This window comes from Pyrgilauda ruficollis, unplaced genomic scaffold (assembly GCF_017590135.1).
Source record: "Pyrgilauda ruficollis isolate IOZ18807 unplaced genomic scaffold, ASM1759013v1 scaffold32, whole genome shotgun sequence".
NCBI lineage: Eukaryota > Metazoa > Chordata > Aves > Passeriformes > Passeridae > Pyrgilauda > Pyrgilauda ruficollis.
Window position 1 is genome coordinate 3,464,843 of NW_024524600.1, and position 144,179 is coordinate 3,609,021.

The window sequence follows — 144,179 nt, forward strand, 5'->3', positions numbered from 1 at the left end:
ATAAAATCCAGGATACAAGCGTCCTTAAGAATGGTGTGATTGTTTGGATGCAAGGGCACTGTATGTGTACTAGCACTGCAGATACTGATCATCTCTAGGCTGGTGCCAGAGGTCTGTCACATACACCAATTTGGAATTGCTGCCAGTTTTCTGAGTACAGCGTGTCCTGATGTTTATTACAAGTCTGCAGTAAGAAGCACACCAGTTATGCTTGTGTCTGATATTCAGACCCCAAGAAAAGGGCAAAGAAATGTAGGTCTTCTATGTGACGATTCTGATCGGTCTTATCAGAAAAAAAAAAAAAGAAAAAGCTTTGTACTTGCCCATAAATGAAACACCTGTTGTGATTAAAATACAACAACCTCAATTTCTGCTTGTTGGAAATGTTTTGCATACACTTTGGCAGCATAATTTCTCCTCACAGGAAGAAGACTGTAAGACAACCCAGCATTACTTTTCAGATGCCATCACACTACTGTATTGCACCATCAGGGTGTTGCAAAGAATGCCCAAACCTAACAAGGCTTGGGAGTGATATATTTGTTACTGTATGCATGACCTAATCTTCAAAGGAAGATTAGCATTAGCAAATTTTAGATGATGGAAAGGGAGGAGTTGGTTTAAAATTATTTCAGCAACAGTAGGGTTGAATAAAAATAATAATTTAAAAAATCCTTTATTGTCATTGTCCTCTTTGCCAGTTCTGCATGTAAGTGTTCATTTTATTTCAGCAGAGGCAATTGCCACAACAATCAGGACAAACTAATTTCTCATGTATGTGCCAAAGCAATGTCAGAACGTGGTGTGCAGAGCAGCTGGTATGTCTGCTTGGGCTGCTCAGTGGGGCCATGAAGATCATGCTTTGGGCTTGGGGCAGGCACCTGTGACTGCAGGGCAGAGGAGTGAGCTGCCAGTAGCTGCCAGCAGCTCTGGTGTCAGACTCATGCAAAGCATGACTAAAACAATGCCACTTCTGAATACAAAATTCCCCAGTTACTTTCTTGCCCTAGTGAGAAGAGCTCTGCAGATGTGGAGATAGGGACAAAAGCAGCCAGTATTTCCTCTCTTTCTACATGCTAGTCAGCCCTGTTCATGGGGCACTAGCTCATCTCCCTGGCTTCTGAACTGAGAAAAGAAGATGCTCCTCTTCCAAGTAACTAATGAATCATCCCTTTTAGTACATGGCATGCATGACTGCATTGTTAAAAGCAGTCTTAATCACTCACTGAGAAAAATGTTATTGATCATTTCTCCCTTTTAGTTGTTAAGTGGAAGCCTTGGGAGTTGTGAGTCACAGCCTGTGTGCTGTGGCAAGCCCAAAAAGACTATAGTAGATTTTTAGATAATTGTAGGAGCCCTCTGCATCTTGTTCTTCACATCTTCCTAGTATAGCTATAATTTGGAAAAATGGTAGATTTCTTAGTTTTATATGATTCTAAAAATCACTGTTTTGCAGATGGATTTGGCCTGAACTTTACAACAAAATTCAGCTAAGAGAAGGATTTGTGGTAGGCAACTGTCTTGTAGCAGGGGATAGGGCAAAACAGCTCCTAAGCTGGAGGAAGCCCAACCTCCACCTCCTCCCACCTCCTCCCCACCCCCCCCATTTTGTCTTTAGCTCTGTAGTGGTGTTGGACATGCTGTGCATACAGCACTTCACCCTGGCTTATGAGCATAGGACTATGTCAACAGAACAGTGAAATAAGGAAAAAAAAAAAAAGTAGTAAGAGTAAATTGTAAGGTTCTTGACAGCTTCCTGGAAAGAGAATGAATGGGTTCATCTGAGGTAAGAAATAAATTGTCTTGTTTACTTGGAATTGCCAATGGCAGAGAAAAGTGAATCGGTAAAATGTTTTCAATGTGATGTAGAAAAAAAATGAATCTGTAGCTATTTTAAATGTAGACAGATATACTGATTGACATACTTGTGTATTAACTGCATAAAAATACCAGGGTGGAAGATTATTAATGCCAAATGGTAAAGTTTTCAACTGGTGCAGGATGCCATAGTTAAGACAGTCTATACCCTCTTAAATCAGTCTTTCTATGTTTGTGTGTCTATTATATGAGTATAATATGGCTGCATTCTATTATTACATCCAACTTATTTAATTGAACCAGCTACTTGTTCATTCCTCCACAAAAGCAAAAGAAGCTACAGGGCCTCCATGGAGGATGAGGAGGAGTTAGACATGTAGGGACATTTCTAGTAGTGAGCGATTGAAGCATGTTTGTTGTTATCAGTTTTTTTTCTGTTATTTCTCCTAAATAACCTATCTCATTAATTCTGAACAGAGAGCTTTCCCATGTGGCCCCCATGACACTACATGGCATATTGCTGGACAGCAGGTCCTCTGCTCTCCCACCACAGCCTTCCTTGGCTTCTGGAAAATGGAACCAACCCCTGCTGTGAGCAGACACTTGGGAGACAGGGGTAAGAGGGGTAAAAAAGCACCCAACTAGTGATTGATTGATTGTGTAATGATACTAAAACCCATGCATTACAAGACTTCATCATGACTGTAGCTGGGAGTAAAGGTGATGTAAAAAAATATATGATAATAGTTTTCTTTCAGTGCCTTTGCCTAGCACCAGGTAAGTAGCTTTTTGTTTCTTGGGCTGTCATTGTTGGAAAAAGTATTGCCATCAGCTGTAGGTCTTAAAAATAACCTTTGATATATGGAAAGGAAATGGAATTTATTTTGAGACAGAATCTTGCCCTCCTGGTGCATTACTTGATGAATGTGGTCACTTGATGGAAGCATGCTGCCATGGGGGAACAGCCCTTGGGATCTGTCCCTGTGTCAGCTCAGCTCTCAGAGAATGACAGAAATCCTTGTGGAAGAAGCAGATGTTCCCAGTGGTCTCACAAAGAAAGAACAGACAAGAAGACATTTGGGAAGAAGGGCATACTAAAGACCATAGAAAAACTTCATTTGGCATCTTCAAGGGAGGGTTCAGTGAGAGCAGAGATTTAGAGTAAGCCTTGCTGGGGGATAGCCCTGGAGAAAAGCTGAGAAGCTCCAGAGGCCTCCCCAGCCATCACAGGCTGTTGGTGGGTGTTCACGTTTTGTGTGATGACCCTACAGATGCAGAGAAGTGTAACTTGTATAGCTCCAATTTAGATCCTCTGAATAGGATCTAAAAGATCCTAAAAATTCAGGGAGAAGCAAATAATAACTGTACAAAATTCTAATTTTTACATAATTTTGTCTTGGGAGGAAATAGCCTGGGCCTTGACAGCTGAGAGTGGACAGACCTGCTATAATCATCTGTAACAGTTTTTGCTATGGAAAGATGGTTATAGTAGTCAACACTTGTTCTTTGTGAGTAGCAGACATCAGGAAACCAATATCTTTAATAAGAAACAGCAATTTGAACTTCTGACTGTGACTTCAGTTTGAAGTCTCTTTGATACTCTTAAAATATTTCAGTTTAATAACCTCATTCAGCATCAATTTTTGCTTGGATCGGAGAGCACCTTTTATTATCTGCTGTTTCTTACATTTATAAGAATAGCACTTAAACATCAAAGGAACCTTAAAAAAAATAAGCTGTTTGGATCACTTCAGTAAATTGATTATTGCTACTAATTGCCCACCACTTCATAAAATCCCTTCTGTTTTATGGCTCTTCTCTGCAAAGCTCTGGTGAGACTTAGATAACTCCATATCTGGTGTCCTAATATTTAAAGTATAAGATTGTGACCCTCAATTAATTTTTTTCCCTTCCTTTTCCCATCTATTTCTAAGTCTCAGGTCTCCTTGTGAAACTTTAGAGCCAGGCCATTGCATTGAGCATCTGGAGGATTCTCACTGGTTCCCATACTCAACCAAGTCTATGGTTATGGTCTCATACACCTCTCTGACAGGAACATCCACATGCTATCCCACCTTTCCATGTCAACAGAGCCTCAAGCTGTGTTTCTCCCTAACAGGAGAGTAACACCAGTCCTTAATGGGAATCAAAAGTCAGGATGACCAAAAAAAGCCCTGCTCAGTCATGAACCATGTGTAGTGGGTTTTCTCTTCCCTTAGTGTAGACTGGAATATTGATTTCGAAACCATACTGGGGTGAGGTCCAACTGTGTGCAAGAGAGCCAAGACTCCAACGTTCATGATTGGGAGATTTCTTTGAATGGCTTGAAACACTGGAACTCCTCATTTTGTTTTCTGCCTTGGACCATGCAACAAAATGGATGTCCTGTACAAATTATTGTGATCATAATATTGCTGGGCGGCTGGGAAATGATGTAGAAGTAGATGATCCTCACCTTCTTCCTAAAGACAAAGGGCATTTTTACCCTTATATTTTTGCAACTATACTGCCAGAATCTGGGAATACATTACACAGCTTAAAAATTTAAGATTTTCGTACAAATCAGTATTGTCCAATTGCCTACAAAAAAAAGGGCTTTATCATTACCTATGGGAAATCTCTGTATTTGACCAGAAATGTCTAATATGAATAAAATGCCCTAACTTCAAAGATTTTCCATTTCTTGATAATTCAAATCACCTGGCAAACTCATCAAGAGATTTTGGTGCGCTAAACACATATTCTAGCCCAGTAGTTAAATCACCACTGAGACATTTTTTAGGTTGGATGATTTTATTTGGTTCTGTAATATTAGATCTTAATCTTGATATGATGCTTTTCTTGTTTCTTTGGTTTTAAAACTTTTTGAGGCAGATGTGGTCCATGCTAAAACCTTCTAAAATATATATCCAGTTTTAGGTGAGCCATTTCAGTGCCAAGCTGGAAGTTAGGAGTGGATATTTATTTTTGGAACACATACATCACTGGCATTGCTCCTACCATTACAGCTAACACTCATCTAAGAAAAGAGAGCTATAGAGGCCATGCTGGGGTTACATGGCTTGGCAAATAGTGCTTCAGAGTACTTAACTGTAGATCAGAAAAGCTACCAGCAAACAGCACAATTCAGGCGTTTTGCAAATTTATTCTACCTAACAAAATATATTAACATTGTTTTAAAGCAGTTAATGTCTTCTGGCCAGCTTTATAATGAATTTGATGTGGAAGTTTTTTTGCCTGCAATCAACTTGCAGTCAACAGAAAGTATAAAACTGCTTTAATATTATAACCCACACTCTTCTTAGCTTAGATGATACAGAAAATCAGTGGTGCATGTGTATTTGTTCCAGATTAAATCTGTATTGTTAGTTGACCCAGTAATGCATCTAGCTGGCATTAATGGAAAGGAGCATCAGCTGTTGAATGGTTGATCCTTGATGACTGTGTAACCATGTGGCATTTCATCATGCCATAGGAAATGCATTTGTTACTTTTTCCTTCACTGATACCCAGTGCTTCTTTGCCCTAGGCTTTTGTACATGCATTTTATTTTCCATTAATAAATTAGACATTCTAAATACTAGAATGGAGTCATGACTTGGAGCTCTTGGATTTGTTATTAATGCTAGCCATGCAACCTTTATTAGTACACACACTCATTCGGGTTTTTTTTTTTTTTTTTGCTTCAGTATTTTGTGAAATTGCAAATTGTACCTGCTCTATACCAGAAGAACATGAGTGAAAGGTCCTGCTCTTTACTATTTTAGTACAAACATTTCAGCTCAAAAAAAATTAAAAAAAAAAAAAAAGAAAAAAAAAAGGAAGGAAAAAAAAAAAGCTTAACTGAGAAAGATTTTTAATCCTCCTTTGTTTATACCCAAGATGCTTCCTCATGTCTAAGGTGGTACTACAATTGCTACATAGACAGGTTTGGCTAATACTGCAAGAAAATCAAGAGCTGGCCAGCCAGCATTTTGCAGTGTGCATGTAGTTGTACACTTTAAAAATAGCATTTTGATTCCTAGATGCAGTACACTTTGAAATACAGATCTGGATGGTTTCGAGAGGTTAACTTTATAATAACAGATACCATTAAGCATTATGGGAAATGCTATGGGTCTATTTGTTTACTGTTCTGAAAAAGCCTGTTAACACCATTGTATAGGTAAAATTCAGCCTCTTTATTTAGCAGCCTGTATTCTGACAATTTAAAAGTGTTTAACTGAATTGCTGATGTAACACATGTACACAGTGACTCTCAATAAAGCCAACATTTATTGCATTTACTTATATACAAGGCCATGAACAAATAGTGCATTAATGTTCAGAGAGAGAGGACAGTGTTTGAAGCAGTGCTGTATTGACCTTACTATTTTTGAAAAAACCAACCAACCAAACAAAATAACCCGAGCAAAAGCTTGTTGTTGCACTTGGTTAGATTTGTGTTTGAAAAAAAACCAACCCATGTCAGACCTTCAGCATTTTTGGTAGTTAGTTATGCAGAAGGGTGACCAAAATGGTGCCCATAACTATTATCATTAAGTCTTCATACACTGGAAATTTATCTAATTTCTTCTTTCCTAGTTTCTACTGTAACTAAGAAAGCACTACTAAAGTTAATTTTAATAACCATTAATCCTGACATGCCAATGATCTCTATTTCCCCTACTTCTTTCATTTGGCATTTAAATCATTTCACTTAAAAATCTTTGAAATAGCCTCAAATGTGCCTAGACTGATTGAGATGAATAAGTTTGTTTCTAAGAGGAGGGAAAGAGAAGATACATATGTATATTAGCACATGCCAAGGTGAACAGATAACCCCAAAGAATCTGTTATTCAAAATATTTTAATTTTACTCTGCAATGAAATTCCACAAAGGTCCTTTCTTGTTCCTTTTGACCCATTTTCTGTGCCATTTACTGGAAAGTACCCAGGCAAATTGCCAACAATTCCTAATGTCTCTGGAGTAATGGGATCAGAATGGCCATGGTATCACCACAGCTTTTTATGGTGGAATTTGAAAATGTTTCTTTTGTGGCAGGCTTTCAACTTTAAGCAGAATAAATTCTTAGCTGAGGCATTTGGCAAAGAGTGCTCTGCATGACTCAGCAGCAGATCTTCTCCATCTCAGATTTTGGTTATATTAATATAAGGCTTATTTTTTACATGAACTTATACATATTTATGACTTAAGTTCCCTTGCATGCTGCTGGGCTTTCTCCAGTTCCAGTGCTTGCCTCTCCGGCTACTCCAGCAAAGCCACATGATATATGCTACACAGAGATTCAGTATTGAGGTGGATGGAAAAGGAATCAGTGACTGAAGCAATTTTTTCATTGATAAAAGAGATAATTCTCCTTAATTAGGGTTTCTTAAGGGAGAGCTGTGCAAGTTTTCCAACATTCAGGTTCTGCAATACTAGAATGGAGTCATGACTTGGAGCTCTTGGATTTGTTATTAATGCTAGCCATGCAACCTTTATTAGTACACACACTCATTACTCATGCAAGCAATTGCACTGACTTGAAAGAGGCTCTCTGTAGCACAGGAACCAACCTTGAGTCATCAGCTCTTTGTTAGAGACATCACCACAGGGTCAGCCAGGTTCTACAGCAGCTGAGCAAACACACTCTCTCTAATACATGATGAGGGAAGTGCTCTGGCCAACCTCCTCAGTACCGTGAGTGAAGAATTGGAGAGCTGTTATTTTTCCCTGTAGTGAGAAGGGAATGGATCGGGAACCATTGGTGATTAGTTCAAGCATAGACTGAAACTACTCTACGTGCTACTAAATAGCCCTGCCTTCAACTGAAAATACATTTTTGCCCAAATCTGCACTTCATAAATCTTCCAAATTTTGTCATACACCTTTCATAGAGTCATTGAGGTTTGTAAAGACCTGCAAGATCATTACGTCCAACCTTTGACCAAATATCACCATGTAAACTAAACCATATTCTTTAAACAAACTGTGTATTCAACATGAAAGGAGAGAGCTTCAGAAAAAGATATGGGTAAATTTGAAAACTTCTTACTGAAAGTATATGGAACAGCACACAGTGACAGTTAAAAGTGTACAGTTGAAGAGCTAGGAAAAAGAAAACAAACCAAAGGCTGATATCTTTTATAAATAGGGTACTTAAAAACAACATTTTGGAAAAAATGGGATACTTTTTCAGTGCAGCAAAGGAGCTTGTGACCATGTGACTTTGAGGTCAGGAATTTTACATGACTGAAAATAGTCATCTGTATGAACACTGAAAACATGTTGGACAATAAATAGCCCAGAAGCTTGTAGGCTGTAAGTGCAAGCAAGCATATGTACTGTGCATATACCACATGTGTTTCTTGCCATTTTCTAGCAAATGGCAGTAGCTCCTTGTAGCCCTCAGCTGGGGTAGAAGATTGTGTGAACACCAATTCTTGTGAGCCATGGTCCAGAAATCATTGCTTTTTATTTGACTATATGCATAGCCATTAAAAACAAACAACTCCCCGAAGTTCCAATAAAACCCTGCAGTTACCTATTGGAAGATCTGAGAAGTGCTGCTGCACACTGGGCCACCCTGAATACTGCTTGTACAGTCAAAAGACTGATTTCAGTTCTGTACTGAAATAAAAAAATGCTGGCTTTGACAGATAGGCACGAGTTTGTTGTAGTTCAGACTCTCAGTCTTCAGCTTGTGTTTAAAGGAAAAGGTACCTGTTTCCAGCTGGTTTTGGAAAAATCTTTGCTGTGGTTGTGTTCTGAGACTTTCTACCAACAACTGACTCTTTAGGAAGGCACCTTCTAACCCTCTTGTCACCAAACCCTTAACAGAGCTTGGATGAAATGGAAGTTGACAGCTCCCATGCCTGAGGACACAGCCTATTTACCAGCAGCTGAAAATTCTATTGAATTTTAGGAGAGCACATGATATGAATTCATAGATATTACCATACACAAAATAATTAAAACCAAGGACTTCTGCTAGAAGTGGGAGAGATTTAATTTTTTTCCCCTAGATCTCTGCCGCAAGGGTGAGTTTTTATGTGCCTTCTCTGGTGTGTAAAAGCAGCCACACTGCAGTCTTTTCTTACGGCCAGGATTCAATAGGGTCACTCTTCTCTCTGGCTAACTATTTAAATTTGTAGGAACTTAATATCTTTGAGCCTTATCTGACTCTGTTGTATTTGAAATTGGCCCACAGATTAACAAGTTAGAGGGAATGATATTTGGACAGGGACACAGATGCATGTGTTCTAGAATCCACACAGGGAAAGGATCATGTATTTCCTTTCAAGTCTTGCTAAGAAAAGCCTCCTCTTATATAAGACTGTTAACTAGTGTCCTCCAATCACTATCACCTTCCTCTGAGCACTCAGGAATTGCTAACATAGGAGAGTAAGAAACATTCTACAAAGATGGGTTGGTCAAGTTATTCGGGTCTGGCAAATCAAGCAGTCCGGCAGTTTGTTGTGTAGGCTGTTGCTCTTGTTGAAATATCTATAAAACTTGCAGTCATTTCTGATTAGATTCAGAGTAAGTATCTATGGTCTGCCTAAATATTTAAAGATCTGTACAGCTGTACAAAACCAATCTTATTCCCATTATTAATCCCAAGTACAAAATTCCAAAACACCCCACCTGCCAAATTTCAAAGCCATTTTGTACCATGGACGCATGAAAGTGATGTCATGGGCGTGACCAAAGTCACCACTCCTCAGCTGAAGCCATTACAAGCATGTGTGTGCTCTTAATGTGCCTCGGTTGTGGATCTAATGACATTAACATGAAACACACTGGAAAACACACTGGAATCTGTAGCTGGAGCAAACTGAGTCCAGTCACACAGCACTGCCATGCTTGAAGCCTCCAGCTGCAGCAGCCAAATTCTTCTGGTCATGTGCTCACAACTACGCAGTGTGTGAGGATTTTAGAGTACTTAAATGTCAGCTTCTGGGTGGAAAAATGTTTTTGATCTTTACAGCACAACTGGTGCTCTGCTGTGATATTTGTTCTAGTCGGTGCAATTAGTCGTTGACCAAGTTTATTATTTACTCATGACCCTTTGCCTGGCATCCAACATGTGAAAATTGCAGCTTTTGGACAGAACGGGGAACTGTAACTTGTTGAATTACATATTCTAGAGGGTACAGGTATTTCAGTAATTTTCTTGCCACATCTGATGTGGGGTTTTGCCTCAGCACCTACAGATACTGATTCTTTCTCAATTAAACTTGTCAGGAAAATTAATCAAACATCAGAGGTTTATGTCCAAAAAGGAGACAGAGGAGTTCTGTAACTTTATTTGAATAAATGGGGTCTGTCAAAATTTTTAGGGGACAGCTCTTCCTTTTTATCCTAATTTCCCAGCTGCATTTTCTCTCTCTCTTTCCCCATTGGCTGAGGTACTTGAGAGGTACAGACTTCCTAACATCCCAAATACCTAAGACCCCCTTCTAATGTACACCCCCGTCCCGTTTTCCTTTTTCCTTGTTTCTCACTTCTTTTTCTCTAAATCTGGAGATCTAGCAGCCTTGAGTAAGTAACAGTCTATGTCAATTAGTGGAATTCCTACGGAATTTATGGTTCTCACGGTTGCTTCTTTCATGTCTCCGCACCTGGCATTATCTACCATCAGGCCCACAGTTTGTTTATAAAGATACTTCCTTCTCTATTCAAACTGATGCTTTTTGGGTTGTACCTTTTTTTTTTTTCTTTTTTTTTTTTTTTTAAGGTAGGTGTGTGTGTGAGTAAAATGTTATTTTCTAATATTTAGAAAACACCTAATGGGTCATGCCATAAGGTCGTCTTTTCAGCTGAGGGCTTGAAGCAAGGAGCTGCTTCATCAGAATTAAATTTGAGGTTAATTATCCAAACAAGTTCACTTCAACAATCCTTCCTGAACGCGCATTTGCCAGTAATTTCCGTGCCGCACGAGTAACAAAGTAACACGGCGCTGCGTTTGCGCTTTGCCTCCTCCAGTGAGCCCCCAGCTGCAAGCTCAAACTACAGCCCTTTTCCTTCTCTCGGCTGATGCCCGCAGCTGTCGGGAGCCTGGGGCAGCCCCCGAGAGGAGAAGGGCCGAGGGCCGGGGGCAGAGACACCGCCGCCCTCCGTTTACCCCGCCCTGCCCTCAGCAGCCAGGACGCCTCTCGGGCGGCGGAGACCCGGGCACAGCGCAGGGACGGACCGAGAGCTGCGGCGCTGGGCCCGAGCCCCATCCCGTCCCGGGAGCAGCTCCCAGCGCGCTCCGCACCTCGCGGCCGGGCGGTGTCCGCAGCCCCTTCCCCGCGGGACCCACCCCTCCCCGGGGCGGAGCGCGGCGGCTGCCCCGCCTCCCCGGCCGCGGCGGCTGTCACGGGGCGAGCGGGCCGCACCGGGCTCCTGCGGGGCCCCGCGGTTTCCCTTCGGCCTGGCCGTGGCAGTCCGGCGGCATCCGCGCTCTACCACCATGCTCAGGCGGATTCTGCAGCGGGTAAGGCAGCGAGGCCCCCCCAGCGGCGAGGGCGGTGTGCCGTGCCGGTGCCGCTTCCTGGTGCCGGCCGGGCTCAGAGCTGCGCTCCCCGCGGCAGAGCCCCAGCCACCGGCCCTGTCCGGCCTGTCCTGCGGCACAGGGTACGGGCTAGGGCCGTCGCGCCCCCGGAGGCCGTGAGTTTGTCCGCCCCCGCCCTCTCGCTGGGGGACGTTTCGAGCCCCGACGGGACGGGACGGGACGGGCCGGGCCCGCCGTCCCGGCTGGGGGCGGTGTCGTCCCCCGGGCTGGGCGGAGGTGCTGGCGGCGGGCGGTTCCCGCGGCCGGGCCTGTCGGAGGGGCGAGGGCCGGCCCTGGCCGGCGTGGCTCCCTTCCGTAGCGCGGCGGCGTCTCCGCCCGCCGCCTGCGCTCGTCGCCGCGGCTGCGGCCGCCCGCTCATAGGGCAGGATAAAGGGAAGCCCGGCCTGGGGAGAGCCGCCGCCGGGACCCGCGGTGATTTCCTCAGGGGCTGGCAGGCAGCAGGCTCTTAACGCCGGGAGCCAGCCCGGCAGCCGCCGTCCGGCCGCCTCCCGTGGTTTAGGAACCGGCTTTTCCGGCAGCTCTGCCGGGCTTGGAAAGCCAAGTTGTGACACTGGTTTATGAAACCCTTCTCGCCTGCCCAGATCCCCGCGCCGGTGCCGGTCGCCTTGCAGTTGGCCTGCGGCTCGGGTGGGAGCTGCAGGAGGCGCTGGCGCAGGGCAGGTGCCGGCGTGGTCCCGGCTCCGTGCGGGCTCGGCAGGGGGATGCTCCCAAAAGGGTTGAGTCACGGCGGCGGTGGGCAGGCAGCGCTCCAGATCCCGCACCGCCGGAGAGCGGTGGCGCAGGAGGCGCTCACGGATAGAGGGAAAATCAGCTGCTTTCCCCGTTTTATCCGCTGTTGCTTCCAAAGCGTGCTGTCTGTGTAACACCTCTGCGAAAGAGTGTTTTATTGGAAACGCTGGCTTGCTCTCCTTGTCTGCCATGCAAAGAAGCGTTGCCATAAGAATGAGAGTTAGGGGAAATAAAGTAAGCGTGCCACCAACTTTTTCAGTGTAAAACATACCTCAGGTTATTTTTCAGTCATAGACCCTGAGCAGGTGAAGATCTTGGTCTATTTGGAGCTTCGTGTTTACAAGGAAGAACTTCCTTCCTGAAGCTTAATGGGAAGCCCTGGTAACAAGCGGGGAAACTTAGCACGGACCTAATTAAATATTGGCAGCAGTTAACTGGATGTTTATTGATTCTGAGTAACACCAGGCCATCAAGGAAGGCTTATGTAAAAGAGGAAAAGCTTCATACAGTGCCAAAGGATATTTGCCCCTAAGTATGAATTCTGCTAAACACATCTTATAAACATCTAAAGTCAGTGCAAAAGTTTCTGTGTGAGAAACAGACATCTTTTTCTAAAAGATTCAACAAATAGTTCTCCAGTGGCTCCTGAAAGTTACGGGATTACAGGGGAGGTTATTGTCAAGAAAGGTGAAACAGACTTCTTCGTGCCTAAAAATTAAGTAGAGAAATGACAAGATTTTTGAAGGTGTTAACCTTTAATTGCTGAAAATAACTAGGCTTTTAAAAATTCACCTCATACTAAAAGGGACTTTAGTAAAAATAGTGATTGCATGCACAACCTCGTACATATGTACCATTTTGACTTGTGCTCTGGTTGGCAAAATGTGAAAAATACTTCTGCTGTACTTTGGTATTAAAAATGAATCTTAGGTTTATGTCAGGTATTTTAATAAAGAACATAATTCTTAATGTCTTTGATGTGTCTTGTGCAGTAATTTGAAGGATAAGGAACCTCTTCTTGACCATTTTATTGTCCATCATTTGTATAGCTGGCAAAAAACGCTGCCTTTCTGTTACTGAAACATAGCTTCTTGCATATCTCTTTGGTTTGTTACATGAATGTAGGTGATGCCACCCTTTCTAGCCAGAGAGCTAAACATTATTGGTAATATAACTGGAGTTATAAAAGTATGTTTTTTGAAAAAGGAATTCTTTATTACATTCGTTTTTGTTGTAACTAGGCTGGCTGACAAGCTGCAAAGGAGGAAGACAACAGCTACAAAGATACGGTTTATAGTTTCTGATTCCTGAAGTTTCAAAGCATCAAATGTTTATTTTTTATACTGCTTTTCTACCTTGATCACCTTTCTATTTCATCCATAGTTATAATTTCTGCTTTTAAAAGCATCTTCACTGTGAGCTTGAATGGCATATTTTCAAAGTAGAAAGTATGATACAGTAAACATTACTTATTTAGTTTTCGAGGTTAGTATCTCCATGCTGTCTTCAACTAGCTTCTCATTTTACATCCTTTCCCTGCAAGCTTGTGAATTTTTTCACAAGTTTCTAAATTTTTTGTATGTTTTCAACATGACATCTCAGGGATCCACCTGTTTTGTATGTTTGCACCATAACCCCCCTTTTTGTATGTTGTTGCCACTTCCTGTTTCAAGCATTGTTCATCGATCTAGAAAAAGGTAGTTTTTCCCGAAAGGAATCTCCGTGGAATGTCTGAGATGCACCTTTCCTGCTCCCATAGATTGATTTTTGTTGTTGGATTCCTTGGAGAGCTGTCTTTTCTTTATTGTGCTCAACTTTGATGCCCTCTGTGGGCATTGTGTCATTTCCCCGTTGTTAATCCACTGTGGGGCAGTGGCAGTTGCCTCTGGCCTGTTAAAGCAGAGCCCATTTCTTGTATTTGCAAGGAGGAGGCATTTATTTTCAGCTGGTAGAAAACTGATTACTTTGACCTCCTTCTGAGCCTTCTTCCCATTGCTTATGATTTTTTAGTGGGCAACTCATCTATTGGGCCAGTGTGACTACTTTTACATTAGTTTTTGTCTCCATTATTTGTCTTTAGCAGTCTACAACTGTTGGCTACTGTGCTGTGTGTGAGTGCTCTCTGTGCTCTTCTTTGCTTTCTGTTTCTAACTAATGCTTGAGTTTTTGGTCTTGAGATCTTGGTGTCTGGGGGAGAACAGGGCTTTGCAGGCATTTCTGTAGCTCAGGTAGTACAGTCACCTTTTCTCTTACTCCAGGCTCAGGCACAGAGGTGTTTACTTGTCTGAAATCATTGCATCTCATGCCTGACTTAGAATTTTCTTTACACATTTATAAGTGCAGATAGCATATTTGCTTGGATAGATGCTGAACTGCAGCTGTGCCTCTGCCCTCTCCTCAGAGCCAAAGGGAGCGTGTGTGCCTGTTCCTGGGCACAAAGTGTGCTTGTGTGAAACTGATGGCATGATGAGAAAGGAAAGTTTTATGCCCTCTGAAGTCAGGAGTCATTTCATTTTACAGAGTTACAAAGTAGCATCACACTGCTTTAGAAGTAAATGGTATTACTGTTCTGTATGGCAAAATACCCTGTTCCTAGCACTGAGAGTTCTTTGGCAGCAAGGGCTGTGGCCCTCTTACCTTCTCAGTTTTGTGTCTTGTTTGTTGCTTCAGGGCGTTTTTATGGTTGTAGTAGTACCCTTAGTAGTCGTATTTAAATCTGTGCTGAAAAAACTGTTAAATCTGAATCTTTTCACATTTTCTCAAAGCTTTACATATTTTTTCAGAGGTTTTAATTTATTCTGAATTTCAAATTGCTGAAAAGAGTCTTCTGACTGAAAGGAATGTAGCTATAGACAGATAAAAGACTATGCAAAAATGACACAGTAGTGGTCCATATTTATACTCCCTCATCTTAAAGCATTAACTCAACTCACTCATTATATAATTTTCTATTCCTTTTCAGAAGACAAGCTGCAGTCATTGTCAGAATTCTTGTTGCTTAATGATGTTTCTTTATATTAGCTTGCAGTTTTGAGAAAACATAGAGGATGGCATTATGGTGTTTAGTGTATTACAACTCTAGGGTTAGGGCGAGCAGTAGAAATGTAGGATTCTCTGCAAAGTAAACAAATGTAATTGATAGCTAGGAGAGAAGTATGCTGGATCAAAAACTAACTTTGCATTAGTCTTTCAACTCTGGGTATGCCTTCAGATGTCAGATGTTACTTTTGTAATTGTACATACACAGAAGCCTGTGTGGAAATTTTCTTTTTCTCTGGGGTTAGTAAGTCATTTATTTGCTCCCCTCTGTAGGCCATCTGAAAACAAAGAACATCATTCTGAGTCCTTTCATAGATCACAAAGTCCAAATTGTTCAATGTGTTGTGATTCTTTTTTGTTTAATGGAATATGATACCGCAGGGGTATGTGAGCATAGCATGACTGTGTGTGTGAACCGATTTGATGATGCAATGGCCAATTAGAAAAGACATTTGCAGTGTCCCATTCCTTATTGGTAGGTTAAGGGTATTTAAATTACATTACGACCTTGAAAGATAAATTAATTTTGTTTTTGATCTTGGCTTCCTTAAAATTCTTCCAAATTTTTATTTTAAGTTTCTTATCTGTTTTGCAGATGGATACTATGAACTATAACTTGAAAGTTACTTAATGACCTCTTTCCTTCTCACTCTTCTTTCCCGTGCATCACACTCATCAGTAAATGTCACCATTTGTACTAGGCTTTCTAAATCTAGCTTGGAATTATGCTTTCTCTTTTCAAGAGCACACATTGATTTTTGAAAGGTTAAAAGGATTTTACCAGGTACTGTGTAATAATTTCTGTCATACAGTGCATGCAATGAGACATGCCATCCAGTGCATATTAGTGTGATTATGGCATGTCTGAAGTGTTTCATAAAGCAAGTACTTTAAGCAACCGTGGAGTAATAACAGTGTACTGTGGAGTAATAACAGAAGAGCTTGCATCCTGGAGGTGGTAATAATCTCAAATTTGTAGTGCTAGTCAACTCTGGGGTGAAATGGGATGGGCAATTGAAAGTGTAGAGTAGTGTTGTATAAGGAGTTATGATATGAGGTGAAGAAAATGTTATGTTAAGTGTTGCAGAAAATTCTTGGTTTTGGGACAAAATGATTCATTAGGTATGCTGAAAGTGTATATTCAAATATTGCAAAAGTGGAGGTAGATGCTGCCTGTCTAAAGATGCAGTTGGACCATCTCTTAGTGCCCCTGAAACATTGGATGCAGTATTCTAACTTACCTGTCTTCCTGGGAGACCTAGCTTCAACTTACCATTTGTTTTAGATATTCTTCTGGCTGTCAATGGAACACAGTCCACATGTTCATCAGTGGAGTTACCTAACTTGTATTTCAAAGCTTTCCTGTGGGATGTGTGTTTCTGTGGGCAGCACTTCTTAACACTGCTGAACAGTTGGGGCAGGAAGGGAGCTCAGGAACTCCCTAGTCTGAGCAGTGAGCAGGATCAGCTTGGAGGTCAAGAGCAAGTTGCTCAGGCCTATCTCATACTGGAAAAGCTGTTCTTTACATTCAGTAGGAATCTCTCATTTCAGTTTTTGTGTCTGGTCTTCCCTCTGTGTGCTGCTTAGACCAGCTTGGCTTCCTCTGTTTGGTGGCCTCTTCATGAGTCGTGATGTGGCTGCTGTTTGGCACTCCCAGAGCTGTCTCTGCTTCCACACTGAGCCAGCCCTGTTCCCTCAGCTTCTCACACGGGTCAGATGCTTCATCCCCAGATGTGTTGGTGGCCTTTTGCTAAACTTTTGCTGGTTTATCAGTGTTCTCCCTGGACTGGGAGAGCAGTATCTTGACGTGGTGCACTGGCTGCTGGCCAGTGGGGAATGATCACTTCCCTTGATTAGTTGGCTGGGCTCCTTGTTAACACAATCCACGCTTCTGGCAGCCATCTCTGCAGACAGGGCACTCTGCAGGCTCTTGTTCCATGCGCTGGCTGACACAAGGCCTCAGTCCTTTTCAGCAGAGAGACCTCTCTTACTGCCAGGAGTTTTCCTTCCCTGTCACAGGACTCTGCATTTGTCCCTGTTGAATTGCATAGGGTTCCCCTTGGTCTGTTTCTTCTGGCATTTCTAGGTCCCTCTGAGTGGCAGCCCTACCCATGAGTCCTGGTCCTCCCAGTTTGATGTCGTGTGCAAACCTGAAGAGTGTGTGCCTGTGGTCCATGCTGGGATGTCCCTTTTTTAGTGTCTGTATCAGTAACCCTGGAGAGAAGTACCAATGCCTTCACTTTGACATATTTTGCATGTGTATAGTACCTCTGCTTACCCCCTTTTTTGTCTCTCCTGTTATTAACTTGCAGAGCTTGCATTGCCTTGCCTATTCCTTTTGTATGCTGTGCTAGAAGGAAGTGGTGTTCATATTTTCTTTAGATATACAATACAGCTAGAGTGAAAAAGACATGGAGTAGGAAAACCAGACTGTGTTGATCACATAACTGATGACTTCAGAGAGGGCTGGAATAAGGAGAGATGGTTGTCTTCTCTTACTGTCACCAGCCCCCATAGCTTAGTGCTTCACTTCTCACTTCCCTTTGGCCAATCTTCAGAGCCTTTCCAAAACTGAAGTGTATTTCACTGGGAATTAAGTCCTTAACAGTAAACTTCACCTGTTAATGTAATATTTTTTAGATTTGATAAATAGTAAAAGGCTGTTATCTTTGTTATCTTTATCTTTGTTATCTTAGTTATCTTAGTTATCTTAGTTATCTATGAAGGTTGAAAATAGAACATTCTTTTTAAAACAAAGCAGGAAAATATACTTAATATTCAAAGAATGGGAATCATGTGTGCTGCAGATATCTTATAAGAGGTTATATAACTGATTTGTCATCAAAAAAAAGGATCTATTTGAGCAAGAAAATTATTTTCTGGATAAGATTTTGGAGGCACCAAGATCAAGAAACTAAAATTCTGTCCCTCTCTCTGTAGGTTTCAATCTATATATTTAAATTCTTTATCCTCTTATATTAAGATATAAAATCCTTCATAGCATTACAAGTATTTCCAGATGGGCCAAAATACAGCAGTAGCATTACTTTATCCCATTTGAGATTGTCATACTGGAGCTAGGTAATGAACTTTTTGTTCTTTGTTGAAACTAGTATTGCATATACATGTTGAGATAATTTTTTAATGATGTTTCCTTTGAGAATGCTTACTCTTCTGCCATCAGTTAAGCAATGACATTCTGGAGATAAGTAAGAGAAGTTAAATCAACATTAAATCAAAGTTTTAGTTAAATAAGGATTATGAGATACAATCCATCTACCCAGATTTTGAATAATGCAGTATTTAAAGTTTATTTGCTTATTTTATCTAAGTCTGTAATTTCAAATCAATACTGTTTTGTTTTTCAGCATATTCAGAGAAGTATATCTTTACAGGTTGTTTTACTGATTAGAGTGTTTTAACTTTACCACAGCCTTGATTATTATTTTTAATTTTTTCCAATCAAGACAGTGTACTGCTTGTGTGCTTGTTAGATCAGCAAGGTTCTCAAACTTCAGTTTTCTGCCTTTCTTATATTTAAGGACTTGTCCAGAATGTGGAAAAGTTATCAAAAAAGTAGGATGATACTAGTTCACTACTAATGAAACTTTTTAGATTGTTATTTCTACTGTTTTCCTATAGGATAGAGCAACCTAATTTAACATCACCAAGAGTGATACAAGGGCAGAGTTTAGCCAAAGTTTTTGTTTTGTGGTGAGCATTCATGAGAGGAAGTGGTTTAAAATCCTGGCCTTTGCTTCTGGTATCTGCTTGGTATTTTGTGGATGGAGAGTGTTGGATAGAAGCTTTTGTTGAAGTGTTGTGCTGAAATTTATATAATTGCTTGTCAACCTGTTCACTTCTTGTGGAGGGAAAATACCTCTGTATTCCAACAAGTAGAAGAGAGGCCTTGCATAGGATATGTAGTGTGCTTTATTAAATATTTATTAAATATTAAAATGTAGACTCTCACTTTTGTCTTCCCCATCTATTTCAGACTCCAGGTAGAGGTGGGTCTCAGAGCTCGGATTCGGATTCCTCTGCCACACCTGGAAATGCCGTGGACGTGAACTACGAAGGCTCCTCCGAGGTACTGTGCACCATTCACGGGACTGGTGTCTTAAATCTTGGATGCTGGTTCTCTGATCTGTGGAGCTGTTGGAGTAACTTTTGATGCCCTTCTTAAACATCAACTAAACAAATACTGGGAAATGTCATGTTCTAAAAATTGTTTGTTATTTAAATAAGAAAAGAAGACTAGGCCGTGTTTATATGTAACTATTAATTAGGCTTATCTATCCAAGTAGTCACAAGCAATTCTTCCTGTAGTTCTAGAGATGAATTATTAAAATTAAAGCAATGAGATGCAAGCTTAAGACTCCTTGTTAATAAATCTTTCATGAGAGCTGCAAAAAACAAGGATTGACACTTTATCATGCTTGTATTTCAGTTTCACCTTGCTTCTGCTAAGCTGGAAACCTCTTCCTTCATGTGAAGTATCAAATATATTGGGTTTTATTTGGTAGATAAATATATTTGGAGTATAAATCCTATCAGTGTTTCATGTGCTGCATGCCATACTTAATCAGCAGAATAAGTTGTTATTGCTGCAATCCTATATTTTAATGTCTTTGTATTTACAGTGTTGTCTGACATTAACTCTGAAAAATGCAAACTGACTTCACTGGCTGTTGAAACTCATTTGTGCTAATGTAGCCTGATTACCTATCTTGAAAATGTTTTGAGCTTAACATGCATACACAGTGCAGGGTTAATTACCCCTATTGCAACATTAAATGGAGCAAAGTGCCCTTTCTTACACTGAATAAAGTGTGTGATGATTCAAATAGTCCAGTGTGTGATACAAGATAAGAGAAACTTTCACTGTGCTGTTTAAAATCCTATCTGTGCATCTGCTTATTTCTACTTTCTTAATGCCTTATTGCAGTCAGTGTAATCAGACATTCCATAATATTTTGCTACATGTTCTACATGTCACACATTTTTGAGTCCTAATCTGTTTTGTGTGCATATTTAACAATCCCTGAAACAAATAAATAGTCTTAAATTGCAGACTAAAATTTTAAAACAACTTTTGTTATTGATTAAGGCATAAAAACATGCAATGAGATGTTTCTAAAGTTTGGTTAAAATGATCCAGTTCTGTTAATATGAGTGCAACATTGCTGACTGTACAGCTTGTGGGTGCCATAAGGTACCTCAGTACTAATGGAATAGAATTTTCTTGATGTGGGATGAGCTTTCAGTGTGGTGGTGTGCCTGCACTATTGTCCCATTGGCTGTTCTTTCAACTGAGTTGAAACTGGGTCAGACCAAAGGCTGACTTGTCACTCTTGACATGCATGTGTTACATAAAAAAAAAGTGTCTTTTAATTCTCCATAATTCCATCATTTCTTGCATTGGGTATTATCCGTAGTGTAGAATTTCAAACTCTATTTGAAACTGAGCTCTGAACCTGGTGATGGGATTTTAGATTCACATGTAACGCTATTCAAATCTGTTAGCCTTCCTTTTCCCTCACAGCTTCCCTGAGGTCTTGTCTCTCCTGGAGCTTCTCTTCAGGTGCACCATGGTTGGTCTCTGCAGAATGTTTGCTGTTTGTTTTATCATGATATTCCTATCTGGTTCCCCATTATTGTGCAGTCAGAAATCCATTAACTTCTTTTTCACTCCAGTTTCTTGGCTAGATTTTCTAATTTTATTGTTGCAAGATTCAAATGGAGAATAATTATGAAATCTGTGCAGATTTTTATGTTTCCTTTCTCCTCAAGCCTGGTTGAAATAAATCCTGATTTTTGAGAATTGTCGTATGAAACAGAAGGAGTGGGAAAGTCTGAATTCAGACTGCTCAAACTGCTCAAGAAGAGGTAAAAAATTTGCTCATATCCTGTCTGTGACCATATCAGCACTTCAGGTCACAAGTAGCCCTATAATGAATCTGCCCAAGGAGGAAATATTTGAGTCTCTCTTTTTTACCTTTGCAGCTTAGGTCCCAGTGTAACTGTCAACAGTACAGGGTTGCTAAATATTCCATGCTTGCAGTGAGTCTACCAGTGACATGGTGCTTTCCTTAGTATAATGTAACTGTGTCAGCTAGACAGGTTTGCCTCAGCCTCTCCTGCTGCTGTTGCAAACTTGCTTACTAATTCATAGAGGCATTTCTGCAATCTCACTGCACCACTCCTCCCTCTTTGTCTGAAACATCTGAGCACCCTTATGGGAAACCTTGCGATGGATGTGACATAATGCCTTGTAACGCTCCATTCATGATTTTTTTATGGAGCTTGTTCCTCTGTCACATGAAAGGGGCATCAAGAGTGTATGGAAAACATAGCAGTATGCAGCATGGTCCTAGTTTTTAAGGCATGTTTTAGATTTATTTATTTTCATGTCCTTAATAACTCTTCTTTCTTGCTTTCTGTATGGTATTGCTATGGTTTGTAAAAGTTCTCTCTCCAGAAGGAAAACAGACTTTGCTTTTGTGATTGTAGAGAGCTTTCAGCATAAGAATTCAAACTTTTGATTCCAGATCTGCATTTTTTTGTCTTTATTAGTTTCTTAAAAACAAATATGCATTTCACAGGGCTTCATCTGTCCATTGTGTATGAAAGTGTGTGTAACTCCCACTGATCTGTCTGAACATTACCAGAGTGAGCACACTGGGACAGAAGGAAGACAGGAGCTTCGTGACCTCCCAGCTGTTAGTGTGGGTCTTGTTTATTTTGTTTGAATAGCTTTGGTGATGGGCTGCTTTAAATTAATGACCTATTTTCCTCGTGTCAGCCTTTTAAATTGTTTCTTTTGATTCCTTGCTTAAAAACAGTTTCATCTCATATGCATGATTCCAAAGTATACAGTCAGCAGAAGAATTAATTCATGTCTAGTTTTCTGGTTTGCAGTTAATTCATGTCTAGTTTTCTGGTTTGCAGTTGTCTGTCACGTGAAACATTTGCAGTATTGGAAGACTTGCAGTCACTGATACATACACTTCTCCTTTTAAACTGCTTTTGCTTGATTTTCTTATAAAAAAGACTGTTTCCTTATTTGATTGTCTTCACATCAGACTCAGTATCATGATAAACATGGTGTTGAATCGGGCACATCCTTTGCAAAAAGAAGTGTTTTGAGCTTTTATTAGGTAACTTTTTAAAAGTGGATTTCTAGTGCAAGATAAGTACATTGGGTAAAGGGAACAGAGGGTGGTAATATAAAAAACTCATAAACTTCTCTTTTTGAACACGTTTAAGAGCTTATGTATTGCAGCAACATTATAAAAAAAATTGGGAAAAAAAATTAATAGATAGTCTTACTGGATTTTTTAATACCCCCAAGAAAATGCAAAGGCTGTTTCAGTTAATAGATGTAAATTGTAGTGCATTTCTAAATTCTTCCAGTTTTGCAGTGTAAAACTACACACTTAAAACAAAATGCATGGTTTTGTGCTCCAGAACTAGAAGAATTTAGATTCTGGAAGTTAACAACTGCCAGCTGCACAAGGCTGTCTGATTCTTTTTGCTGAAAACCTTGAGAGAGTAGATTGACTTCGTGGGGTAGGCAGCTTGCTGTGCACCGAATGGGTTTGTACAGAGGTGAAGTTTTACATTGTTTCTGCCAGTGTTACTTTTGCTGAGTTTTGAAATCTAAGAGTTTGTTCTAGGATGTGTGTTTGTGATGTGATTTTATTTGGTTTGTTGTTATATTTGCTAGGTGGTGCCTTTTATCTTCCTTATACTTGATGTGTATTTATGCTGTTATTTTGAGGGGAAAACTTCAAATTGTTGGATGTTATTCCCAAAAATGATGGAAAGAATCAATACACTGATTATTCTAGAGATAACTTGAGATGTCATTTTGAGTGTGAAGTGTCACCTCATAAAGTGAGGAAGATCTGTGGTAAGACTGACTGTGCTGCTCTCTTGGAGTGGTGTGGGACCTCTCAGAGCCAGAGTAACTTGAATATGGCTTTTGATGAACTCCTCACTGCCTCTTGTTGAAGCAGAGGCTATCAGTAATGCTCTGTTGTGGTCAAGTCAACTTCTTATTTTCTTTATTATCTGGTCATGATGCAAGTGCTGCACTTGAATAAGCTGTGGCATTCCTGATGTGATGGTGCCAGTAGGTTGTGGCATGTGAGCTATCTGAGGTGGTTTGATTACTTGAAGAAGTTACTGTTTTATTTAAGCTGGTTGTGCTTAGCATATTTTATGGAGTTGACTGCAGGGTTTTTGCCCACTTTGACTTTTTGTTTTTCCACTGACTTTTTGTCAGTTCCTTGGTCAGTGCTTTTCCCTTGTCAAGAGCTGATGACAGCTTTTAACTTGATAAACCTATGTACTGAGTGTAGCACTTGAAATACAAATTCACTTGTTTCTAGCTGTTGCTGTTTCCTGTTGCTAAAGCTGTGTTTCTTTGTACTGTGGTTCAGTAAATATCTGTAAGAGATGAGAAACAAAGAAAGTAAATATATGTGTGGGGTTTTTTTCAGTTTGATCTTTGATTATGTGAGAATGCCTAGAAGCATTGAAAAAATGGGGAATTCTGTTAATAACTATAGTCAATACCAATATGAAAAGTTTAACATGTTTGACAACTGAGAAGTCAACAAGCAGGCTGATTACTAGCTGATTAAAAGAATAGTTTGCATTTGTAGCAAACAGCATTGAGACACAGCCCGAATGAGGCTGTCACACCTCATTCAATCTCTGCCGTTTCTGGGACAGCATTATAACGTGATAAAATGTTGTCAGTGTCACCTTATGTAGCAGACATAAAACATCGCTCAGTTTGCCTTATTTAAACTGTTAATGTTTAGTGGTATTGCTTGTGATTAGTACTGTGGATAGTACATAGTACTGGGAAGAGTTCAAATACCTTTTGTTGGAAAGAATGCTGAAGAAGTTTGTGAGTTCAGGATTTTTGCTAGTGAATTCTCCTTAAACAAGGAGATAGGATGTGTTGCAAGGCCAGTGTTTAGTTACACTTTGTGAGACCTGAAAAATTGTTACTTGGGTAACTAAAGCCTTGGTACCTTGCTTTAGATTTGACATGTTTCTTTGCTAGTCCTCCTTCCACTGATACACCTATCAGCTGATGAAAACTTCAGCAAGTGCCCCTCTGTTCTCCTTGCTTTTCCTTCCTCTCTGTCCTCCATGCAGTGAGAGTTGGTCTTTGTTTTTCAGTAACAAGCATTCTCACCTGCAGTGTCCTGTTGTGGAAGGGTTTCTTGCCACTCACCTATAGCCTGATTTATGGCGATCTTCTTGAGCAGCTCTCTGCAGCCCTCTTTTTCAAACCGGAGGTTGAAACCTATGATAACTGGTGAAGATGTCACTGTAATACTTCCCCTGCCCACCAAGGTGTGATGAAGCCTTGCTTTAAAATACAATGACCTATTCAGCTGCAGGAATAACCACCAAAATGTTGGCAAATATCTGTCCATGTATAGCCACCTTAACCAAACCAAATGCTGCATGAAAGTCAACATGCATTGCCAAGTTCCTAAACATTGTTTCCCAACTTCCATGTATACAGTGGTGTCCCTAACAAAAGCTGTGTGGTGGCTTCCATTTTGTTTTCTTTTCTTTGAAAGGAATGATACATTTCTAAGTTGTGTCCTGAATTTCCTGACAGTCTCTGTTGGATGTTCAGAACATCTAAACAGTGAGTCAGTACAGAGGCATAGTTTGAGACCTCCTGTGCTGTTTTTATCTGAGGCATCCAAAGCAACCACTGAATGATACCCCTGCAGCATTTAGAATATAGCAGCTGTTAATATCTGTTGTCTTACCCACCATTGGGCTAAATCTAAGGCAATTTTCAGTCAGTTCTTTTGAATAGTCTTCATAAATTTCCAGACTTCTGGTAAGAATGTGCTTCTTAGCTAATACAAGTAAAATATGACCTTGATGTTTTCTGAATAGGCTTTTCGTAGCAGAATTACAGAGAATGTAAATTGGCATAGTAGTTATGCAAATATGTGTGGTTTTTAAGTCAGTCTTTTAAAAGACCACATTCTTTATATTTTTCCCCCCAACTGTAGATACAATCGATTGAATCTTCTGTTTCTATGCATGCCCTTGGAATGTTGCAGAGTGTTATTGCACAGAACATCATGTCAATGCTTTAAATCTGATATTTTATTCTCTTTCAGTTTCTGCTCAAATTAGGTTGTAGTGCCTGTTTTCACCTCTACAGTACTCGCCTGCTTTGCACACAAACAAAAATTATTGATTGAGTTACATTAGTATTATTAACGTCCTTCAACATCTGAACAGTACTAAGATAATGAAGAGTTAGAGATACTGATTTGATTTGACATGGCCATGGAATATGACTTTTCTTTAAGAAAGAGATCCCACCAGATTAGAATTTCTAACTGATGACAGAGTTGTAGTCCTGTAGGTTGTGACACACTTTTAGTCTTACTCATCAATAGCAGCAAAAACATAAGACAACTGAACTAGAAATTATGTTGGTTCTATTCTTCTCAGGAAGAATCCAGCGTCTTTTCTAGGAAGAAATCAATTCTACATTCTGGTATAAAATACTATATAAATACATCTTTCCTCTCTTTGTCCAGAAATTTAAATACTTGTAAAATTGAAGTGGACTGCAGGTCTTAATTATACTGAACATGACCTTTTTACCTACTTGTCTAATGATTAAATAGAGATGTTATCGGAGAAAGCCTGTCATCTTACTATTTACATAAACACAGAGGAGAGGGTTTTATCTAGTGAAAGACATGAAAAATGTCAACTGCATTTTCTTTTTAGCAATATACAAAAGGAGTGACCTAATTTTTTTATTCTTTGACTTAAAATATGTCATGATGTTTTAAATCAATATGTAAGCCTTCTGAAATAAATTATGAAATGTAGTCTTGCCCTTGCTGTCTAGGCAGACTGTTTAATCTGCTTCTGAGAACTTCCTGAGGATTCAGTTAATTGCTTTGATATATATTTGGAAAATACAATCTAGAAGCTACTTGATGCATCTTTCAGCTCTGAAATATCACTTATGTTTCTTTCCGCTAGCCCAAAATATATAGTTTCTGATCTTCCATCATGTAAAATGTTTCAGCCTTTAAATCACTGTGTAACTGGAGAATATCTGGGTTTTAGCTTGGACTTACTGTTTGAGTGCTGGTGAAGATGTGTATCTTGTATTGAGGAAAACTGTGGAGGTTCACCTGCAGTGGAAGAAATATGAATGGCAAGCTTACTTTCAGTTTTCTAAACATGCTGGACTTTATTCACAGCATGCGCTTATTGTACCAGTACAGCTGTGTGAGAGTAAGTCTGTATTCTGAGAGATGGACAAACATAGGTCATGGCCAGAAGGTGTTACAGCCCTGAGCTTCACTCACTGCTATTGGCTTTTTGTTCATGAGCTCACTGGAAACAGGCTGTAGCTGGGAGTGCTGGCCTGGTATTTCTGGAAGGCCAGTGGTGAAACTTAGATACTCAAATCTATTTAAACTTAACCTAGTCATGTGAATGCCAAGCGTGTTAAAGTGCATCCTGGTTTTTGGTTTGGGCTAAGCTGTCCTATAGCATGTGTATAGTAGAATAGTCATGAGTGTTTTCCATATGGTGAAGTGCCAGTTACCCTGAAATGGTTCTCTGTGGTTGTGAGGTTGAGGGTTTTTTTTTGTTGTTGTTGTTTTTTTGGTGTGTTTTTTTTTTTTTTCTGTTTTGTTTTGTTCTGTTTTGTTTTGTTCTGTTTTGTTTTGTTCTGTTTTGTTTTGTTCTGTTTTGTTTTGTTCTGTTTTGTTTTGTTCTGTTTTGTTTTGTTCTGTTTTGTTTTGTTCTGTTTTGTTTTGTTCTGTTTTGTTTTGTTCTGTTTTGTTTTGTTCTGTTTTGTTTTGTTCTGTTTTGTTTTGTTCTGTTTTGTTTTGTTTACCATAGTTCTTAAATATTTTCCAAGAATGGAAAACAGTGAAGCAGTGAAGTTCCATGGTTCTGTAAGGTTGAATCATGTTGTAAGTGCTGGAATAAAAATACAAGATGTTGCAGAAGCTTTGTTTGTATTAGCAAATGCAGCTCTGTGCTATATGAAGCTATTTGTGCTGTATGGCTCTCTACCACACGCAGCTGTGGATCAGCAGCAATCATAGCATCCTAAATGGGACCACTCATTCAATTCTATGTAGTTAAAATGGGATTGACTGCACTATCATCAGATATTGCTAGAAGGTGCTAAGGAAGCTGAGTTGCTATGGCTGTGACTTTAAAGCTTAAATAAGGTGCCTTATTTCTTGGATTCTAAGGACCTGAGCACATCTGAATTCCATCCTGTAAAAACTGTTTTGCCCATGGGACTGTCCTTCAACCGTCCTCCAGTTTTAATTTGTGAAAAAGGAACTTTGAGTAGAGTAAGCTGTGCTCTCACTCATTAACTAATTAAGGCAAGATTTCATACTAGCTCTAAAAGACCATTTCATTAAAGCTGAGGGCAAAAGGAGAGCAGTTGGCAGAAGAAGGGAGATTGAATGCATCTATATGTAGCTGTCTGAGGTTCCAGTTACTGATGATGGAGCCCTGGGAGTTGTTATGCTGACCCTACCTAAGGTACACACATCTGTTCAGTCAGGTGACTAGTTTCTTGCTCCATTAACTGTGTTGAATAGCTCTGCATTGGTAGTGACTGGGGAGTAGACATCTACATGCAAATTTTGGGTTTTTTTAAAACCTCAGTTGGGAGCCTTCAGCTGATGAAAAAAAAATCATTAAAAGTAAGACAATATTTTGAAAAGGCTGAAATTTTCAAGATACTTCTTTACACAGCCAACCCCATCACCCCTAGTCCTACAGAGTAGTATCAGGACAAGACAGAAACCCAGAAACCCTTCAGTCCTACATATTCATTTTCCTGTTACATGATTTTAAACTGGGAATAGTTTATGTGAGGATTAGGAGGACTCTGTGGTAGCCTGCAGTTGCTCTGGTTGTGCACTTGGGTCTGTGGGTTGTGCCTGTGGGTCTGTGCCCTGCTTTTGCTGGGCACTGTGTTTCAATGTTGTAGGCCAAAGTTCTTCCAATAGTTAATAGCTCTGTAAATTATTTTAGTACAAAAAAACCCTCAAATCCCATGCTGTTTTTTGTAGTGAGATTTTCTTCTAGTGTTGCTTTTAGTATCCTGGCATACTTCCCAAAAATGCAGTCTTAATGATTCATACAAATATTAATGTTACCAGAAAAAAATAATTTACCTTGAATGGCTTTAAGTAGGTAGAGCACTGAGAAGCTTAACATTATCAAGCCTGAAAATGAATCTCAGCTATTAGAGGAGATAAGTAGTTTTTTGTTCTTTGGACTTATTTGTAAGTCTATCTTGAGAAAGCTAAATAAAAAAAAAATCTTCTGGTGCTTTCATGGAGTCCAAGATCTTTAGTGAAATTTGGCATTATAACTCAAGCTGAGGCAAGATGCTTTCCTAAAAAACTTCTACGTAGCAGTTTCTGTTCTGCTGTGAGTGAAACCCATGTGTTTTGGAGACTTTGCACTGAGGAAGGCCTGTCCCACTGCAAACAGCATGGTACTCTGGTGGTGCTTGATGCTTGGCATGACCCATGGGCCTCCTGAAAGAAGAATGTTTCCCTTGGGATCAGAAGATTGGGATTTGAAGTTTAGCATCTCACTCATTTTCATTGGAGTGCCTGGACTATTGGGTCAGGGGCTGTTTTGAGCTGTAAATTGTGTGCTGTCCCTAGTCGTTTGTTTGTGCGTGTATATTGGGGTTTGGTTTGAATGCCTTTTTAAAAAATTGTTCTTTCTGTGCATGGCTTCAGAAATTCTGTGGTGATCTCAAGAACTTTTCCTGATAAAAACTAGTGCATGTAGTTGTTGTGGTTTATTTTTTATTCTGTGAAACTGGCAGGCATCTGCAAAAATCATTGAATTCAATAAATTCTTGGTGAGAAGATACAAAAACAAACCCAAGTAATCATCATTTAACTTCTTTTAGGCTCCTTTCTTTCTGTGTAAAGTGAAAGATAAACTCAACTAGAAACATCAGCTAGGGAATCATGAGTTATGGTGCAGCATTAAAGGGGCTGTAAGTGATGTCTCTGCTTTTATTAAATGAAGAATGTGAAATACCTTTTGCTTCTCTGTGGCTGTGCTTTATGCAAAGTAATCCCTAAGTACATGTTAAAAGGAAACCGACCAAAATTCAAGATACTCTCACACTTGCTTCTTCTGTAAAGGAGTCTGTTAGTTAAGGTATCCATCCAGGTGCAGGCTTACTGGGAAGGATGCCTCAGCTCCTCCCCCAGGCTCTGATGACACCTCTTGGTTGTAGCTATGCTATCTCCTTTTTATCCAAGACAGGTTTGGTCCTGATGTAGGATATAAATTCCTGCAAACCGACAGAAATGTTCACTAAATTTAAGCATCTCAGACCATCAGGTTTCTTCCCTTCTTCTTACATGTTTGTCTTTAGAATAGTAAAATACACTTTTGAACATAATTACAAAGTTCATCTCAAGATGATACTGAGAGATATTTTTTATTTGGCTGTATTTAATTTTAAATTTTTTAAAGAGAAAATTAGTGATCCACCAACCCAGTTTCCCAAACAAGGTTGTCACTGAGGCTGATAGTTACAGATCCAGGAAACTTACACACTTCTACCTGTTACTGCCTGCTGCCAGAAGGATCCTGATGATTCTGATTTTCCTGCTGTAAAGGCAACTGAATTAGTGCTGCTGACATCAGAGTTGACATTGGATATGATCAGTGTGTGAGGTGCAGCTGGTTCCTGGGTTCGTGCAGTATGAGGCTCTGATGTATGAGTGCAAGTTGCCTGTGTCTGTAGGGGCTGGTGTTCCTGCCCACCTCTGTACAGGAACGATGACATTTCTCATGGCAAGGACACCTTGTTGCTGAAGGGTGATGGCTCACTCTGTTAGAGCCTGTATGTCAGACCTTCAGCAAAAGCTGCATTAGAGTAAGGGTGCATGTGAGAGCTGACTCCAGCAGTGCCAGGTCCCCAAAACTGAGGCCAGCCACAATCATGACAGTGCTGGTGGAGAGCCTGAGACTGGTGGGTGATGCTTGCCTTATCTCTGCTTGTATGAGAGGAAGAGGAGGAGGTTTTGTCCATGTTTCCCATCTGCCAGTGGCAGTATGCCTGCCTCCCCAGAGCTCCCATCCCCCCTGCAGGCTCACAACTGCAGCACATTCCCTTTGCTCAGCAGCTCTGCTCTGCCTCTGGCCACTTGTCCTTGTGGACCTTGCCTTCAAATCTGCCTCCCTGCCTGCCCGGGAAATCTTGGCTGGCTTTGCCCAATAATTTAGATGAACGATTGCTGTCCCCCTGCTCTAATTGCGCATGTGATCTATTCTTTCCTCTTCTCTAGGGCTCCTATTTGCATAGAATAAACACCAAGCACAATAAAACCACAAAAAAACCCCAAAAAACCACCAAGCCCCCCCCACCCCAAAAAATCAAACCCAAGCAAAAAACCAGATTTTGCTGTTTAAATGAAAAGAGATAAAAGGTAAAAGAAAGGAGAGGCCTGAGCAATTTTCTGCACTTATTCTTTCTAGATGCACTTACTGGAACTATGAGGAACACATGCTTTTCTCTATGAACAGCTTTTCTCTATGAACAGCAGACCTTCCCATCACTGGAAAACTAAACACAGCACTGAGAAACTAAACTCAACATTGAACTGCTTAGTAGAGTTTCATCCTGAAAGGATGCTGTTGCACTGTCATTGTATGAAATTGACTTCTTTCTGTATAGAACCTAATCCTATATTTTGTGATCCTCTATGGTTCATTGCCATTTGCTGTGTGCCTGGCAACTCCTTCTGGTTCTTGCACTCAGAGTGACTCTCACTGGCATCCTACGCTAATTGTATCAGATAAACATTACTGGGAACATAGTAGCTGAACAAATTTTCTGTAAGTATACTTATATATTAGTTAACTTGGTTTAATCTGGAGTGAAACTGTGCTGCTCAACTCTGCAAATAAACAAATGGTTGTTAAGGTTGGATTCCTGAGTAGGAAAGAGTACTCTGTTTTGTTTGGTCTAGTTGTGACAAAACTAGTTTTCCATATGATATGTGGCGGACTTGACAAGCAACTGTATTTAGTAATTAACTTCTGAAACACTAAATGAATAATAGAAGTTATGAAGGCTCTGTTTAGAGCTTTGGTTGCATTTGAGTAGCTGAACATGGTAGTTTTCCTGGGTAAAAACCATGTAAATATTGTTGAATTCTTAGTGACTTGTGAAACAAAACACTATGAATGCCAAATTAATAAATTAATGCTATTTGTGGTTATCAACATACACATTCATTATGTTCACTTCGTCCTAATATTTAAATCATTTAGCATCCAGATGCAAAGTTAAGAGCAGAAAAGTCCCAAAAGTCTTCATGTGTCCTCCATAACTCATATGTGAGCCTGTGCTAGGTGAAGTGTGATAATCCCATTTAGAGGAGTGCTCTCATCTTGGATACTGGAGAGCCTTGATTTAATGTTTGAGTACACTACAGTTTGTAGTGGTGTAAGAAACTTAAGGATAACATATAAATGTAAAAATACATATTTGAGATGAATTAAAGGGACAGAGGGCCTTAAAAAAGTTACATGAGGTCCCTTTTGCACTGCTTGGAATTATGGGGAGTCTTAAATGTGAGATGAGATTTTTAGCTCTTGCTCTGGGAAAGTCTCAGTGTCACTACTGTTATGGGCTAGAGTGTGGATGGGAATTGGGCTCAGAGTTGGCATGATAACCACATGAGTGAGGAGCCAGTGTGTAGTCCCGCAGTCAACACCAGCTGTAATAAACTGTGAGAAATTAGGTGGATGATACTTCTGGTAAGTGGCAGCTTGAATCTCTAAGCATGAATGTTTAGAGATACATAAAGAGGAACATAACACTGTTTTCATTTGCGGGTTAATGGGTAGAATGAGGGCATTGATCTGCCAAATTTCCACTCTGGTAAGCTTGTAGTATGTATGCTGGAAAGAAAATGGATGATTTCTGATTCTTAAGGCTGTAGAGATCTGATTTTCTTGATGTGATATTTATCTGAATGGCATTTACCAATTAATTATATGAAAGGTAAAAAGTGGTTCTTAGTTGTCAGGCCCATATTAAAATCAGTAGCTTCAATATGGAGATAATCGGTTTATGAATAACTGTGCTTTAGAGTGGGTCTGTATATCTCCTTTTTAAAGACCAAAGTCTAGGTGCTACCTTCTATTTGGAATAAGAATGTGATTTTATGAGAAGTTGTATGGAAAATTATTTTGTTGGGGCGGGAGAAGGAATTGCAGAACAGTCCTTTTTGTTTTGCTAAATAAAATGTTGTTGCTAGTATGTAATACTGTTGGGTAAAAAACTCACTGAATAATGGAATGTGCCTTTTGCAGGCATTTTCTAACATTTTAATTGCAAAAACTCTTATTGGAGCATGAAAGAATTAGTATGAATCGTCGAAATTGCATTGACTACTTCTTAAGTGTGCAAACAAAATTTACAGTTCTGTATAAAAATAAGATGGAAAAGAAATGTATTTCATATTTTCCTTTGTTTGCTTTTCCTTTTTGTAATAGGGCTTTATTTGTCCTCTCTGTATGAAGTCTCATGGATCAGCGGAGGAGCTGTTCAAGCACTATGAAGCAGTTCATAATTCTGGCATTGATTCAACTCACGGAGGGGAAGGTCATCTGTCACCGGAAAGGTGAAGCAGAACTCGTTTGTGCATGTGCTTTTCTGCTGGTGTTGAGCTGCTTCTAGTTACACTGAAGGTTTTATTAATTTGAACTTAGGCAGTCAAGTATTTAAATGTTCATGTCCCATTTCCAACTAGAATTAAAAGGCAGCTTGTAACTTACGTTGTCTGATACTGATCTGACAGTAAGTGAAAAGCAAATACATGTGTTTATGATATTAAGGCACCTGTTTCTGATTCAGCAGACAGTGCAGCATTACAGACCAGAAGGATTTTTGCAAGTGTGGCAGGAAAAATATGGGTTTCTCCTAATTTCTGACATAGAGCTGAAATGTCATCATTGGAGAGTGGAGAGGACAACCCTAAAGATAGAGAAGAAACCCAATTTTGTCCCTAGTTAATTAGGGTACTTCCTGGGTAATTACAATATCAATATCAGTATTTGCCTAAATGGCTTCCCTTATTACCTAGTTATTTGCAAATCTGAGAAGTTTCTATGTGTGCCAGTAATTATCCTTCTGTGTTTCAAAAAATCCAGGCTGATCTTCAGAAATCTTAACCAGTTTATTTAATTTTTTTTTTTTTTTTGGTCAAAACTGTATTTTTAAATACATCCCTAGGAGGAATATCAGGTTGTTTCATTTTTGAGACCAGTGGTATGCAGCAGGAATCGATAATGTGAAACTTCTCTAGAAATACTTAACTGAGTAGTCTGATTGCTTTGGGAAGGTTTTTCTTGGGGGTAAAATTTATATAGGTTTCCTCTTGCTTCCTGCTAATTCTTTTTCTGTTCAGTGCTTGTTTTGTGCTGCTGGAAGTAGCAGTCCATGCTGCTGTTTTGTCACATTCCCCCACACTCCCCTGGTTTGTACACAGGAGATTCAGAGAGAGCAGCATGGAGGTACACAGCACATCACCTCACCCTGTGGCTTCTGCTGATTCTGGGAAGTAAAGAGTTCAAATGTGTTGGCACAAGCAGAAATATGGCCCAAAAAGACAAATAATTGCATTGAAAGAAATAAATGTATTTACGTAACTAGCTCAAGAGAGGGTGAGTCTTTGGTGAGGAAAGAGTGCGAAAGATAACATTTCAGTTGTTGCCCAAATGCAGATCTGTATCTGATCTGAGCAAAGCTGGCAAGCCAGTAGGAGCTGACATTAGCAGAGGTTTTGGATGACTCCTTCCTTGTGGCTAGCTGCCTTCTCTCTCAGCTGCTGCATCAAAAGAAATCAAAATTGGGGCTTTATACAGGATAAATTGATAGGGTATTAATGAAGTCATATTTGGCTTCTGATGTGCACATTTATTCAATAATGAATATTCTTTTTATGCCTGATTTAAGTATTTTTGGAGTAATTCAACTTGGATTTGAAGTGATACTTTTGTAGGATAATAGCATTCACATGGGGAAATTATTGGTCATAACTATATTGTTTATATAGTTCATGAAATACTTGTTTTTATGCCTGCAAATTTCCAAAGTCAGCCAGATGTTGACTGGTGAAATTTAGTTATTTTTCCCTGGCTCCTGACAGTTTAAGGACAAATAGTTTTGTTTTCTTTTACATAATTGAAAAAGTGGATAAGGTCAAGGAATTTAGATGGAATAAAGGGAGTCTGGTGAGAGCCATTGTGTAACACATGAGCTATATTTTACTATTAGTGTGGTGTTCTTTAATGCTACTCATTTGCATGTTTGAGAAAATCTCATTAAACATAAATATGTTCTTCCAAACCTTGGAATTCCGTATTAAAGAAATATTGTAGCCTGCTGCAGGGAGCCACTCCACTTGCTCTCCATGTATGAAGCTTATATGCAATTCTTAGGACCAAGATTGGGAGGTGAAATTCCATATGTAGTCAATAGGAAAAGTTAACTACTGGAAATTACACAGTTTCCTCTTCCTCCCACTCCCCAGTAAACTATGATGAATAAGTTTCAAGAGTAAATCATGTATCTCCCCCCCAGTGTGATTCAGCAAGGCCATCAGTGCTCAGTACTAGGGTGGAGGCACTGGCTTTACAAGTGGGAAACTGAGTGGACCATAATGAAAAGGCACTAAGGATTTTCTAGTTGGTAGGCTCAGATGTGCTTAGAGGAGGAAGGGATTGTCACAGCACTGGCAGAAAAGGAGATTTGGTGAGGATTTGGATGATGGGAAGAAAAGCAAACTACAGTGCCTGTAGTGATCCCTTACACTAAATCCCCTCAACTCCCCCCCTCCTGCCATACATTTTCCACTGGTTAAACTAAATTCAGGTTTCATTTTAAAATAGTTGAGCAAAATTTTGTTTGGGATATTAAGGCAACTGCTGTAGAAGGCTCCTTACGTTGCAAACTCATTCCTTTTTCCTCCCCTCCACCTTATCTCTACTATAAGCTAGCTTTTTACAACTCAAACCCTTCAATGTATTATGAAGACCAGAGCATATTAAATGCTTTGGTATTGCAGGTCTGGTGTATGTTGAGTCCAACTTCAATACAGCTGGCCATTCCACCTGCTTTTTTATTTATAATCTGAGAACTGAGTCTTAGCTCATTTACTTGTACTGATGAGAAAGTAGCTCCCTCTGTTCCACCCACAACCAATGTGCAGGTTTTGGAATGCAGCTACACCTGCCTCAGTAAAGTTGTATTTGCAAACCTCCAGTAAATGTATCACACAGGCAGAATAATGTGTACATAACAAAATTTTCCTCTGAAAAAAGTAAATCTCCCAATATCCCATGTTTGTTTTGTCATTAAAATTGGTCCACCTTGGAATTCTTGCTCCACTGGTTCAAATGCATGTTTCACTTGCTACTTGATGACCCTGACCTGATGTTAATATGCTAATGTAGATTGAATTTTTTCCTTACCAGTTTAGCTAAGGAATAACTTGCTTTGGTGGTTTCTTTACTCCTAAGTAGGAGATAATTTGAAAGAACATTTTTGGAGGAGGGGATAATGCACAGTAGCAGCAATAAAATTGTATGGTGTAAAACTGAGAGGATTTGTTGGCACTGGTACCCTCACGTATATATTCTGTGTAACCCTTAGCGTTGCCACTGTACAAACAATAAGAAAGAGTATTTTTGCATTATTTTAATGACCCTTGTAGTCTTGATTTGGAGTGGCTATATCTCAGTAATGCAACATTATCCTTGTGTGTATAGTTGTGCAACCCTGTAAGGAGACCTGTGATTTTGAAGGGTGCTGTGTGAATCAATACTAACAGTTATAGCCTTAGATTGTGTGTTCTTGCCTGGCTGGAGGCTTGAGCATGAAATTTGAGAATTTAAAATTCTAAGGCTTTAAATATTCAGACCATTAAGTGAATATGTCTGTGGGGCATACCAAATTTCTGTGTGGATGAAAAATTATGAAACTGCGTATTTCAGGAGTAAGATAGCATGCTGTTGCTTAGCAGTGTTCCTTTACATGATATGGGAAGTGAAGAAGATGAAACCTGTCCTTTTGGTACAGAGGCATGCAAACCAGTTAAATGTTCCAATGCATAGCTTTGTCATTCTGAACTCATGTGGTTGAGCTGATGCGTTGATTTAGATTTACATTCCGTTTTCGGGAGACTTTTTTTCTTATCTATTTCTTTACTTATCCATTTAATATGTTTAGCATTTTTCAGGAGATGTACAGAGTGATATTAATCTTGTTTCTTCAAAGTTTAAAAAAACCCTAAAAAGAAATACTTATAATTATGTAAGTTATATTTACATAGTACGTGGCTATCAGTTCAATTACTTAACACACATTACAACTTGTATGTAATTGACAAAATATAACCACTGTGTATTCATTTTCTCCACTCTGTGGATATATTTATTCAGAGATGAAGTATCACTGCTCCGACAAGAAGTCCAAGACTTGCAAGCTTCGCTGAAGGTTGGAAATGTATTTTACTTGCACTTGGTTCTTTGTTTCAAATTGAAGTGTCTTAAGCAACCAAATTTATAGTCTCTCTTCCCATCTTCTTCTTTATTTTTTATTTTTTCTTTTTTTTATTATTTTTTTTTTTATTTTTTTTTTTATTTTTGTTATAATTTTCCCCCTCAGGAGGAGAGATGGTATTCAGAAGAGCTGAAGAAAGAACTAGAGAAATTGCAGGGGCAGCGGCAGCAAGTAATTGCTTTAAAATACTTGAAGCAGGTTTATCGTCAGCATTGACATTGAAGATTAAAACCTTTTTTGTAAGGCACGTGGCCTGATTTAGTTAGTTCTGTAATCTAAATATTGACATGTTCTTGCAAGCAAAGCTAGTTATCTCTACACAGTGTAACTGTATATATATAAATGTAAAGAACAAAGAATAGATAACGATTCTTCCATACTACTCACTACAAGTTCAGTCCAGACTTTTCCTTCTGTTGAGCTTATTCAGAACTCAGTTTATTAAAGAAAGTAACTTGAATTTGGTGTTTCATCTTTTATGAGAAAAGGCTATGGAGTCTTTCTTGTAAGAACTTTTGGAAAACAGCAGTGGTATTTCATAGGTATCCAGCTGAGCTCAAAAAATAGTGCAAGGCAAATTGTGGTGTGTTGTGCCCTAAAGGAAACTCTTGCTTTTTTATTACTATGAGCTGCTTAGATGCGGGTTAGTTACAAACCTCAGAAACTGCTTTCTGTCAAAGCTCCCTCTCAGGATGTACTTCTTGATGTCTGTAACCTCTGTTTGTAGGACAGATTTCTATATTGAGGAAAGGGAGGGGGAGGTTATTCTTAATGGAGCCTTATGAGAGGAAACCTTAATAGTGTAGTGATATATGAAATGAAAAGTCATCTTGGCCTTTTCCAGTCTTCCAAATGCAGCTGTTTGAATTCAGGTATTTTTATACTGCTGTGCAGTATTTGAGCACAGAAGTCTTTGTTTCCCTGTGTTTTCCAAAAAATGGATGAACTTTGGAAGTAGTAGTTTTTATTCCTACTGTCTAATGGTGCATTTATTCTGTTTTCTTAAGGAATCTAAATCTGATGGATTGACAACAGCTACATCTACAGGTGGCTAACATTTTATTATATTAATTTCTGCACTGCTTTGGAATTTAGTTTGGTTTAGCTTTTAGGTAAATTAGCACTTCTGGTAAATTAAAGAACTAGAAAGCTGGAATTTTACTGGCAAAAAAAGTTAATTGTGATATCTATTAAGAGCTATTTATGTTAAGCAATAGTCTGGGGAAATGTTCCAGGGGCTCAGGGTTTGAAATTTTTAGAAGCAAAACCGGAGTTCTGAATCTGAAAGCAGTTCTTATGAGGCATCTTGAACATTTCTTTAATAATTTCATATATTCAAGCAGTCAGATATGTACTATAGCACAATCCTATATAAACTATAGCATTTTTCAGTGACGGTTTTATGTTGTGTTTTTCTCTGCTCATCACTAGCAAAGAAAACAGTGAATTTTTTATTGTTTTGAAGACCCATAATTTTTGCTCAGTTTTTCTCCATGAGGCTCTCATGAAATAAAATTTTCCCTATTTGTACATAAACTATCTGACTGATATTGATTAAAGCTTTTAATTACAGTTCAGGGCTTGGACTTCAACATCATGTTTCAGTGCTCTGCAGGGCTATTTGTGAGCAATGAAAATCAATATGTACTTAATCCTGCAGAGTACTCAATCATGCTTGCAGATATTTAGCTTCAGTAAAGTGTTTCACTTTGCTAAGATGATTGGCTGTTAAGGGATTTTGGATTACATATTCACCTCTCATGGTTAGTTATGAAGAGCTGTATGAGGAACTGTATTGTCCTAATTCTTCTAGAAAATAATGCTTGTTTTTTTTATGGAAATAGAATCATTAGAACGGCAACTAGAAGAGATCCAAGTAGAAAATTTTAACATTAAGCAAATGAAAGACTTATTTGAGCAAAAAGCAGCACAACTGGCCACTGAAATTGTGGGTAAGTCTATTAGCATGAGATCTGATTCTCTTTATTTGTGCAATTTGTGAAAGGGATCATTTATTCAACTTCTTTCTTATTAGATCTTAAATCAAAGTATGATGAAGAAATCAGCCTTCGGGAAGGTGCAGAACAGAAAGTGACGAACCTGAGACAAGAACTGCAGAAAGAAAGAAGTACAGTAGAAGACTTAAAGACAGAGCTGGTATTCACATCACATTAATGTTTTGTTGTTTTCAAGTCAAGGGAGGGGTTTATTTAAATGCTTGCAAACACAGTTTTAAAGCAGTGAAACTCTTTACATTGAAGTTGAACTTGAAGATGTATGCTTGTGGGGTGAAAAAAATCAGAGTACCATTGTTTTTGATCTGCATTTTCAGTGTTTTTCCAGTGAGAAATTATAAGTTGTTTCTGACATATATTAAAATTCACCCTGCATTATGTTATAGTCTTCTCATTTGATGCTCTGCCCTTCAGCAATTCTGCAGTGTGTTACACATTAGATGTGCTGCACAGACCTGAACTTGGAGCATGCCATTGCTGACTTCCACAGCTATCTTTAGGTCACCCTTTTTCCATGAGGTGTTATGCTCTGACTGTCCTTGGGCAGATGGATTTTTAAGAAGTGCTCAGAGAGCTGTTTTGTGACATGGTGGCTGAAAATCTGGCAGCTGTCATCATCATGCCTATGTTAATCTTGTCCCTCTTGCACTTGGCTGATAATACCGATGTGTGTGTATTCCAGGATTTGGGCTCCTGATGACTTTTATATTCAGCCATGGCTCCAGGGAGCAATCCCAGTGACTCAGCAAGTTGGGCCACTTCTAAAGCAGTAATGCAAGGAATTTCCTAGTTTCTCACACTCAGCTTAGACTCTGGAGGAAAGTAGGACTTGTTTATCCCCCTTCTTCCCTGTAGCTGATTGCCCTCAAGGGCCTATTGGCCTTGCCCAAATGCTGGATCTATCCATTCCTCCCTGTTCAGTTGCTTCTTGTTTTGCCTTTTCCTTATCATTTATTCTGTTCCTTTTCTAAAGATGGCAACGCTCCTTTTCTCTGCTTTCTTTATTGCTCCTAGTTGCCACCCCTCTCCTTTCCCTCCATACTGTTTCATGCTGAGGAATGTCATGGTGCAATTACCAACAGATTTTACTTGTGGGTTTGGTATGAGCCATATCTGATAGTATCTTCAAGACGCTGCCTTCAGCTGCCCTTTTGTTTTGTCTGTGGTGATTTTCTGAAATAAATCTTGAAGACAGGCACAGTATCCTGTATCTAGCCATCTACCTATGTAAAAGTCACAAAAATTAAATCTTTGAGACAATTTTCGTTTTGTCAGATTTGGTTGAAATCAATCAGCAAGTTCAAAATTTAGCAGACAAAACCTAAAAACTAGCCTTTAAATCCTTGGGAATTATAAGCACTTTGGGAAACACTTCTTTGGGAAAATTATAACACATTTTCTTTGGGAATTGCAAGCACTTCTCTGTGGTTTTGGGGTTTTTTGGGGGAGGCTTTTTATCTCTTTTTTTTTTTTTTTTTTTTTAAATTAAGCCTAGCTGTAATACTGTATATGTTACCTTGTCTATAAATGGATGATTTGATAGATTTTTAGAAATGACATTGACTCTGGAAGCATGTCTGCCATTGTGATGTTGCTCACTGCTTACAACTTTTCAGCTACAAAGGCCTGGTGTGGAAGATGTGGCTGTCCTGAAAAGGGAGCTGGTCCAAGTTCAAACACTGATGGATAAAATGACCCTGGAACGTGAAAGAGAATCTGAAAAGCTGAAAGATGAGTGCAAGCACTTGCAGGCAGAGCAGGCCAACTCTGAGGTATAATAATCATGCCTAATAATAATCATACATAAAGATGTGTGTTCTAGCTTTGCCATGATTATCATATGAAAATGGAAAATTGTAATTAATCACAATGAAAGAGCATTTAATTGAATCTTCTCACTTCTTCAAAAGTTTTGGGTATTCTGCTTTTCTATCAGTTATGACTTCCACTTCCATACAAACAGAAAAAAAGGAATGCAGCATCTCAGATTTGGATCTTTACTCCTCAAACTGTCTAAAACAGCTCCTGGCTAAAACACAATTTTGCTAAGTGTTACTCATAAGAAAATAAGAACTGGAAGTCCTTCATGGACACATTGGCTGCAGTGCTTGACATAAATGTATGGCTATGTTTCATCTCAGCTTTTTTCTTTAAGACCACATCAAGGACTGAAAGTTTAAAGTGGTTTTTACGCCATCCTTGGCTGGTTTTACAGGCTGGTTGAGGATATGCATATTAATATTGGTTTTCAAAGTGCATATCTTTAAAATAAGGTAAATGCTCAGTATGGGTGAAAATAACAAAAATCGTATTAATGCTATATGAGCGTCTTCAAATACTGCAGGAGAGGGATGTGAAGAATAGTACAGTCTACAATTGTCACCTAAATCTGTGACACATTTTTTCAGAGCTCTGTCTGAAACTGGCATCTACATCTTTACATGAATATTCATACTGAGCGGTCTCTTTCATCTTTAGTTTTTCACTGTAGTTGCTCCTGCATAGTGAATGTGTTATGAACACAGCTGCACTGCTTTGGAACTAAACATTGCTATGAATCTCTGCTTATTAGGATTTGTTTCAGTATCTTATAAATCTTCAATAAATGAAGCTGCTAGGCTTGATTGTTGACTTGAGTGCCCAAAGAAGTAAACAAAATTAGTAGCCTAAATTGAGGGTAAATTTAATAAAGCCAGGACTAGGGGTTTTTTGTGTTTGGGTTTTTTTTCCCCCTCCTACTAAGCAAAGGCATTAGAAACACTGGAGTATTTATAAAACGAATTTGAGGAAGCGTGCCTACTACAGCTTTTGCTACTGCTTCTTTCCATCTTTCATCCATCCATTTTATCCTTCTGCTTTCTAATAGAGATACTTAAATTTGAGGTAATTTTTTTTCAAAAGCATTTAATTTTCATAGCAAATTACTGTCATATCAAGACAATTTCAAGATGTTATTAAACAGATGCATTCCTGTTTTTTTAGTTGTTCATTATTCATACAGACACATCAGCAATAAAATACCAGGACTGAATATTTACCCCGGATGTGTTTCCCTGTTAAGAAAGAAGTGCGGGATAGTCTTACTGAATTGTGAACAAGAAATGGATCTTTATGCATTTAAATTTTGAGTCTAGTTGGAAAGGCTGCAAAGGTGTCCTTTGTAAGCTACCTGCAGATTTTCTGCATTATATTCTACCAGTATGAAATAACCATACTGTTTTCTGATAACATCTTGGAATCTTTGGCCAAAAAAGACTGATCCTAGGATGTGTTTTAGCTAACAGCTCTGCTATGAGACAGCGTTGTGAAGCACAGCGTTACAGAAAGCCAGTGAACTATAAGCAGTCAAATACTGTGTCCTTATGTTCTCTTTGGTGTTCCTTTTTCTGTAGGAAGGGTGTAAATTGGATGGTCATTGTCTATTATTTCTGTTCTGCTTTAGTTCACTTTTGAATTCAGTATTTATGCATTTGTGCTGAAATCTCTGCTTATGAGAACGATAGGAAAGAAAACTTCTTTTTGAAAGGTCACTACTATATACTGTATTTGAAATGAGTGCATTAATACACAACATGTTTTAGGGCAGCCATGCCCTCAAGTGCTCTTCTTGTTTTCTTCCATTACTGTATTCAAATACTGGGCAGTCATTGATATATTCTGTTCTGTACTGATCCTGTTTAATGGGTAGTGTTGTTCCTCTGATTATGCTTACCTGCAGGGTTGATGTGTCCAAAAGTCACACACCAAGTTTGCATCAAATGCCAGACTTGCTTCTAGAGCCTTTTCCAGCACAATTCTCTTCCTAGGGCAGCCAAGGTTTTGGCGTTGTAACTGCAATGACTTGGATAGGTTTCACCTTTGGCTAGAACTGTGATAATTATCAATGGATAATCTGTTATGATTTTCATCTGCTTTGGGTTCCACTTGGCATTTGCTACTGGATTGAGTCAGATTTTTGTCTTCCAGAATAGAACATAAATGAAACTCAGCTGGGAAATTATGCTCAGTGTTACTTATGATGGTGTTCTGAGCTTAGTTTACAGGTGATTTTTTCCCTAGGCTTTTTATTTATAAAGAAAATGTATTTTTATTTTGCTACCAGCCTTCTTCCTTTTGTTGGATTATGCATGGAAAGCTTTGTTTTAAATGTGGATTTTTGTGTTTGTCTTTCCAGGCTACCATTAAGCAGTTAAGAGCTGAACTTGCCAAAGGACCTCAGGAGGTAGCTGTGTATGTTCAGGAGCTGCAAAAACTTCAAAGTTCAGTCCAAGAGCTAGAACAGAAGAATCAGGTGAGAATGCTGTTATTTCCTATGCTTGTCAGTTCACATTAAAATGGAAACACGTCACACAATGCCTTTGGGAGCACTGAAGACTAACTTCTTGCAGAAGTTGAGAATTCCTTTGCCATTTTGTTTAACAATTGGACTGGTATAATGCACAAGCAAACACCATATTAATAATCATCATAGCCTGCAACTGAAATTCTTTCGGTTGCTATGATTGCAAATTTTTAATAGATGTAGTTTATGCTTACCTATCATTAAGCAGAATTGCCATCTCACACATTAAAAGTAGTACCCCTGGAAATAATACATTTGCCTAAAAATCATAATTTCAAAGATATTCTGAGTTCTCTTTGTTGGTTTTCCAGTTTCTTAGCTTTTAGATTATACTTTTGTCATATTTTTCAGGCCATTTACTGGCATTACGAATGGTAGAAAATGGAAATTAATTCCAGAAACTTCTCAACTTACATTCTTTGAGAGCTGTTACCAGAGCTCTTTGAGCTTGCTGCATTTTGTATTTGTGTTTAGTCATGTATTGTGGGGGTAAAAATGGAAATAAAGGGGGACAGGAAACAAGGACAAAGATGTGTACTGCTTTATGTTGTATGTAACACTGGATATGTGAAGTGTCAGTGAGCTACATTTCCTCTTGCAGTTTTAGTGACTTAAAGCAGTTTACAGCCATCTCTTTATGCAGCTTTTTATAAGGTGGTATCCATAAGACTTATATGCTAACTAAGGAATTTTGACCCTGGAGGAATTAGACCTAGAAATGGAAAAGGTAAGACTGTCTTCCAATAAGAGAAGTTGCTTCCACTTTGAACAGTGTGTCATCGTTGAAAAATCTGTCAGGGAGGAGCCATTAATTCACGACAGAATACATTATATGTAGAATATATAGAATATAATACATTTGATATGAACATTGACTTATAATCCAGTTGCAATGTGGGAAGATACTTCTGTGCATTGATGCAAAGGTTTTCAAGCTCATGTACAAGTTCAAACAAGAAAGCTGTTTCTTCTATTTTCAGGAGCTATACTGAGAAGAACAGAGGTACAAGTTTATAGCATCAGTTTTCTGAGATCAGCTGGAACTCCATCTTTGTCATTTTTAAAGCACAGTAATTATGGGGCTTGGCTTGTCTTGCAGAGGCCAGTAAGGGCCTGTAGCCCAGAAGACAGCTAGCATGAAAAACCTTTCAACTTTTTCCCAAGCAATTGCAGTTGTTATTTAGTTGATTGGAACATTCAGGGAAAACAAATTCGTTTTCAGGATATGGAAATAGAGTTTGTGTGGTGTTCTCAGTATGAGGAAGTGAATTTATGTGAGAATATGAAAAACAGTATTTCCAGTTGAAACTGTGTGCTGTATGGGCTCCAGAACCAACATGTGTAATACAAGATACAGGTTAATATTTTCTTTAATAATGTTTTTGAACAAGTTCTTCACTATTCAGCATCAACACTTAGAAAGAAATTTGAATAATATGTTGAACAGCTGCAAGCAAAATTGTACTTGAATTGCTATCTAACTCTCTTCACAGAGTCTGACTGAGAAGCTGCTGAAGAAAGAACAGGACTACACCCAGCTGGAAGAAAAACACAATGAAGTATCTGTGAGTAAGAAGAATGTGCAGGCAAGTTTTCACCAGAAGGACCTGGACTGCCAACAGCTTCAGGCAAAGCTGTCTGCATCTGAAGCCTCGATACAGAGATTGCAGACAGAGCTAGGTGAGAAGGCAGAAGCAAGCCAGAAGCTTAAAGAAGAGTTGTCCGAAGTAGAGACAAAGTACCAGCATCTCAAGGCAGAATGTAAACAGCTCCAGCAGCAGAGGGAGGAAAAAGAGCAGCATGGCCTGCAACTCCAAAGTGAGCTCAGTCAGGTAAGTTTCCTTAAGCCTCCTAGAACATCCTGCTTGAATGGTTCCTTAAAACCATCTCATAAGTTTAAAAAACTGCACATGCATATTTCTTCTGGACGTGCATTTACATTTCCTTATTTGAGAGAGAGTAGTGAACCAGCACTTGTACTTTACTACTCTATAGGAAATTTGAGAAAAGTGAGTCTTGGTTTTACATTAGAACTGAACAGTGCTTGATTTGCTTTAAGTCTGAGTAGTGAATATAGTAGGGAATATCTAATGTGAAAAGCCATGGTAATGTGAAATCTTGATGTTGCTTCCTTAGTGATTCTCCCCAAACATCTTCTCTTTATGCTGGTGATAGCTGGGAGAGCACCCAGAGCATACATTCCCCTCCACCAGAACCTATTATTCTGCTGAGTCACATGACTTAGAGGAGTTTCATATAACATTGAGCATTTTGAAACCTGAGGTTGATTGAATTCAGTTGATCTTTTTTTTGGAGAGTAATGTGTTAGACTGCAGAAATATTTGTGTATTAGTAATCATGTCCAGACATGAGATGTAAAAAATTATATATTTATTTGTTAGTATGACATACTTCATTTTAATCTTGCTAAAGCTTATTTATTTTAAAGTGAGTGTTTCTGAGTTTTCAACCCTTTGTAAAATCTGAAACATATCCAGTTGCAAGCTCCCTATGTATAGTTTATCTTGGAAGAACCGTATTTTGGTTGAACCACATTTATGTGTGTATTACATCCCCAGAATATCTTTCCTTCTCCCATCAGTCTTCTGTCAGGGTGAGAGGAGATAAGTTATGTTAGTTATCTGCGTTTGGTGAAACTGCCTGGGCAACAGAATCATAGCCAAGAGGTTGAGCTGAAATCTGTCTTCAGCCTCAGAGGGCATTTTCAAGAAGGATTTTTGGGGTGGGAAAATTAAGGAGGAGGATGGTGAGTAAAACATTGCTGAATGAATTTCTGTGAAAGGAAATGGAGGAATGACACATTCTCTGGTAATACCATTGGGAAGGAAGACAGCCTAACAAGCCACTGAACTTCAGGATGTATTTTAGAATTGTATAGTAAAAGAATAGTGCAGGAAAAAACCCCTTTGTACCTGGTATAAAAGAAAAGAAAAGCCAAGCATAAACATATTTTCCTTTCTCTTCCTGAAAAGAAGAGTTCCTTTACTATTGTAAAGAAAAGAGTAAATTCCTCATATTTATTCACTTGGTACTTCACTGGAATTAGCTTTTTATGCAAGTAGTCCATTAGCTATGAATTCTCTTTATGGAGGTATATGTATAGTGTTTAGTCAAATCACATCTTTTAAGAATCCTTGTCATCTTCTCAAAATTCATTTGAATGAGTGCATGTCTGGTTAAGTTTGTACATTTTAGAATTTGGGTGATGGAGAAGTAGTGATCTTAATGGAAGAAACTTCAGTTATAGTGTTGGTTCCAGCACGGTAGTAAGGAGGAGGGTGTGGACAAGAGAGTCTGGACTCCTTCAGTTTTGAAGAAATGTTAATTGCTAATAAATTCTGTTCAGAAAACATGAATCTACTTGATTGTATCTTTCAATGTCTAGATATTTTGTCATGATTTTTTTTTGCATTCTGTAGCATAGGTTAATCCTGGATTTTGTGGTCCTGTTTCCTTAAATGTCATCTTAAAGTTCTTCAAAAACACTTAATCATACCTGTAATAAAAGTAACTAGTGTAAAATATTGTTTACTGATTTCCCTCTTTCCAAACATTTTCTCCCAGTATCAGCTTACCCATGAATAATTAATAGTTATCTTGTTGCACCCTTTCTTCAATAGATTTTTTTTCTACAGTTCTTGTTTGTATTTTTAGTGAGGAAGAAATAATTTGGTGATCCTGCAAGAAAAGGCAAATATTCTTAGTTACTGGAGGAGAGATTATGGTCTCTTTCCTCACCCTGTCCTCCCTCTTCTCCTACCTCTTTCTTAACTGTACAGTCACCGTTAGCAGTCAGCATCTTGGCCACATGCCAAACAGCTTTTCACTCATGATTTTTGTGGTTGTGGGCAGATAATTTAGCTTGATTTTTTTAAGAAGGTAAGTCATGGATACATTTTATTTCCCTAATAATTTCCCCATTTATTTCCCTGTATCCAAAGCCTTTAATTATTTTCCCTAATAATTTTCCCATTTATTTCTCTGTCTCCAAACTCTTTAAACTTTTGTATTTTTTGATAACTTGAGCTAAATTTTGACACATGGCATAAAGGACTTCAGTGTTAAGTTCTTCAGTGTTAAATTCTTTGGGAAACAGACAGCAGGAGTGAGGCTTCACCCCCCCTTAACATCTGGGTGGAAAGTGTAATGGTATCACAATCACTGTTCCTTTTTCTGCTCTGCTGGGCAGCCAGTTGGTCAAACAGTGTTTGCTTGCAGTGAACAGTAAAATTGGGCTGCCTTTTGCATAGGTATTAGTAGGGATTTAAAGGAAGCATGAGGAAGGTTTAGGGGTATTGAAGGGAGGACCTGGAGTTAAAAGGTGAATGGTTCTAGGGCCTTGGACATAAATGCATAGGGGAACAAGCTTCATTCATAGCTTTCCCACAACCTATAGGGAGCTCTTGCTGTGCTGCAAGGTCTGATCCTTTCTCTGGTTTTGCACTGAGTTAACAGGTCACTGTGTCCTTGAACGTGTTCATGTAGAAGTAGGCAGGAGGCAACCCAGGACTTATAGTGGCAGTTTCACATAGAGTAAGCTGATTTTATGAAAAGAGCTTTTTAGAACAGTGAATTGTAAAAGGCCATCCTTGCACTTTGAAGATGGTGCAGTACTGCTTTTGATGACTGATAAAATCATGAAGCAGGTTTGTGTCCAGCTGGAAGAGCACATCCACCTACTTACTCTTTGCTGCTGGAAGGTACTGGACTCTAAGCTACCAAAGTTGCCATGTACCCTACACTGACTGTTCATGTATCTCTTCTCTGCAGAGAATGAATGCCATTGATGTAGCTAGCTCAAGCTAAAAATTACACTCTCAATATTCTAGCAGAACAGTGTGGAGCAGGTAAAGGCAGGGTGCTTCAGCCACTGGATTTAAAGGAGTCAGCTGGTGAACTGGATAAGCCAAGATGGCTCAAAGCATCATTATTTTACATGATAGCCCTTATGCTTTTGAAGGACCACCCTCTTTCTGTTAAATCTCTGTAACTTGTTTTGAAGGGCTATTGTAGATAAATGAGGATGTTTCTGGGTCCTTCCAACCCACTTTTTTGAATATCTCTTCTTGACTGTGCGTTGATGCTGTTTTTTAACATGATTTTTGTTTCTGAGGTGTATGAGGTACATACATGACTTCGAGAGGTCATGGACTTCTTTTGGTCTGGGTTGTGATAACTTCACATAAACATTGCATGAAATGAGTCTATATCACTGTTGGCTAAGGAATGAAATGAAATGAAATGAAATGAAATGAAATGAAATGAAAGAAAAAGTGGGTGACTCTTTTTTGCAGCTGCACAGTAAACTCCTAGAAACAGAGCGCCAGTTAGGGGAAGCGCATGGGCGGCTCAAGGAACAGAGGCAGCTGTCCAGTGAGAAACTGATGGACAAAGAGCAGCAGGTGGCTGACCTACAGTTAAAACTTTCTCGTGCTGAAGAGCAGGTAGGGGTTTTTATGCAGATTCTATAGTTTGTTCTGGTGATATGTCTGTACACACACTTGTGGTGATACTGCAGTTTATAAAGTTTGTTTTCATGGGAATTTGTTTTGACTAATACTGTCAAGGAGTTACAGTAAAATTATCAAAATCTGCTTTGTCTAAGGGTCTTATGAAAAAATTAATTAGGTGTACATAGACCCATATGGGTAGCTTTGTATGTAGATATTTTTTTAAGATAAAGCCCTACATTAAGAAAAAGTCAACATGGCACAGCCATGATAGTTGATAATTGATAGTTAATAGTGTGGGGTGGATGGGCAGAAAGCACTTGTTTTATTATTCATTTTTGTTTTAATGAATATCTTGTATATGTTGCTGATTTTCTGCTGGCTGTAGGGGGAATTGGCCAAATATTTGAGTGGTATGTTGTCAAAGCTTTAAACTTTTCTGTAGCTAATTTGCAAAGCCTTGAGTAGTATAGAAGTGGAGAGACTGCTAAACTGAGGTTGCTACTAAAATAATGACTGACAGTTGCTACTGAAATTGAAAAAAAAGTAATAATAATGTTGTTTTACAGGTATCTTTATTATCAGTCATGTTACATCTTAATAACTATTGCAAAAAATATACTAAAAATGTCTTATGTTTTAGATTATTTGAGAGCTAAATTACATGTCTGATAATTCTTTTATCATTCTCGCTTGTGATATAGAATCTCACCGATTAATTGTAATGAATGCTTTGATTAGATTTTGATCTAGCATTACAGATTTTTGTTTTTATACAAGTTTTTAAATATCCATGTTTACACTAAAATATTTTATAGTTAGAGTGAACATTGAGTATAATTAGCATACTGAATGGTGCTTTTTTTCCACGTATTAGTCTGGTTTGTTTGGTATTTGGTTTTGGGGTTTTTTTTCAGCTAAAGGAAAAAGCAGCAAATTCCACAGAATTGCAACATCAATTAGAAAAGGCAAAGCAGCAGCACCAGGAGCAGCAGACGCTTCAGCAAAACACAACAGCAAAACTACGAGAAGCCCAGGTAATGTAGTTATGTATCCTCATGTGAAAGTGGGTTCCAGGGTTTCATTATGCTAAATACTTCTTTCTAAAAGTGACTTGCAGGAATTACATTAGTTTCAATAAATTAATTTATAAATCTGGAACAGGATTTATGGAAAATGCTTGATAAATTTATCCAGTATTTTATGCATTAGGCCCAACTTTTAAGGTCCTTATAATTAAACACTATTATCTTCTTGTCTAGAATGATCTGGAGCAAGTACTACGACAAATTGGAGATAAGGACCAAAAAATTCAAAATCTTGAGGCTTTGCTTCAAAAAAGTAAGGACAACATCTCTCTGCTAGAAAAGGAAAGGGAGGACTTATATGCAAAAATTCAAGCTGGTGAAGGAGAAACTGCGGTTCTTAACCAGCTACAAGAGAAAAACCATGCATTACAAATACAGGTGAGAACTTCAAGATCTGGTTTTTTTCATGTATTCTCATTTTTGAACCTTGTTTCCTTTTTTTTTCCTATCTCATCAGATATGACACTAATCTTTTCTGTACTATTCCATTTCTTTAAACTTGCTTTAAAGATCTTACTGTAAATTTCACATGACTTATGTTTTGGTGACTTCCATGTTATCAGCATAGGGAAAGGAATTCCTAGATATTTCATTTGTACATATGCTTGTAATATGTACTTAAAAATAGTTATACACATAATTTCATATATGTATTTGTATATGTTTATACTTGTAAACAACAATAAATATAGTTTAACTATAGGTAAATAAATGAAATATATACATTTGTTTCACTCATTTTAAAAAGAGGTTTGATTCCTGCTTTCAACACCAGAATTCAGTTTAGCCTGCATCTGTTGTCTCCTTAGTATTTTGTTTCTGTTACATTAAGGCCAAATTGACAATTCTCTTTTGCTTCTACCTTCAGCTGGTAACCTATTTAAACTCTGATGTTGTGAACAATATAGCTTTACTGTAACAGTTCAGGAAAAGAAATGTGATAGCATTGAGTCTCCAGAGCCATAATAAGACACACTAAAAATAAGTTTTTATTTCCTTGGACATGCTGTCCCAGCCTTCTCATGTTGTTTCTTTTTTTCCACTGCAGGTAACTCAGCTGACAGAAAAGCTGAAAAATCAATCAGAAAGTCATAAACAAGCCCAAGAGAATTTGCATGAACAAGTGCAGGAACAAAAGGCACACCTAAGAGCTGCTCAAGATCGTGTGCTTTCCCTGGAAACAAACATCACTGAACTAACCAGTCAGTTAAATGAAAGTAAAGAGAAAGTGTCACAACTTGATGTGCAGGTAATGGATCTCTGTATTTTATGGTGATGAAAAATTCTGGTTGTGATTTCCCATTTGGGAAAAAGTGTATGTATTTCCTTGTAGAAAAATGCACCAACACATGAATATTGCTGATTTTACTATTAAACTTACTGATGGCTATCAAAAAATTAGAATGAGCTATGGTAAAACAGATGTTTTAGTGAAGTACAATTTATCTTTCAGGTAAAAGCAAAGACTGAATTACTACTTTCAGCAGAAGCATCAAAAGCTGCTCAGAGAGCTGATCTACAGAACCATCTGGACACTGCCCAGAATGCACTGCAAGATAAACAACAGGTATTAACTGACACATAAATTTTCTGTGTTACCTAAAAACTGCTTAGAAGCCTCAGGATAGTCTGTTTACCAACTCAGTGAACATATGAATAAGCATTGGGAAATGATAATTTAGGATATTTTAACCATGTGGTATGCATTCAATTCCTTTTGCTGCTCCAGAGCAGATATATTTCACAGTGCAGGGAATTTATTTGGGAGTCCACTCCTTGCTGTAGAGTTATTCTTCAGAATCGAGGCTTTCCTTAGGTATTCTGGAGGTATTTTTCAATTCCTGTTTGTATGCTATGAAGAAAAGACTGTAGAATGCACTCAGCAGAAGCAAAAACTCCTAATTCTTACTGCTGACTCAGATAAATTTCCTATCAGCTGCTGGTATTCAGAAATAATTCTCTGTGGGCCAGCTGACATAAAAAAATCAAAAGGCTGGTGATAAAATTACATATTTTTTAATGTGTTTTAATCCTAGTGAAGCATTTTACCGTCTGCAATCAAATATTTGCATAGTTAAAATCAGTGCTGCTGTGGTCTTCATGGGAACATCCAGCAGATGTTAATATGGCACCACTTTGTAGCATGGGAATGTAATTAATCTCTGTAAACAGGAGACAACCTTTTGCAGCCATTAAATAATTAATTAATAACTAAATACATCAGCGTGGTTGGAGAACAGTGAACTTTGATGTAGCTGTCGTTATAGTGGTTACTAGGTGAATGTGTTCATGTCTTTTGTAGAATTTATTTGTTTTGTATTGAACAAAACGTTTTGAAATCATCTCTGGTATTTGAAGAACGCTATCCTCTTTGATGGTTGATTTCATGACAAACAAAGACATCAAAAATTTTATCTAGGTTTTTTATGTAATTTTCTAGTTACTGCTGTACTAACTTGAGCATCTAGCACCTTTATTACCTACAGTTCATCTTCATTTAACAACTTCAAACACCTTTGTTAACATTTAGCCCAGAGCCTCTAAGGTTTGAGAGAATATTGAGGCTTTAAAATAATTTTTTCAGTGAAACAGAGGGAATTTGTGCATGTGTTTGTGTTTTTCCTTTCAATATCCTACCCCTCAGAATAAAAAATAAACATTATTTTCCTTTTTAATTTGAACATATTAGATCATTTAAAACACATCAGTAATTTCTGAAGTTACTGAAAAAGTAAAAACCTTTGTATTTTTGTTTTACCCAGGAGTTAAATAAGGTCAGCGCTCAGTTGGATCAGGTTACAGCTAAGCTGAATGACAAGCAGGAATACTGTACTCAGCTGGAAGCCAATCTTAAAGAGTACAAAGAAAAATGCCTTTCTTTAGAACAGAAAACTGAAGAACTAGAGGCACAGCTCAAGGTTTGTATTGAACACAGAATCTGGACCTACAGAAACTGATCTCTTCCGTTAGGCAGCATGTGGTAAAAGCTGTGCTCAAATTAGGGGGGAAGGATTATATTAATATCACTATTGTGGGTTTTCTTTCTCACTAATGTTTCCTGATTCACCATTTAATCCTGTTCTCCTGTGCTAGTATATCACATTAAATAGATAGGCCTATGACACTGCCACTATTGTGTCATTTTCTTCTGTGTGTGCTTCTGCCAACCTTCCTGCTACCTGGAAATTGTTATGTGAGGGTCCCAAAATCAGAGTTTTCAAGTTGAACTTGCACACTTTACAAGTAGTAGCAGGGAATATGTGTTACATTGGCTAGCCTTGCTTAGCACTGCCTGTCTGGTTTAATTTATTTCTGAAACCTTTCAGTAGGCTTTTTAGCAAGATTTATTTATCACTCTTCCATCTCTTAACTTGATCTGGAGTTTTGCATTCCATTTCTGAAATCAGTTTTTATTTTGAAGTCCACATAATGCTGTCAGAAGGTTTGCAGAACTTCCTGGTGTTTTGATATACTTAGTATTTGCAGTTAAGGACATGGATTAGTCCTAATGCTTGAGAGCTTTAAAATTTAGGCTCTGACCTTTGTTCACTATTTAAAAAAAAAAAGATTTGGTAGTCAAAATTCATAACACACAAAAGCATATGATTCAGGGATCATGGGAGCAATGCAGAACTGGTTTTGCAGTGTTGTCTGTCTGTCCTGAGGGAGGTTAGTAATCTTTTTGCTCAAGACTGAGTTGGGTGTTTTTCCTAGCTTTTGTGCTCTATAGAAGAGAATGAAGATTGTTTTCCCTGTATGAAATTTTAAATCCAATGCTAGTAAAAATTAAAGCTGTCATGCATTTCATTATCAGCATAATTATTTTGTTCTTCCATCTCATCTTTTGGACACTGGGTTTTTTTTCTTGCCTACTTTGATTTGTGTTTTTAGTTTTCATTCTTTTGCTGTAATTTCACAAGTAGCCAATGGACACAAATGCTTGGGATAAATACAGAGCATGCTTGAGTATGATTTTATGAGGTTCCTGGTAGCTGAAGTGTGAAACTGAGCAGGGTTGTTGATGTTGTCAACAGGAATGCAATTCTATGTAAAATCTTGGCATCATCACCATTCTTTGAGATTATTCCAGTTGAATATGTGGCATTTAAAAAAAATTTAAAAAAAAAATAGAAAACAAAAAGCCCTCAGGAAATTTTTTTGAGAAACTTGGCCACTTTGTTTTGTGGCCTCTGTGTGAAAGCAGAAGTGTCTGTAAAACAGTCAGTATGTTGAAGAGTCTAAACAATGCCCATTTGCTGAAGGCTCCTGTGTTCTTTATATTCCATGTGAGTGAAAAAGTAGCTTTGGAAAAAACCAGAAGAAAAACCTCTTCCAGGCAAGCATAGAATTTCTTCACCACTTCAGTTTTTGTCTTTGCTTCTGCTGTAAAGCTTTTTGTCTACTACTTTGCAGAAAAATGCCTGCTTGGCCTTTTATTTAGAGATGCTTTTAGAATGTTTTACTAAAGTACTTCAGTTCAGGAGGAGCAGGTGATTAGCTGGAACTAAATAGTGAAAGATAAACTGCAAAGTAATGAAACAGATAATATGTGAGAGTTGTGACTGCTTTCTACAGTTAATGCTACTCACAGACTATATGATTTTGCTTTTTATTGCTATTTTTATTTTGTTGATTGTTTTCTGATGGCTCTATCTTTTTATTTTTCTCTCTTAGAAACTTGAAGGTGACATTCTTGATGCTAGAGCAAGCAAAGACCAAGCTCTTCAGGAGTTACAGCAACAGCGACATCAGAACAAAGAATTAGAGCTCCGGACAGCAGAACTGAGTAAACAACTTCAAGCAGCAAGAGAAGCGTATGCATTTCCTGTGTTATAGTACTTTTCAAAGTCAGACATAAAACCAGGGCAGTTTGGAGTAGAGTTGAAATTTTCTGCTTGTCTCCTGTGATTTCATGAAGTTGTAAATAAGTGCTGTGTCCCCTCTGCTAGAAGAACCGTGTTGTATCCCACCTGTTGTCTTTCACTCCATCTGCCATGTTGTCTCACAGGAGTCACTGACTGCTGTGATTCACTACACTTCTTTTTTTTATTCACTGTGCTTGTTGTCAGCTAAATGTCTGAACAGTTTGATGTAGTAAGGTCCATCTTTAAATATCTCTTAACCTTTTTCATTTTTAAATATCTCTGTAACCTTTTTCAAATACAAATGTGCAATTCATGCATAAGCAGCAAAGGGGTAGTTTATGTTCATTATAGTTGAGGAAGAAGGAACCACCTTAAAACTATTTTCTGAACTTGCTGCTTTGTCTTAACTGGGGAGATGTAATGGCCATGGATAAAAGTAGAGACTTTTAAGGATACAAAAGAACCTGTGGAAAAGAACTTTAAAAAAGTGTGTTTTATCCTTTTGTATTTGCAGGATGTCTAATGCTCAGCTGGATTTGCAGAAGAAATCTGAGGCCCTTGACCAAGCAAACCAACAAATTACAAAGCAGGAGGCAGAAAAGGCCAGTCTCAAACAAAACCTTGAGAAATCAAATCAAGATACAAGTAAACAGCTCAAGGAACTTGATTGTAAAATGCAAGCAGCCACATCAGAGCTGCAACAAGTGAAGTTAGAGAAGGACACTCTATTAAAGGACCTTACAGATACCAAAGATAAGCTCTCAAAAAGCTCTGAATCCTTCAAAAAAAGAAAGGAGGAATTAGAAAAAGAAATTAAAAAAGGAAAAGCAGCTATGGCAGAAATGGTTAGTAGATTCTTTAGTTAGGCATTAAGTTTGGTATATACATTCTGATAAAATGACTTTGCTTTCTGTTTGAAAACAGTGTACATATGATGAAAATTCATGAATATTTAGTACTGTAAGGAAAACCAAATTGTGATTTTTAGTAGTTCATACTAGTTTCCCACCTTAAATTTTTGCCTACATATTTACAGTAGTAAACATCAGTCAGACCACATAACAGGATACTTTCTTCTTGCTGCACTCCTTTAACATAATGAAGAAACTAAATGGAGACGACAAGTGGTGAAACTGTTTGATGGCAAATGTCCCCCTTTTAAAAAACACATCAACTATATTATAACAACACAAAGTTTTGGAACCTGTGCTAAAATACTATTGTATTGAAGAAGTTATTTTTCTGAGGCAATTTTAATTCCCTTTCTGAAGTCTTTATATATAGAACTTCCTGTGTGTTTGTGCGGACATGCTGGAAAGCTGCATACTGCAGGCAGAGAAACATCATCTGTCATTTGGGGAATGCCTAGCTTAAGGTATTATTGGAGTACTAGAACTATTTGAATTTCAGAAAGGTCTTACAAGTGACAGTATAACAAGTACTTGACCACCAGAGCAACCTATTATGGTAAAGAAAGTAAACTATTACGAGGGTTAAGATACACCTTTTTCTTACCTCTTCTGCCTTGGTGATATGAATGGGCACTATATGAATACAGTTGTTCTGACACCCTTGTCTCAAACGTGGCAAGGGGTGTCTTTCTCATACTTTTCTCATCTTTCATGTCACCATTTTCCAGAACCCATTCAGAGACGCTTTAATCTGATCTAAAAAAAAATATGCTCCTAGTTAAAAAGAACATTTTTCTCTTACTCATTCACCTTTTGAAGAAAAGCTCTTTTGTTTGCTTTTCTTTGTTACTGCTATTTAAAGATTTGTTTCTCCTAAAAACTTGAAGGATTTTCTCTTCAGTTTAAACTTAAAGGTAGTAGTCCGGATTCTGCTTCTAGTTCTGTAGTCTTTTTGAGACTCTCCACTGTCTTAAATATGTAGTATTTGGACTTAACATATGGTTGCATTTGCATGGAGGTCTGCAAATTTACTTGCTTGTGAGTTTTAGAACATGAGGGACTTTCAGATCCTGAGCAAGACCAGTGAGCCTACTACTTCATCAAGAAGGAGAAGGGGTGCCAACCACAGCTTCAAACAGGGAGACTATCCCTAATCAGAAAAGCTCTGGCACCTGGTTGAGTTTATTAGTACAGGGCATCTAACGTGTGGCTTAGATTTTCCCCTTAAAGTTTTGAGAGGTTTTGAGCTGAAAATGTCTGCAGTTGAGAAGGTAAGATTTTTCATTAAAAATGAAAGCGGTATTTTTAAGGATTTGGAACTCCTGCAGAAATACTCCATACATGGTCTTAGAAGGAATATATAGTAATAATATGAATATTTCCTTGTCTTATGTTTTTTAGGAAAAATCTTACCAAGAATTAAAACACCAACTTCAGATACAAACAGAGTCTGTAGCTAAAGAGAGGAATGAATTGAAAAACTCACTGGAGAAAAAGGAGGGGGTAAGTTGTCTGCTTAGTTTCAGAAATCTAAAAACCAATAAAAATAAATGTTTAAAAGATTGATTTTCAGTCTTATCTGCTGGGACTGATGAGACATAAAGATGTTTCAATTCTCAAATTGTAAACTATCTTTGGCACTGAAATAAGGTGATACTAAAACTTTCTTAGAGGGTAATGTGAAGCTTTAAAATACAGGTTTTAGTCATAGTTTTCTGTGCTTCACATACTGTAGCAGGGGATTTTAGCCCTTCAGGTTTTTTCATTAGTGAAATGGTTTTGTGGTATTACTGTGTCCTCGGATTTTTTTTGTATTGCCATACAATAAAAGTTGTTATTTCATATCCTTAGATCTAGTTCATTCTCAGGCTTATTCAGTATGTTCTCAGTGTAGTTGGCAGGACATTTTCAGATATCTTTCAAGGACTGAATTGCTTTTTTTAAACTTGTGTAAGTCACTTGTGACTACATAAGGACCAAATGTACTTCTTTTTCAAAGATGAGCATTCAGACCATACAGTGCAGCTGGCAGCCTGAAGGACATGTCTGCTTTCATGGATTTCTTTACCCAAGGCAGCTTCTGTTCCCTAAAGGAATCAGAAAAGATTTGATCAATGGACATAGTTTGATAGACTGTGATGGACACTTACTGTCTGAAAGTGGTTTGGGGGTGTGCAGGTGTGATGGGAATTGCTCTGTGACTATTGCTGCTGCTTCCCTGGCTCCCCACTCATTCAGGTGCTGTGGTGCTCAGTGAAAAGTGCAGAAGGATGAGCTTGGTGTATGCTGCAGTTGGCAGCAGGAGAGCCCAAACCACTGCTGCTGTGAGAAGACTTGCCTGATCTTAATTTAGAATAGATAAAAAAGACTGCTGTTGATCTCTGGGTAGTAAATTTGGAATAACAGACTATTTTAATGTGTTATGGTAGTTCTTAAAATCTGCTTGCCAGTGTTCAACCACATAGCTACGAAACAGCAGTGGCACTGTGGGGTGGTCTGGTTCTGTTAACAGCATGTACAAAGAGTGATTTAAATTTAAATTATATACAGTTACTTAATATTTTTGAATGTAGATTTCTAAGCAGTTGTCTATAGACCTTGATTCAGCAAGAGCACAAGTACTGGAAATCCAGGGTCTTCTGAAGGAAAAAGAAAAAAGTGAACAACATCTCCAGGGAAAGCTGAGAGAGTTAAAGGAATCTTTTGAGCAGAAGAAAAAACATAGTGAAACACTGCAAGCTGAATTAAAAACTGCCCTTTTAGAAAAGGTAAGACTGTCCTTTCTTACTCTTATAAGAAAATGATTGTAAATTCCTCTGATAAATATTGAAGCTTTTATGTCAATAACTTTGTGATAAACTCTGTTTGCTGTAGTCTTGTTGGAAATGATAAGGTCAGGATGTGGAAGTGAGGTCTTCAGATGTTGTTGGAGATAAAAACAACAACATCAACAGCAATAATGAAAAGAACCAATGCTGAAATATAAATTCCATAGGAAGTGAGTTTTAATAAAGGGATAAAATAACCTAGATTGAATGTGGGTTTTTTTGCTTCAGGAGCAAAGCAAGAGCTGCCATTTTCTTATAAAGCAGTAGAATGTCGTGAGAGTATTTCTAGACAAACTCTGCTGTGTTTTAATATGTCCATGGCAGTTTTAAACTGAGTCTTCTCATATTATACCAAAATTATCTGAGTGACAGTATAAAACTCATAAACCATAATGGGAAGAGTTCAAATGTCTTACAGCATTAGGGAATGTTGTGCTGTGTGCCATGCACTGTTAAATGCGGCTTCAGCTTTGGCTGCCCAATGCTACATGTTCATATTTGTGCTTTAGACAGCCTGTGGAAACATTAAGTCTTGATGTTGTGGTTTAACCCAGCCATCAGCTCAGCACCACAGAGCTGCTCAGTGCTTAGGGAAGACAAACACCATCACTCCAAACTTCCTCCCCTTTCTTCTTCTGCTAGCCCCATAAGCTGGGCATGATGTCCTATGGTATGGAATTTCCCTTTGGTCAGTGGGATCAGCTGTCCTGGCTGTGCCCTTTCCAGACTCCAGACTCCTGAGCACCTCCAGATTTCTTGCTCACAGGGTGGTGTGAGAAGCAGGAAAGGCCTTGGCTCTGGGTGAGCACTGCTAAGCAGTAGCTAAAACATCCCTGTGACAACAACACTGTTCCCACCACAGATCCAAAACACAGCCCCCATACTAACTACTGTGAAGAAAATTCTACCCCAGCCAAAACCAGCACACTCAGAAACATTATTCCAATTTTTATTGTTTAGTCTTAATGTGTTTCACTTTGTCTTTTGTAGTGAATTAAATTTTGTTATTAAATTAGTTATAAAATGTTACTGTAAAATCACAAATATCAAGTTACTGAACTGTTATTCCATAAGAAGAACAAAATTCTCTTCTTACAGTAGAAATACATTTTATTGAAATGCTTAATTCTTCTTACAGTAGAAGTACATTTTATTGAAATGCTTAAGCTAACTTTACTGTCTGTAACTTTACAACTTTCTATGCTTATGTTTCAGGCAGAGCTGGAGAATAAACTACAGCAGCAGTCTATTTTGTCAGCACAGGAACTTAAAGCAGAGAAAGGCAAGCTAGCAGACTTACAGAAGGCCCATGATAAACATAAAGAAAACATGGAGAAGCTGCAGCTGGATCTTTATGGGAAAGAGTCTGAGCTGCTGGCAACCAGGCAAGACCTTAAGGTACTTTCGGTCATTTTAATGTCATATGTGACTTAGCAGGTGTTAATACCCATTTTGAAGACCAAGAAACAATGCAAGAACTGTAAAAGTGAAAAAAAAAAATCTTCTCCTATATATAAAATTTAGTGCTGTTTAATCCTTTTCTGTTTCCATGAGACAAAAGAAATTCTGAAACTAATTTAAAGGCAAACAGATTTGCCAGTTTACCTGAAATACCCTTGCATTTCTGCAGCAGCAAAGTGAAAGGTGATTTGGTTTCATATTCATTAGAATTATTTTTTTAATGTTGCTTTTTCGTGTTATATACTGTAGCTTTCAACTAATTTAAATAGCCTAGCTAATTAGGGCAAGGTCTGCCAGCATGTAACTGCTGTCTTCCAGATGACTTAACTAGAATATTCCTGGTTGATGGTAGATGTTAAGAGATGTCAAACTTAGAGAAACAGTAGGCTTTCAGACCTACCTGGAATACAAGTGCTAGAATTTAGTCCTTGAAGTTTTTGCTATTCCTAAAGTGAAGTTACCTGGTTTTGTATTAGTGTGCAGTGCCTTCAAAGAGGTATTGCTGAGAGTTGAGCCAGTCAGCAAAGGTGTTTTTTGGCCCTTTTTTCTGGCCTTCTGCTTTGTGTCAGTACTAAGCCAATGCTTCAGTTAGTCCCAAGGACATTCTGTGCCACAGAGACTGAATGCCAGGTTCAGGTTATTTTAAGAAACAGAGAAATACCTCCTTTACATATAGGCCACTGCAGTTTTATTAGACTTACTCCCCTGTAGTGATAAATTACCTGCCATGTTTCCCTGCAGCTTATTGAAGCTTTACGTTCAGTGCACCATGGTTGAATTGCTACATTAAGTTGTGGAGAACTTCTGCATGATTAACAAGCTGTGGTGGCTTAAGCATATTCTTTCTTTCAGTTTTTTACTATTGCACATATACATCTGTGAGTTTCTTTCCTGCAATGCATTTAAAGCACCTTTTGGTAGTGGAGTGGCCTGTAGAAGCATTGGATTCGTTCAGTAACTTGGGGTTTTTTTTAGTAGAGTTTTTATTAAAGTGTCACTTTAATAAAAACTTTGCACTTACTGCAAAATAGCTGTGAGTAGGTATTATTATTAAAGCAGTTTGATGACTTCTAGTTCTGGCAGAAAAAATAGGACAGTAAGTGTCTCACATGTATTTAGACCCGATGGGGATGGTAGCAAGAGAGAGGGAGAGTTCTATGCTAAAAGGTAGAATAAGGTGAAGGCAATGGGGAAACAAGATTTTTAAGGTGAGCAATCTGGTAACTTGATTTATGATGTAAGTTTCTGTGGAGCCTAGAGAACCTGAAGAAGATTTGGGTTCCTAAGTACTGTAGTGGTGTACCAATTTGGAGGCTGTTTGTTTGATTTAAAAATTTTGTAAAAATCATATATTAATTAGGGTTAGTGAAGTCTGATTAATGCCACTTTTTTTTTTTTTCCTTTTCTTTTTTTTTTTTTTTCCTGGAAGGGGGAAAAGGTGTGGAGCTGAACTTTAATCATGGCTGCGCTACCTCAGTACAACTTTAAATTAAAGAAGCAGTGATAACTTGTCTTAGAAGACCAAAAAAGAAAAAAGCACATTCAGACAGCCTCAGAGTGACAATGTTAGTGTTGAGAGATGAATATCAAAATGCCACTGAAGAACTTTATAGTAGATTTTCACAGCCTCTTCAAAATCAGTTGTCTGCATGATGTTTTGCCTTGAGCAAGTTACTTATTAAAAGTAGCTCATTTGAGCCAGAGCTGTGTGTTTTTTGTGAAGTTTGGAATGAAAGCTGATGGGCAGACTGAGCTTTAATTGGCCTCAATCTTCTTAGTAGGCAGTGGTAGAAGATTTTAAACTTGTCCGTGTGTAGAGTCAGCTTGGGTGCCTTTCAGTGCAGGATTTTTAGCAGAGTTAGGAACTCCGTGCAGAGCTGTGTTGAGTCAGCACTGTCAGGAGCCCAGCATTGTCCAGAAGAGGCATGGCCAGAGCAGCAGTGCTAGATTTCACTGGACGTGCTCGCTCCCGCGGTGTGGCAGCTCGCTGGTGGCGGGCCCGAGGCTCCAGGCTGCTGAGAGGCTGCGGGTCCGGGCGTGGGGCGCTCCGCTGCTGGCAGGGCTGCGCACAGAGCACCATCTGCCGGCATGGCTCGGGAAAGGCGCTGCCGGACCGCAGGCTGGGCTCCGGCTGGGGCCGGGTGAGCGCCGCCGAGGGGCGGGACGCTGCGGGGCGGCTCTGCCGCTGCACTGCCGGCGGCACGGCCCGAGCCGGGCTGCGGGGCAGGGCGCCGGGGAGCCCGCAGCACAGCGCCGAGCAGTGCCGCTGAGGCCGGGTGCGAACCCTGGGGCTCTGAGTCCTGCAGAGGACACGGGACAAGTGTTGTGATGCAATTAAAAAAAAAAATCATCAAACCAGAAGTGAAAATGTAGTTATAATTATAATTTTATGATAATGTTTGCTGCAAATTTCCTTTGGATTAAAGATGTCTCTAACAGTAACTTTCACACATGTTTTCCATCTTTGTGACTGGAAAAAGAAAGAGGATTTGAGTGTTTGTTAAAGCTAGTTTTTGATAAAAAAAGGATATATATAATTAAAAAAGAATACCCCTAAACAATTTGTGTATACACACACACACGTATTTATGCAAGTATCTGTGTGTGCATATTGTGAAAAATGCCTATTTTATGATTGGCTTTTCACAAATATTAGGATGAATATTATATGTGTTATGTTAGAAAGTTACGCTGTATTAATTTTCTAAAGTCATATGTTAAATATAGTTTTAGGTTATAACATAATGTTAAAGTAGGAATTATGTATGTGGGATGTTTTTTTTTTAAAGAAAGGAATGAGGTACTCGCAGCAGATAGCAGCCACAGGACACCTAAATCTTTCAGAGAAAGAGAATTTATTGCTCTTTTATCAAAAGAAACTAACTTCTTCCCACCTTGCTCAGCCATGAAGATGCTGTGAGGATTAAGAGGAAGAAGTTGATGATTACCAGACATAATCCTTTGTTTGCATGAAATTTATGCATCATGTATGAATTGTATGAATATGAAACAGGCTGTTGTTTTTAAGGCTTAATCCTCTGTTAACATGTGTCCTTTTTCGGGCTTATTTTCCCCAGAAAAAGGTACCCGGTCTTCTGTAACTCTTTGTTTTTTTATTGTCTCATATTGTCCTAATCCAAATTGTCCAAATTTTTATTTTTCTAATTATATTACTATTTTTATAACCATTTTATTACTATTAAAGTTTTAAAATCCTAAAAACAAGTGATTGGCATTTTTCACACATATTCACACTTTTTTTAGTGTGAAAAAGGCATTTTTTGTATAGAAGAGTTAATAATAATGTACAAACTGTTATATTTGCCTGATTTTGACTTAGTGTGAGAATACTTTCTGTGAATCTGATCTCCTGAGCTCTGCCAAATATTCTTCAGTTTTGGCATTTGTGCTTTTTGTAGTCAGTCCTGGTTTCTTCTGTGTTTTCAAAAGAATGTTTCTTTGTCTCCAGTGTTGGCATTGCTGTCAGCATATATTCAGTGAATATTCTGGAACAAAATTCATACTTGCCAGACCTCGGTTGTGTAAGTCAGGAGCCTAACTTGCATGCAGTCAGTCTGACTCTTTTTCTTAGGGAATGAAGAGAGATCAGGTTAGCATCTAATTTAATGAATAATTTAATGTTGATCCTTGTGGACTGGGATCAGGGAGCACACAGACTCAGATGCTTGTTTGTGCACTTCATGTAGGTAGAATGAATCTAGATCTACCACCCTGCTAGGACCAGTTGTGGGGCTGGCGCTGTGATTTGCACTGGCACAGCTCAAGCTGTAGTGAATCAAACTGTAGTTTTAAAATATTTTGATTTATTTAAACTCTGTACCATTCAGCCTAGTGCTTCTCTTTATTTACACAAATAAGTACTGATTAACCTCTTTTGTTCAGTACCTGTTCCTTGTCTCAGCTTTGGTGTAGACACGATGGGATAACCTGTACAGTGCAGACACTTTGAGGTATGGATTGAGAGAGAAGCACCCACTGTGTCACTGTCCATCAAATTTCAGCATCTGATGTTAGCAAATTTGATGTAACCACATCTCTTCTACTGGAAACAAAATTGAATTGAAGTTGTGGCTTTATTATGTTTCTTTCTAAGACTTCAGAGACTGTTGGGTTTTCCTGTGAAAATGTTATATGATGGTGCTAGACTTCCTATCCTCCCTCAGTTTTTTGGAAAATATGGTACTCCGCTGCACACCGTGGAACAGAGTGAGATAATTTTGCTTTCTGGAATACCCACCCTGCTGAAACCTTGAAACTGCAAAAGCATCTTGTATTTTTTTACAAAAAATTCTGACTCAACACCTTTCAAAGTATTAAGTAGTAAACTCTAATATCTCAGAAAGAAAGCGAAGTAATTTGTCTGAAAATTACTTTTAAAGCTGGTGTGAGCTTTTTAAGAGTCATGGGGATTCTTGAAAATGCTCTTGAATCAGCAGTGTTCCATCACTGCTGTTTCAAATTAAATCTGACTCTACAAGCAAAATTCTTCAGATATTACAAAGGAGGGTCATGAGGCATAGAAATGAATTAGCTTTTAAATCAATATGGGAGCGACTAAAGCATATGCATAATTGAATGAAGTGAAAATTCTGCTTATAGTTCCTCTTAAAACCACTAACCTTCAACAAGAGGTTTGATTAATATTTAAGCAAGAACTTCAAAAAGAATTGAGTTTGTCTTGAAAGAATTTAAATCCTTACTGCTGCACTGAAGGCAATAAACTTATTAGTAATAATAAATCTCGGCTCACCTTCTGTATCGTAGCATCAAAAGTTTACATAAAATACCAGTATTTTGGAGAAGTGGAGGATGAATTTGTTTAGTTGATTTTTTCTCATTGGTTTCAAGTGGAACTAGTCTTTATCTAAGCTAGAAGGTTTAAAAACCTTCAGAATATTAACTCAAAAAAAACCCCCAAAGTTAGACTTTGTTGTGGGCAAACAGAATGTGCTTGGCTCTGGGTGCAAGTTTTGTATTGTTTCTTAGGATTTTGTGGCCTTTTTCAGACAGATAAATCAAAGTTCTTTTTCTAGCTAATGGTGAAAATTAGAAGCAAATAAAGTATCATTTCTGGATTTTGAATAAAAGCTTAAACTTACTGTTTACAATGCTTATGCAGCAGAAACCGTGAAACACTTTATCCTGATATTAGCATTTTTATCTTATACATTTCACTTCAGAATTTTAAAAAATCTTGATTTTTCTAGCACTGACTTTATTAAGTCATTGGTGAAAAATAGCACTGAATGATTTTTGAAATCTTCAAAGTATAGCTTCACTGCTTCATAAGTAACAGCTGTCTAGAGTTATAGAACAGTTGATTTACCTAGGTAATAAAATGAATTTATGTGAGCAAATTCAAGTGTATTCTCTTTTTGGCAGTTACCTTTTGTTCTTTGCCCTTCTGCATGTTATCACCTTTTGTCTGTGTAAGGATGCAGGCTGGAATATGTACAGTAAGTTTTTGTTCCTGGAAATTATGCTGGCATAGTTTCTTTTTACTTAGGGTAACCTTTTAAACTAGAAGTTTCTCTAATTATGCTGTCGACATTTGAAGCTAAATGTTGCACACTAGGTAGCAGTTTTTCTACTTGGAAAATGTTTGTGGCAGTTTAGTATGTGAAACTTTTATACTGATGGATAACTTAGAACTCTCTTTGTAATTAGTCCGCAGAAGAAAAACTTGCTCTAGCTCAAGAAGAATTAGTTTCCAGCAGGAATCAAATTGCTAGCAATAATCAACAGATTCAGGAGCTGAAGAAAGCTAAGTCTACACTGGAGCAGGATGCATCAAAGAAAGAGCAGCAGCTGGGTGAGAAGACCAAAATGCTACAAGATCTTCAGAATGACAGGGTAAATGCCTCTGCCTTTTGAATTCTCCACACAGGAGATTTGACATCCACTCCATGCAGGCACCCTTTATTATTTTGTATTACATCCCTAATTTGAGAGCATAACATTGTTATAGTGCATAACAATAACAGTTTTACTGAAGCTCTGGTGAAAAGACTTTAAAAAGAGACAGTTGTACTGAATTTGGTTCAGAATATGCTCTCATTTTTTCTAGACAGGTTGTGTCTAGACAGGTGGGAAAACATTATTAGTTTTAAATCTAAAACTGCAATCATGCTGCTAATTGTGTTACAAACTGTAGATAGATATATGGCAGTTGTTTCCCCGTAGTTACAAAGTCACCAAGTAGTTTTTGGGCCCTGGATGTTTGGGTTTTTTATTTTGTGAATTTGGAAGCGGTAACTTTTCTAGCACTTCTATTTCTCTTCAAGATTTTGAAAGAAAAAGATTTGGCTAATGAAAAATGTAAAACGGCAGAGCTCCAGGAAATAAGGAATAGACTTGAAAAAGAAAGTGCCAAGCTGGGTGAAGAGCTTAGAGCCTGCAAGCAAGAATTTGAGAAGGTACATTGCGACAAAGTTTTCTTCATGTGTTTGGTTATCTGATGAGAAATAGGTGTCTACTCAGTAGATGTTGTCTGGAATGGTTTTGCAAAGATGGTTACTGTAAATATCGGTAGTATAGGTAGGGGAACCAAAGCCCAGATTCTACTGAGCTCCCTCAGCAATGATGTCTTGTGTGGTGATGATCCTTGAGCCTAGTGAGCCTATCACCAGAGCCTAGTGAGCCAGGGGGGCTGCATAACTTGTCTTAGTTTCAGGATGGGTTCTATGTCCTGCCTTTTCTTCAGTTCCACTGTAAATTAACTCTGCATACCCCTGCTTGACTATTCTGAAATGAAAAGTTGTCCAAAAAAGTCACAATGGTGAAGTTTTCCACATATTCTAGACACATCTGAGACTTCTCAAGGATGCATGGTAGAGTTGAAACTCTCTTACTGTTGTATCTTAAAATGTCTTAAAAAGTCACAGTTGGGGAAACCTCATAAAAGGCAAATGTCAGGAGCTTCGTAAAAGGCAAACTCTCTTCCAAAACCATAACAATCATTTGAGCTCTCAAAAGGGTAAAGTTGGGAGGCTTTAATGAAATAATTTTTAGTCTTCAGTGAAACTAATTGTTTCTTGCCACACTCTACATATTCTGTTTTTTTAGTCTCTATAAAAACTAACATTCCTAAAAGGCTGCAGTTTGTGTTCTCCATAATGTATTATTAGCAGTTATATTTGCATCTGTTAAGCACACTTAGTTTAAATTATTGCACAAGTATAAATACAGGTACAATTCCCTATAAACTAATAAATAGAAAATAACATGATAGCTTACAACCTTCAGATGTTCTTTTGTTCTCCTTTGTTTAGAAAATGGTCTGTAATTTTTAGGTATTATTCTGTATTTGTTTCTCTTGAGCACTCTGTGCTTGGGGAAAGGTATTCTAATTCTTGTTGTTCCTCAAATCTCTATTCTAAAGAATAAAATTTATGAATATGTAAAAGGTGTGCACACCAATATCAGCTTAATAGTCATGTCTTCATTTCCCTACAAGCAGTCAGACTGAAAGTGTCCTAAAGACTTAAATTCTGTTTCCCATGTCCTAGCAAGGAGTGGATGTATATGTATCTGTAGGGCATCTTCTTGTTCTGAGGGTATGTTCTTTTCACTGTCCTTTGTTTGGTTTTAACTTGTATTGTGAATTTTGATTTATGGAAAATGGTGCACCTCTATTAGTCTGTTAGTACCTATATCCTTGGCTGTGTAATTTTAAGGAAAATGATTTCTATAAATTAAATGAACTGTTCTACTTGAGTTCAGTTACAGAGGAACAAGTAAAGCCATTATTTATCCCACTTGCTTAAAACAGAGTAATTTTTATACACTGAAGACTAACAGAAACTAGCTTTCTTCCATCAACATTCACTTTTATATTGTCATTACAACTTTTTAACCTCATTATTGCAGAGAACAATGTGAAGTAAATTTTAGAGCAGTACCTATAAAATGACAATGGATGCATCTTTTCAAGGAGTGGTAGAAAACAATTCAACAGACCTTCCTCTCTACTTTAGTAGAAACATACATTAAAATTATTTCTAAAATTGAATGTCGATCATAATATAAGTTTAAAGTCTTTGATCATGAAAATCACTGATACTGTACAAAATCATCCTTTCTTCTAGTGATAAAACTAAAAATTATTGCTGTTCTCTCCTAGGAAAGAATTCCAATATTTTTGAATTTAAATCCATTTACACTTTCAGAGTTGCTACTTTAACTTTGAACTCTGTATCCTAACAGGAGGTGACAAATCTCAAGGATGGAAACCAGCTATTGATTCAACAGAAATTAGAACTGCAGGGCAAAATAGATAATGCGAATTCAGCTCTGGAACAGGAGAAACAAAAACATCAAGCAGTCAAAGATCAGCTGAAAAAGAGAGAAGAGGAGCTGAAGAAAGAATGTGCTGAAATTGAAGCCAAACTGGTTAGTATGTTAGAGAGAATGAGACTGCTGTTTTGTGAACATGCCTTTGGATTTTTCCAGGGACAGAAAGGAAGCAATGGGTTGACTTTAGTTTTACTTTACATGAGCTTTTAAATGACAAGATCAAAAATCTTTGAGGCATTTAATGGTATAGGAAAATTCACTGAGGTGACAGCCTTGTGACAGCCTTGTCTAATAGAATATGTTGATTAAAAGTAGTGATTCTGTTACAGTAAGATTCTTTGGCTCAATTAAATGTAGGGAATAGGGAAAGAATGCTTGGAAGCTTGTTCTTCATTTTTCCATTGTTTTTATAGCACACAGAGAAAAAAGACAAAGAAGAAGAAAAACGGAAACATGAGGAAAAAGAGACCAAGCTCACCATGCAGGTCACAGCCCTGAATGAAAACCTGGCCACCATGAAGAAAGAGTGGCAAAGCAGTCAAAGACGAGTGAGCGAGCTGGAGAAACAGACAGATGATTTACGTGGGGACAATGCTGTCCTGGAAGCAACAGTCCAGAATAACCAGGATGAGAGAAGAGCATTGCTGGAGAGGTAAGCTGTGGTCATGATGATGAGGAAGTGTAGTTTGAGAATTTAAATGAACTGAGGGTGAAAACTTGTTTGAGTTGATTTGGGATTCTGTAGTCATGCTTTATTTAAATCTGTATTTGTTTTTAATGCCTGGGCTGTGGGTACAGTTTCCAGAGTGCAAACCCCTGCCATCCCTGCCAAAGCACAGCAAGAGGTTTTGGAAACCAACTGTGCTCTTTGTGATGATTCTGTAGAAAACAGGGCAGGCTTATCAGGCTCTTTACTTATCCCCAAAGCCACAGCTTTGTGCTTGCTGTCAAGGATTTATGTCCGTCTGTAAGACCCTTCTAAATCCACTGGGCTTCTCTGAGATTTCAGGTGTGTAGGCTGTGGCTTCTCTGTTGTGTCAACTTTGTGGGGCCTGGCAGAGAGGACTTCGCTTACCTGAGCTAACTGTCCTTCTCCATCACTCTGAGGCTCCCATGCCTTGATTCAGTTTGAATACATGCCCTAGTCATCCAGAAGCCTGGAAGAGACCCCTTAAGTAACACAGAATTTGCATAGGAGCTCCCAGGTGTGCCAACTACTCTGTGTTAGGAGACTGAATGTGTAATTAGATTAGATAGACTAAAGCTCACAAAGGAGGCATTTTCTTCCTCCTGAAAACCTGCAGTCTTATTTTCTCCCATCTTGCTGTTGTGTCTACAATATATTTAAGTCAAAGGTAAGCAGAGTGCTTTTCCTTCAGGCAGCAGGAGGCCTTGCAAGCAGCAGAAGCTACTTGAATGCAGTGATTTCCAGGGTAGAAGCAACACCTGTGAGACAGGAAGCTTTCTTTGTCCTTATTTCCTGACATGTTTGGTGAAAGTAGAGGGGAAAACTTTTGTTGGTACTGTCAAGCTTGGTGGTTTGACTTTTGAGCAGTAGACCTTGGAAAAGGATGGGGTCGATTCAAGTGAGATCCTCTTTCTTTGGCAATCCCTTCCTGTACTGTGTTGAACTCATCCAGTAGCTGTTTACAGCTTGTCAGAAAAATACCCTTTGAAATTTGGCTTTGAGCAGCTAACTGAGTTTCAACTGATGGAAAGCAGACTTGATAGAAGAAAAAGGTTTCTTCTCTGCTCTGTTGCCTGACCTGATCTGGAGCAGATGGTTTGTGCGAGCATCCCATTGCACAGGGATATTTATCAGGACTTGCTGTTGAGGGACTGCATTCAGCACTGTTCCTGGTTTGGGGTGTAACACCAGGTATTGATAAGCTGCAGATACTTAGGAGCAATGCCAGTATAATCTTTAATTGATTGTTAGAACAGAATGTTTTCCTAGTTAAGGCATCCAAGAACTTTTCAGAGTAAGGATTTTTTTGGCTGGATTTTATGTGGGTAAGTTCTCAGACTGACAACCGACCCAAAGCACACACAGTGTACATTGTCTTAAATGCTTTGAGCTGACTGTTTATTATTTTGCCTCAGGTGTATAAAAAGTGAGGGAGAAATTGAAAAGCTTCAGGCCAAACTTGTAGAAATGAAGAAAAAGCTGGACAATACAACCGCTGCAATGCAGGAACTTGGCCGAGAAAACCAGTCACTGCAGGTATAATTTGATTTGAAGCTATAAAACCTGTTGATTCTCTGTTTGGGACCCTAGGAGAATTTCAAATTCGTGTCAGTTTGGTGGTGGATTGCCTTTCTAGAGTGAATTAAGGTGTTAGGTTTGTGGTGTGTGAGGGTCTGTGTGTGATTAAATCTGCTTATAGTTTTGAAGCTTGGAAGGTTTCCTGTCTGAACAGCCATAAGCCCTGAGTACCATGATAGAATTGGTGCATTTATTTTGCAATAGGTAGTGCTTGCTGTGGAAACAGAGGATATTAGAGGGAATAGACATGCATTTTTTAAAAAGCCTGATGCTTTTTTTACATCTTCTGTATAGATCAAACACACACAAGCTCTCAACAGGAAGTGGGCAGAAGACAATGAGGTACAGAATTGTATGGCCTGTGGAAAAGGCTTTTCGGTGACAGTAAGAAGGGTAGGTGTGTTCTACTCTGTGTCTATGGTGATTTTCAGTTTTTATTGTTTTCAAACTCTTGGATTGGAAACAGACTTCAGAAAATGGCCTGAATAGTACTGTGATTCTCAAGACATCTCAGAATACAGTTATTGTTTGAAATGCCTTAACATATTAAAAATAATGGCTGTGGAGCTTGCTTTATTCATGGGGTTTTTTTCCATTTTAACAGCATCAATTTATAAACAGCGTTAAAATGCTTCAATCCCCAAAGCAAGCAGGCAAAATTACACTGTTGCAAGCATATTTACAGAAAATATATTTATAACTGATCTGAATTAGATTTATGGTATAAAAGGAATGTAAATTGGTTGAAATTAGGGATGTGTGAAAATATGAGGCATCACCATGATCTGGTGCTTTGTGACTATACATTTGTAAACATAGAACAGAAGAAACATCTGAATGTGTTTTAGGTCTGGAGTCAGACCTTGCTTTAAAAACTGCTGTGGTCAGCCAAGATGTTGGCATCAATTTGCAGGTCTGCCGTTCATCCAGAGATGAGCACCCCTCCAACAAGTGACTTGGCAATGAAATAGATCAGGGATATTTGTGAGGTTCATTTTTGCAGACCTTCCTGATACAGTCCTAGGTGATTCCCCCTGGCCTGCGCTATTTTGGTGATGTTCTTGGGTAGTCTTTGAACAGAGGCTGCAGGGGTACTTCTCAGTGTGAAAGCTGGTAATTACATATAAGAAGAATGTATTTCATGTGACCAGAACAAGCTCAAGAGAACAAATTCAAAAGGAGGATGAACTTAACCATCTATTTTCTGAAAGTGGTATATTCTCTTTACTCGATTAAGCACTTCTGAATGTTTTACTCATATACATTTTAGAAAATATTTACTCAAATGACCTTCTCTGTGCTATGTAACTGCCAATTAAAAATTAAGACTAATTTTTGAAAGATGAGGGTTGATTTGGCTGAGAGTTGACTTGACATGATAGTGATCTCTATTAGTGATCACTGCTCTGCCACTGATGTTCAGCATGTGTGTTTCTTCTCTTTTGCAGCATCACTGTAGACAGTGTGGAAATATCTTTTGTGCTGAGTGCTCAGCAAAGAATGCCTTAACTCCTTCTTCCAAGAAGCCTGTCCGAGTCTGTGATACTTGCTTTAATGATTTGCAAGGATAACTGGCTATCGTGAGTGACAAAGAAATGTTACACTAAAATTTACTATTTCTGTTGATGCACTTCATTCAGCACTCAGACTACTATTCAGTTTGGACAATGATTGTAATACTTGGCAAAATCTAGTATATTTTAAAATGTTTATTGATACCAAGCAAAACTATTGTATTTTTTTGTGAGACACGGCCTCAGATCATTCATAGCTTACTGACATTCATCATGGAAAGAGCTTTTATGTCTAGATTAGAAATATCCAGTTATTTGTAAATAAAGTTTAAACAGAGGAGTAACAATGTATTTTTTTATCTTTTATTTTTTTGTTCAAGAGAAACAGCATTTATGTGATATTGAAGTTTATTCTTGTTTCCTTCAAAGAAAAAGGAAGATGCAAAGACTTGTGAGGATTTTATGTATCAAATGTTGCTGTAAAAACATAACTAATTGTTGCATTTGATTGTGTATCTGATCGTCTTTATAACCCCCTGTGATTTTGGGTTTTTTTCCTATCTCTCTGGTTCTTGCATTGTTCTCTCTGAAGTTTGAACTCCACAATGAGGGTAATGGCTGGACTCAACTTCAACTCAGTTTTATTTGCCCTCTTGTAGTATCAGCACCCAAGTCCTTATCTAATACAGCACTTGGGTGCTGGAACATCTTTACACAAACTGTATTGCATAGTTGGTGTGTGAGTGCATCTGTCTCTCTGAGAGAGTATGTGTGAACAAATGATGAGACAGTTTATCTGGCATTGTAGCAGTATTATATTATACATTACAATATTTCATCCCATAGTGATTGATTTCACTTTTACAAATTTGGTTGACACATTTTAATATTCAAGAAACCCTTACATCATGTGGGTTTTAAAAAGCAAACAAACAATGCTGGTAGAAGCCTGTAGCACATCTCTGCCCCTGCCCATTCTCTGGAAGCACTGAGAGATCACTGCTCTTCTAAAGGACATCCAGACCTTCCAAGCCAGGCATCCAACTAAGAGCAAGTATTTTTTGAGACAGCTGTAGTTTTTCTGGCCTTTTCTTCTGTCCCTTCCCTCAGCTTTTGGTGGAAGAAGCTGAACTCCTGTAACACCTAACAAACCTCACTTTTCCATTACTCCATCTGACCCCCATTACTAGGGGCTCTGAGGTGTTGTGTTAGTTATGTGATTTAGTCTGCTTAGAATGGAGAACTGGCTTTGTTGTAAGCCAAACAGCTCTAACTAAGAGGCCAATATATATGACTATGAATATTTATTCATGCTTTCTGTACTGGGAACAGCAGTTTCTTGTACAGTTCATGTAAGCTCCATACTTCTTTTTTGTTGTGATTTTGTTTGCACCTCTTCATTTTTACTTGCCTGTCTCTAACTTTTCTTCCCTTTTTATCTGGTATTTCAAAACCCTTAGGATTATTTTTTCTAAGCAGGGGTTATGCCTTCCAATATATAGGAATTTTTTGTCTTAAATACCCTAATAAATTCTCCACCCCTCAAATGCTCCGGTATCTTACCAAGTTTTGCCAGCTGTACAGAAAAAAGGTTGTATCCTGAATTCCTCTACTTCTTTTCTGAGGCAAGGAATCAAATTCTGTCACAATTATGGTATCTTAGTCATGATTAGGAAGATGTGTTTGCTTTTATCTAGTTACAGCTCTATATGTGAATGACAAAGTGTCTTTATAAAAAATGTCTTGATTAACTGTCAAGTGAAGAAACTTCATCCTTCTACTCCAGAAGTAGTGGAGTACTCCTCTTTTAACTTACCCAGCAAAATCTACGTTTGCACTGTCAAGGTGTTTCCTTAAAATTCAGTTCTTATTTCCCAAAAGCCAGCTGAATGATGTGACTTGTTCTTATCATTGTAAAAGGGTTTGGGTTACAACTGACCTGCTTTTCTAGTTTGAACTTGAGTTGCTTGCTAAAAAAAAAAAAAACAACTGCTACAACAATTCCATATGAACAGAGCCTCCGGATTCCCTGTTTTTCCTCATCAGTGTAACTTCTTGGCATAAGAATCTTTTGAATAGAAAATATGAACAGAATCTCTGCCTCTGGGGAATTTTTCTATTTATTTGTTTACTGAGAGAAACAAAAAAAAACATTGCTTTAGAGTCTTTGTCTGACTTTAAAAATGTGGGAAAAGTAGAGACAAGACAGTTGTGCTCCAACCTAGATGCATTCTGCCCTTTTGTGTAACACACAAGAGCCTTGTGCTGTTGTTTGGGTGAAGGACAGCCACATAGAACAGGAGGGATTTTGAGCAGGAAAGGGAGAAACTTCCCACAGCTGCCTAAGATCAAAAAACTTGAGGCAGGGGAAGATGGAGATCTTTCAGGGGAGCTAGGAAAGTGGTTAGAAGATTCAGTTGTGTTTAGGCGTTTTGCTTTTGACTGGGAACATGTGAAAGCTCAATGCTTTTGATTGGGAACATGTGCACTGGTAAAAGTTCTGGAAGGGTTGTTTTTAATTCAGCCTTTTAGGATGCCATTGTGTAAAGACAAGCAGAGACCTTTCTCAGCAGGCTGCTGAAGCAGTGCAGTTGGTTGACTGCAGATCACACCTTAATGTGGAGCTCTTCAGCTTCAGGGGCAGTACAAGCTTGATTTTTGAAAGTTGCTTTTTGCTGGCCAGTTTGTATAAGCAGCTTTTTGAGGGGATGGAAATGCTTTTTGAGCGCGCATTTGTAGAAAGAAGGATTGTTAAAATCTGGAGGAGCAGTGGGGGTAGAAAATTCCATGTTTGAGCTTTGATTCTGCAGCAATAGATCATGATTTCTACAGCTTTTCACAGTGAGAAATGAATTTACGATTCCATTGCTGAGTCTTATGCTCCTTCTTTTGTACTTGTAATTCTTAGTGCTGGTCTGTATTTGTTGACAAATTGATGGTAGACTGACTCTATAATACTTGGCTTCACTGCCAGGTTGGAAGCTGTGTTCAAGCTTAAGAAAATATCCCATAATGTGAGAAACTGGAAGGTGAAAAGCTGTGTATTTACAAATACGCTTGCAGAGTCTTACTGTTTTGATGGGCATGTTTCAGTAGGAATGTGGGCTTTTTGTTCCACTGCCTTAAAATCTAAGTAACTGGAAAACCAAGTAAAAAGCCTGGTGACTTTTACCACAGTAAAATAAAGGATTCCAGGCAAAACAGTTTAATTCACTGATTTTTCAGACTGCAGACACAGGAACAGAGGGGAAAACTAATAAAATGGCAGAAGAGACTGACTCTTGGAACTGGAGGATGCATAGTTATGTGTTTTTACAGCTTCTAGCAATAGGCAGATTGCTCTGATTCCCCAAGGAGTGGCCATTATAGAGGAAGAGTGAAAATTATGGCAAAACCAGCACTCAAACGAGTAGGTTTGTGGGATCCTCAAGCAGCCTTTGATTACTAGTCATTACTAGGGCACCAGGAATGGGATAGTGAAGTGTGGACTTTGTTCTTGAAACTGTCCCATCTGCAGGAAATTCTATCCACATTCAGAATTGCTGCAATAGCAGAATGTGAGACCAGCTGCTTCACGGGCAGAGACAAGCTACAAAAGCTTTTGTAAATGTGTAAAGGATGGTCTTGCCCAAGGGTGGGGAGAGGTTCTCTTAACTTCCTGGAGACAACACCTCACTTCCCACTCAGAGACCCACAGTCCCTTGCATTTTTGCCCCACAAATGCCAAATCCTGCTGTTCTACTCTGGCTCATGTCAGCAGTACATCATACTGGAGACAGGTAGCATTGCAGAGCTCAGTGGCAGGCTTTTGGTCTTAGCTGGCTCTGCTTTACTGTTATTTATTTCTTCTCCCCATGTACTCCCTAATGTAATCTTCCCCCTTCTGGAAAGGTTGAATGAAGAGGATAAAAGTAATGAGTCACAGTAGGAAAAGTTGCTGTCTGGAGATGAAGAGACAAAAGGAATTTTTTTGCTGCAGCTTCCAACAGAGGCAAGAGGTTTAGAGGGATCTCATTTTTCAGCTGGCTTCACTCTCTGGCACAAGAGTCCAAGACTGTAGGGTGAAATGTGGGTTTTTGCCTCTGTTTTTGGAAGGTGTCAAGTAACCAAGTTGCCATGGAGTGTGGAGCACAAGGTACACAAGAACAATGAGAACTTTTGTTGGCTTTGGGACCATTAGGGTTGTTTGTGAATCCTCACTGGAAAAGCTTTCTTACTAGTGAAGCAAGAAGGCATTTGGGAGCAGAAGCATGAAGTAACCTCTCTGTGTTTGTATTACATGAGCCAGAACAATTTAGCTTCTCCTGCTAGATGTAAGAGAAGTGACATTCATAAAGGAACCTGGAAAACTCAGCTGATTTTCTGGATTGTTATGTGTCAGTTCACCATGGAGTGGAAACAAATGCTTGTTGCAAAACTTAAAAAAATTATGGCCAGTACTCAGTGATGGACAGAAAAATGCTGGAGCTATTTATAATCTAAACTATGCCAAGAAGAATGATATCATGGTTTGAGCATGTAGAAACTGATAAATTACTCTTCCAGGTACCACCTCTCCTGCTCTCATAGTCTCAGAGAACTAGGAAACAACACTGTCATTTGCACTGTGCACTTTTTGCTGTCTAAGAGAATCTATAGTAAGTGGAATGGCAGTATGTGCATTGCATGTGTTAGCTGTAGTCATTGGACAGCAGGTTTATAATCAGCTGGATTTTTCACTGTATAAATTTGGCCCGAAGGAGGACTGCACTTACAGTTCCTTTTACCAAAAACAGAATCATTATCTGAGAGCACATATAACAAAAACCATGTTAGTCACACATGGTTTGTGTCTTTGTAGAACTTAATTTTAATATTATTTTATGTCTTTGTAGAACTTAATTTTAAGATTATAAAGTGAGAAAAAAAAAAAAAAAAGAATTTTATGTATTTTTAAGGATCTTGCCAGTTGTCTGTTTCTTTGGTTTTGAAGTGTTGACCTCAGCATCCATTTTAGAATGAGTTTAAAACTATTGTCCAAATGTAGCCTCTCCAAAAGGACTAATTGATGTACTTTTCAAAACCAGCTACAATTGCATGTAAGTCCTGCCATGGAAATTTGGTTTTTATGGTATTTTTTCTGTTTCTTTTCAAATGGACACTGAATAAAAAAATTTGCATGTTTAGAGAGAATATTAGACCCCACTTAAGTTCCCAGTAATGAAGAGTGTAGGTACTAGGTTGTGTAACAAACTCTGCCTATTGTCTGTAGCTCTCCACATACTACACACTCACTGTGCAACGGATAGGGAAGTGTCTGTGCATTTAAAGATTGATGAAGCCCTGCCAGCCCTTTGGATCAATGTTGTACGAAAGCAGGAGCCTGGAAGGCACATTTTCCAATTTTCCCTCCCCCTGTGACTGAAACGTAACACTAAAACCAAATTTTTCTGTATTTCGTGCTTTTTTTTTGGGATAAAGAGGGCTGGGAAAGGATGTTCGTTTGTTATATGTCAACAGGTCAGTGCTGGCAGGTCCAGGCTACTGCTGTTGGCTTTATGGCAAAGTCCTCCATTGTATCACGCTGGAGCTTGATTCCTGGCATGAAAGGGATGTTTGAAAGAACATCTCGCTGGGTTAGCAAATACCAGAACTTTTTATAGTAATATGTCCAAAATGCTGCTTGTATAGAAATAGTCACTTTTGTAAGAAAAGAAAAAAAATCACAAAAAAAGGTCATATCCTCCACCCCCCATTTGATGCCATTACATAAGATTTAATTTAAGCTACCTCTCAATGTGAAATTCAAACATTAGGTAAGTTTAATTAGGTTTTCTCACGGTCGTGTTATGTAAAAGTTATAGTGGATGCCAAAATTGCAAAAATATATCACCAAAAAAGGAAAAGAGTTGGGTTTTTTAAATGTGTATTTGAAATAATCCAACAGTTTTGAGTTATTGTGAATTATCTTAAATTCTTTTAACTTCTGTAGTTTCAACCTTGCAAACTCTAGCTGCTGGACAGGAAATAAATGATAACCACAAGCTTTCATAGTTAAGGTCTGCTGGTTAAAACCAATTTTGTATGGAGCTTTGTCCTTTGGTTACAGATAGCCTCAGTCACCACATGTACCGTTCACTTGGTCGTGTTTTTTTTCTTCAGTACTCGAGATGTGAACTTGATGAATGGTGTTCTGTAATGGATGCGTGCCACAAATTACATGGTCTCATTTGCCTCTTTTTTGACTTTTAATGATCAGTTTATTATTGCAGATGTGAATATTGTTCATACAGCTTAATTTCTGTATAATTGTATAAAATATAAATGGAAAAAATATAAATTTTTACTTGGTATTTAGAAGTAATGTATTATAAAAGACTTATGTTGCAGTTTTACTTACAGAGTACTGTACTTCTAAACTGGATCATACCATCTTGGTAGGTGTAGATAGATTTTTTGCATGAGTCTGTTTTGGTTTTATTTCTTTTTAATTGAAGTTTCATTCTCTTAAGTTCTGCTTTCAGTGTTTGTGTTTACTACTTGTGATCATGTAGTTGTGCCTTACATTGTGAAAGAATTTAGTCCAGTGTGCACTGTAATTCTTAAACTCTGTGATCTGGAAGGTGGCTGTGGATTTGAATGGGAAGGTGACACCATGCATCAACGGGTTCTGTATAAACTATGATGAATTGTTGCTGAAATGTCATTTTTGTTTTCTGATATGTTAAAGGAATGACTATTAATAATAATAAAAAAATTAGACCTTTCTAATAGACCAGGTTATATCATTCAAATCTACCTTGCCCTGTTTCAGACAGCAAAGCTACTTTGAAATGGTGGATATATAGTTTTACAAATGTAGATGTGTGGGAACTCAACACATCACTCTGGATGTCCAGAGACACCAGGGGAGCCCTTGGGGGGTCGAAAACCCTGGAATGTTGCCAAAAGTGTCTGGTGGCTTGGCTTTGATCCATCTAAAGAGGAAAAATCTGTGTGTGGGGAAATGAGAGCTTCTTGGGTGTGAATAGTATTTACAGGATGAAATATAGATTTTAGAAAAATAGGTACAGGGGGGTCATGAAGACAAGATGGAGGATTCAGGGCGTGGTCCTGTGTTCTTCTTTCTTCTTCATGTCTTCCATTTTGTGTGATGATGTTGGCACTTTTGGATTGGTTCATGGTGAAGGTACACTTGTCTATAGGGGTGAAAAGTATTGGGAATTAAAGGTAAATATGATACACGTAATTTTCACTATAAAGGACACAGCCACCCTGTGGGTGAGGGAGAGTGCACTTGACTGTCCTGCTGAGCGGACCTCGGCTGGACAGAAAGAAAAGCATTGTAGATAAGAATTAATAAACAAGATTGGAGACTGAAAACCTGAGAGTCCAGACTCATCCTTTGAAATCGCAGTCACCCAGAACCACTTTTCCCATGTTGGGGCAGAGACAAATAACAGCGAACCCCGACATAGATGAACTGTTCTTACACACATGTAAGAACAAGCTAAATGTTCCACTTGTAGGGAGCTGCAACAAAGGCTTTCACATTCCTGAGGACATGGTAATAATGACTGTTTTTCAAATCTGTTCTTTTCACAGGTTAAATTCAGAGTAGTCTTTTCATTCCCCATAGCTGTGCAAGGCTGCCGAGTATGCCACATTTGGTGAAAGTACTTCTGTCACTGGCTGTGTTCTGATATGACAGTCAATGCAGCTGGACGATGGCATAACTGCAAGACTCAAAAAGTAGCACTTGTTTCATTTTTTAGACCAATAAAGGTCTCAGTTGTGAAATGGAGAGCTCTTTCAGGGTGGAACTGTGTTGCAGAGAGAAGCCAGATGGTTTATGTGGGAGATCAGTCCTGTGACAAAGCCACTATTGAATTATGGAGGCACAACCAAACAACCCATGTTTAGCTATTGAAGCAGGGGCTCTGTGTAGATATGGAGAAAGATGGAGAAGGGAGGTCTCCTCTAAAAGGCAGTTTGAATTGGGAAGTCAATTTCTGCCTCAACAGCTTCCTGAGGTATCGTTCTCTTGACACCACAGAAGAGCCTATTGAGCTTGCATCTCTGTGAAGATAAGCCTGTGTGTAAATACTTCCTTCCCCTGGGCTGTCCTCCTTGGAGACATGCTGGCCAGGAATGACTGCTTGTCTGGTAAAGTGAGTAGATCTGGCTAAAGGCCGTTTTGTGAAAAAGTATGCAAAGTGAAATACCCTCTCCCTTATGCCAGCACACAAAGCACATACCTTAGTCTGTCAGGTGTGACTCCTCTGGGCTGAAATATCTTTGTGTTGTCAGCAGTGGTTTCAGGATGCTGGGAGGTTCTGGTGAGCCCTTGGTGTGATCCATGTGCAGCTGAGCATGGGATTGAGGAGATGGAGCACAGCTGTGTCAGCCAAGTTGTGGCAAGGCCTTGGCAGCTTGTGCGATGCCCGGGTGCAGATCTGTCTGCATCCCGTTCTGCCCTCCTGCTTCACACATTCACCACTTGGCATGGAGCCTGATGGCTGTTCCTTTCCCAGGAAGGAAAAAACTTGCCCATGATAGACACAGGGGAAGAGCAGGAGTTTGTGTATCACAGTGGCCAGGCTGTATCTGGAGAGCGCTGGACCAGGTAAGTGCATACATACGTATACATATATACACACGCTCAGTATTAATTCAAAAAACATCTTGGGATATTACAGGTTACTGTGCAGAGACACATAAATATCAGAAGCTATGGCTACACAATTCTAATTTAATGAAATTTATTAATACAGTTTGAATGATGCAATAACCCTTCTAAACTTCTCTAGTGAATGAGTTGTCCTTACCAACATAGGGGTTTTTCCCCTGTCATGCTTTCTAGGAAATGACAAGCTCTATTAAAGCTTCCTTGGGTGGCAAGAACCTTCCCTAGGTGAAGCAAAGAAGCATCTAGGAGCAATACATTTGTTGCATTGCTCATTCCCCTCCTCCAATTTACTCCTACATGGTGTGGTTTATGTGCCCTATTTTTGTCAAGTCAGAAATCTGTTAGCTTCAGAGACCTAAGGCATTATATTTATATTATAAAATAACTATATTGTCACCACAATAGTCTTCCAGTGGCTCTGGCAGTGCGATGCTGACATTATTAAATTTCAGAGGATTCAACAGGGAAGCAGAAAGCAGTGCTTTTCTTGGTTTCACGTTGTGTGGTGTAATTGGAGATTGCTGTTTCTATCTGTGACATCCATGCTTTCTGTAACAAGAGAAAATTTGTAAACCAAGACAACCTAAAATTTTTCAGCAAGTTAGATGCATAAACATCCAGAGCCTTTTGTTTCATTTAGCCTCTCTTCAGGCTTTTGCTCAAAATTGCTGAAGGAAACATAAATTATCCCACAACTGAGACTCTCCCACTTGTTCAGGCCACTACATGCTGCTAGAATCTGTGTCTGGGGCCAGGGATTTCCAGCAGATGTTTCCATTTTTGGTTGGAAGGTAGCATTTTAATGCTCTGTTTGTAATGGTGAAGTTTGTTGCAGGCTATTTCACCCCTTTCTGTGTGATGTTTATTCATTAGCTTAATGCTGTCCCTGTAGTTTGGGTTCCTCATTTTTCTGATTAAGACAGCTCCAGTCCTATCAGCATCACAAGTTCTGTCCCCCTCCAAGATCTGCCATGTGCTGCTATCTGAATTTCAGTTTCTGTTATCATGCTGACAGCATTCAGGTCTATGTTTGCTGTCATCCAGGTGTGAGGACAGGGAATGATGGAGAGAGAATTTCAAATATGTAACTTCCTTCTCTCTGCTAGTCCAGATAGTCTGGTGACAGAAGTTGAGTGGTCTCTGAATTGCTATGATTAGACATTGGACTACCCTAAAAGAATTTATCCTTTGGGCTAAAAGCTTTGAAGGGCGCTTTCAACCCAAACTATTCTGTGATTCTATGACATTGAGAAGATGGTAACCCTTGTGTGAAGGCAGTTTTGGAAGAGGAAGGTTGTATTTCAGTAACAGGAGAATCTAATGACTTCTTGAGTGGATAGCTATTCCAAGTACCAGCCAATGACTTGAAAATTAAAAGAATTCACTCAGTGTTTCTCTTAGAACAAGTCTACCACCATTTACTTGTAAGAATTAGTATTTGTGGTGATCAAATTTCTGTGCACTAGGTATTAGAGAGGGAAATTCAACTTACATGAGAAAGCAAAATACTGTGAAGTGCCTGACACACTTTCAGATGTTATACACAGTGCTGTTACTAGAAATGTGACATGGTGTGAAAATGGGGGGTAAATTTATGTAACAGTGGAATTAATCATGCCATCTGTTCAGTCTGAAATTGCAAAATGCATGTTGTGAATAGCTGAGCATGAGACAGTTTTCTGATCTGAGTACTACTGCATGTGAGTTGGGTGTGGAGGGGTTGTTTTGTTATTGACTTCTGTGGAGGGGCTGACCATCTTCTATGACACAAGAAACGGATATTTTTTTTCTTTTGCAATCAGAATTGATAATGTTTCTCAACAAGAATATGACCTGCTATCAACCCTGATAGAAAACTGGAACATGTTCAGCAGTGAAAATTCTCTAACAAATATGTGAGCCAGAGCACTGGAGTGTTATTTTGTTTTGTTTTAGTTTTGGTCAAGTGTCACAACTGTAAGAGATTCTTATCACAGCATGACCACTTTTAGGCTGCCAGCCTCCTTTAGGGAAAGCATATTTGTGTAATTAAAGAAGGAAAAAAAGATGTGTTACCTACCTTGGCAGTCTCTGTCTGAGCTTGTAGCAAGAAGACTGCTATGCACTGCCGATACCTGTTCTCATGCTGAATTAGAAAAGCATTTCGCAGGCTGAAGACTGTGGAAAATGTAAAGAAGTGATATAAATGCACCTCGTACAACTGTCAGTCCAATTCTATATCACATTGATTATGATCAAATAAATTATATATGTAAGCATCTTTTCTGATTTCTAAAAGGGCAATTGCACCCTCATAGGGTGAGTTAATTTTGTTGTGTAGGATGCTTTCTTAGTTCAAAACTTTAATTCTACTTGCATTTGTTTTCTTTTAATTGCTTCATTATGGTGCAGCTAAGGTGGTTTTGAGTCTGCCTGAGGATCATTAGGAAATATTTCCCTTCAAAGTGGCCTAAATCATAACTGAAGTTAGAGAAAAACAAATAGCAAAAATTAAAAAGAGAGGTCCCATTTTATTTAAGTAAGTCTGTATGATGGCTGGCACATGGGGAAGTGGCTGCACTCAGGCTAGTGCTGGCTTTGGGCTCTCCCTGGGCCTGTGCCTGAGCTGGTGCTCCTGGGAATGCCCTGGTTGGCTGTCAGCAGTCAGGCATGTTTCCTCTGTTTCCTGCCAGACTTTTTTTCCTATTCTATGACTATGAGCATCATGTAGTGCCTTTCTCTGCAAGGGAACAAAGTGGCACCAATGTCACACCTCTGGAATAAAGGTTTTCTAATCAGAAAGTATGTTGCTGCTTACAACCTTCAGAGCTGGGTTCCTACTATTATATTTACATGTGAAGTTATATCTCTTGTCATGGTGTTTGCAGGTAGTTCTGCTTTTAGGGTACCTTCCTGGTGTTTTGAACACACCATTTTATCTTCTATCCCTTCACTAATGCATAGAAGGCTTTGGACAAGAATTATCTTACATAATTATCAGCCTCCTGCCTGCTGCCGAAAGGGTATTCCTAGAATATTGCAACATATATTTTTTTTTTTCCAGTACTTGCATTGAGCTTTGTTTATTTTCAAAGAGATGTCAACCTTCAGCAAACTAACAGAAGCAAAAGTACTTGCTAGATCAAAAATCAGGATCTCATTTTTGATTAATGTGATGGATCACATGACCTTTCTGAGAACATGCTAACTAATCTTTTAGTGCCACCAGTAATAAAAGTCTCTTTGAGAGTGCAGATATATTGGCAACATTCCCCAAGGTCACACATTCCAGACAATATGAAATATTTTTCTTTCTCCTGCAATGGGACATTTTCTATTGACATTGGAATGTTTGCTTGTTGTTTTACACAGAATGGTGGGAATCTGAACTGCAATCTCCCTATAGTAATTTTTCTCACTGTTTTTATTGCACCTCACCCCAAGGGGTCCTGTCTTAGGATGGGGCTTCCAAGGTGTTATGAGACTACAAGTGAGTAACAGAGACTGCCGTGGCTACAGCTGTAATAAAGCTGGTAAGAATATATGGGAGAGAAGTCAAGCAATGAGGCCCAGGGTGCAGGGAAGGGTCATAACCAGTGCACAGAACCTAGGCTGCAATGCAAAAGGCAGCGTTTTCTATTCTGATGATTGCAGCTGGATCACACAGATAGAAAGACTCTGGTTAGGAATCTATGGGAAATGCTGGCTTGGGAAAAAAAAATCCAAAAATATTATTTCCATCACCATTATGGTTTTTATAGCCAATCTGGAGGGTGGCTGCATTGCCTTCTACAGCACCCAGGAGCTGTTGGCCTTCCATTCAGCCTGGGCTTACATGGGATGTGGGGCTGCCCTCCCCTCCACCCTGCAGGCAAGAGGGGGCTGATACATTTGCTCCATTTCTGCTGTTTTGGTAGGGGAACTAATTAGGCAGGCAGACAGTGCCTGGAACATGTTTTAAAAATGGTTATTCTTTGTGTTGTTCCCCTTATCTTGTCTTTAGTAGTTTGCCTTTTATTGCCTGCCTTTATATCCTCTCGGCATTGATGCTGAATGCTAAGTAGTCTGGGTAAATGTATTTCAAAGTTATCGTAAATATTACAGACTCTAGGTTTATTTTCCTTATCTATTGCTTCCCACAGATCACTGTAGCCCCCTAAGCTTTTACTCTCAGTCTTTAGGATTAGGATGACCCTGGAGCCTAGAGATTTGTATTTCTTTTCATTCTCTTTGATATAGGAGGCTCCTGTGATCTTGGCAGTGTTAGACTGAATCAATGAATCCTTAAGGCTGGAAAAGACCTCCAAAATCATTGGAGGTCCAACCTGTGACTGAACACCACCATGTCAGCTAGACCACAGCACTAAGTGCCACCTCCAGTCATTTCTTGAACACTTCAGCACAGGGGTGCTGACTCCATCACCTCCCTGGGCAGCCTGTTCCAATCCTTAACCACCCTTTCTGTGAAAATAGCCTGGTGTCCAACCTGAACCTCTCCTGGTGCAGCTTAAGCCCATTTCCTTTTGTGCCATTGCTGCTTGCCTAGGAGTAGAGGCTGTCTCCCACCTGGCTACAGCCTCTTTTCAGGTGGTTGTGGGGAGTGATGATGTCACCCCTTTTCTCCAGGCTAAACATCCCCAGATTCCTCAGCCACTCCTTTTAGGACTTACTCTTGAGACCCTTCCCAAGCTTCACTGCTCCTCTCTGGACACACTCTGGATTTTCAATGTCCTTTTTCTAGAGAGTGGCCTGGAACTGGACGCAGAATTTGAGGTGTGGTCTCACCAGTGCCAGGTACAGATCTCTTCCCTAGTCCTGTTGGCCACATTGCTGCCCATACAGGCCACATGCCCTTGGGCTGCTTGGCCACCTGGGCACACACTCCGGCTCATGTTCAGCTGGCTGTCACCCAGCACCCCCAAGTCCTCCTTCTGTGGGCTGCTTTCCAGCCACTCTTCCTGAAGCTCATAATGCTGCATGGTGGTGTTGTGACTGAAGTGCAGCACACGGTACTTCACCTTATTGAATCTCCTGCAGTTTGCCTCAGCCCATGGATGCAGCCTGTTTAGATCTCTCTGCAGAGCCTTCCTATCTCCCAGTGGATCAACACTCCCACCCAAATTCATGCCATCTATGGCTTAAGGCTTCCCTCTCTCGCCTCATCCAGGTCTTTTATGAAGGTGTTAAACAGGACCAGACCTCACAGCCCTGGGAGCATCACTAGTGACTGGCCACCAACTGGATGTGGCACCGCTCACCAGCAGGGTGAGGTGTGTGGGAGCCCGCTGCATCAGTGGCTCAGACCAGGGGGAGGCCTGATGTTTCATGCCTGCTCCCCACCCAAAATCTGATTTTGGTGACTTTGGGAACCTTGTTTTGGCAGGGTAAGGCTGGTCACTCTCTGTGGCAGTCAGCCCTCCTTCATTCCACACCCAGCTGCACAGCAGCAGGGATGGGAGGCATATTCCCCAGTGATGCATTTGGATTTCTGAGAGCAAGGAAGCATTGATGTCTGCTGGGTGATTTCCATCCTCTCAAGAGCTGGTGGAGATGTGAGTAGGAGCAGCAGCAGGAGGTAAATCTCCTCTCCAGCCTCCTTGAGAATGGCTGCTGTGTATGTGGGAGGATACCCAGGAGAACAATATAGTGGTACAGCTGAAAAAATGCTGCGTAACTTGTATGGAACTGAAAATGTTGGGGTGAAAGGAAAGATGCCTGGGGTTTGAGAGAGCATATTAGGACAGTTAGGACAAGGGAAGGCTTGTGAGAAAGAAGTCATTGGAATCTTGATACCTCCTTTGGGGTGCATGGATAGTGTGTGACAGTGACTGGTGTGTGCGTGAGTCACTGCTGGCAGCGGGGCTGTGGAGTCGGAGGCAGCGGCTCAGGCTCCCAGCAGGAGCAGAGCTGGGAAGCCAGGCAGGGCTGAGGCAGCAGTGTTTGCACTCCAGGCGTCTGGGGGTGGTTTGTGGGCAAACAGCAGCTTGTCCTTATGCTGCCGCACACACAGTGCACTGACATGGTGTTTATGTGCATGCAGGCACATACCTGTAACTTGGACAGGTTCAACATTTTTCAGTACGAGTCTGTCTAGTGGGATGGGCTGGTCTAGGACTGTGCAAAATCCTCCCTCTCTTATGAAGGACTGCAGCTCAGGAGTGAGGGAAGGACAGACGGGGATTAAGCTGGTGTCTGAGCCTCCGTATTTCTGGGAATAGAAAATGAAGTTGGTTAGCAGGTTGTCTGCCATCTGCTCATGAGGTATAGGTACTAAACAACTCTAAATTATGTTTTTCTCTTATCAAAGATAGAGAGCTTATTTGCCTGAGGAATCTTAGAAAAACTGATTGGTACCTGGAGATCTCCTGCAAGGTTACACTTTGCATAAAAAAGCTACAAAAGAAACACAATACAACTCCACAAGCAGAAGGCAGTTATAGGCATTCCAAAAGTATTTCCCCCCCTTTCCCTCCTTATTTTAATAGCAGGGTTTTTTCTCCTTTCCTTGGGGGTAAGTTTCCTTATCTCCCCTCATGCATATGCACAAGACAGAATTCCTGGAGCTCCAGATGAGTTACAGCCCTTCACAGAAGGTTCACCAACACATGTCCCTGGGACAACTCTCAAAGAGATTTGCCTGAGGGTACCAGGTCCCTTGAATTTCTGCTTCCTTCACCAACCCTGTTGCTGAGGGATGGTGCTGTGAGTCTGAAACTTCTCACTGCATGCTTTCTCTATCTACTTTCTCTCTAAAGCAGAACACTGCTTCTTAAAAAAAAAAAAACACCAAAAAAACAAAACAAAACCAAAAAACCTAGGAGATTATCACAGGTTCATTTAGACTCAGTTTACATCAGTTTCATAAACTTAATTATCTAAATGCACTCCTACACTGAAGGTTTAGGAATTTCAGGTCATCCAGTTCTTCTGTTGGTGTCTAAATACAGATATTTATCATCTATAGAACTCTATAGCATCATTCATCAATACACGTTTTCTTAAAAACAGTCATTATATCTCAATTTTAAACTTGGGAAAATCAAGGCAAAGAAAGGACAACAAGCAATATAGCCAGTCTTCCATCATTTTAGCCTTTCTCTGGCTTTTTTCCTTTTATTTTTTTTTCTTCTTTCCAGCAGTTCTGATATCTCTGGGATAAAAAATTCTCAGGTTGCAGGGACCATTAAAAAAAGTCTTACATTCCTGAAACTTTTCTGAGCTTTAGGAGTCCAGCACATCAGAACAACATCAGGAAGATATTAAGGTCTTGTAATGTAAATTCTGCCAGTAATAGTGTTCCTGTACTATACTGAGCCTAGAAGCAGGCTTTTGAATCAGTGTTATGGTTTGCTAGTCACATAAGGAAGTATCAGCTGTTCTTCATGATGATTAGTCATCTTGTATTTTTATAATTAGATCAATCTTCCAAAGTACATTCAAAAGCCATCCAAAAGTTAAAAAATGTAACAACTGCAACCATGTATATCTCTAGACGTTATTACCTTTTTGTTACGTTTAATTTTGGTAATTAGTAGGAAATCATCAAATAAAAACAGGTAGACATCAAGGAGTCTTGTGCTTTCTGAGAAGGAAAACAAAAAATCAGTTTTATTGTGTGTTTATTTTAAGGAATTGCTACTTCTAAGATGAGGCACATCTATGAATCACTGCACCTTACAGAATTCTTTTAACAAAGAAACCTTGTTTCCAGTGTAGTTCACAACTATTTGTTCTTCAGTCTGCATTCTCAAATGTACTAAGTCATATGTCTCAGTTATTTTGGCTTCCTCATTCTGATAGAAAACTACTTGCTTGCCAGGATAAAGGACAAAAAACAATCATACAGACTATCATCCTATTGGCACCCTGGCTGTATCTCAGTCTCTCTCTGATAAACTATACAGTTGCTTTTTCTTTCCTGCACCTGCCCAAATGCTGTTGCAGAGGTCCATTCTGGATCTGCCATAACAATGTATAATTCTGCTAAGCTATCTCTGGACACGAGGAGATTCAGGGACCTTACCTGCTAGCATCAGCTTCCCTTCATGAAGGAGAAGTCTGTTTGCTGAAGACAAAAGGTTTTCACTGCTGTTTTCTTTTAAGTTTTGCTTCAAACACTTGACCCAAAAAAAAAAGAGAGAGAGAGAGAGAATGGGGGAGCCATGCATAATGGATGACGAGCAGGGAAGCAACCAGCAGCTACACAAGATGAGTGTTTGTGTGCTCCTGTCTCAGGCTAAGTACATCACACAGCTGATAACTGAGCATGGCTGTGTTTCTTCAGCAGTGCTATTGCTTAAATGTATTTATGCTTTTGAAATGTTAAGCTGGGTTTTATTTTTCCAGATTGAGTTTAATAGTGTTTGCAGCCCTGTATGTGAACAGACATAATCCTTGAGATGAGACCCACTTGATGATGTTACCATAGTGCTGCTTAAAGTCTGTCTGGGTAAAGGGGTAGCTACAGCAAAAATGTGCACATCCAGGTATGCTGTGTGATTTTTTGTAATGCATTTTAAGTGTAAATGGGAAGTTCTTTGGCTCAGCTTGAGAAGTGAAAGAGGCAAATAATTTCTACTTTACTGAATGCTGGTAATACTTACATCTATCCCATTTCATTCTGTCCCCTAAAAGCCAATATGATAGAGTCCTCCTGGACTGTGTAATTGCCCTCTCTTGGGTGCTGAGAGCTGCCATCCAAGACACACTGTGTGTGTTCAGCTACAGCACTTGCAGTGCCCAGGCTGCAGCTGCTCCTGTTAGAGCAGAGCCATCCCCAAAACTAGAATACAGACAACCAGCCAACTCTAGACCACACTGTGAGACAGACAGGAAACTAAACCCTCCTGTAGAAGAAAAAAAAGCACCCTTTAGAATCTGCTTACCTCTGGGACAAAGAACCTTTTGTCACGATCCCAGACCTGAGGCCAAATTATGACCTCTTGCAGCTGCCTGAACTTCTGAAAGTTGTCCAACCACTTGACTTTACCTTCCAGATCCCCTGAAATGTGTGAAACACCAGTTAGTGCCAGGGCTGGCAAAAGCAGTCCTGTTTCTAGAAGATGCTGAATACCGATTTTCTCCAGTGAAAGCTGAAGTACCTCACATATGAGGCTCCAGATGAAATCTTGATCTCATTGTAAAAAATGCCTAAACTCTACTTAGATCAGCAGGGACAGAATTTCAATTCATGCATTCAAAGATGCTTAAATTCACTGCTAAATGGAAAGGTTGTGTTTACTAATCTGTCTGGGGAACAGGAAAAGTTAATTAAACTGCAATCTTAAAAATATCTTCAAAAAAAGTCCTGTCATTCTAAACTGTCTGGTATAGTGAGAGAAAAATAATTTTTATTATATAGAGCCTGATAAAAAACTGTTGAAATTAATGAGAATTAATTTCAGTGGAAGTGTTGCCAGAAGTGATTGAGGTGGGCGTCCCCCAAAAATGTAAAAAATGGGTACTGTTTCTTTGCTGATTCAAGGCCATTATGGGCAAAGCTTTAATGGACCTGCAACTGAAATTTCAGGTTTTTGGGTGGAGTGCAGTGGAATGTCTGAAACCATTGCAGATAATGGTTTCAGACACATACCTCCCCACCAGAAGGGGAGTGTTTGGACTACAACTGTTCTTTGTGTTACTGGTTCACTGATCAAAAAATGAAGGCAGATCTTTGTCAGGTGTCTGTGAGTAAAGATGGGTCACCCTTCTGTCTTTAGTTTTCTTCATCCAGAGGTGTCTAATTTCTGGAAGGGTGTATTTATTCTGCCAGTAGTACTCTCCAGACATCCCATGGTCTTTTGGGGCCACACCTAAATCTGCTGTCCTTATATGTAAAATATATAAATATTACATATTTTTAAAAAAATCAGGGAAAAAAATTAATATCTGGACCAGCCTCTTGTTTTATGCAATAGCTAGAGAAAATCTGTAGCTGGGACAACTTTAGGTAGTAGGACTCTGTCATTAGTGAAAGGTCACGGACATAATGTTCCCTTGTGAGTGCAAATTCATCCTATTAAGGATCAGCCCTAAAAAATCCTCCTTAGACATAAATCCAGCTGAAAGACTTCTTTGTTTGGGATCTTTCTTGATATGGTCCAATTTGAGATCTGCTTTTAATTTTTTGCCTGTCACTGCAGATGATTCTAAGAAAATACAAGTGACTCACTGATTTGGGAGTCCTGTGACATTGCTCAGAGAGGTTTTGACAGCACAAGTTGGCCCAAATCATTCCCTACAGCATTACAGGAAGGCATACACATCCTTGTTGCTTTTCTGTGGAGACACTTGACCAGTTCACACTTCAAAGGACATGCACAAAAAAAGCCATGTAACTTTCTAATTTGTAACTGCACACTTGGCTTTTAACCTTTGCTACTTACTTATAGACTTTTCCACCTTCTCTTTAAGTGACTGGATAAAACTTTTCTCTGTTCCGTCAGTGCTCCTCTTCCAGATGTTGTTGAGGAGGAGGGGATATCGTGTCAGTCGATGCAGAGGAGCAACCAGCAGCTCTGGCAGATGCAACCTCTTGCACTGTTCATTTTGTTCACACCACTGCTGAAGACAAAGAAAATGTGCCTTAGGCTTCAGCTTCCTCCTGGCTAGGAGGTAGCAAACAGTTTTCTGCATCATTAGCTGACTGTAATGTGACAGGGACTAATGAAATATGAGTTTCTCACTCAGTGAGAACGAGGGCAGTATAAACTCTCTTGTCATAGTTTAACCCAGCAAGTATCTAAACCACACAGCCACTCATTCACTCTTCTCTCCCTCCTGTGGGATGGGGAAGAGAAATGGGAAATAAAAAATAAAGTTTGTAGTTTGAGATAAAGGTAGTTTAATAGAATAGAAACAGAAGGGGAAAAAAATAACAGAATATAGAAAACAAGTGGTGCACAATGCTCACCACCCGCTGGTCCATGCCCAGCCAGTCCCAGAGCAGAGGCCCCTCCAGCCAGCTTTCCCTCTAGTTAATGTACTGAGCGTGACACCGTATGGTATGGAATACCCCTTGGGTCAGCTGGGGTCACCTGCTGTGGCTGTGTCCCCTGCCATCTCCTTGTGCCCACCAGACTCCTCGCTGGTGGTGGTGAGAGACAGAAAAGTCCTGGACTTAATGAAAACTGTCTAGCAACAAGTAAACATCAGTGTGTTATCAATATTACACTCATCTTAAATGCAAACCACAATGCTATTCCAGCTACTAGGAACAAAATTAACAGTATCCCAGCCAAGCCAAGGACAGCTCTCCACTGGGAGAATTGCATTGCCCCTCCAGATTCACATTCTGCATTGCTGCTTACCATTCCAGATGCTGTGGCCATGCTGTCATAGCCAGTAGGGCTCTTATTTATCTGCTGTTTTAATTTTCTCAGGAAGACCTGAGAAAATTAATCTGAGTTAGGTTTGAAAGCCACCTTATATTTTGGGGTCACTGCTTGCCACTGGGGAACACTTTTCCTAGGTGTGAGTGTATGAAATCATCAGCAGGGAGCAAGCAATGTGAAACTCCAAGGCCCAAGCTGCAGAGCTTGCCTGCCACAAAAAGATGTCCTTCCAGTTTTGGGCTGCCTGTGAGAAAAACCCACTACTTTAGGTTTCTCTATCTAAACCTGTAACATTGAAGACTAATCTTAAGTGTTTACAGGACACATTGGTCTGTAGTGATGTCAGAAAGAGCAGAACCTGAGACCCCACCACTGCACTGGCTGGGGTCAGCAAAGACAAAACCAGCTGTAGTGCTGCAACTTGATAAAGAGTCCACTGATTGCTCTTTTTACCCTTAGAGGGAGGTAAATTCTCCCTTACTGGTAGTGTTTTGATGCCAAAGTAAAACATTTGAAATTGATTTATGTGTCTTTCTTTTTTTGTTTTGTTTTCCTGTAACCATTTCACTTTGTTAAGGTGGAGGTCACTGAGCCAAGGAATTAAGTGCAAAACCAAAGAAAGAGGCTAGTAGTTTGTATATTCTGCCTGCAAAAAGGCAGCCCAGCTCTTCCCCCCTTATCTGCTCTAAATTAGAAGTAGGGACTTTCACACATGCAGGTACACTCAGGAGGGTGGCTTCCAATCAGTGATAGGCTCTGCAGTTCAAGAAATCCATGTGAAATGCTATCTACGCAGTTTTGCTTCTAATGAGCATTCCTAGTTTGCTGTTAAAATCCTGTCATAAGGTAGGAAGGCTGAAGGCGACAACAGCCATAACAACCTTTACCTTCAGATAGATGCCAAAATCTTCTCTCTGTCTCAGTTTTTCCAAGTAGAAGACAGCAGAGGTATAATTAAGGCAGTAAATCTGGTGTGTCTGGCAGAGGTCACCCTGGAAAAACTGCAGAAAAGGTTTGGAAATTTATCAAGAAAGAAAAATATTGTGACAAAGGGAGAAACAAGTGTTTTGGGTTTGTAATTTGCATTTTATATGAGATTTCCTTGCATCTAGGAAAATGGAAAAAGAGGGAATTAAAAAAGTAAAGGGCAGTTTAAACAGCAATTAAACTGTAAAGTAGTAAAAATACCACAACAATGCTTCATAATGCATGGGAGTAGAGTTTTAACAGATCTGCAGAGGTGTGACACATTCTTAGACTTTGTCCTCATCAGAAATAAATGACGTGAAATTCCTATGGAAGTTGAAGATCAAACCCACTATTTCTGAAACAGCTTTGATGACTTCATGTAGCATGGTATCTTATATCTGAGTATGCTCCTAGAAAAAACAGGATAGCCTCATTTACGTTGGAGATGTTGATTGTCATGCATGATAAAATGCAGCATTATCTGGGATTTTGTCTGTCTACACAAACATTATCAATAAGAATGCCTGAAGTCAGAGGTCACAGGGGCAAGAAATCAAGCTCTAGCCTGAATTTCTCTGTTAAAAATCTTTTCACTGAGGTAGGGTCGTCTGGTATTTCCCAGAAGTTTTCTAATGGCCTCTACTGCTAGGGAAGGTTCCGTCAATCAATTGATTTTCTATCTTCATTAATATTTCCAATTTACAGGCATTAGAAATTTGAGCAGGAATTAGAGCTCCTGTAGACTGCTGTTCAGACAGCTGCCTTGCTTCCCACACTGACTGACCAAAAGGGTCACAGGGAAGGCAGGGCAGCTGTGGCTGCACCTCTCTCTTGCTTGACAGACACAGGCCGAAGTGTAATCTCAGTGTCAGTGAGCTCTTAATTAAGCAATTATGAACACTTGTGGGTCTGGTTCGTGGAGGAAAGGAGGATCAGTGTGAAGGAGTGGAAGCAGGCACTGATGGAGCTGGGATCTGGTTTCAGGGAAACATCTTCCATAGGGTGGGAAGATTGCCTCTGCCAGTGGAAGAGTCTCCTCAGAGTCTGGGCTGCTGTTCCCCAGGAAGGGAGAATCTTTCCACACTTGATTCCAGATGCAGAGCACCTTTCCATGACTGCTTCAAACATGCCAATGAATAGAAATAAAAACATCCTTCTGATAGGACCAACCTGAGGCTGAGACCAAACTGCCTGTGACAGATGGCATGGGCTTGGCTGACCTGATTGCTCTGGAGCACCTGTATGCCCTGATAAATGGTTTGCTGCTCGTGTTAAAAGCAAGAACACTTCTAATTATGTTACCATTCTGAGTACAGAGCTGAAATCCATAGGAGAGTCTGACTTGCTGACATGCTTCTTCACAGTTTCAAAAAACATTTTCAGAAAACTGAGACTTATCTAAGTAAGGGGAAAAAAAATAAAGATAAATTAGCATCAGTGTGTGGTGGGATAGAATATAAGAAAACAAAGATAGTGCAGAAAGTAGTCTCACCCCTAAGGAGTTGCAGCTGGGCCTATTAGCAGAGGCTAGGAACAGGCCTGACTTTAACAGGCCACAGCTGTGACCAAGGAGAAGAAGAGTGCTATAAAAGAGTGGGTTGGCTCCTTGAGAAGGAGCTGGACTCAGTTGGCTACTTTGTGAAGAAGAAAGAGTCAGTGCTCTGAAGAGCTGCCCACGAAACCACACCAAGAAGATATGAAACTTTTGTGATGAGGAGACAGCAGTATGGAGCTTTTGCGAATTATATGATAGCATCAGTGATCTGAAGTTAAGATTAAAGCAGTTATATTTCCTATCCCTGGCCTCTCTAAAGGCTCCAAGTGTAATGGGTGCCTATACCTATCTCTGCTATTGTCAGAATTGTCTTTAGAATTATGCCTAGAATCTTTTAATTAGTCAGAAACTAAGACAAATCTATACAAATACTTATGTTGTGATAGTTCCTGGTGACAAAAGCTTTGAAACAAGATTAGTTAGTCCATTAAACTTGTCTTAGGGTAGCAGCTGTATTTAACATGGATTGACATAAAAAATGACAATGGATGAATGGTATCTGCTGGAAAACGATGATGGTGTTGACAGAGCTGTGACAGTTAAGGAGGTCTTCATGGAAGAAGAACCATCTTTCGTGGTTTGCGTTTTTTTCATACAATTGAGGGTGAGGGAAGTATCTATAAAATACTACAAAAACTCACATATTCCCCATAAGTTAACTTTACATGTTTGTATTGGATTCAAAATGCCTGCCTTATCAGCCAGATGGGGCTGCAAGCCTGCTCCTAAGCCCACACTTTCATCCTGAGCACACTATTTTCACACAAATTCATGACTGGGCTAAGTTGTTGGCCAAACATTAGGCCAGAAGGGCACATCAATCTGCTGTGATACTGCTACAGACTGTAGTAGCAGCAAACTGCTTTGTTTGGTGCATTTATGGGGGCAAGGATGCTTATAGGATGATGCTCATTCTTTAATTTTGACCTTTACAATTTTAAAGCATACATTTTTTCATTGATTCAGTCTGCTGGCAAGAGGATATGTATACTGTAAAATGTATGAAAAAAAGGCACCACAGGCATCAACAGCAGCTTCTTTCTCCTACATTTAATCAATATTTAAAGTATGCATAACAAATGATCATTTATTATCCTCATCAATAAGGACTACAAAATTAGAAATTAAAGCAGGATGTTTTTTAAAGATAATTCTCTCAAGACACGATCAAGCTCAAAGCTAAGTGAAACACAGCAATATATCCCACTCCCTTCTCTGAACAAGAGCAAGGCAATCAACAACCACACATCTGCTGATCTCTACCAGTTGCCTGCGTGTACAGTCTGAATCCACAGCGAGCCAAAGGGGAAATCTGTTGGCTAAAAATCTTTTCCCTTGTATCTCCAAACCTGCTGGTTGGTCACTCAGCAGCTCACCAGGTGTGAGGTCTGTGACTGAGCAGCACTACCGTGCTCATGTGTTTGAGTTCTGGCTAACTGTCCCTGCTTTGAAGACCTTTCCCAGTATTCTTGTTTTGGCTAAAAAGGGAGACATTCAATATTAAGGCAAGGGAATTACAGTAAGGGAAATAAATGGAATCCAGCAGCTGATTTAGGGCATGTGATGTGATTGTGAGTAGTTTTTCAATTAAGGCAGCTGCAGAGTTCTTTCCAAAATTCTCTTTCCAGTAAAGGGTGAGGTGTCCTGTAAAAGGACCCTTAAGCTAAGAAAAATTGTTTTGTTTCCAAAGTAATGTAAAAGCTATTTTTGACTTAGGGGTTTTTAACTTTCAGGAGCTGAAAATGGTCTCCCAGCAACTGGCCAAAAGCAGCAAAGAGCTGGAGCACATCACAGCCAAGCCTTGTGGCCTCCCTCCTCCTGGACAGTGCAGAGTGAGTAGCACATGAGCACACAGCATCCAGGCTCTGTGGGAGAGATCCTTACACACTGCCAAGGGAAACCAAGCTGGAGAGAGGGGATCAGCATTTTGTTTTAACTTGCTCTTTTGGAGTGGAATAATAGACAGCAAAGTCTTTGTGCCCATCTGCTTGCAAAAGGGGACTTGCTATGTAGTTATTTTGCCATGCTTTCTGTTCTGGTGTAAGGATTGGGTAGTAGTTTATCTTCATCTCTTTTAAAAGGTCATTGCTTATGAGAATTAGTCTCAAACTTGTGTTTACTTCAGACACAACTGCCAAATGAGCTCTCTCCCATGTTTAAAATGCTGTGTACCTTTGGCTAGAGATACAAGAGGATGTTTTGCACTGGTGGTATTTGACTCTCACTGATATACCACATAGAAAAGAGGAAAAGGTGGATTATTTGAACAAAGTTCCAAATGTGAACATTGAAACTAAATAGAAGCTTTTGGTTTGTTGTGTTCTTTTACTGGGCTGATTGATTTCTGATCTGAGTAACACTTCTCTTTTTCTACTCACCTTGTTTAAGTCCTCTAAGTTTGCAAAAAGTCTCCACAAATCCACATCCAAGAGAAATTCATTACTCTGGAGGTATTTTAGAGTGTTCATAAATATCTTTAAAACCAAAACAAATCCATGTTAATTACTGTTTGTGCCAATTCAATACATTTTTATTCCCCCCAAAAATAACATTTTAACTCAAATTAATGAAAGGATTATTTAATTTAGGGAGGGCAGAAGATGGCATTGTGAGAAAAGTTTCCTGATCTGCCTGAAGGTTAAATATTGGGTTTTGTGCAGAAGAGGGTATGAGTGATGTCTCTGGGGTTTCTCTGTGGTTACCATGGAGGCAGCTGTGTCCCTGCTGTGCCCTTGGGCAAATGAGCCCCCTGCAGATCCCTGGTGAAGGACTCAGTGACATCAGTCACAGTTACAGATTTCTATGACCTTTCTAAATGCTTTCCTTCCTACCCCATGCAACTCCTGCTATCTAAATTGTTAAGAGTTATCATAAGGAAAAAAGATATTCTTGGATTAAGGTAAGTAGCAGTCCTGTGGAGGTTTTTTATCTATTTGGATTGTTTTATTAACCTGTATTCAGTGAAAACTGCATGTGCATTTATTGGCTGTTTAATATTTTATATTTTTTAAGCTTATTGAGCTGTACTGAATCTGACCTAAATCTGAAAAAGTCTTAAAATTTATAGGTTACTGAGTAGATTTTTTTGTTTATGTGTATAAAGCATCATGAAAAAAACTTGTCACCCAGGTGCCAAGACCGAATAACTAGTGAGAGTGCTTGCTGAGCCTTGTGTAATTCTTTAGTTACCATGACCTGGTTGTCCTGAGAGCTTAAAGGGTATTTATAGTGGTCTAAAAGATTCCTGTGGAGATTCATTAAAATCAGTGGAATATCTCTATACTTGGGAGTAACCAGGTATCTTTAAAACTGGTTACCCAGATGCAGTGGGTTCTTTCTTTAGCAGGAGAGTTTGGGAAGCTGGCATGGACAGAATAGCTCATCATTCATGGACCATGCAGGGCTGGCTAAGGCTTGTCTGTGGGTTCCTGCATCAGACTCACAGGGAGCCTGCATGCCTGCTGTTATCATCATTCTTCCCAGTATACACCACTTTTTAAACTTTTCAGATTTCTAAGCAAAGTGTATAGAAAGAAGGATGCTCTTCTCCTGCCTTGAACCAAAGCTGGTCCCGCTATCCTGTTTTCTGTCCCTTCCTGTTCTGCCCCACCAAGGAGGAATTCAGCCCACTCCTCTATTCCTTTCCTTTGCTTTGCAGTAGTTCTTCTATTGTCCAGGATAACTTTTCAGCAACATGAAGAATGTTTTACAAATCTCTTTTCTTTGACTTCATAAGAAATCAGAAAGTGTCTGTGCTGAGTAAGAGAAACATGATAAGAAAATGTTTGTGGAAGCTTCCATCCTTTTGAATGCATACATTAACTTTTGATGTGTGGTGAATGTAAATAGTGCAGCTATTCTTGTAACAGTCTGTAATATTGCTGTCCATATTTCAAGCTCTTAAAATTCACTGTATTGGAGGTAATACAGAGTTTTTGGGAGAGGAGTTGTTTTCAGTATACTTGTTTTCATGTAACAGTAAAACTGCAGAATTCTGAGGTTTTCATGCTGCAGTCAGGACAATCTAACCACAGCTCTATATGAAGTTAAATGACAAATATAATGTTGCACACTAGCAACATTAGCAATTGGAATAGTCCAGTAGAGAAATAACTGATTGCAGCATGGCTTCAGTGCAGTATTTGCAATACGACTAATGGAATATCAGTTGAATATCCCAGAAGGCTCTGCAGTCAGATGCTAATTGCAAAGCACTAGATTGCATCCCTCAAAAGCAATGTTTAGAAAGATACCATCATAAACACAGAAAAAGGAGCTATGGAAACAGGATGAGCAGGAAAGGTGGGAGGAAAACCAGGTGCCTAAGTCCTTCCCCCGCAGACCTCTAACGAGAGGTTTCAGGAGGCTCTATGTCCATCACAGCAGAACAAATAATGTTTCCTTATTTTTGTGATGTGAAATCTGACATTACCATCTTGAGAACCAGCAAATGATCCAGAAAGTAAGTGCATTCACTTGTGAAAAGTTCCCACACTGCTTCTTCTTTTTTCATTTCCAACTGGCTGTTGACATATTTCTGCTCAGTCTGTTGCTCACTTATAAATTCATGCCAAGATTTACTCTATTGATTGAAGAAGAATGAAAAAATTGTTGCATCAACTGCTTCAAACCTTATGAAAAGAATCTATGTCCTATTTACTGTGTAAATTTCATCTACCAGTATTAGCTATTTTTCTTCTGAAAACTTAAAAGTACCTTTAAAATATTTTAAACCCCACCATTCTCCTCTAAAATACTTACAATATATACACACTGAATTTGGAAGCAACACAATGTGATACTCTATGTTTAGGTGTGTTGTATCAAAAATGAGTGGGTAGCTTGCAAATGCTAAGGAATTTGATCTGTTGTGCTGCTCCTGGGTGGATGATAAAATGAAAGTACCAAAGGACTAGGTCTTTACAGTCACTTGGAAATTGTTTTGTATAGTCCTAAGGTGGCCGTTATCACATTATGGCCCTGCTCCAAAGTCAGGTGTCCATGTATAAATTAGGCACTGGCAGAAGCCCTTAGCAGCTGTGTGTGGGGAGCTGCAGATAACAGCCTGCTGTGAGAAGCAAAAGGTTTGCTTCAGAGAGGGGATGCTGTTAGGTGCCTGGGGCCCAGAAGCCTTGTTTGTCTGGCAGACAGGCTTTGGTGCCTTTCTGGAGCCAAACCTTGGTGCTGGCCCTGACCTGCATGTGGCTGCCTCTGAACACAGCAGTGGGGGTGGCTGTGTCCCATTTGGCCTCTCTCTGATGCTCTAGGTTCTTTGCTCTGCTTTTCTAGCACCTGTAGGTGCTGCTGAGAGGGTTGCCTTGAGACCTTTTTCTGAAGGTGGTACCTCCCTGGTCTAGGGCAGTCTGGATCCTTGGCAATATCCAGATGATTTTGAGGGCCCTTGCTAAGCTACTCTGACCCTCAGTTTCCCCTCCATATGCCATTTTGCTAAAAATATGCCATATACTTATACATTAATTTGACAGAAAGGTCTCATATCCAGATTAATGAACTGAAAAATATTCGCTTATAAAGAATACAGAATTCCTCCTTCTAGCCTTAAGTATCCTTGATACAGTATACTGAGAATTTTGATACCTTAAAGCAGAAAAGTTCATCTGTGCAGTGGTCTATGATCTTAACAGTAGAAAGACAACTTTCCAGATCAGTTGCTTGCTTCTGTTTGTCTTTACTCTGTTGAATGACAAGAAACCTGATTCATAGAGTGTTTTAAAGATTGTTAAGAAATTTACCCCTCTTGCCCTAATCCTTTAGGAGTTTACCCTTAAATGAGTGATTTCTCTGTCTTTCCAGGCTCTTCTACACAGAGACAAGGCAGTGATGTCAGGTTTCTTTGTAGCTGTGGGTGGGGTGTGTAAATACCTCAGGTCTGGATGTGTAAGACATTGGTAACAGGCAACCCTTGGAAAACAGAACAAATGAAATGCTTTGCTTCCCTTAGCACTGTCAGGGACAGGGGACAACAGATTCATAGTTGAAATCCTGTCATAGGTATACAAATTTGTGTGTTTATTTATTTATTTTTATTTTTTGAGCTATATATGGAAATAGATCCCTTGGTCATCTGCAGAGCAGTGTCTGTAAAATGAGCTTTCAGAAAGTTAAAAGAAGAGCAGTAGTTTGTGTGAGGGACCATGAAATAAAAACAATTGCTTTTGTTTCAGCTTTGTTTATTCAGGCCTTGTAAAAAATTTAAGCAACTCTAATTTAGTGCTGTGGGCACAGACTTTTAAGGTGTTTGCCTAAGTTTTATCTGTCCTCTAGAACTGTATATTCCCACTTCATGGATTTCTATTGTTTGAACTTTAGGCACTGAACTCAAGCAAATTTTGAAATATGTGTTTGATTATAATATGTGAAACTTAAACCCTAAGTTCAGTAACTAATTTTGAATGATAGATTGAAATGGGGCAGAAAAAATAATGCCATTAATATATATGCACACTGAACCAGTGTACCAGCAAACGAATCTTCATTAATTAAATGTTATGGCATTTAATAGTCTTAGAAATCACTTTTATCTGAATATCAAGTACTTTTTATTGCAAATTTAAAATATTTTCCTGAATCTAAAAATCCTCAGGTAAAAATCCTCAGGTTTAGTTCATGTTCCTTCAAATGCTATGAAACTACTATCAAATGAAGAGAGAGTTCTTATACATATAAACCTGAGTACTTGCACTGGTTCTGTGTGCACAGAACCAATTGGTTCTGTATTCTTTCATAAAATGCAAAAAAGTTGCATTAGGAAGGGACTGTTCTTAATTACATGCTTAGGGAGAAAAAGTTAAGACACTTGTAAATAATTTTTTTGAATGCTGAACAGTACACAGAAAGGAAATTCAGATACCTTAGTAAGTGAAAGTTTTCATAAATGGAAAAGATAAGGAATTATGTTAGACAAGATAAAATTCACTGAATTGTGCTTTCACTGGTGAGTGAGAGGACACTCATGAGGAGAGGAAAGGCCTAAGAAAGTATCGTGGAATGCTGCTTTTGCTGGTAAAGCTTAGAATCCTTGCATGTGAGTGGCAGTCCATTGCATGCTCCAAAGCCCTAGGGCACACAGGAAATACAGGATACATGGTGGTCCAAGAAACAATGCAGCTGATTTGTCACCGTGTGCTGCCTTACCCTAGGGAGAGGCTCTGGGCCTGCTGCCAGCCCTGAATGAGAGTCCCTGCTGTCATTGCCACTCTGCCCTCCTGGTCCACGGACACCTCTCTGGTGATGGGAGCAGGGGCCCTGACTGCGCTCTCGTGCGCATCCCATGCAGTGGCTGCACTGGAGCCACCCAGTCCTCATTGCAGGCTAATGTGCAGGCAGTCCCAGGGAGGGCTGAGACACCTCTGAGTTCAGCTCACCTGCTGGCTGCCCTTCTCCGAGGGCAAGAAAGTAAAGAAGATATTTTTACCCAGGTTAGTTGTGGGAAAAGGCAAGGTCAGCGCAAGGAGAAATAAAATGGTAAAAATACTCACAACTCCTCTTTTGGCAAATGGCCACCTTGACTTTTTGGATTCTAATGGGTAAAACAAGCGTTATCAGTAAGGAAACAAATAGATAAAAAAGAAAACTATTATTTGTATATGCAGCTTGATAGACTATATTCTACTTGGCTCATATTTAATACTTGAGTTTAGGCAGTTTGTACACCAAACTTAAAACCCATGAATCTTGTTGGGCTCCTCCCAGCAAGAATTATGACTATCTGTGGTGGGATGGTGCTGAACACTCCTACTTGTTGCAGTGATCACAATGTGATTGCCAATTCTTAACCTGGGAAAACCATCATACCGCAAGGCAATTTTTGAAGATGATGTTTTAAAACAAGAATTGGTCTACGCCCTCTCATCGTGATAAATTGGAATTATGCAGGTATTTAAATCTCCAGTGAATAAACAATCCTACTAGCCCTGGGCCTCAGATCTGTCATGAGGCTGGCACAGTGAGGCAGAGTGTAATTTGTGGTCCTTGTTGAGGCACAGGGAAAGCTGGGGATCTAGATTTAGGAATGCACTGGTGACCTGTGAGGAACTACTGTGTTCAGCAAGAAATTTGAAAAGGTTTTCTTTATGTGGCACCCATCTTCAGGTGTGTGTAACAGGGAATCACAGTCAAAACTTTGTGTTTCTGTATTTTGAAGGTCTTAGCCATTCTGGGAATGGCTGGCTTATTTGCTGTCATGAAAATGCTGGTTGTGACCTTGGCTGACTTGTTTTTTGAGAAACTTTTGATCTCTGGCCACCAGCATCTCCGTCAATCACACCACACTATATTCTACAATAGCCATTTGTGGCTTGTAGGTCTGCATTTGAGCTTTAGAATGTCTTGTGAGAAACCTCTAGCCATGAGTTGGGTTTGCTGCCCTTGTGATCAGAACACAACCGCAAAGGGCAGCATGGGCCACTTTTCTCTCTGCTTGAAGCTGTGGAGGTAGGAAATTGTACCTCCGCTGCTTCCAGATGGAGATCCTGGCCTGGGCTCTGGTTGCTTCTAGCCTGTGGAGGAGCAAAGTGATCTGTGTCCTACCTTCTCATCTACTTGCATTTTGCATTCAACAGTAAAATGCAGGGGGAAAACAAATTGTATACATCCTCCCTCCCATCCCACACGCACACGTGTTCCAGCCCCGCTTTTGCTGGGCTCGGAGAAGCAAACCCCACCCCGTATCTGACCTGCACTGAGCAGGAAGGATGAGCAGGGCAGGTAGTCCATGGCACTGTCTGACACCAGGAGGTCTCCAGGGAACACCTCGAGGCCCGGCAGACTCACCACCAGGGAGCTGCGCCTGCGCTCGGCTGATCTGTGAGACACAACAACAACAACAACACGCGTCATCTCTGTCCTCCGGAGGCTGCAGGGACCTTCTGAAGGGCTCCTTGCTGATCCAGGAGGGAATCAGCTAAAAAACCAGATCACAGGAGCTGTGACATAATGTGTTAAAAGAACAACGAGCAGAGAATTTCAGTGACTGACAGCAAACACCTAGTTGAGTTTCAAACTCCACGGTGTTGCTGAGATCAAGGTTGCTATGGTCATAGCTTGCCTCAGATAATAAGTAATTAGAGCATTTAAACATTGAAAATTCCTGGTTTCCTCTTGAGGTTAGGCAAAAAGTGAGTGGGTGTGGATGCCATAGGACAGAGAGAGAGAAACGGCAAGTGTTTCTCACAGTGGCTTGTGGGAAATTTTAGGGAGCTGGAAAGGTGTGGTAATTTGTTAAGTATAAAGAATTTGCAGGTAGTGTTTTTCTATTTGTTTTCCTGTTCTTTTCAAGGACAGTGTGCAAAGATGTTTTTGTTAGTTAGCCAATCAAATAGAGCCTATCCTATCACTCTATAAAAAGCACGTGGTTCTCTTAAACAAAACCTTTACCTTTTCTACAATCCTGCCTCTTGCCTGTTCCTGTGTAATTCTCAGTGCAAGACTGACAAGTGGAGGACTTTAGAATCTATATTTTGGCAGTGGAGTTTAATGGAGCAATTAAATACTGTTTTTAGCTGACATGTGTCTTGTTAGCCTTCCTGTAACTCAGGTGATTTCAAGAAAAGACAGCATGCTAGGAAGCAGTTAAAGTGTTGGGTTTTAAAAAAATTATTTAACCTTTTGCCTAGTTTGTACTATTTTTTTCTAAGTATTTTTGATTTTTTTTCTGCTATTTAAAATATTTTGAATGTAATATGACTCAGTGGCCCTACTGATCAAAAAAAGTCTCTTTCCAGCTATTGTTTTTCCTAATGGAGAACACTGTCCAGCATCTAGATCCATGAAGAAAAGTGACACAGGCATTCTGTATCCAGCAGCATCTTTGTGCCACAGGCTGCTTGCATTCACATACAGAAACTGTTGGTCCATGTCAACAACCTTGCTGTATTTTGGTAATAAATCACACTGATAGCTAATGAGTTGTGTTAGTACATGCTGCAGAGGGGCTGCTGTGTGCAGCTGCTGTTGTGCTGCCTTCAGTACATGAATACTGCATTAGGGCTCAAAGGGTCAGAAATTCAGTAGCTGAGGGAGGAGGCACAAAGTATATGCATGTTTATAAAAATTCTGTTTTTCAGTCACCACTTATTGTGTATGGTATTTTTGGTCAGTTAAGCCTGATTCTTACTGAGATCTTTTTTTGTCTAGGCAGTTATCTTACTGTGAATACCTACCCATCTGCCACACTTGGTGTGAAACCTGACAGGTATATTTTTTCCTTTAAGTGCATGAATAGTTACTTGACAGCTTATCAACTGACAGATGAGCTCTGAGGTGGAGAGCTGGGATTTGATATGTATGGTAAGACATGGACATGTGCCTTTTTTATGACCTGACAGTGACACTGCTTGCAATTGCCTTAGCTAAACAATTGAATGGTCTAGATGAAAGTGCTTCTAACAAGAGAGGGGTCTGTAGGCTATCAGGAGGGCCAGGCCTGGGCCTTTAACACTTGAGCCATGGACATATCAGGGCTTAAAAACCACATCTTGAGGAGGTTACAGTGTGAAATGCAGGAGTTCTTTGAAAGTTTTTCTGCTAGTCCTACTGAATAGAGAATATAGGATTTATTTATTTGGCTTTAGGGTTTACAATGGAACTTTGGCTTCTCATGACACTGAACTTTCAGTAAGTGGTTTGAGAGCTTTAATGGATGGGGGGTCTCTTCCTTGGCTGTCTGCAAGCCCATACCACTGCAAGGGAGAGGAGTGCTCCTCTCAGGAGTGCCTTCCTGAGACATGCACTGTGTGCTACCAACTGCAAATTTTCAGTGTTGGTAATGATTGTATTAAGATGCCACTGAATCCTCTAGTGATTCCATGGTGCAATCTTTTGGGCAGCTGGGCTATTATACAAGTCAGGTGTGGCAATATAGTACAAGGATAATCCTCAAAGGTGTTATTACTGTATTAGGAAATTCAGGACATTTATTTTAGGTTGGCTTCACAGTAAAAATTTGCCAATATATTATTGATTTTTAAAGCATCTATCCTACTACTATTTTCACAATATATTTGAAGCTGCAGGCTAGTGGCTTATGAAGACTAATAATGGAAGCACAGAGTCACTGTGACATTATTATTAAATGACATTATTTACCCAGACCAAAAAGGCCTTGAACTTCAGGCACACATATGGCTAAATCTGCTCTTCACATAGGTGCTCAAGCCTGTGAAATGTGGGAGCATGGCAGCACCCCTTGGGTGTCTGTGTACAATATTCCTTTGCAGTCTGATGAGCCTGGGCTGGTTAATGGCTTACATGTCTAAATTATACACTCATGCTTCAGAGATGGAAGCACAGATATCTGGTTTCCTGGCCTACTGCCTGTAGACATATTAGATACATCAGATGCTTCTGTTGTTTTTTTTTTTTTTCTGAACAAATTAAATTGCTGAAGTTCTGTGTAGTAAAATCTACTAGGTTTTAAGTCTGCAATATCTTAGCACCTTCTCATGCCTTCAGACTCTGTAGCTTTTCCTATTTATTTATTTTTTTTTGTTTCACTTACTGGGGGCAGAGGACTACAGTGGTGGAATGAAATGCTTGTGCTTTAGGGGCAAACTCAGGCATCTGAGGAGATATCATCTGTAATAATTCATTCTTAAAATTCACTTGGTTTTTGAAACATGATGATGTCATAGATTTACATGGGAAAGTTAAGGAAAATTATTAAAGACATTGAAACAGGTCATGGTCTGGTAAAATAAATATCTTGTGTATATATTTCTAAGACACAGAAAGTGTCTTCATATGTCCCTAATCTTAGCCTAACTAGCTATCCCAGGGAACAGACATCTATATAGATCATCTTACTTCAACAGCAGATATATTACTTCAAGGACTGTCCACTAGATGTGAATAAAAGCAACAGAGGATGTTACTGAGGTAAATATTGTAGGGTGCTCACAGTACTGAGATCACTGCCAGGCAGAGACTGTTTCTCGAGCTGCTCAGGGAGGGAGTTTGGACTCCCTGATTCAAAAAGTTAGCATGGAAAATGACCTATTGTCAAAAGTAAAATGATTTCTGTGATTGCATGAGGAGTTAGGTTTAGGGTAGTTGATACTCCTCCTCCTGTGCAATGTGCTCCAGCGCGACCCTGCTTGAGCAGAGAGGTTGTAACAGAGAAGCCTCAGTGGTCCTTCCCAGCCTTACCACTCTGTGATTCTGTGAAGTCGTGACACTTTACAGCTGTGTGAGTCATTAAAAGAGGAATGGGAGTATTTCAAGCTAGATGAGCCCAGCCTCTTCAAGGCATTGAATAGGAGCTGTCTTGGCAGTTTCTGTGAAGGCTCTTCATTAGCTGATTTGCTGTAGGAAATAGTGCAATGCAGTTTTCCACCCAGTCTCTGATACTGCTGAATGGTGCAAGGAGAAAAGAAGATCAGAGTAAACTTGAGGTTTTGTTTTATCAATGTTTTCTTCCATGACAGTGTTGATTTGGCATCTCACCTTCTCTCCACCACATATACATCTATCTGTGCTGCCCCTCTTTCCCTTTTTGTTTATTTCTTTTGGATGATTCTTTGTAAACAGCATCAGTTCAGCCAGTTGCCATGCTGACAGGGATGTGCTGGCATTCTTGACTGAGGACTGTGTGGGAGAAGGCTGTTCAAAATGAGTATGAGTGCATTAAAGAAGTTTTTTGAAAGTACAGCTTGGCAGCATGGAGATGTTCATTAAAACTGAAGGACAGAGGTATGATTTTACCCAGGCTAATACGTAAGTCACTCTTGGAGAAGAGTTGCCAACTGTCCTAATGTGCTTTTAGATGGAGAGAATAATCTGACATGTGAACAGTTTTTGCTGGCTGTGATAAGAAGGGATTAGCTGTTAAGAAGTTAGACTAATGATCTTAATGAAGGAGGAGCTGAATACAGGCTTAACCCAAACCTTAGGCCAAATTAGATTTGACAAAAAATGTTTAAAGCAGAAACTGATGCATTTTAAAATATATTTTTGCACATTCTAATATTTATCTAGATACAATTCATAATACATTATCCCAACCACCTTTTGACAATTTTTCCAGCTGGTGCTTATGGAAAAAATTTTGGGTTGTGGTTTCTTGATTTAAAAGGTGTGTGGATATAAGTCCAAAGCAATACCCTAGGTGGCAAATAGTTACTTCCCTCCTGAAGCCACTATAGGCAAGCAGCACCAAGAGAAGCTGTGTACACTAAATGTTCCGTGTTCTCCTGTTATACCATCTGCCTTCAGTATCTTCAATTTCTCCCCTGAAGTTTGTTGCACATCATGCAAATCTTCATGCTGACAGAGAGATATGTTTATGTATTCCAATTTTGTGTTGGATCAGACCAGACTCTTCCCAAAAAAGGTACAGATCACTTGTTTTCACATCCAGATGAAAAGATCTTTCCCTCCCCTTCTCTGTAAATTCAGATGCCAAAGGGTGGGTTGGAAATTGCAACAGTTCAGAATATCCAGGAAGCCTCTTCTTCAGTGAACATGTAATTTCAAATGCATGCACACATCCCTTGAATCTCCTCTAGGGAACTACATTGTGTAAGGACTCCTAGACTATTTCAGTCTGCTCCAAACCACCCAGTCCCAAACATCCTTGAGGGCACCTTGCAGTAAACAGAGCACTACTCCATCAATGAGAGAGGGGTCATTATTAATGGAGGTGCTATCTCCTGCTTCCTTGTTGTGTGGGGGGGGAAAATAAAACTTTCCTTCCCTTCTGTAAACATTTGAACATCTTAAAGAAACATATCTTAATAAAAATTATTTCTAATAGCACTTTTGCTTTCTGGTAATTGTTTTGAAACCTTGACACAATTCACTGCACAGGTATCTTGTCTGCCCTAAGTTATAAAATCTGCATATTCTATGTATTCTTCTTAGTTTGTAGGATTAATAATCCCCCTCTCCAGTAGCAGTCCTAGATCTTCTTTGCTTATATATATATATAAGAAAAATATTGAGCTGTTCTGCTAGCTCCTTTGCTCCTTTCTCCCTTCCACAAACTTTTGAAGAATGTCACTCAAGATTATGAGATATTTCACATTCTTCAAGCTGAAGTTTGGCCCTGCTAAGCCAAACAAGTGGACCTTTGGGCAGTGAGATCCTAGCGCAAAGCTCCCCGATGATCCGGATGAAATATTGCGTGAAATGTAGCTAAACGTGCTAGGGAGAGGGCCACCTTTGAAAGAAAATCTCATTAGAAAGTTTAGTGAGCTGCTGACAAGCATTTCACATAGCAAATCTACAAATTGAGGTTGAGTTATGTATATATGACTCAATGTTCAGTTTTGTCTTAAAGTGAAGCAAATTCATTAAAAATGTAGGAGAGTCAAACTTAGAATGAAATAAAATAAATGTGTGCATACCTTTGCATGGGCAGTCCACTCTCCTGAAAGAAAGTGAATATACTTAGTTAGTTGGTCAGAAAGCAAGCAAGCAATCTGACTTTTTCTGAAAAAAGAGCTCATTTGTAAAGGGAAATGTACTAATAATAGTGTAATAGGCTTGGGCATAGGATAACTAATTTCACTGTTGTGGAGCAAGGAGAACTCGTTTGATATCCAGAATGTTTTCTATATTTGAAGGGGTTGGGGGAGGAGGAAAAATAGCTTTTGGTTTGTAGTGCAAAGTTAACTGGCTAGTGAAGAACTCTACACCTACCTTGAGGAAAACGTGTGTGTAGGCCATTTGCATAAGGACAGAGCTGAGCATGTGTGTGACTTTAACTGCCTCTGCACACAGGGGAAGCTCTTTGAGAGCAGATCTAGCAGCACACCTGGCTTGTACAAAAAGCCTCTCCTTTTCTCCTTGTGGAGAGCTGAATTGTAATTTCCTGCCCTTGAAAGATGCAGGGTTGGCTCCTCTGTTGCATATTTCTCTTCACTGATTCTGACACTCCCTGGACCAGGGTTTCTTTTTTTTCAGAAGAGATTGCACAATTGCTTCTTTGTTTATGGAACTGGACATAAAAAGGAAGGGGTGCCAGTGAGTGGTGGAGCTAGGTAAGTTGAAATAAATACAGGGAATTTTACCTCTTCCATTGGTAGCAGCAGACCTTAAATTTGACTCAACAAACTTAATTCTTGGTTTTATTAGGGTTAGTAATGCCGTTCAGTAAAACAGAATAGAGAACTTCCCTGTCTTAGGAATAATCCTGCTGAATGGTTAAAGAGTGGATCAAAAGAAAATAGTCTTCTAAAACCCAATCCTCAAGAGGATCAATTACTTAGTCTTATTCTTCCATATCCCCACCAGCAGTTGTACTGGCCCGCCAGGGTGGATGGACAGAGATGGGAAAGAGTGGCCTGTACAGGAGTGGACTAAGCTAACCTGGTCACCAAGAGGCAAGGCTGGAACTGCTGTCTCTTGCTGATCTGGAAAGAAAAATCTCCCTTCCTGTTAAGTGTAGAAGCCGGTCTGCTGTGTGAAAAGGATCACGGCCCAACATGTAGTTCAGGTTGAGAACTGGGGTTTTATTTGTGCACTGGCCGATGATGGACCAACAGTGAATATGAAAGACTGAAAAAGAGATTGCATGCTCCTGTTCCTCTTACCTGGACACCTGCCCAAAGTGTAGGGATCGGGCAGGGGAGTCTTGTAGGAAGCGTAGCAGAGTTGGCTCTCCAAGAGCTTCTGGATTGCTCATTGGGACTGTCATTGCTGAGAGGATCCTCTTTGCTTGGAAGTTTTGATCTGGGTAGGTCAGACTCTGGAACTGCTAGAGTTCTCTCAGATTTGGCTTTGGATGACAATAATTTTGCATGGACACAAGAAGGCAGCGACAATGAAGATGTTGTAATGCAGCGAGGTGGACTTTTACAAATGTGGTGGAGAGAGCCAGCATATTCCTTTTGATTCCCTAGCTGAGCTGTGCCAGAACAGTCCTGAAATGACAGTGCTTGTGAGGCAGAGGCCATCCTTAGGCGCCTTAAAGTTGGAGAAGTGGAAATTCTGGCCCGAGCATGGCGGTCGAACTGGAAAGGCGCATGGTGGATCCCAATGCACTCCTCTGCAGGAAGCCTCAGAAGTGAAGACTCTGTGTAACCTCGTTGGAGAATGTAGTCCCCAGGAGGCAAGGTGGTGTCCATACAAACTGGTACTGTCTGCATTTCAGAGGAACTGAAGACACCTTCTGGACTGATGCTTTCAGACAAAGCAGCATTTTCCTTATGGAGATCATCTTCCCTGTCTAGAGGTTCCACGCTGGTGCATGTTTCTTTGACCAGGTCTGGAGAATAATCAGAGCTTGGTTGTTGCATTCTTAATTTGCAGCATGAAGATTTATATCTATGTGTACCTAGGAAACATGATCAGAAACAGTTCTTACAAACTTGCCGTATGAATTTTTAATTGGGAAAATATGCAAATGGAAAAAATATCCAAACAAAACAAGGCAGGTATGTGTGCTAGCGCAGAAACTATTACCTTTGCATTGAATCCAACTTAAATGCAGGTTTTGAGAGGTTCAGGACCCAATTTTGGCAAGCTGTTTAAACAGCTGCTAACTTTGAGTGTGCCAGCAGTGTCAGCATCAGTCAGTAGAACTAATTAGATGGTAAAGAGTAACGGAGTTTAGAAACTCTGCTCATCTGGCACTGCAGCCACCTGATTTCCAGCCGCCACTCCCCTATCGATAAATACGATTGCAGCACTGCTGTAGGTGTGATAAAAACAAAATCACTTGCTCTCAGGACTTGCTGCAAAATTCTTTGTACAAATACTAATTTCTTGCTGAATCCTTAAGCAAATACAAATTTAACACTTAGGTAAGGTATGTTTCATCACTCTTGCTTTCTTTTCGGCCTAAATGTACTTCGTAGTAAACATAGGTTGTAATCAAATAATGAAGAAAATAATTTATATTAGTAACTTATCTGTTGATTCATCAGTAAATAGTCTTATGTTCTTTGATTCATGAAGCTTTGCTTTAACATATTTTCATGCTTAGTCTCTCTAAAACCAGACTGACATTTCAAGTAATAATGAAGATTATGAATTCAGCCTCTTTAACTTAGCTTCTTTACTAAGTGGAATCTTAAATATGTTCATGATTGCTAGCTTATTTGGGGAATTGTCATTTTTTAGAATTAGTTTATTCAAACCTATGTTGATTTCTTTCTTGAATTGTTGACTATCACACATTGAATACCTTTTTAAAAATCTAATTATATAGTTCCATCAGATTGATTTACAAAGTGATTAGAAAGAAGTTAATTTATCGAGTTTGTCAGTTCAAAGTATTGTTTTTTCCAAAACCTTCAGAAGGTGACCATTCAGATTCTTACAGAGAGAAAAGCATATCTCCATCATAGAAACAGCTTCTTTCACTACTGTAGAGAATAGCCACAAATATATTAGTATCTATTATTTTCCCTCTAATGGATAAGAACTAATTATCCTTATTAAAAATCTCATTAATATATTGCAGGATGATAAAGAGAAATTACTGCTATTTTCCCCTTTTGAATGAAGATATTGCATACCATTGCTCTGAGATTTGCTGTTATTGCTTTTTAGTATTTCAAGACTTTTATTTTGTGATGTGTAATCACATCTCACTGATTGTTGTTTGGCCAGTCATTCTCACTGTTTTTTTAAAAAAATTATTTTTATTATTTTTTCTTGGTAATCCTCTCTTCTCCAGGCAGAATTTTGCAACTTGGCATGCAGTTTCTAGATATTCATGGGAATAGTGATCTGTTCCACAAATAGAAAAGTTTAAAGACATCTCTTCATGGAAGTATTATATTAAAAATAGGACCATTTTTTGCTTTTCAGTTTAGCAAGCATTTTTTTAAAGAAGTAAAAATTTACATACTTGTTTTTGGGTATTTCTATGTTCCTTTCGTGAACAGAATTTCTCAGCAGCAAAGTATTTGTAAAGAAAATACACTGTTAAAAAAAGTGCAGAAATACACCACACACATGCAGAAAAATTATATGATCAAACTTACCAAGATAGCCAATTGAATATGTCTCATCCTTTTAAATCAAATTTTCAACAAGTCCTTGATTAATTGACAGCTGGTCTTAACAGTAGCATTGTCTCTCTTAAAGCCTCCTGACTGAACGCTGGTGTAGGAACAAGCTTTTTCTTCTAGATTTGTTTCCATGGGATTTGTTTATCAGGTCAGAAGGAAGTGCCTTCAGGATCAATGCCCCTAAACAAAGGTAACATGACCCATTGGATTAAATTTCCTGCCTTTTATATTTCTGGACTTTTCACATTGAGAAAATTTGGGAAGACAGATCTCATGCAAGCATATGATAATTTGCAAGAGCAGATAAAACACTTCCACTCCTCCAACAATCTTTCTTTTCCCCCCCTCTTGTCTTGATTCATTCAGCTGGATCTAACTATTAATTGTTCGTCTTTCATGGAAGTATAATAGTTGTCTATCCCTTGTTTATATTATTTATGATTAGTTTTTAATTTTAACAAGTGTGGTAACTGGTTAAGTAATTTTGAACACAGATTTTAGTACTAGACTATTTGAGAATTCATGCAAACATTGATAATTCATTGTTTTGTTGTATTGTAGAACTGATTGGAAAATATCAGAATTGATTAAGGCATTTTTTGTTTATATGAATTGAAAGTGAAACCTGGGAAAATATGATTTATTTGATAGATAACTTGTGAGGAAGCAAAAAGGTCTACAAATGTTCAACTCCATGTAATTAAGGCACATTTTCAGAGGGCTTAGTGAACTTGAAAATGTTTGCTTGAAAATGCAGACAGCCTTTACAGTACAATGCTCAAAAAGGTCTACAAATGTTCAACTCCATGTAATTAAGGCACATTTTCAGAGGGCTTAAAAATGTTTGCTTGAAAATGCAGACAACCTTTGCAGTACAATGTTTTCATTTTCTGTAAAGGTTTTTTTTGTTGAAACTCATCCACAACTAATGCTTTCATTTTCTGTAAAGGTTTTTTTTTTTCTTGAAACTCATCCACAACCCAATTCAAGATACCCCTAAGCTGGTGTAAGTGCCTTTGATTTTGCATAGCACTGGATGTGACTGTGGATTGAGGGAGAATTATTCTGAGAAACACTCAAAGACTTTATTTACAAAACCATGGCAATGTTACATCGTGTTTATTAGTATTTATCCAGTTGGGTTTCTAGGAAAAAGAGATGTGCTCACCCCGTGTGATAGTTGCTAGTACAAATGTATTTGCTTTAAGAAGCACTTTTAGGAATGTAAGAATTTTTCTCTTTTTTTGGTGGTGGTGGGGTGTGTGTGTGTTTGTGGTATCTTTTTTGTTATTGTTCTTTGGTTTTTCTTTTCTTTTGATTCCTTATGCTGTTGTCAAGGTGATATTAGTTTCAGGACCAGACAAAATGTAGCAGACCTTGTTTCCTGATGAAATATGCAAATATCTGTAGATTTTACAGTGTTCAAAGCTGTCCTTTCCTACCCCTTAGGACAGACCTGGGCACACTGAGCTGGTGAGGATCTCCAAGAAGATGTACACTCTCAGAGGAAAGGGGTCAGACAGTCAGCAAGCAAAGCCATACCCTTCCCCAAAGAGGGAAAAATCTAGCTCTTAGATGGGGAGAGTAAGCAAATGAAAATATGCTCTATGGAAGAAAAACAAATTGGAGCCAAAAATACTCCCTAATAATTGCTATTAATAGAAAATCTTTCTAAAATGCTATGAAGTTTTCCATGGAAAGACAGTTGCCTTTGAAAGAATTTAGGAACATTTGCTCAGTTAATGATACTGGATGGAGTAAAGCCCACAAATTTACAGTAGAAAAGGTACCTCATTTTCAAGAAAAAGAAAAGCTGAAAATTAAAGATTGGAACTGATATAAAAATAGCCCTTCATGGACTGCAGGGCACCATATTGTTTTGAAAACTGATTTTAGTTGATAAAACTATGAGCATTTGGAAGCATGTAATTAAGGGGGAAAAAAGCTACTATTTGGAAAGAAATAGTCTGTCCTTGCATAGTATAAACCAAGCTCCCTGAACCTAAAACCAGTTGCAAACTAGATAGCATATAATTAAAAAAAATGCTAGTCCAGGGACTAATGATAGATGCTATTCACAATTCACTTATATATTACTTTAAAGGCAGCTTTGTTTCAGGGGAGTAGAATAAAGCGATAGAAGTGGACTAATGTAGAGTCAAACACCAACAACATTTCATGGTGTCTGTGTAATTATTGTCGAAGCAGTAGAGCTTCAAAGCAGAAGGGATTAGGCTTTTGAAAGGTTATCCTCAACAGAAAATCACAAACAAACAATAAATCCAAGGGAAATAAAATACAAAGGCTGACATTAACTACTAAACTCCAGGAAATGCCACAGTTCAGCCTGGCTGTGTCATTGTGCTGCTGCTTTTTCGTGTGCATTATCTATCTCACAGGCTGATTACACAGGTACCTGAAGTTCCTCAAGCCAAATCTATCAGATGTAATGGCCTCACACAAACATAAACCTATGTATGTGTTCACTATTTCTCACCAGTATGTCTGTAGCCAGTGACAAATTTGTGGTTATCAGGTGGATATAAGAATGCATTCAAATGATGACTAAGAGACTCTGGTAAAATAAAAGTCACTTCCCCATCATCTCAAGAGCCACAAAGAAGCCTGTAAGGGGATCTCAGATCTAGAATAGAGACTGGATGCTCCTGTGGAGAAGTATAAAATGATGTCTGGACACTGCAATTTTGCTTTTCCTAGAAATATGAAATCCAAGTTGAATATGATATAGAACCATGAAGTCCTGCCTCAAATGGAGATCAGTAGTTGAGATTTCAGAGCTGGCCTCCGGCTGGCACCACTTGAGATTTCCAGGTAATGTTCACCTGTGACAAGTCTCTCAAGTCTTGTATCCATTGTCGATGCCTCTTGCTATGCTGGTCTGTTGCTGTTACATTCATTTTTGGCAGGCTGCACAAGGTCCCCTAAGCTGAATCTCTCATCTTTCCTGTTTCTCTGATAAGCCCTCCCATAACCTGAGCTACAAGACTCAGGTAACTATAGCAGAAACATTTTGAGTGTATATGTGCCTATGTATGGAAGACAAACAAAAAAGAGAGGAGAAAATTCCAGAAAAGGACAGCTTTCTAGGCAACCAAAGAATCATCTCAGGGATACGAAAAGGGAAAATTAAAATTAAGTCTTCCCGAGACAGAAGGGATAACTGTCTTCTTCCTATGGATTTACAGGTGAAGGGACAGGTATGCCTCAATTCTAAAATGAGTTTTGGATCCAGACACAAAGGTCTGCTTTACTTGCAGCCTTACACTGTTTCCTGACTAAAGAATGAAGCAGAACAGCTGCTATGTTTTAATCAACAGTTCTAGTGTCCCAGTATGCAATGTGATTTCTAGCTCTGCTTTCTATCTATACAATCTAAATTCTTTTTGGAGCCTAAAAACTGTCCATAGCACCACCCCAGCTGTGCTGTTGCTTTCTCTTCCTGTTCTAGTCAGATCAGAGTGGATGGGATTTTCAGGGATTTGAGTGAGATTAATGGCATGTTATAAGCCCTGGCATGGGGAAGGGGCTTTCTAAGGTATAGTGGTGGCAGTCTTTCTGCTCTCCTTGGCCTTGTTCTTCATAGCTAGGTCTGCAGTGAAGCATTCTTGAGGAGCAGAGAGAACTCATGTATGCAACAGCACCTGGGAGAGGGTACGGGGAGGTGGCTGTGCTGTTTTGTAGGGCAGCTGTGGTGAGAAGGCAGGGGAGAGAACACTTACAGATGGGAACTAAGAGAGACAGGAACTACTAGTAGCAGTAGCTGTGGTAATCATCCGTGCTCCGAAAAAAGTGTCTGCAGGAAAATCCATCCTTCAGCCATGTACTCATTCTTTTTTTTTTTTTTTCTGAATTTTCTTATTGTCAGAATATCTTTGATGGAGTGAGGGCTGGGGAGACATAGGAGCAGGCTTACAGGGCTGTGTAAAGGAACACTTTTCCTCTGATATGATAGTTCTGTGTAAGCTGCAAAAAACTGGATAGCTTCATCCAGTGGCTTCTCACCAAACACCTGTCAAACAATTTATTGCTTAGCATCAATTTCTGCATGTGGTACTGCAGCCAGATTTTACATTTTTGTAACTGGTTTCAGTGTAAACTAACAGGAATAAACAACTGAATGAAACATTCTGAAGCAGTGTAGAGGTACCTCACTGAAATTTGGATGAAATAATTGTGCCAATGAAAGTTTTCTGCCTTCCAGCTGCTGACAGTACAAAGTGCTCAATTAAAGAGTTTTCCTGTCTGTGAGATAGTCTGTGTGCTCAGAATAAAAAGTTGGATGAGAAAATGGGGAACTTGTAAAGCATATTTGGGGTAATTCCAGGCATTTGGAGTTGGGTCAGTGTGCCCTACCTTCCTTCTTGTCATCCTTTCCCACTGCCACATAGGACTCTACATTTTCCTAGAAGACTGGTTTTGATCTCAGCTACTTGGTTTGCCAGTTGTATTTCCAGTTTCCTCCTGTCAGAGAGACAGATTTAGAGGGAGTGGGTCGTAGTTACTCTCACTAGAGAGAATTGTGGAAGTCTGGTTGATGCAAGCAGTATAAAAATGCAGTCAAGGGCTGGGAGCATTCACAGATGGGATAGTACAGATGAGAGATTTGCTTTGCCATGGATGGAGGCAGCATGCAGAGGAGTATCAGAGCCAGAAGTACCATCCTTCATTGCTGCAAATCCTCCCCACACTATTTGGTGGTAAGATGCTCTCCAGCAGTTTTATTCTTGCTCCTGGACAGAATAGGGAATGCTTCTTCTCAAAAGACATAGGACATTTACTTCACCAGATACTTTTTTCAACAAATCAGTAGTTAGGGCATCTGGGGGTAAGTAATTTGCCTGGGAGGATAGGGGAATTTGGCACACTACTCAGCAGAAGGCGTACCAGACCCAAGAGAACTGTTTATACCTTGGTTTATCTTGGTGAGCCAGAGGGAAATGCTCTTTCAAACATGTTAAAATTCACTAAAGCTTTAAAGACAAAAACAGAGTCTGGATAACCAAATGTTTGGACTGGGTAAACAGGGTAAACTCTGGCAGTCAGTAATTAGCTGTTATAGGACAGGAACAGACAGTCTGATCACAATAGCAATAATAATATGCTGATCTTTTCTGTTTTTCTGCGTCCCACCCTTTTATGACTGCCTGCTTGTTCCCCAGAGATATCAAACCTTGACCACAGCAGTTAGAAATGTGGTTTAAACAGCTGTCATTTTGCATCCTGCTGTCTGTTTAGCTCCCTTTCATCTTCTGTCCCAGATGCAGGACTCTTTTCATGAATGATGTACTTACATACATACTCTGCTTGAAATACCGACTGTCCTTCCTGGACAAGTTCTTTCTCAGTGTTATGTAAGACAAGAAACCAACTGCTGACCCAATAGTAGTTAAATATATTGTCAAACACTTTTGTTTGTTGATGTTTGTTTATTGTTAAATACTGGCAGCTGAGCAGCCATTGTCCGTGATGGTGTGGGTGAATCTAAACAGGCACAATGGGCTGCCCTGTGACCATGCATTTTCTCTTGTGTTTTCTTTTTCTCTGGCAAGTTAAAACAATATAGAGCTATATCAGTCCCAAACCCTAAATAAAGGATTAAGAATTTAACAAAGAAATACTTCTAACTCTTGTAAGGAAAAGCAGCTGAACATCATTCCTACAATTAAGTGACTGACTTGTCATAGAATAATACAATGGTCTGAATTGGCAGGGACCTTAAAGATCATCTAGTTCCAACCCCCTACTATGGGCAGGGATACCTTACTCTAGATCAGGCTGCTCAGGCTGGCCTTGAACCCTCTCAGGACTGGGGCTTTTACAGCTCCTCTGGGCAACCTGTTCCAGTACCTCACCACCCTCACACTAAAGAATTTCTTCGTCGTATCCAATCTAACTCTACTGTCTTTCAGTTTTAAACCATTCCCCCTTGTTCTACAGACTTCTAACCTGGATTTACAGACAGAAGTAGGATAAAATACTAGTCTACTAGAAGTATTACTGATGGCTGCCATCAAACAAGTCTGATTCAAAGACCTCCAAAGGCACAGCTCCTATGCCAGACCTTCCAGATAGGCTTTTCCAACTGAACACCTTCAAGGCTGTGGCACAGCCAAAGGTTTGTGGGATCAGATGACAGCAGTTAGATTTCTCATGGATTTATAGTCCAAATCCATATTGCACCACCTTGATATTGATGGGTATTTCACCTGTGGGTGTGCGTGAGTTTTCTCCCTGCAGTATGAAAGGGACATTTTCAGTTTTAACAACTGTTTTTAATAGGTTTTATTATGCCCATGTCCTGCATGGTATCTGGATAAGCACTGCTAGCTTGATAGTGCTGCCGTTGAAGAGACCACCTCAATTACTTCTCCTTTACACTCAAGGATATTTAAATGAATGCATCTCTAATGTCATCCTGGTATTTGACCTCATAGTAGGTTTTTTAGGATCTAGAATGAAGCCATTGAGCATTTCTGTGAATGTACACATGAAGTGGGTTCTTCAGACTAGGACAGATTCAAACAAGCATGTTACCTTATTACAAATGTAGGAGTCCCAAAATCAATTGAGAACTAAAGAGCGATAGAATGGGAGATGTCCTGGGTAACAAAGTCTGATAATCTCTCTATGACTGTTCTCTTTCTCACTTATATACAAGAGAGGTATCAGACTTTGGTGATCCTAGCACTTTTTGGGTTTAAAAAGGCATATGTCTTGCTTTTTGTTTTTGTAACAAAAGGGGAGGCTGAAGAGCAGAGGGGAACAATAAAGAAAGGAAATTAAACTAAACGAAGGAAGGAAAGGCCAGTAACAAATACAGCAGGAATAAGAGGAGAGCTGCCTTCCAACCTCTCCTTGTCCAGCAGAAATCTTAACGTGTTCCCATGACTACCTAAAGCACACATATATATATAATATGTTAGATATAATATAGATATAGTTAGATATAATAGTAGAAGATGAAAGTTTCTTATAATGAGCAAAGAGTTAATGTATTAATGGGAAGTCTTTACAGACCTCAAAACTGAAGTGGTAATTCATGTTATACATATTTAGTTGTTATTGCTTGATTTAAACTTTTTTTTTTTAATTGGTGCAGCCGCACTGTGACAAACCCTGCACATAATGCCTTGGGGACAGGCTGCAGTGACTGAAGTCAGTGGAGCCTTGAGAGAAGCATCGTGCCTCTGTCAAGTACATTAATCTAGCTCATTTTTGTGACTTTGGGTAGCAACCCTCATAAATGTCTGAAAAGAGTCTTTATCATGCTCAGGGAGTGAAGTAACTGATTCATCCATTTATCACAGTAGATGAAGCTCTACAGCTTGCATTCTTTTGTGCTGGGAATACAGAGACTGCAGACATTGACTTGCTAGGAGGTGGAGCTGGCATACCTTTAGTCCACCACCATTTCATAATGCTCATATGAACTGTTTGATGATGATGGAATTAATGGAGCCACTTCTCACCCATCAGTATTACCACCCCAGGATACTTTCTCATTTACTGAAGACTGTCCGATGATCATGTTATCTACTATATTAAAGAAATCCATGGCCATGGTAGCATGGCAACCTTGAAAATGAAGATTATAACTTGAAACCTTGAAAATCAAGAAGTATATAACTTACTTGGCACCACACCAAGCAGTTAAGTTGATAGTAACATTTTACTGATTTCAGCTGGTCTGAAGGTAAAATTATGTGGTGTTTTAAAAAAATGTTGTGATTTGAGTGGTGCCCAAAATTTTGAGATCAGGTCTGAGACTTAGTTCAGTGCTTTCCTACCTCCTTCAGTTTATGGACCTATAAATTTTGACTCATGGAGAAATAAAACCTTTTGAAAACTTTAAATATACAGTTAATTACAATTATGCTTTCTTAAAAACCTGCTCTTTAAAAAATCTGGTTTTGTGGGCACCTTGGAAATAGTTCACAGGACTTTGAGAGATCTGCAGACCAGAAGCTGAAAGTTCAAAGCTACAGGTTTAAAACATAAAGAATGTTGTTCAGTGAGCCATCAGAGAAGGGACATTATCTAGTAATGAGGAATAGAGGGCAAACATTTTGTAATGGTAGCATCTCTAATATATCCTAATTAACTATTTTCCTTTAACATCATTCTGCAAGGTCAAATGTTTGCTACAGGAGTTTGCCATCTCTTATCTTGCCTGTGTGTGTGCTGCTGTGCAGTGATTGCTTCACAAGGAAAGCTAATGTCTGTGGAGCCACCAGAGGACAGATTTTCTCTAAGCATTGATTTTGTACGTTGTTCAAGCACAAGACCAATCCTGACATTGTATATGATTTATTCAGTGGGTGGGAAAGTTGTCGTGACAGGTGGATATATTCCAAACTGTAAGAAGCTACAGTACTAGGAGTTTTTTATTGCTTGGATGTGTTTAAAAGGCATTTGCAATGTTTGATTAATAGCCCAAGAGTAGGATGAGAATCTCTCTGTCTTCTCAAGAAATCCCATTCTTCATGATGTAACTGTAAAATTTCCTGCTAGCTGGTGAGAACAAATTTGAAATGAAAATACTCATTGTCTTCTCCTTGTGAACTCTTAAACCATTTGTAAAATATTACACATGTATTCACATATTCACACACACTTTCCTGAAAGTTTTTGGCCTTGTTTATTTTCTGTACAATGTTTTATGTTGTTGTTGTTTAAATATCTGTGAGATATGAGCTATTCATGCTTTTTGCTCAACACAAGGTGGCAGTAAGACATTGTCCAGTGTCATACAATAGCTTGGGTTGCTTCTTTTCCCTCCTGTTTGCTTAGCCTTCAGATAACAAAAGCCCTCCTGATGAATGAGCATTGAAAGCAAAAGAGGGTGTAATAACAACGATTTAAAAGGTGCACAGATAAAGCAAATGCTCCAGATAAGATGCCAACTGATTAGTTGCATTATAGTAAGCTGTATTTTATCATACTATGGACAGTTTCACAAAATGCTGTACTGCTCTTTTTTTCCCCTCTGTTGTTATTGTTTTCTTAAAATTTACACCTTAAATAAAGGCTGCTACTGCAAAGGTGGAAATTCATGTGTTTTTCAAGTTGTAACTTTAAAGAAACCTAATATTGGTTGAGATTCTACATGTTGGAAGGGACAAAGCTTTCTACCTCAGTTCTTGGTTGTCTGGAAAACACTCCAGTATCATTGCATTGAGTAGTGGCTGCAGTGATGAACTCCTTTTCAAAATGAAACAAGAGGGGGAAAAAAGAAGCAATGTGCTAGAGTATTCCACTGGCAATATTAAGAGAGGTTTTTTCCTTGCTTTGGTTGGGTGTAGGTCGTATGCTGAGAATCCAGAGTGCAGAGCAGCAAGTTGCAAATGGGGCTGCTGTTTCTTTTATTACTGGTAGTCATATTCCAGCAGGCTCAAAGTAGATTCAAAGCATGGCTGGGATACTGGATTTGCTAATATGATTAAAATTCATCCTTGTGGGACAAGTTCTGGCATTTTAGGTCGATATTACTCCCAGCTTTACTATGAAGTGCTTGTGCATTATGTTTTTGACAAGATGTTTGCCTGAGATGGAGTTCTGGCAGCATGACCCCAACCTCCCAGTGGCCACTGGGTTTATCTGTAGCCTCTGTACACACTAGAACATTTGTTGAGAACAAAACAGAAATCATAGATGTTTCAGACAAGCTGATTCAATGGAAACTCTGCCTCCTCCTTCACAAGTTATGCACGTGTGGTTTATTTTCCAAGAACTGGCTGGCAGAGATCATGTTATTTTGTTTTCCATCAGAATGATTCACTTATAGCTTCTAAAAGCCAATCCCATGTTGATACTGTGAACTCCTGTGCATGTGAATCACTCACACACCACTTGGAATATGCATCCTTTAGTATCTATCAAAAATCTATTAGCTTTCTGATGTAATGAAATAATAAATACTATTATAAATACTATATATACTACAGAATACTACATTATATACTATAATATGCTATAATACTATATATAATATATATAATACTATAATACTATGTATATAGTATTACATACTATAATACTATATTTACTATATAATACTATATTATATACTATATATACTATTATATACTATAATGTTATATATAATACTATATAAATACTATATATACTAAATACTAATATAAATACTATTAAATAACAATGTAGGCCTACTTCTTCTTCTTCTTAGTCCTTACAGTTTTGCCCTTGAATACTTGAATACTATCTGGAGATGAATTATGGACTTAGAGACTACACAAAATAATGCATTTTTCAGGAAGAAAATTCCCAACTATAATCTTGATTTTATGCTAATGGCTCTCATAATGAAGAATAACCCCTCTAGAGCACCTTTAAAGTGGTGTTTACACTATTCTCAGTGTGTGATTTATGCATGACCACAGGGTTTGGTGTAATAAAATGATATGCTGTAAAACTTATCTTATTCTTTGGTTATGTATGACAACTCGAGATAATAAAATTGAGGGTCACAGGGACTCTTCTGGGAGTCTTCATAGCATTTAGCTGTGTTATCTAAATGTTTTGTGTGAGTTTCATGATTCTGCATAAAAGAAGTGTTGAAATATTGTTATTACTTGTTGTGCTGGTGTATGGGTGTCTTTTTATAGGACTAAGGATAAAAAATGCTGCAATACTTTGCTGCTAAGTTATAATTATTTGCATAGCATAGGGGTTTCTGCTTCAATATATATCTATGGTTTCCTTGGATAGAAGTTCAACAAATCTGATACTGCTCAAAATGTGACTCTTCTAAATACAAAACAGGCTCCACTGTAAAGGAATCTTCTCTGAAAATCCCTGGCTACTCGTGAGGTCTTTCTAAGAGAGTTTTAGTATCTGATAACATTCCTTTGAAGTTTTTATATTACCTCTATTTTAATCATATGCCACCAACCATGCCATTGATTTAAGTTTGTAAGCCTGAAATAACAGTGCATTTTGACACCGTCGTATTACATTGGAATGGCTGAAGCTCTAGTAAACAGAGCTATTACATTGAATGCCCAAGGGAGGGACATGGAAAAAAAAAATTAGTAGCATGCTCCAAGAAAGAAATCTGAGGTCAAACAGTTTTCATGGGAGACAAACTACGTGGCTGGGATTATCCTGGCTAATTGTGGGTTACAAAATCTCTCTTGAGAGTTTATCATGGCCAATTGCTGTATTAGCTTTCCTTTTCTACATCTGTTTGTGGGTGTGGGCAGCACTGAGAAGTGACCCTTTCCTTGAAGGCTTTTTGTTCAAGGAACAGGGTGAGACGCTAGGACAGGCTGTCTGAAGGGACTTGCTGTGCTGCTCGTAGCCTTGCTGGCCACGTGCACATGGACAACAGCCAGCTTCTCTGCCTTTGGCTCCCCCACACACTGGACAGCTCTCTGGCATGAGCCATGCTTTGTATGCACACGAGAAACAACATGAGCTCTGCTGAGAAGCAGTATAACTTCAGGGGTAAAGATACGTTGACAAATTCCAATTCTTTAATGAATTTGAAAGCAAGTAAGGTTGTCCGCATAAACAAGGGCATCTTGTCAGTGAGGTGTTTTTTTCTTTCTGCTTCTAATTAATACACACAGTCCCCTCTTTTTATACAAACAAGTGATTTCCAGCTCTTTTCCCAATCCTATTAAAACTGGTACAACAACCAGTGGTTTTAGCTGGGTCAGGACTCGAGCATCTGTAGTTAAGACTTGCTGTGCAGTTTTAAGGCAAACCAGTCTGAAAAGCTTTATTTCTTAAATACTAGTGATTTTGGGGACCATATAAAAATTATACCTCTTTCTTTTCTGAATATCCAATTAAATAGCTTATGTGGCACAAAGTCTGGACTAAAGTATGCCTGTTATATTTACTGTGACATTCTCTTCTTGTACAAAGAGGAAAGACTTCTCTTTCAGAAGGCAGAATTGTGAACAACAAGCAGCTGAATAGTGGGATGATGGTGCTTTTTAGGAAATAGTTACTACTCTGATTTATAATTCTGTATTACAAAAAGGATTCAGGTGCTGCAGATTCAAACTTTAGTCAGAGGTTATCCATGTCTTCATGCAGAGAAAGGAACAAAATTTTTAAGTGTATCCTAAATGAAAATTGAAGAGATTGTGATGAGTTTTTTCTTCTTACAGTAGGTTAAGAAGCCAAATATAGCCTAAGCAAGTGGAGAAAGACAGATTTTGGAGCAGTGCAGATCCTGGTATTTAATCAATCCAGGATTACAAAAGAGACTTGGTAAGTGAATAGTAAAAATTTAGCATACTATGAGCTTCATGCTCCTCTTATATCATCAGTTGTTCATAAGCTCATTACTCATCCCTGAAGGCTGGACTAATTTTCCCTGTGGTGTTTATCCTAAGTATTTTGTGAGCAGCAAAGTAAATTAAATAAATTCTTTCTGATTTCCTAGTAGAAAAATCTTAGATCAGCACAGAGTGCCATTTGTACCTTGTCATTGAGAGCCAGCTTGAGTCTGGGCATAAAGTACGAGAATTAGACTTCTGTTTCTTTGATTTTAAAAAGAAACACTTTTAAGGTTAGATTGTGTCTTATCCTATGAAATCTTTGTTTTTATTCCTAAATGCAGAATTATTCTTGTACAAGTGTGTTGGTAGTGCTGTCTAGCAAATACCCAGTTCAGAACAGATTCTCAGAGACTCACAAGTGTGGAATGTGAAATGGTGACACTTCCACCCTCTCTGTCCCTTGTTTGGCCCCTGGCACCAACAGCTCTAGCTTAGAAATCAGTAATTGTTATACGCAAAAGTGAAAATTCAGGTGTGCCCAACTGTTTGAGATGTGGTTTGTCTGAGACAAAGTGAGACCATTTCATTTCATGTAACAATCAAGAGTTGCATGAAAAGTTGGCATGACACAGAGGGCAGAAGAAATTTGGTTTGGGGCTGGGCTAAAGAGGTGATATTTCCTCAGCTATTCCTGCCTTTGATTCCTTGGTAGAAAATCAGGTGTATGAGGAGAACAGTTTGTGGCAGGGAGAATAATTAATACTAGACTGGACTGTGATCACAACTGATATTTTATATGGGAACCAATATTTTATATGAGATGCCCAAATCTGGTGCTAAAATTTCTTTTCTACCAAACAAATCAGTCTGTGATCTACTTCATTAAGCAGCTCATTCGGGTAAGCATTTTTCCATATTTGGGTCCTTCACCAGAAATTATTGACTGCCATAGATTTGTTTTCTGTCCATGTGCTAGTGGCCCCATACAATTTTTGGTTCTCTTTTTTTTTACTAGGCAGAGGTCATGAAGTTTGCTCTTTTGTAATGCAGCATTGTTAAAGAGTTTTTGTTTGCTTTGCATAAAGGTCATACCCATAAGTTGAAAGTTGTGGTTTTAAATAAACCAAGAAAACAGAGGGAAAGGACTAAGGCACCCTAAAAAACCACACCCACTCAAACTGGTAATTTTCCAGGTACACGTGGATTGTACATCCATACCAGAGAACAAAGTAGCATGGGTCCTTGTCTGCCCTGCTACTGCTGTTCCAAAACACTGCCTTTAATTCTGGCTCTTTTACAGTGATTAAAAAAAGACATTAAAAAGCTGGTCAAAGAAGAAATTTTAAGTTTTCTAAAGCATCCAAGTTGTTTTTATATTATTGAGGCTTCAGTAGCAGTAGCACACAGAAATTGCAGATATTACAGGCACTAGAGAGACCACAGAAACACCATGAGTCCTTGTGATTACTCATAATGGGTCACTGCAACAAAACTTGCCTGTAGTAGGCTTCATCAGGCAAATGAATGAGTAGTTTTGTTGACAATCCTCTGAATAATTTGTCATCCCAGTTCAAAAGTTCACCTCTTTCTTGGCTGGAAGGAATGTCAAAAGCCTTCCCTAGGGAAGTGATAGTACTTAGTTAAAAATATGCATTTATCTTACTTGATACATTAAAAACAAACAGAAAGTGTATCTATGCCAGATTTAAAGTGCAAGTTTGAAAGTAGTAATGAATGTGATTTCAGGGGTATATGATTCCCAGTTACCTACATCTTTCACTATGCAAAAGTGGGGTCTTCTGGACCTGTAACCAGCAAATCTCCCCTTACCTTATACTGGTGATGTGAACAGTAAACTGTGGGTTCCAGATCCACAGAGGAGACCCACCAGGTTTTAGAAAATGTAGCTGTTGTAGTCTCTAGCTTGTACATCTGTGTTGACACAATAGGAAAAGGTGCTTCTGCTCCCGAGCTTTCCTGTCTTTCCCCTCACTTTGGTGCTCTGGGTATGGTACAGTGGGGACTCCTGCAAACACAGTCCTCATGGGCTGCTGTGGCAGGAGAAGGGAGTGACAGCCATTATCTAGCTTCAGCTTCCAGGCTAAAGATTCAAAGATTCAGGCACTGAATTTTACTCTGCAACTGCAGGCACAAAGGACTAACTGTGGGAAATCTCTTCCTCATATTTACTCATGCGTTATGGCAAGATTGCCTCTAATTTCTCCTTTGAAGAATTTCAATGTGATTTGCTTACCAGTGTCTCTGCAAGAAGATTTTTTTCTTAAGACCAGGCTCTTTCTTAACCCTCTTTTGGATTCAGCATCTTAACAATATCTAAAGGACAAAGTAGATAAGAATACATTTAATTCTGATTTTGTGTTTTTGAGAATTTGTTGTAATCTAAAAGCAGCTGGAATATACTTGTATGTGTCAACTCTGCCACAGAAACATTGGTCTGTAGTTGCAAAAGCTGGTTAATACTTGGAGGACGAGATCAAAATGCTTTTGAGGTCAGAACATGAAAAGAACCTTGTACTAACAGCTTTGAGGGATGTATCCACATATAATTTAATAATAGCACTTTCTACTAAACAGCATTCTTCTGTTAAATAACATTGTTGTCCAGCATGTTCTGATTGAAAGGATTAAGTATAATCTCAGAGTCTGTGACTGAATTTTCTTTAGGCATCTCTAAGTTGCAGCAATGGCAGCATTAAACAGACTGATTCAGACTCTTGGAATCATGAGACTTAAAGAAATATCCATTAAATGCAATACTCCTTCCTAAGAGTTGCTTTGAGACTTTAGGCCAGGAAGCATCTCCTTTTCTTCCTTCAGTTTGGATGGGAATTCAGTACAGATTCGAGGTGCAGGCAAACACGTCTGCAGCTGCCTGAAGATGGGATTGCTGTGCCCCGTGTCCCTCCTGTGCCCCGCTTCAGGAGGGGACTGACTTTATCCATGTGCTCAGGAAGACAACAGCTCTGCATCCACTACTCTGAACCGCAGCTCCTGTGAAATCTTCTTGCCCTGTCTGAGCCTGGAGGTACACCTGAGAAATGACTTCTATGGGGGAGGAAGGGGAATAAGGGAAACAACAGTGAAAGAAGAAAGGCTGGTTTTATCATGGTTTAGTGAGCTGAAGTGCCTCACTGGGACAGTGCTGAGTGCCACAGCACACTGAAAAGAAGAAGTGCTACCCAAAGTGGAGATCTGGGAGGCAGAGCCACGCCCTTGGCAGCAGCAAGCTGTTAGGCAGCTATCTTTCATTTTTGACTCTCTGCTTTGTCACCTACCAGGTCACTTCCTTCCCTGTTGTAGTACGCTCTGTCTCATCTCAATTTGCTTTTTGCTTCCTCCTCTGTCTCCAGTCATGTTTTCTTACCATCTCCTCCTCTCTGTCAGTTCCTGTGGCCCATACATGCCAACCCAAAAACGGTTCCTTCAGGTGAGGAGAGTCTAGCTTCAGAAGAAATTATGGGAAGTGGCAGGTGGATTTGGCAAGAACATTACCATTCTTCCAGTAACTCAAAGTAACTCTGTTGTGCTCTACAGTGGCCTGAATAACCTTTCTTGACCATTGCTGTGCTGCATCACTTTAGACCTCCTGATTGCCAAAGACCTCTTGTTCCTGAGAGATGTGGGTTTCAGTAGCTGTGGCTACGTGAAACTCAGCATTCAAATTCCTCATGTTTGTGCAGTGTCCTGTGTCATGGCCACAGAATAATTGCAGGTGTGCCCTGTCTCCTCCCCAGGGGAATGCTTTGCTATTAAAAGTGTCACCACTTTGACTTCCTCTGGGTCAGCTGTTTTGACACAAAGGCTGCAGTGATCTGGCAATCAGCTCACTGGGGCTGAAGCTTCAGGGCCAAAGTTCCCTATTCTAGACTATTAGTAAGAATTCAAAATAAATAAGAAACAAATAATGATTTCAGCTGTGGCACTTTACATCAATTTCGCAAAAGAGGATGAGCCAACATAACTAAATTTGCAATTACCCTTTTAAGTTTAGTCCATGTACTGGCATATCTCTTCTTGTTCATATCACACACACATATTTTTATTCATCATGCACAGAAAAGTGAGCAGTATTTCATGCTGCCACATTTTCTTCTGTATAGGATGTCTCCTCAAACACAGAATCTCTGGTGAAGAACAAAAGCTGGTCAGTGGCAGCAAGTATGTGCCATAGGAGGTACATCATAAGTACCCAGTGGTCTGTAGTTGTGACTTTCTCACTGCTCTGTGCCCTTCAGTGAGGCACCCAGCCTGTCTTCATCTGAGCTCACCACATCAGAGACAATAACCCTTAGACCGAGTGAAAATAGGGTGATGATTAAAGGATGAAAAATATATGAAATGACATTATATTGCTTTTTCTCTCAAGGATTACAAAGCGTTCTTCACATTACAGCACAGTCATCACTAAAAGCTGCAATTTCTAATGGCTCAATTAAAAACCTTAAAGTACAACACTTGTATGTATGACCTATTACTGCAGTCATATGTAGTTTTGGAAATTTGCTTTCTCCAGATGTAAAATCTCCTAGAGAGTTAATTTTTCCTGTAACAGTCCTCCCAACACTAAAAAGAGAAAAAACATGGATTCAGCGACCAGATACTCTGACTAGTTTCAAAATTCAAGAACATGTCAGAAGCAGAGGTGATGTCACAGCACCCCACTGCAAGAGAAAAGTACTCCAGTTACAAAGCAGAGGAAACGAGCAGAAAAGATGCCAATTTGAAAGAGTATCTTTCCTATGTCTAAAGTTTCAGCTCCATACATTAGAAAGTGTTTTGGCTAATATTCTCAAACTTCAGGTACGTCTCTTCAAAGATACTGTCTGAAAGTTCTCTCTTACCTACTAATTCAGAATACATATTTTTCATGGTAAAAAGATGATGTATGTAATAAGCACTGCCTCCCTACCTGCTGAATGGAAAAAGTCCTGTGTCTGTTGGATCAGAGCCCTTGGTCCAACAGTAGGAAAATGTTGCACCATTTCTTTCAGTTTATGAAACACATCTGTTCAAAAGCCTGGTTCAAGTTTTTTGAGACTACCCCTTCCTTCTTTTTCTCCAGTAAAAATGTGTGAGTTAGGAAAAACATTGGGCACAAGAGTCACTTTTCTTTAGCTTTTACATTTTTCTGTATTTCCATATGCTTACTTTCATATGATAAAGATTGCCAAGTTTTAGTAGCTGCCTCCTAACAAAAGAATTCTTTACATGGGAGTGTACCAAAGCAGTCATTGTTTTATTTGCCTTTGAGCCCATGCTGTTCTCTATAAAACTCCAAACCAGGGTCAGAAACACAGCCATATAATGAGGTGAAAAGGCACTCAGTGCAAACAGAAAACCTTAAATAAATAGCTTGTTTTCAACTCATAGCCTGACCTGTTTAATATGTCTTGTGAAAACTGCCTGGCAATATAATGTTATTATGACCTTGTAGAAGCCTTACCACATGAGAAAGGCAGTATATATTTAATATTTTATTTTAGTTATTGGCAATGAGATCCCATGGTAAGTACTGTCTCAGAGGCAGAAGACCAAAAAATGAAACAGAATAAGGTTGATGAGTAAGATGTCCAGTTTTCCAGTGTACTGAGGAGTGGTTTTAATTCATTTTCCCAGGTGTTAGTCTCTTGACAAATCTGATCTTTTTATAAACTTGCTCTGTAAAAGCACAGCCTTTCTCTGAAATCAGTCACTCTATTTCTTGTAGTCCTGAGCCCCAGGCTGTGGCAATGCCTGGCGGTGCCGCGTGTGCCGGATGCTCCTCGTGGGGAGCTGCTGGCACCCGTGAACCTTTCGTTTGTGCTGCCACCTGTGCCTGGAACTTGGTCTCTTCTGCCAAGTCACAAACATCCTTCACCATTATATCTGTGCACCTTTCTTCTCACACTCACCTCACAGCCGCCTTTTTCCAGCTCTGGTTACTGTCGGTAAGGAGTCGTGAAAAGGTTTGAAGGGAGCCAATGGAAGATTGAGAGGAGATCACAAAATACTGGAAGATGTAGAATTAGTTGGCAGCAGTGTGATGCTTTCCTGGGTGAGGAAATGAATGCTTATGCTCACATCCAGTAATGACAGACTGTTCTTCCTTTCCTGACCTGAGGGAACTGAGCTTCTGCCAGCTCAGGGGGAGCACAGGGACAAAAGGAGGTTCACAGGAAGGCATCTGAGTTGGAAAAAGAAGAACCAAAAATCTGGGAGAGTGTGGTCACTCTTTCGGAAATTTTGGGAAAGGCCGCATAAAGTTTATAATGTTTTTATGTATCCCAGACTACTGAAAATTCTCTCACTGCTTATCTTTTTTTTCCAAACTGGGAAAACTCTCACAAATGGGAAACAACAGTATTAATCAGAAATAATTTTCTGTCTATCATCTGATTTCCTTAATGTGCCTGATAATGTGCTTGATAAAATCAAGCTCAGCATGGCAGGGTCCAGAGGCTGTAATCAAATAACCCTCATGAATCTAACAATTAACACTATTAAGCAAATAAAAAAAATGAATTACCAAAGTAAAAGTTTCATGGCTGTGATCTTGAAAGATATGTATATGACCTTATGATTTGACTTGCTGTGTTCACCTGTAGTCACTCACAAATCCTGGACTATTTGGGGAGGTTTATAAATATGGTGATGGGGCAATGGCTGTCTCCCTCTCCTTGCATGAATCCATACAATATTCTCACAGGAGGGAATGTAGAACACTATCCAGTCCTCTACTCCTGTTGCTACCTACAGAAGGATTTCCAGAGCTTTATACAGCATTTTTAAGCATCAGATTTCAAAATAAGTCCTGAAATACTATTCCATCTTCCCCTTCACTGTACTATTTAATTATTTTATCTTGAAATACTGTTCATTCACTTGAACCTATTAATTCCATTATAAACAGTGATGGAGGTAAATATTGGCACAGACAACTACATCTACAAATGAAGTTCACATAATATTTTTTTTATTTTGATGGCACTTTTTCCTCCTTTTCCCTTTTTTAGTAGTGTATTTGGATAAACTATATTTATTCTTTGAGGTGTGACAAATACCAGCCAGCTAACACTGGTAATTAATAAATAATTACTATTAATAATGTAATTTGAACATGTGTTCATTATAAATTAACAGTTATTTTACTGGTAGAATGAGAAAATGAAAATTGGGCAAAACCAGCAATGCATTCTAGTGATAGAGGGATGTATTGAAACAGTAGTTTGAAACCCACCATATTCATGGGAAAAGAAGACTTTAAACTGGATTACAGGTTGTGCAGCACAGTAGCAGGAAACACTGAAAAAAGAGAAAAATTATATGGACTGTGAATTGAAATTGGGTAATATTAAAGGAATAAAAGATTACCCTGAACCTAAAACCCTGATTTCAGAAGTCTGGAGGAACTGTTGATCTCCATTCAACTATTGGGAGCTTATACCTCCTAAGAAGCAGATCTGCGGTTCAGCAGTGAAATAAATTCTTATTGTCCAAATTAAGGACCAAATGAAATAAAGTAAACTTGTCAAAAAATCAAGAAAATTTTATAACATTAGCTCAGTATGCATAGTAAATCTAATATATCTAAGTGAAATTATTGAATTTATGTTTATCCAGACCCCTGTCTCTGGATAAACAAAAGAAAAACTTGAAGATCACATTTTCCAGAAGTGAACAGAAAAGATTACTTTGTTCCTTCCTTGTGTACTTTTCAGTAGTCCGGACTGCTCTGGCATCATTTGAGTTTGGGTGATTGAGTTTATGCTGTCAGTACCCGACTTACCAATAGCCAAAATAATAGAGTTCATTACAAATACTTGTGCAGACATTCCTGGGTTACTGCAGGCTTAGTAAGGAAATTTTTCTTTTATACTAAAGAGAGTGCTTGGAGCTGGAATGAAGATAAACAGAAAAGGCACTCCTTTGTTGGAAATTAAAAGGAAGAGAGCTACCTCAGAAAGATAAACTCTCATTGTTATTATATTGCCTTCTTCAAAAACTTATTAACTTAATAAATACTTGAGTGATAGAAGTAAATCTCTATTTCCACAGTATCTGCAGCTTATGAATCAGTGAGAATATTGCTTCCCCAGCTGTGATTTCATCAGAGGCAAAGCAGAGGTAAAAACACCTCTCTGCAGATCCCCTGCTGATCCATTAGCAGCAAGAGCGCATTTACCTCACTCACTTCCAACTTTCACATCTTTTCACTGCCAAGCCTTTGTAGTGTTTTTCCACTGCCTGGTGAATAGAACCCAGGTATTGACTGTGGCCATGCACTTTGGTGTCTGTCTCTCTGCCCGTGAGGACTCCATGCTGGTACAGTGTAGGCTTATGCCTTGTGGGTGAGGCAAGATCATTCTTGCTGCTCTGCATGGCTGGCTGAAGGAATAATGTCTAGAGCACCTTGCTTCTCTGGGAAGTCTGCTTCCAGCACTCTCCCAGGAACTCAGCTCCACCCTGGAGACAGATGCCTCCTTTTTGGGCTGTGGCCAGGGAAAGGAGGCAGGATGCACGCCCAGCTCTGTGCATGCAGTAGCACCTAGAGTTGCCACGTGTGCATCTGGACCCTCTTGGACAGGCACTGCAGGGTTGCATTGATGCAATGATGCTTGCATTGATGTCTGCATTGCAGAGCAGAGACTGAGGCAGCTGTAAATCACCAGCTGTAAATCACCTCTCCATACTGGCTAGGAGCAGCTCTAGCAGGAGCAGGCTCAGCCCTTGCAGGATCTCTGACTGACAGAGGGCTGCAGGACCTGCATTTCCTCCCAGCTCACGTGGTGGGGGGCTGGATTTCTGTCTGTGATTGCACATAGGGCTTGTATCCATCTGAAGCTGATGGCAGTGGAAGCAGGCATGTCAAGGTGAAGGTGACAGAAGTAGGCTCAGTAAAGCTGAAAGCAGAAATAGATGAAGTTTTAGAAACAAAACCAAAAAATAGCATAACATAAAATGACCCAGCTGCTGTTTTATGGACTGACAGGCAGTAACAAGGAGGGATGTTGTTCGTAACAAACTGTTAGCTGGCTTTCTCTTAGGCAGCTGTTTACAGACATGCTCCCAAAGTTGTGAAACATTGGACATGAATATCCAAACCCATTGCTTTGAGGTTTTTTTACAAGTCTTCCTGCCTTCAAACTTGGGTTCCTCTGTCCCTCCTGATTGCCACAGCTGCAGGATCCTATTGTGAGAAGCATGCTGAATCTTTTTCATTTGCCTTCTCTCATAATTTCCTGCTTACTTCCTATCTTTGTTCATTTTCACAAAGTATCTTTCATCTGAATGGAAAGCTAAGAACTACAGATTGTAGTTTTATTTGTGGCATTAATTCTCTTGTGGTAATGCTTACAGAAATAGTTATGAGAGGAGTGTGTAAGTTGTACCAAGCCTTGAACAGAACAGGAAAATTAAACCATATTGAATGTATTCAGTAAGTGTATGTAATTAAAATTTTTAAATAAATATATCTTGTCTTGTAACCAGAAAAAATAGGATGTTTTCTTTCCCTGAGAGAACCTTTCAGTTAGTTTATTTTTTAAAGCTCATGTTTTATATTTCCAGTGTAGGAATGACTTTGGTAAATTTAAAGAGTTTTTGTCTAGTCCTGGAATTGCTTAAGGAATGGAAAAAAAAATTTTAAAGGAAGCTCTTGTCCTTACCACGAAGGGAGAGGATTTTATTCCTGACTTCATCCATTAAGTTCCAGTGAAATCAATCTGCTCATCATGATCTGTCTGGTGCAGCTAAACTAGAAATTTCCCATGTTGGCATTTATGTAACATCGGCCAAAATATCTTTGTTACATTGGCATCTTGATTCCAGTGTGACATATGGTAGAGAGGGAAAGAAAAGCTATCTTCAGATGTTACAGAGCAGAATGGAAAAACTCCAGATGAGAAAATCTTTAGACCACTTGAAGAATACAAATGGTCAAGCTCAGTGCCAGACTGCATCTTTGTTTGACTGTGGATCTAATCCAAGAACTGCCTGAGGCAGGAAGGCAATCCACTTACCAAGCAGTGAGAGGGAAGGCACTTCTAGGACACACAATTTTTTCCCCTGGGAGCAAGGGAGAGGTTTAAATTAGAGATGGGTGAATCTGGTGATGTGAGGTTTTGCAAACATCTCCAGCATATCTATATTTTGCTTCACAAACATAGCCTGCATTTCAAATTCTTTTATTGTGTAATTTAAGCTCAAGGCTAATTCTACCTAGAAAAAACAGGCTGCTTTTCTTTCTCTCTTTTGACAAGTGTGGAATCTGTGCCATTATATATTCTAACTGAGACCAGCAAAACTGTCTGGTAGATGTCACAAGTGTATTGAACTTAGATTTCAGTTCCATTTTCCTTTCTTCTCTGTCCTTTTGAGATGAGGTTCCCCATTGCTTCTTTTAGAAATGCAGCTTAGAATAAGAAACCCAGGATGAAACTGCATCTGTGTGAGAGCAGTATAGAGTCAAACCTCTGTGATGCCAGCTCAGACAGGTTCCTCTGTGAGTGTGAAGTCAGCTGTGGAAGTGTCTCTAGATGCAGCAGTCCTTTGTAGGGGCTAGCTCAGGGCTGTGAATATTCCATGCCCTCCTGCTCTAGGGCTCAGCCTGACAAGAGGCCCATAGCAGCCTAGCAAAGTGCTTTTACACCAAGTCCTTTTACAACCTCAGCCATGACAAACAGACCTAAGCCTGTTTTAATCTGCCCCCATGCTTACCTGTGCTGAAGAAAGCAGCTTGAGGGGAAGAAGGAGAGTGGAAGAAAGAGGACTTAAACTTTCCTTGCTTCTTTCTTTGCCTTCCCAGTGTGTGAACCAGAAAGTGAGCCCACCCACTCACTGCTACCTTGAGCTTCACTCACAGTAAAAGCAAATTGGAAGTGACTTTGTTTTCTTGCTTGTACTAGAAAACCATTAACTAAGATTTACTGGGCTCTGTGGAGGGGTTTCTTGAGTCAAGAAACTATTCTTGACAGTAGTTTCTTCAACATTAATCATTGAGTTCAGTGTTCTTTTATAATAGCATTGCCCAATGCTTAGAAAAAAAATTGCCATGAATGTGGAACAGCTGGATGAGAAAACATTTCAATGCTTGCTGGGTACATTTTATGAACTGACTTGGAAAATCCTGTTCATTGATTTGGGGACATGTGGGGAGAATAGGAAGGGCAAAGTCGAGGAATTAACTGATCTCTGTATTCGGTGCTGTAGTTTCAGCTGCCAAAGCTGTAATGATATCCTTGTAAAGCAGTAATCAGCTGTGTTAATGCTAAAATTAATTTCAAGTAGGGATGCATGGTAAAAGAATCTAGAAAGGATTAGAGTCCTAAATTTCTCTGTAGTTTCTGGTTGTCATGAGATAATTCAAAACTCATTAAAATTGTTTTTCCAAGGGAAATATTAAGTTTTTCTGACTAAACTACTTGACATTTTGGTTGATGATGAAAAATGATCCCCAGGGCTGAACAGTCTTCTGTCTCAAACTTAGATTCCTGGATATTGGTGTTCCTCTCTGCTTTTCACTTTGTTCCCTTCACTTTTGATATTATTTATAAATATTATAAGTATTTATTTAATTTATGTTCTCACAGTAACTTTCTTAAGACTCTGAACTGACCAAAAACCCCAGCTGCTCTGTGATATTGTGGCTGTTCTCAGCAGTGAGCAGGCTGTGGGTTTTGCCCCACCTCAGCCCTCTGCAGCACTTCTGGCTCCCAGTGACACTGCAACCTGCCCTTCAGGGCCTGGGCTCCAGGGCTTATTGCCTCTTTATTCTGCCCAGAAAGATGGAAGCTCCTAAATAACCCCTTTTCACCCTCATCCTTCATTTTAGATGGTAAGGATTTTCAAGCTGAGTTGACAGTCTGGAATTCATCTTGTAGTGGGTTTCAAAGCTGCTGTGTGTGGCAAGTCTGATCTACTTTGGTGGATTTCCTACAGCAAGGTGAGGAGCACTTCACTGTTACCCTGAGGACTCAAAAAATGCTCTGTGTTTGCAGCATGGCTGCATTTTGGTGCAGAATGTCTCAGTCCACACCATTTCTTCTCATCGTACCAATTACCACTCCTTGCTGTTCTTGGCACCTGTGTTCCATAATCTCTGCTTTTAGAAAAAAGTTAGGAAAGCTGCACCATGAAGGTAACCCACCAGGACATGGAATTTTTCCTGATTCAAGGCTATTCCTCCTTTTTGAGGTATTTCAGATCTCTTTCCTAGGTGGCAATAAGAGACACTTCCCTGGGTGAGCTGACTCAGTTCCAAGGAGCAGAGGGATGTCTGAGAGCATCCAGCCCAGCAGTGCAACAGGACACAAGGCAAGGTCTGAAGCAGAACCACAGAGAGCACACCATGCTGGCATGATCCAGAGTGTACCTGCTGCTGAGCCAAGAGCCTGTGCTCACCACATGTTCATGTGCTTTAGGGGGTTGCCATTCCTTTTCCAGCCTTGGCTCCCTCTTTTTCATGAGCTAGTGTCTTAATGCATTGCCACAAACCCACTGAGCTGTGAGCTGGTGCTAACCAGGCCTTGCTACTTGTCTTACCTGCTGTGCATTTCTCCCAGACGGAGAGAGAGAGCAGAGCTGGAGCCTGCTGGAGATGTGGTAAACCACTGCACTTAGAACAAGAGCACTTTCTTCAGGGTAGCTTATATTAGTTTGAAAGGAATTAATAACCAAAGAAAGCACTGTAATACCAGAAAGGGAATGTCCAGATTCTTACTTGTTTCAGGGAATGAAATTTACATTTTCTGTATGTATACATCTTTCTGGTGTGAACCTTGGTTTCTTTATATTTTAAGGGAAAGTGCCAGGGTCCTTTTCATTAAAGGGAATGTTAGCAAGTGGAACAGAAAGAAGCTTTTTGGCAGTCATATTAGCTAGAAGAACCTTTTCCCTTATCCCATAAGTTATTTCAGTCTCTTATCTCCCTCCCATCCTTTTTCCATCCTCACTTGCAAATCTAATTTCCTCAGAGCTTCTTTACATCTGAGGGCACTTTACCAAGCCCTGAACTCCTTGTAGTGAAAACCTCTAGTTCAAGGCTTCTTAGAAACATCCCTTGTTGCAGCTAAGAAAGGCTCCATTAGTGAGGCATATATACTGATAAAGAACCTAAGACAAGAACTGATCTTCTGACTCCTTTTACTCTCTGAAGCCAAATGCACTCAGGACTTTTTTATGTAGAAAGCATTTTTTACATTAATATCTCCAGCATGTGGAAAATTATTGCCTCTTAAGGGAATACTGAACTAACAGCCTTATACATTGTTAGTGACAGCCTCCTGTGATGAATTTTGAAATTGAGAAGATTCAGTAAAGCTGTAACACCATCCTGAAGGTCTTGGGGCTGTTTCAGTTTTTGTTACAAATTGTACATGATTCATTGCAGTCTGACTTTTCTCTTTCTAGGCTACCTCAGTTCTTGAAAAATGTTTTATCAGAATCACTCCACAGTGTCATGCTGCTGGATGGGGTTTGTTTTTGGAGTATTTCTTATTTCTCCTCTTTCCTCATAAAGGGAGTCAGATGTGATGCATATAGATTTAGATGTCTAAATCTAAGTACATTATTTTTATTCTGTACATATAGCATGTCAAAAATATGCATTGTATGTTTATTTACAAATCTGTCTGTGAATGGACAAATATCTTTATGCACACTTATGCAAGCTTCATGAGCACGTGTGTGCTCCTGTGGATGGTGACTCTGTAATTACACAGCCCTTATGGCTTTAAACCTGAGCCCTGATTGAAACCAAAGCCCCCATCTTATACCCCAGTATATTTTCACTTGCTCAGAGCAGTTTACAGTCTAAATGAGCAGAGAATAGGAGCTTATGCAGAAGCTAAAACAGTTAAAATGACACCTGGTCAACATGTAAGTCTGGGCACTTGGACAGGCAGCTGGTAGTTAATTTTTGGCTATTAAAGCTTTTACTTCAAATCCTCAGCATACTCATAAAACTTCCATAAGAAACAACTGATCTTGCGGGAAAAAGTGTGACTTACAATGCAGGGAGAGGTGGGCAGTGGCCAAGCACAGTTCCCCCTCTACAAGGAAGCTCTCTCAATGTAATTCATATCTGTTAATTATTCAGAGTCCTCTTGAGTCCTGTTTATGTGTTCATGCAATACTGCTGAAGAAGTTTGCGAGGAAGTCAGCACTGTGAAAATATGGGGATATTGGTAACTGGAGGAAAAACAAACTGATTAGTGGAAGCTTAAATAAGGCAGTGAACAGTTAGATGTTCAGAAATCTAAATCTAATATAAAATTCTATTTCCAAAATTATTACAACTTTTCAGCTTCTCACTCTAGTTTCTGTTTGGGCTTTTTAACATATATTTTAATACAAGTATCAGTTTTTAGGTTTTCAGGCACACATGATCTCAAAAAGAGTTATAAAGTATTTTCAAATATCCCATGAATTTACATACGTAATTATTTATTTGTAATAAATTTCAGTTGTCACCTCTCCAGTGTCTGTTAGGGCAACTATTAAAATTGACAACCAGGAACTTATTTATTTTATTACAATACATTGCAGTATACATCCTCCCTTAGCATATAGTAACATTCCAGAGTGACAGTGTTTTTCAAACTTCATCAGAATTCAAGTAGAATTGGGTGGTGCTACTAATGTGACTGAAAACTGTTATGACTTTGCAGATCATTTATATATCAGTCAATGTTTGGACATTAACTGTAACACCATGTTGTGTGTGGTACCCCAACAGAGACATTTATAACATTAGCACTGAGGTGCTGGTGACCCCAGAGAGGTTGTCACTGGTAAATCCTTCAGGCCAGGAATTACTTTAGTCATCTCAGAAGTGAAACTTCTTTTTGCAAAGACCTGTAATTATGCTTAAACTCACATTAAAAACAAAAAAGAAAGGAAAGGAAAAAAGAAAAGCTCAGCCTGTGTATTGGGGTAACTCTGTCAAACCCTGACGTGGGATCTGTTGAGCGGTGTAGTACCCACTGCCTTTGCTGTGTCCTAGAACTCCCTTCCTTTCCCCACCTTAATGAAGGAAGAACCAAACAGAGCATCTAAAACCAGCCTTGGCTGGTCACTTAGCTGTTCATGAGCAGCTGGTTTGCAGCTGGCATTCACATAAGTCTTGGAAGATTTACTGGGAGAGGAATTCATTAAGCAGAGAATGACAAATTCTGAAGTTGCTTTTCAGATATACAAGAACCCATTCTTCCTGACTTATGTGATTCTTAGATTTAAAGAAATTAATAACTATTTTTGCATACTTTCTTTGCTAGAAAAGATAGTTTTTCCTATTTTCCTCTTTTCTAAGTTTCTAGGTTTTACAGTGGTTATTGTGCAGTAATAGAAAAATAATTTATTTTCTAATATTTATCATGAATGATAAACATGGAAGCTTGAGTGATTTCAGATGATCATATTTATTTTTTCCACTCTGGTTATTCCTGATAACTGGAACATTATTTTTTTCTGAACAATATGAATTACACCTCTCAGCTGCTTTTTGTAATTCCCTTGTGCCATCACTCCATTTTCAACAAAGCTTGAATTGTGTGTTGAGATTGAAAAGGTTTAGATCAAAACAAATATATCTGTTATGTGAATTCAAGTGGTTTTTATTTTCTACTTTGTTCAACACATTTCAAAACTGAATATCCTTTGCTTTGTAATTTTTTTCTGGAGTTATGCCAGCCTTCAAAGACCATTGTTTTGACTATTTGTTTGGTCTTTGACTCGATTGTGCTCCCAGACAGGAATAAGCTTTATTTATTTTTGGTTTAATTGTTCACACAGAGCAGCTCCCTATTAATGGAAAAGCGTGCAGAACACCTACCTTTCCTCTCCATGGAAAAAAATAGCCTTTTTCATGTTCAAAAGGCAAATGTGAAGGCAAACCTACAAAAAAAAAAAAAAAAAAAAAAAAAAGGCAGGTCTGCAACTGATTGCAGTGCCATGACCTCTATAACTTCTCAAATAAAAAAAGAATCCTGCTGAACTAGCCATACTTTCACACTGATTGCTCATGTGTAATAATCTACATTCCTTTGCTGTAGGTAATTACATCTTATGTGGAATTGCATTACTGCCTTAAGAAATGAAAAAAACAACCCTCGTATTTGCCTCTGGAATGCCAGGCTAATATTAAGAGTAATACAAATGGTATTAAAATGTTCAATTGCAAGCTATAAAATTATACATTTTTGTTTTATTTGCTTAAAATATTTTTTTTTTCTGTTGGTCTCATTATTGGGGTAAATACTGCAACAATTACTGAAGTCAATGACTTTTATTCTACCTTCACCAAGCCAGGCAATTTTATTCATTTAAAGTGGTTATGCCAAGTAATAAATAATGAAATATATGATTTGTCAGCAAGTTACTTAATGTATCACTCTAACTAGACCCACAAATTTCTGAAGAGTCTGATTTTTACTGCATGTTCAACATTGAATTTGATGGCATATTGAGATTACATTGATTTGTTTATGTTTTTTTATGGTTTCTTAGGTCTGTCATTCTGTGTCCATCAGGCCCTAAAAGCACTGCCAAACCTGTCTGCCACCTGTAATGCATAATGATGAAAAGCCAAAGAGAAAGAATTCAGTCTCTTTTTTGTTTTCCTGAGAGAGGTGTTTCAGAAGCTTGATGCAGTCCTTGGTAGCAAGAATAAGGGAGAATTCAGCATTAACCCTGATGTTTCCAAGGTTCTGTGTGTCCAGAGGAACCCTCTCTAGGAGAAGCAGTTGTCTGTTTCCAAGTTATTTGGATGATGCATTTTGATGGGCGGCAGTTTCCTTCTAGTCAAGGTTCCTCTTCACTCTAATAAAAGTTTTTAGGACTCTCTGGATGAGCAAGTAGAGGAGCTAGTCAGGAAGGCCAGTTTAATTTGGAAATGAAGGCACTAGCTTGTCCTGTAACCTGGCTCTTAGGTGTTTGAGGTGTATGGAGATCAACTTCAGTCTCCTTTTATGTGTTGTCAAACACTGACACAAGTGAAATCACATTTTTCTTGAGCCATTGCTAAGCATCATTTAAATCTCCATTGATTTCATTACAGCTTAAAATTGCCAAGTTTCTCTTTTATTTTGTAAGAAGGAGGAAGGAAAGTTATTTCCCCTCTCTCACTCTGACCATATTTCTGTTGACCTAGATGTGTAGCCTGGGCTTTTGGCATAAATAATTCCAGAGGCAAGCTGTGCCTAGAACCATATTTCATGGTGACTCCTGATGTTGAGTTCATTATGGATACATTTAGAATTCCAGTCCCCATATTCTTAAGTCAGTAAAATCCAGTGAACTGGAACATTTTGGGGAGTTTGCCTAGATAATCTAGCTTTGTCACCCTAGTAGAGTTTTATGTGCCTTCAAATCTCTGTCCTTTCTGTTGATTTACAAAGATATATTTTTTCCATGAAAAATATTTTATTCCTGCCCATTTCTCCAGCACCCCGTGAGTTGCATGGGAGATGCCTCACGAGGGAGAATGTCTGTCCTGCCACCTGTCAGCCAGCAAGGCACTGTCACACTTGGTCTGTGTGAAATGTAAAGCTATTTCCTATATACACTGTGAGGAGAAAGCCCTACAGATGGACTACAGGAAGCCCCTACCCCCTACTGGAATTACTGAATTCCAATGAATATAACAATATCTGTTGGTAGGAAGGGGAGGGAGAAGGAATTTTTTTCTCTAAACCTGCAGACAGTCTTGCAATATTTAAGTTAATACTATGAAAAGATATCACAGCATACATAAAACATGAAATGCCAAACAGGAATACTTCTAATATTGCAGTAGCTTTGCAAAGACAGATGGTGTAGCACAGACAAGACACAATATTTCTTAGGCATTTGGTAGCTCACAGTCCTTCCCTAAACAATAGAGTTAGTTTAAAATCTTCTAAAAACAAAGGAAATTTTGACTGCCTCCTGCCCAGGTTGGAAGGAACCAGCTGTTTCTTTTAAAAATGCCTTGCAGCTTATCCTGTGCAAGATATCTTAATGCCTTCATTTCACAAGAGTCAGACATCAGATTTGTCTCCAAACAAGTACCTTTTCTCAAGCAGTCAAGCAGTCCTCATGATCAGCATTTCAGATGCCTGAAGGAATTTAGTATCTGGATGGATCTTTTAAAGAAAATTCTTTTAAATAAAGCATGTCAAACCATATGTTCAAGGTTACTTTAAAAAAAAAAAAACCTCAAAAGAACTAAGTCTAATGCTAAAATAGGAAACTTTTCTACACATGAGCTTAACATGTTTGCAGAATTATTAAAAGAAAAAGTTATTTTCCTTGTGGAATGGGGTAATCAGTTCGAACCTTAGCCTTTTCCTTTGTCTTGCAAATAAAATGACTGTTCCTGAAATTTGGAAAAATCCAAACATGTTCCAGATGGATATTATAGCCTATATAAAACCTGTCAGCATTTATCCTGATGACTGTAAACAGTCAAGTGATAACTTTTTCCATTAACTCAGTCTGAAAAAATGTAAACCAGTTTGTTATATTTCTGTATTTTCCATCCTATGGTGTTAGTAGATGTTCCTCTGCTTGCATGTACATTTTTTTAAACAAATGGTTTTAATAAGGAAAGGTTGGCCCCAAGTCTCATATCTCTGTAAACACAAGAGCACTCAGATATAGCTGGAAAGAATGTTCTAGAGAAGGATGACTAGGGATCAGTTCTGATAATACTCACTGTCGTGGAACCTTCCTGGTCTATATGTGTTACATGGAAAAATTGTTCCTTAATGGCAACATCATGGCTCTCTCTTTCCTCATCACTGCCCACTCAGGGTGTAAATGTCTAGATGAGATGCCTGCTCACTGATATGCTGCCAGAGGAAAAGACTTCAGCAATTCTGCATTTCTGAAGCGCAAGGGAGAGATGGGGAGGGCTGTGCTGAGGTTGCTGAGGTCTGGTTTAGCAGAGTGAGCTGTTAAGGGAGCAGCTGGGCCCAGCTCCACAGCTTCAAGTGGTTCAGCAGAGCTCTGTGCCTTTCTGATGTGATTGCCCCTTGGGAGCTGTGCTGCTTAAGCTCCTGGCAGCTGGCTCCTTTCCACCTCTCTGTCAGTCTCAGATCTTGATCCAGTCTCTGTCCCTGTAAGGGCTGCTGGTGGTTTCAAAGTGTGCTTTTGGCAGTGGGTGCAAGCAAAAGCAACGATTTTTTTTCTGGAAGAAAAGGCTTGGGGACTAATGCTCAGCTGCTCTGAATGACAGCAGGCTTACAGCTTTGAGGGCAGCCTGTGTGTGCAGGTAGACAGCTGAGCCCTCAGTTAACATCAGGCTGTGAAAAGTAGCAAACCCACTGACATGCTGGCTGGTGGAAGAGCACCAAGGCCAAGGCTATGGTTGTGTATTTCTGATGAACAGTGTTCCTGCTGACATGACCAAGCCTCCTGAACCACAGCTCTCCTGCATTTGCTGCGAGGCACAGCACGTCTCAGGAATGGCTGTCTCATGTCCCCAAGGCACTGGGCATCTCTTGCTGGTCACCTCCTCAAAGGAGAGCCACTTTGCGTTACAGAAATGTAATGAAGGAGAAACAAAA

The 144,179-nt window shown here is 39.2% G+C and overlaps 2 protein-coding genes across 4 annotated transcripts; one reads left to right on the forward strand and one right to left on the reverse strand.

Moving 5' to 3' along the window:
- Window positions 1-10,989: 10,989 nt before the first annotated feature.
- EEA1 (early endosome antigen 1) lies at window positions 10,990-78,630 on the forward strand. 3 transcript variants are annotated; one of them, XM_041474236.1, is made up of 29 exons: window positions 10,990-11,282; window positions 19,126-19,218; window positions 32,733-32,860; window positions 36,681-36,735; window positions 36,907-36,972; window positions 37,809-37,848; window positions 38,646-38,753; window positions 38,837-38,958; window positions 40,433-40,588; window positions 42,991-43,107; window positions 44,652-44,990; window positions 48,474-48,623; window positions 49,547-49,666; window positions 49,892-50,095; window positions 50,766-50,966; window positions 51,171-51,284; window positions 52,480-52,635; window positions 54,392-54,531; window positions 55,097-55,427; window positions 56,895-56,996; window positions 58,067-58,261; window positions 59,537-59,719; window positions 65,471-65,656; window positions 66,088-66,219; window positions 68,009-68,194; window positions 68,512-68,750; window positions 70,202-70,322; window positions 70,659-70,757; window positions 71,813-78,630. In XM_041474236.1, the coding sequence occupies exons 1-29, from the start codon at window positions 11,259-11,261 to the stop codon at window positions 71,933-71,935; spliced, it is 4,230 nt and encodes a 1,409-aa protein (XP_041330170.1). In that variant the 5' UTR covers window positions 10,990-11,258; the 3' UTR covers window positions 71,936-78,630. The 3 variants fall into 3 exon arrangements, with proteins under 3 accessions (XP_041330170.1, XP_041330172.1, XP_041330171.1); XM_041474238.1 differs by lacking the exons at window positions 10,990-11,282; window positions 19,126-19,218; window positions 36,681-36,735; window positions 36,907-36,972 and having other exon boundaries at window positions 32,809-32,860; XM_041474237.1 differs by lacking the exons at window positions 10,990-11,282; window positions 19,126-19,218; window positions 32,733-32,860; window positions 36,681-36,735 and having other exon boundaries at window positions 36,948-37,045.
- A 2,357-nt stretch (window positions 78,631-80,987) lies between these two features.
- Window positions 80,988-110,638, reverse strand: PLEKHG7 (pleckstrin homology and RhoGEF domain containing G7). Its single transcript, XM_041474261.1, has 16 exons — window positions 109,934-110,638; window positions 108,746-108,768; window positions 103,079-103,206; window positions 101,882-101,922; window positions 99,981-100,076; window positions 98,815-98,964; window positions 96,761-96,856; window positions 94,130-94,225; window positions 92,746-92,859; window positions 90,911-91,085; window positions 89,411-89,526; window positions 88,549-88,642; window positions 88,028-88,107; window positions 86,574-86,733; window positions 82,606-82,703; window positions 80,988-81,095 (listed from the first exon to the last, which is right to left on the reverse strand). The coding sequence occupies exons 1-16, from the start codon at window positions 110,636-110,638 to the stop codon at window positions 80,988-80,990; spliced, it is 2,280 nt and encodes a 759-aa protein (XP_041330195.1).
- Window positions 110,639-144,179: the final 33,541 nt, after the last annotated feature.

Excerpts from the sequence above, each read along its gene's own strand:
- PLEKHG7 (XM_041474261.1), bottom strand. The coding sequence starts at position 110,638 with ATGCAACAACCAAGCTCTGATTATTCTCCAGACCTGGTCAAAGAAACA. Across the intron at positions 101,923-103,078 it reads ATCCTTCCTGCTCAGTGCAG|AATCCAAAAAGTCAAGGTGG; the intron begins GTCAGATACGGG and ends TTTACCCATTAG. Across the intron at positions 89,527-90,910 it reads GAAGGTGGAAAAGTCTATAA|GGGATCTGGAAGGTAAAGTC; the intron begins GTAAGTAGCAAA and ends CACACATTTCAG.
- EEA1 (XM_041474236.1), top strand. The coding sequence starts at position 11,259 with ATGCTCAGGCGGATTCTGCAGCGG. Across the intron at positions 32,861-36,680 it reads GGTCATCTGTCACCGGAAAG|AGATGAAGTATCACTGCTCC; the intron begins GTGAAGCAGAAC and ends ATATTTATTCAG. Across the intron at positions 54,532-55,096 it reads CTTCAAGCAGCAAGAGAAGC|GATGTCTAATGCTCAGCTGG; the intron begins GTATGCATTTCC and ends TTGTATTTGCAG.